Source organism: Esox lucius, chromosome 2, assembly GCF_011004845.1.
Source record: "Esox lucius isolate fEsoLuc1 chromosome 2, fEsoLuc1.pri, whole genome shotgun sequence".
Taxonomy (NCBI): Eukaryota; Metazoa; Chordata; class Actinopteri; order Esociformes; family Esocidae; genus Esox; species Esox lucius.
This window is the reverse complement of record NC_047570.1, coordinates 6,953,027-7,093,587: the sequence shown is the minus strand read 5'-3', so window position 1 is coordinate 7,093,587 and position 140,561 is coordinate 6,953,027. Positions and strand designations below refer to the sequence as shown.

Genomic DNA, 140,561 nt, shown 5'->3' with positions numbered 1-140,561 from the left:
CACACTGTCCGTGTGGTGTCCTTCCTCACGCGACTGGGTCTCGCGGTGAATTGGAAGAAGAGCGCGCCGAGACCAGCCCAGCAGGTTTCTTACCTGGGTCTGGTCATGGACACACGCTCAATGAGAGCGCGTATTTCGGACTCGAGGGCTCTCGATCTGCTTTCGGCTCTCAACCTTTGCCGGCTGCCCTGCAGGCGCCCGGTTCGGGCCATCATGTCCCTGCTGGGCATGATGGCCGCGGCTCACAAGGTGGTTCCCCTGGGCCTGCTACACATGCGCAGCCTACAGGCCTGGTTTGCCCGCCAACGGGTCAGCGACACAGCTCTGGCTATGGGCTTGTGCCCATCTCCGCTCCCTAGCTGCAGCCCACATTCCGGGTCATCTGAATGTGGGCGCGGACATGATGTCTCGGAGCGGCCTCCATCACGACGAATGGCGCCTCCACCCAGACATGGTCTCCCGCATCTGGCTGAGATTTGGGGAAGCTCAAGTGGACCTGTTTGCATCCAGGCGGAACGCACACTGTCGCCTGTGGTTCTCCCTGTCTCAAGTGGATCGCCCCCCTCTGGGGATGGACGCGTTTGCGCACCACCCCTGGCCCCGGGGCCTCTTGTACGCGTTCCCTCCGCAACGCTGCATAGCGCGCCTGCTGGCTCGGATCAGGACAGAGAGGCTTCGGTTTATCCTAGTGGCACCCGACCGCCCCTCAGCCATCTGGTATCCGGAGATGATTCAGCTGCTGGTGGACCGTCCCTGGTCAATTCCGTCCAGACAGGACGCGCTGTCCCAAGTGGAGGGCTCGATCCTACACCCCCCAGTGCTCTCGGGAGCCCTCAGGGTCTGGCACCTGAGCGGGTCAGGCTCTTGAATAGAGGTCTGTCCGAAGCCGTGGTGCGCACCATCCAGGGTGCTAGGGCATCTTCTACATCCAAATTATATTCCTCTCGCTGGAATATGTTTGTATCATGGTGCACGCAGAGGTCCTCGGACCCTTCGTGTTGTCCTGTGGAGGAGATTCTGTCGTTTCTACAGTATCTCTTTGATATGGATATGTCTCCTTCGACCATCCGCGGCTACGCATCTGCCATCTCTGCGTGCCATGAAGGTTTTGCTGGAAAGACTGTTTTCAGCCACCCCCTTCTTCGCCGTTTCCTTTCGGGGACGAGTCGTTTACGCCCGGCGGTCAGGCTGGGCGCTCCTCAATGGGACCTGGCTAAGGTGCTGGGCGCCCTCTGCGCACCCCCATTCGAGCCTCTACAACAGTGCTCTCTCAAGTTGCTTTCCCTTAAGACGGCCCTGCTTGTTGCTCTGTGCTCCGCAAAACGGGTGAGTGATCTCCGCGCTCTCTCTGTGCGCCCCGGGTGCTTGGCCATCAGAGAGGACTTGGGTTGCGCTACGTTGAGACCTAACCCATCCTTCGTGCCAAAAAGTATCACTAGTTCTTTTCGGTCGAGGACCATTCAACTACAGGCCTTCTTCCCTCCCCCACACGCTCGGGTGGAGGACGAGAGGCTTCACCGTTTGTGCCCGGTGCGTGCCCTTGCCTTGTATGTGGAACGCACCAGGTCTATCACATTGACTCCCCAGTTGTTTGTCTGCTTTGCGAACTCATCGTTGGGTCGTCCGCTTTCCAAACATCGTCTGTCCCATTGGCTTTGTGACTGTATCACTTTAGCCTATGGAGCTTCGGGTTCCGTTGTTCCGGAGGGTCTCCGCGCACACTCCACGCGGGGTGTCGCTGCCTCTTCCGCCCTTTTCCACAGAGTCAGAGTGGAAGACATTTGCACTGCGGCGTCATGGTCGACACCGTCAGCGTTTGTCCGTTTTTATTTGATGGACGTGTCTCCGTCTTCCCTCGTTCATTCTGTCCTTGGGGCAGCTGCCCAGGACCTCTGAACTTACTCCTTTTTTCTTTTCCGTTTGTATCTTCATGCCCCTCATTTCGTGATGTGTGGTGCATGGAGGTATATTGTTGGGCTTATGCGGGATAGATACGTTTCCCTCTCGTTTGAGTTCAACATCCCTTCTTCCTGCATAGCTTATTATTACGCTATGCTAGGGGATTCCTTCATACGCAATTGGACATCTCTTCCTGACTTTGTCAGTTGTCGGGATGTCCGTCTTGGGGTTATTGGGATCGGATTTTTTTTACTGATCCTTTTGGCTTACTGGTGTACATTTTTGGCTCGCTCGCTCCGCCGTGAACGACTAGGAGCTAAAGCCCCTCTAGGGGGCGGAGATCCACGAAATATAACGTTAGTTACCTATTGTAACTGTGGTTATATGAGTGGAGCGGAGCCCCCTAGACCTGTTGCCCTGCCGTCCCATGAGTTATGCTGAATAATCTCGGGAGGACGTTCTCTGGGCTCACGGGTCATATATAGGGGCAGGCGTGCCCTGATTGGCTGATGCATCTTGCATAATGAGTTTTCAGTACGGCCGCTGACGCGGCACGGGTAAACCACTAGGAGCTAAAGCCCCTCTAGGGGGCTCCGCTCCACTCATATAACCACAGTTACAATAGGTAACTAACGTTTTGTGCTGTGTTGCTACTGTACTGGATTTAAGGCGATTATGGTTTCTAATTCTCTGAACTGCTGTACTTTTTATGTTTGAGGAAAATTCTGTGTTCACTTGAATCACAACACTCGGTGAATACATTTTATTTTTGACAATTTCACTGTTCCACATTTGGCTGATAATGTTCCCCCCACAGCATAGCTACTGTATATTCCTAACGTTAACAATCCGGTTTTGTTCATGTTTTTTTGCAGATAACCGGTTATGCTCTGGCCAAGGTATCTTCACCCAAGAGACCTACTGTTGGTCAATCGTTTTGGTTTTAAAGGTAAATGCATTGTTAGTCACAATATTTAGTTACTGGGCCAAAAGGAAAATAATATTGAAAAGAGTTGAGAGGGACTAACAGGACATTCACTTGAATCACTACATGCTACAGAAGTTGCATCGATTCCAGAAAACCAGGAAAATGTTGAGCCATCTGTAGACTTCAGAGCTGGTATGTAAAATGTATTGCTGTGATGCTTAATATGTGATCCTGTAACTAAACTATACACTTTGTTAGATTTTCACATTTCTGTTCCCTCTTTCTCAGAACCTGGTTTCTCCCCAGTAATCCAGACTCCACTTCACAGAGCCAAGAGTTTGAGTACAAGTGATAGATATTATTTGTGACGTTTTTTGTCTTGGAAACTATTGCTTCTATTTAAGATTAGGAATTTTATCCATAATCTGTTTTTCATTAGGGAACATGACTTTCTGGATAAAAGGTGTCGAGGTGTGTTGTACATATCATTAGCTTTGCACAGTTCAATTATTGTTTCATTACTGAATATGCAATCTCTGCAGTGAAATTAAAGCTGTTATGTTTGTTCCCCCAGCTCGTCAAGTACTAAGCTTTACACCACCAGCAGCAAATCTACCCTGGAAGCATATGGGTGAAAACGCTGGAGGTATGTAATACGTTGCGCTAAACTAAGTTTTACATTTAAGTCCAATTCATTAAATGTATGCAATTACTTCAAACATATACTTACGTCAATTATTATCAATAGGAGAAAGTCATCGCTTTGTTATTGGCCCTTGGACGCCCCTGGCATCTCGTGTACAGCACAAAGTTTTCAGCTATGAAGGTATATTCTAGGCCTATGTCTTATTGTCCAGTGTTTTAACAGTATTGAAAATATTGCTTTTAGTAGTTGTTATTTCATTTTATGTAGATTTCCAGTGACTCCAGAATGAAAACCAAGCTCTGAGGGAGGAGAACCAAGCCCTGAAGGAATGCAATGCACAAGCAGGTGAGAACGTGCACTCTTTCTTAAATTTTACTTTTTTGTGTGTAATGCAGGTTCAGAATTACCATATGCCTTTGATTTTGTAGCTTCGGGTTGACAGCGGCTCACTTCAAGAGCAGGTGAAGCAAGTAGGGACAATGTTGAAGACGTTTGCTCTCACTGGGCAATCAGGTACAACTTGCAAACAACACCTGTGGTTGTTAGTTTAATACCTGTACATGTAGTAGACCTAGATATAAATGTCGTAGTTTAGTATTTGAGGGACCAGGACTGACTACTTTATTCTTTTATTCTGGGAACCCCTGTAGGTGCGTTACCTGAAAGGAGCATCTGACCGTGAAGGGAGAAAAAGCCGCACAGCTGAGAAGGACCTACAACTGACCCCTTAAACCTAGGCTGACTACTGAAACCCCAGCATCACTGACAACTGGAACACTTTCTTTATCCTGCAGTCAGTAACATCAAGAAGCCAGAAGTGCCAGACTACACTCACCAAATCCACCCTGTTTTTTTTGTGTATTTTAACTTTAGTATTGGCTTATTTTATTCATTCTTAACGATTCTATTAGTTATTAAATCCTATTTCATACCTGTTACTTGATATTGCACATTAACTAGTACCAAAATTCTGCTTTCATTCCATCACAGTGCTTAACTGTTATTCTACTGTTAAATATAGCTTGTAAATCCTTGTGCCACAGGTCAGCAATGCCATTATTACGGTCTATTCTACTCTAGAGCTTTACTCTAAATTATTACCACTTTTCCTATTGTTAGAAATGGCTTGAACATGTGATGTTATACCTTGATTTATTTGGTATCCTGCACATTCTTTGGTACCAAATATCCTCATTACTTGTTTATGTTTACTGGTAATTATTTTCATCCCAGAGCTGACCTCTTTATATTATTAACAATTATTGTGTTAGTGTTATAATTTGCTTGTATGGCTGTTTTCTTTTACCAAAATTTTATTGGAAACCTGCATGTTCTGTAGTGTGTATTAATATGTATATTTTTTTCTGCCTGTTATTTATTTCAGTGATCTGACACATCTTGTTTGAATGACAGTTACTTTGAAATGTGGAATTAAAAAACCAAATGGAAATTTGTCTGGTTTGATCAATCATTATTCTCGATAAACTGCATGCTATAAATATAATATATATATATATATATATATATATATATATATATATATATATATATATATATATATATATATATAAAAGCCACCCCAAGTATGTTTTCACTTTACGGTCAGTGTGGGGGGCACTGAATAGTGTAAATAAAAACCTAATTAACAAAACTAAAGTGGAATTGATCAAAACTTGCCTTAAATGTGTTTTTTCGTTTCTAAAACTTGGCATTCTTTTCAGTCAGACGTTTATCAGAAGGTTAAAAGCACAATGAAATGTCAATAGCTTAATAGTGAAATGAACAAAACTGCCAAATACATGTAATTTCAGAAAGGCTGTACAGTATTACATTTCAGTAAAGGGCACACGTTCAGACAAATACAGTTTCATTAAGACAAGATGCTAGTGTAACTATAGTCTTATTTTTACCTGATTGTAGAGGCAGCTGTGCCCTCAGCTCGACCTTCTCTTCAGTCAGCCACTTGATCTTCTCCAAATGTTCTGAAAGTAAAGACAGACAGTTAATTATTCCGTCCTAAATATCTGGGTATTTTACAATCAGAACTCAAATCACAGTGTCCACCAAAATGTTCATTCTTACCTTCATGTGCAGAGCTAAAACTTCCCCCTACCTCTGCCTTCTTGCCCTTAAAAATAAATTGAAATTGACAAATAAAATTGGAAGCAACATGCTGTAATAACAAGTTAAGCATCTGGGTTAAGTGAATGAAGCCACACTTACCTATGTAGCCATCCTTTACATGGTGGTGTGGAGTACCTCTCTGGTGCCTAGGAGTACTGTGCTTGCTCCATCCTAAAAATAAACATAAAAGTTGGTGAACAGGTAAATATGGTGAAACCAAGTAAACATTGCAGCAATTACAAGATCAACATGTAATTCACATACCTGCCGTGGAACTGCTGCCACACAGTCATCCTCCTCCGGGAACAAAACTACAGAAAACGTTATCACCTGAAAGCAATGTTTAGAAAATAAGTTAAAAAAACCGGCAGCATAAAACACACAGGGTAGCTAAGAACAATGTGGATACACAGACACCTCAGTAACGGAATTGTAACAGGTCCATGTTTAGCTAGTCTAAATTTACTGCCAAGAGTAACGTTATCCATGTGGATAACATTACACAAAGAAACATGATTTAGCCAATGTTACGTATCAGTTGATAAAAGTTACAAGGCGTAAGCACATAAAAAAATTCTAACTTGTTGATACCCTAAGAAACACAATTTAGACAAGTTAGCTAACGATGTTATCATACCTGTTCAACTGTTGATATGCGAAGAAGCACAAAACGTTTGAACTTGAGGATAAACGAAGAAACAGAAAATAGTAAGCAACCAAACATGTGGACACACGAAGAAACAAGGGTTACTGTAGGTATTTCATCTCAGGCCAACGCTGTTTTTTTTCAAGCTCAGTTTCTATAACTTGTTTTCCCGCCAATGGTTTAGAACTTGCGTTCAGCTACCAGTAACTTGACTAAAGAATTTTAATATTAATAGAATATTAAAAACAGTCATTATTTAATACAAAACAGTCATTACGTTCTTACTCAGTAACCTAACAACACTTAACGCTAGTTATTTATAATAGAACAGAACACACCATAGATGTAGGTGACTCGGCGTTCACCAATTTTCAGTCTGATGTCCAAAAAATCCTTGATCTTCGTTTGTTTTGGGAGTTCATCAAATTGTAGTAAAACAATGTGATAATCCACATGTTGTATTGTCCAATTCAGAGAATATAGCTTATACACTTTGAACAAGAGTTGACGAGAGAACCAAGTCGCTAAAATGAATGTTCCTTCTAGTTTTCACACAAGCAGATACAGCAGCCTAAAGCGCACGCCCTCTTTTCGGCGGCTTGCCGCCAGCGTAACGCAGCCTGGCCGCTGGTGGAAAGCCGCCTGAGATGCAAATTAGCTTATGCGAATTGAGATCAGGAGAAAAGCGGCAAAAGCTGGTGACCCGCTGGCTGTACGACATTATAGCCGCTGGCGGCACCCCAGCGATTGCTCACTGGGTTAGAGACTATTTACCAGTTTTTTTGTTTTTACCATGTTTTACGACTTAATCTTCCAAAAGCACATCCCACTTTGTCTATGGTGGAAGTGAACTATATAAGAAATGTTAGTCAGTTTAACACAATGCTCAGTGGTGCACAATTGCGACTGGTGAAACTTGTAATGCTGTGGTGTAGTGGTTAAAGGCAGTGCCTCTCGTGTGAAAGACCTAAGTTCGAATCTATTGAGAGCAACAACATTTATTAATTATTTCTGGTAGATTCCACGATTCTCTCATGAAAAAGTTGGTTATGGTCACCTTTATTGATAGTTATTGTATTAATTTCATTCACGAATGAAATAAAAAGTATTGTTATGCCATGAAAGAAAAAAATATGTTCTTATGCCATGAAATGAAATTGCGTACCTGCAACAACAGATGAACTTTCATTATCAAGCTTTGCAAAGCAGTGTCAGAGTAGTACAAGGGAGTAGTGCAACAAGGACCTGAGAGGTGGGGGGAGGTTATGGTTAGTGATGGGTCACAGAGTTCACAGAATTCTCTGGGTCACAGAGTTCAGCAGGGTTACAGTAGATGGGAAGAAACTGTTCCTGAGCCTGGTGGTGCGGGACCGAAGAGACCTGTACTGCTTGCCTGATGGTTGGACAAACTGTTTGTAGCTAGGGTGTGAAGGATCCCTGATGATCCCACGCACCCTGCTCAGACACCGCTTGTGCTAGAGGTCTGCGATGGCAGGAAGCTGATCACCAGTGTAGAATCTGAGCATTAACAATTACAATATGAATGTACGTTTCATTGGAAGTGAATGTGCCTAGATAATGAGAACAACAGAGAGCGCTCTAATGACAGGAATGTTTACGATGGCCATATGGCATGGGGGTTGACTCCTAAAAAGTTAGAAACGCCCTTAATGTATAGGCTAGCTGGTAACCAACATTACAGTGATTGAGGTTGTGTAAGGAAGACCAGGTCCGTAACCTCATGAACAAGACTTTCTAATGCTGCAATAAATAATATACTTTCTCTCTCCCTTGACAAACGGGTATGCTAATTATTACAACCACTATACGAAACGGCCGATTTCTAACATGATGGTGCCGTGACCCGGATGGATATGTTTTAACGATTCTGCTGAACTTCGGTTGGAGAGCTTAGGGGCTCGATTTGTAATCATGAGGAAGAAGTTGTTTTCCCGGGTTACTGGTTGCTGAAGACAACTGAACAGTGAGTCGTAAAACTACGCCATAGAACGAACTGTCAAGATTGCAAAAAAGCGTTAGTTTGCCCAAAGAAGCCCTATGACGACCCGACTAGGCCGTGATTTTTATTGCGTGGAATCTGTCTGCGGGTGCGGACAGTCCGTCTCAATTTGTTGGGGCGTTGACCGGTGTGCTTCAGTGCTGAACTGTATTCCATGTCCATAGTATGATGACACTCCATTTTCCTTTTCGGGATTAGTGTGTGATATTGTATTTTTCGGCAATTATACAGTGACTTGTACAAGTAAAAATATAATGCCGTCCAGTTGTACAAATACAACAAGAGGACTGCAGCCTCTGACGCGCATGATGCGTTCATGTTTAAAAAGCAAGGCGCGAATAGGATACCATCAAGAACGAAAAGGATCATTAACAACGATGCCTGGACTCGAAATGGACAGAAAGAAAAAGAACGTTTTCCGGCTAAACAAGATGGATTCCGAGGAAGTTGTATATGGACAGATGGAGAGTGTGGTACAGACGAAGAGAGAAGACAGAGGAAAGTTAAGATGGCAGAGAAAGGACAAAAGTCGAAAGGCGCAAAAGGAGACAATCGAAATGGACGAAGATTCATTCTGTTTGACCACCTGGCTGACCGAGAGTAGTCTCAAGATGGAGTCTCTCTTATGGGATCCTGGAATCATGGACAATACTAGGAACTGACGTGAGCTTTCATAATCATTGATTCAGAGTTCTTAAATGTTTATTTCCTAAAAATGTATCGTACTTAATCGTTAAATGAAGCTGGAACTTATCAAGGAAACCTGATCACCTTACTCGGTAATAGCCAAGCTTATTTAATTAAATATTACATGTAGTTTATATATATATGTTATATAGCATGTTTTAATAGGCATTCGAAATAGCCTGTTTTGTTCTGTCATGCTTGAACATGTTTTAATAGGTATTCAAGAAATAACCTGTTTTGTTGTGCTTTGTCATGTGTACTTATGTAATTTTGAGTCAAACGTATTTACTGCGTTGATGATAATGTTTAAAACCGTAAGGCCTCAAGGGAGGTCTCACGACAATGTAGGTAGGCCTTAATCAAGGCCTACCACGTGGTACTTGTCTGTTGCTTGCTGAGCTGTTCGCTAGCACAAGTGGGTACGTCTGAAACCTATGATGAATTAGAATTTGGTACAATGATTTTCTAATCTGGTAAAATAGTCTCAAGGTTGTCTTACAAAAAGGTTAACGTATTGTGTTTTCGCTCTCCTTATATATTGTATAAGTTGTAGGATGAAGAATCCACATGGTGATAGACTTGTACGTTAAGGAGACATGCAGTGTCCCATGAGGACTGAATTTGAATCCAATATAGTCATAGCCTTAAAAAAAAAAAGGGTAATACAGCTGAAGCGAGTTTATTCCCCAACATAACAATTAGATGTATTTTAAATGCTGAATTGAGTTTGGTTAAATAATATAGTTTCTCTTATTTGTATTTACCAACGATAACTGGTATAATGCTTGTTTTCAAAACCAACACCTGATACTCGTTAATGGAGTTCAAATTCTAAAATGGAAAATTGACTAATGAACAAATAGAGTATTGATGTAACCGTGTTTAAGGCCTACATTGAGTTTCCTTTGGATTACTTATTGTACCTTGATTTTAGTGACGTCATACATCTGTTTTCTGTCTGGGTTGCCATTCTTAAGAGTTTCTTAATTTCCACCCTAATGTTGAGTTGTTGTATAGATAATGATGAGCACATTTCTACAAACTGCGAAAATATTAGATGGGTTGGACACTAAATCAAAATCTCCAGTTAACCAAGGATGTCGGCTAAATTGATAGGATAGTCTGAGGACCATAAACTAACATTTGGCCTTTTTAATGGATTACCATAAATGGGTGGAGCTCATAGTAGCAACCTTTCCCATTACATCAGAGTAGCCTATTACTAAGGGTTAAATTCGAGTGTTCAGTCTGGTCTCATCTATGGTAATTTTATCAACAAAAGCATATACATTTTTGGGATAAACAAAAATTAAGTGAAAGCTAAATATATTTTCCTCTCATTTGCTTTAATGTTGAAATGTATGATTTTGAAACCAACTGAAGTGAGGGTAGAGACCAAAAGTCATCCCCCATTGTTGATGATAGAACAAAGAAAAAGCATAAAGTTGTGATTTAAGGTTTAGCTGACCGCCACTATTTGGAATAAAAATGAAAATGAACTTTGCGAATTCCCTAAAATTTAGGAGGTTACTCAAGACACTGTTTTTCATGAGGTAGTTTGGCCATTGCCTGTAAAAATTCTAAAGTTGTATGCTGTCGCTATGCTAATACAATTGCCCTGGTGGTTGCAACAGGTAAACCACTGCACATGGGCTGGAGTTTTTCACTCCTACAATTTAGTTGCACAGTTTATCCCCTGGGGGCCAAACAATTTAGTTAGGCATGTGCCAAGAAACTACAGGATATTATAAATGCATGATAGCCAATTTCACAGACCTGTGTGATGGTACTGTTGCAAAGACAAATTTGAGAGCTATCGAATGGATTATAGATCCATCCCTACTACCAATTCTCTATTTTTCATGTCTGTCCTGAAAAGATGGCCAGTGTGGGTTCAGGATGGCGCCTCCTGTAGCCTTATTTGTCATTGTTTTGCATTCACTCATGGTGTCATTTTCCATTGACTTAATGAAGTGAAGGCAGGGGGGATGTATGATATGATAATTGATTATGATTGGAAAGAGTTGAGCTTAGGGCTCAAGGCAAATCAAATTGGTATTTATAAGGAGTTTTGTGAAAAAATTAGTTTTTCCTGTTTGCATAGTTATAACGGAGCATTGGCGTCTGTTATGTTTTACATTTTCCATTTACAGGATGTTTTTAATTGGTTTATTTGGAAATTGTTTTGTTTGATGTAAGGTCTAACATTTTAATGGTTGAATAGTATAGATCTAACCATTTCTGATTTGGCTAAGCAAAGTCAAGTTCCACAAGTTTTCAGGACTGATCTATTGTCGTCATTGTTGGGAGTTGACGGAACCATACCCAGTGGATGAAAGTCCGATGGACTGTTGAACCACACTAATCGTTGTTTTGCAGTTATACTTTCAACAGATCAGGACATCACAACCCCTTTTCTGATGATACATCACGTCACTGACTGGACACAGACAACTGAGTGTGTGAGCACCAGCAACATGTTCAAGAAGGACTTCTACAACCACATTGGTTGAATCTGTTTCATATTTTCCTGACCACTCACATGGCAGAACAATGCCAGGGTCAGATCACTTGGCTTCACACTCCATTTATAGATGAATCGTTGACAGCGAGATGAGAGGAGAATCCACCTGAGTCCTGAAGGACTCCAAATACTACAGGTCAGAGTACCACGGGCCAGTTGACTGGAAAGGTCATATGGTCCCAACACAGTGGAAGACACTGTTGTGGTGTTAATCTTGATTAAGTGAAGTGTTGGAAACTCACTGTTCCATTACACACCTACACTGACTTGTTAGGACAACCAGGCAAATTGCTGGGTCCACATCACACTGACTGCAATAACTGATATTTGAACTTTCATCATTGATGCAAGACAAAGAAAACTGAAGACAAGAACTGAAGGACACTTGATTGGAAACTAACTTCTTTCCTTACAATCTAAGATTTTCCTAAATAAACTGATAGGGTGATTTCATATGTATGAAGGTTTGTTTCTCGCAAGACAGGTGGGAAACTCTGTACGATGACAATCCCAGGATTGGACTTCAGCGTATTTTTGATGATGCTTAATGATCTACATTATGATGGCTATCATGGTATGTTTGGACAGGGAAGTGTCCCCTATTATAGGTAGTCCCTGTCAAAGGTAGATGTTTTCCCTATTTTATAGATAGAAATCTGTCACAGGTACAACAGGATATGCATAAGTCTTTTGTATGATTTTGTCGCATGGATCATGATACAGACAAGGGGGGTTTTGATTGTTCAATGGACTTTGGGGGAAACGTTTTAATCATGATGTCATGTTGAGTCTGGTTTTCTGCTGAACACCGTTAACACTGATAATAACCTGTGGATGTCAATGTTTCTTGACCTTTATAATCTGAGGTGGGGACTGGATTGATGACTGTCATACATTGTGTTATGTGTCGGAGTGTGGTGTGTCAATTGTCTTGTTTACATTCATTTTCATTTGAGGAACAATAAGACCTGATTGGTCAGATACTCATTTTAGTCATTTGTAACATATACGTATGGGCCTCTTCTTTTCATTAGGAATTGAATTGTAATGTTTTATCAAACATGTAATGTTTTTCTTTAAATGTTTGATAGGGGGGACTGTAGAATCTGAGCATTAACAATTACAATATGAATGTACGTTTCATTGGAAGTGAATGTGCCTAGATAATGAGAACAACAGAAACCTCTCTGTTTAGATTATCTCTCAGTAGGTAGCGCTCTAATGACAGGAATGTTTACGATGGCCATATGGCATGGGGGTTGACTCCTAAAAAGTTAGAAACGCCCTTAATGTATAGGCTAGCTGGTAACCAACATTACAGTGAGAAGAGATTGACTGAGATGAGATTGAGGTTGTGTAAGGAAGACCAGGTCCGTAATCTCATGAACAAGACTTTCTAATGCTGCAATAAATAATATACTTTCTCTCTCCCTTGACAAACGGGTATGCTAATTATTACAACCACTATACGAAACGGCCGATTTCTAACACCAGTGATGTGCTGGGCGGTTTTCACCATCCATTGAAGGGCCTTCCGTTCGGCTATGGAGCAGCTGCTAAACCACACTCAAAAAGTACAGGCGTTGTTGTGCCTTTTTGACCAGAGCTGAGGTGTTGATGGTCCAGGAGAGGTCCTCAGAGATTTGAAGCTGGACACGCTCCACCTCAGTACTATCAATAAGGACTGGGTCCTGGCTGCAGCTTTTAGACTTCCTGTAATCCACAATGAGCTCTTTGGTTTTCTTTGCGTTGAGGGTTAAGTTGTTGTCAGCGCACCATGCCGCCAGGCGCATTACCTCTTCCCTGTAGGCTGACTCGTCATTGTCACTAATTAGGCCTACCACCGTGGTGTTGTCTGAGAACTTGACGATGGTGTTGGAACTGTGTACAGGAACGCAGTCGTGGGTGAAGAGAGAGTACAGGAGAGGGCTCAGCACACAGCCTTGTGGTACATCAGTGTTCAGTAACAGGGTGGAGGAGGTGAAGTTGTCTAACCTGACAGACTGGGGTCTGTTGGTTAGGAAGTCCAGAGTCCAGTAGGAGAGAGAGGGGCTGATCCCTAGGTCATGGAGTTTGTTGACCAGCCTAGAGGTTATGAAAGTGTTGAATGCTGAGCTGTAGTCTCTGAATAGCATTCTCACATAGGTGTTGGTTTTGTCCAGGTGGGTCAGGGCAGAGTGCAGAGCCGTGGAAATGGCATCCTCTGTAGCCCTGTTCGACCGGTAGGAAAACTGGTAGGGATCCAGTGTTGGGGGGAGGCAGGACATAAGGTTGGCCAGAACTAGTCTTTCGAAGCATCCTGAACAATTTAACAAATATTTTGCACATCACTGTTTTTCTTTAGGAGAGAAACAAAATAACAAATATCCCGTAATGAATGGCAGATGTAAACCCAAGTGCAGAGTGCAGATCATTTTAATAAAAGGTGAGGCAGATGCACAGGCAAAATACATCCATAATACAGACAGAGAGCGTCCAAACACACAGGTGGCAGGTGAAACAGGTTTTCAGAATTCCGGTGATGGTGATCTGGGACAAGGGCTGCGTTCAGGAGACAGATGATGGGTATGGGAGTTAGAACTTGCACATCCTATAATTTGCCCATTAATTTTCTCTTCTCATTTTCATGAAGATTCAGCATCTTATGTGTACTAATTAATCAAACGTATTATGCCTAATAAATATTTGCCAAACGAAATACCAACAATATACTTGACTATTCAACAAATGAATTGTTATTGAAACATAATGCAAATTATATTCTGAACAATTCAACATAAGTTTTGCACACCTCCCGGGCTTAAACGCCCCTGAAATTCTCTAAGACCTCTAAATTTATTTTTTATATGTCATTAGGGAGGCCTTAGGCTAAGTAAGCGACTTAAAAAAAACTTTTAAAACCATGATGGGCATTAATATGGAGTCCCCCTCCACTTTGCAGCTATAATAGCCGCCACTCCTTTGGGAAGGCTTTCCACAAGAAACGATTTTGGAGTGTCTCTGTGGGAATTTGTGCCCATTCGGGCAAAAGAGCATTTTTGAGATCAGGCACTGCTGTCTGTTGGAAGAGAGGGCCTAGCTTGCAATTGCCGTTTAAATTCATCCCAAAGGCGTTCAGGGGGTTGAGGTCAGGATTCTGTGCAGGCCACTCAAGTTCCTCCTCACCAACATTTTTTAACCATGTTTTATGGATCACACTTTGTGCGCTGGGGCAGTCATGCCTTCTTCAAACTGTTGCCATGAATTTAGAAGCACCAAACTGTCTAAAATGTCTTTGTATCCTGTAGCATTAAGACAATCCTTCACTGGAACTAAGGGACCTAGCCCAAACCCTGAAACACAGCCCCAGACCGTTATCCCTCCTCCACCAAACTTTACAGCATTCACCACACCCAGATTTGTCCATCAGACTGCGAGATAGTGAAGTGTGATTCATCACTCCAGAGAACACGTTTCCACTGCTCCAGCATCCAGTGGCGGCATGCTTTGCACCGATGCTTGGCATCACGCATGTTAATGTGAGGCTTGTGTACAGCTGCTCGGCCATAGAAAACCATTTAATTAATCTCCCGATTCACAGTTCTTGTGCTGATGTTGCTTCCAGAGGCAGTTTGGAACTCTGTGGTAAGTGATGCAACAGATGCTAGTCGATTTTTGGTGGCCCCGCTCTGTGAGTTTGTGTGGTCTACCACTTCGTGACTGGGTTGTTGTTGCTTCTGGATAATTCTACTTCACAATTATAGCACTAACAGTTGACCAGGGAAGATCTAGTTGGGCAGAAATGTCACAAATTGGCAAAGGGGGAATCTTGTGACACTGCCACGTTTATAGTCACTGAACTCTTCAGTAGGACCCATTGCACTGCCAATGTTTGTCTTTGGAGATTTCCTGGTTATGTGCTGGATTTTATGCACCTGTGAGAATGGGTGTGGCTGAAAAGCCGGAACTCAATAACCACATACTTTTGGTCATACAGTGTATGTCGTATTTAATTTAATCGCTAGTTTACTGAGCATATATTAGCATCAAATGTAATAGGCCTATTGGTACTGTTATTGAATGAATTACTCAATATTATTGATTTAAGTATTTGTTTTTACTTAATACATTTGCATGTTTAACAAAAAATATTTAAAAATATTAGTCAAAAGTAATTTGATATTGTAATAAAGTTAAAATAAAGGTCATATATAATGTTTGGATATTGTCACTTCAGAGAAAAACTGTCCCAGCTCCCGGATGAAATGACAGAGGGGGCATTTCTTATCAATTTGGAGCATATCTAATTCATATACCATTTGCAGTGCCGGTGTTGTGCCGAAAACTGTCGCCCTACCAGAATCTCCTCTTGCTATTTTCCGTTGCTGCGATATGCTTGCTTGTGTGTTGATGTGTGCCCTACTTCATTGTCAGTTAAGCATACGTTTTCCTGATCTTAGTTGAACAAAACATTATTTATCTTCTTTATCTTTAAAGACAACAGTCAAATGATTACGTTTTCCGCATTTTATTATCGACAAATATCGCTGTTTATTCCCACGGAAGATACCTGTAATGTGCAGGTTTTTGTTAGGCTGTATGTTCCAGTGTGCTAGTGTAAGAACACCGCGTTTCCAGAAGTATACACCATCATCGCCGACATATCTCTCGTCCTCATGACTCATTTTGAGGCGTGTTGATTTAAAATCTAGCCATAGCTTTTTTGACAAAAAGAAAACTAGCAAATTATAGCTGACGCCCGAGACCCAACAAAACATATTTTAGAATGTAGATAGATTTATATAACTGATTTAGGTATAGATACTACTGATATAATTATTTTGACACCTTTAATCTTAAGTGGGGGCAAAATAACCCCCGAGATCATATTTTACCCAATATGGAGGGGTGTTTTGCCCAGATAGTGGGGTAAAGCGCCACGTTTATAAAGTTTGGCATTTGATTAAGTTGCAATTAAATAGAACCATTCTGCCCAATATGTAAATCTAAATCTGACCAAACATAGTTTTTTTCAGTGAGAAAATACAGATTTCCCGGGCGTTTTCCCCAAAGTGACCCTACAGCATGTTTTTATGCATTTGTAAATGTTTATGCATTATGTCCACACATACATATTTTCGGAATATTTGGAATATTTATCCAGTTCCTTTACATATTTCACATTTATATAGATTTTATTGGTAGGCCTCTAGGCTCATTCTTTTTGGAAGTAACCACTGCTTCACCTTAATATCAAACCAGAAACGTTTATTTAAAATCGTTATTTTGGACCCAGTTTGTGCATTGTATGCTGCACGCAACGTTGCTTTGAAAGGGTATTTCTAGGTATTACCTCATGTTGACCGTAGAACGACCCGCCTTTTAGCCTACCGCAGTCAGGGGATTTCCGTGATCCAAATATCCTATCGTCTTCGATGTAAACACACTACACGCGGCAAGTTGCTGTTTCCTCTTCAGTTTGTTAATTCATTGTGCGATGAAAAAGACTTAATAGCAGAGCAGAAAGTAATATAAAATAATACTACGTTAGAGAATATTATTTGAATCGACGGGGTTGTTTCTTATTGATGGCTGTGGAACATTTTCGTGAAGAGGATGTCCTAAATGTGATGTTGTGCCCAACAAGCGCGGGCGGATGTCTTCGGGGTACCTATGGAAGAACAGGGCTGCAAGTGTCAATTAAGTTACTGTCGTCTCGCACGTTAGCACAAAGGTAAAGTCGCTAAATCTCAAAGTCAAATGCAATGACAGTGTATCTTCCTCTGCCTCAGCTTCTCATTGGTTCTCACCCTGCTTTCTAACAGTCTCCAATGCTTTTTTCTCTAACGTTTCAACAGATTGACGTGGCTATATTCATGCCACGTTATGTAGAAAATAAGTCTGTTTTTGTTTTTTAGATTTGTGTGTATATTGTAGGCTGATGATATGAACGTGTGTTCTTTTGTATCCCAGTGAGTGGTCGGAGTGGATGAGGAATGTGGCTGTGGTCAGACAAGTCAGTTCACAACGGGTTTTGGTTCCTCTGGGTGTGTATAAGGCTTGGTGTCTGACGGGCTTGCTGTATGATTGGATGCCCCAGGGCTCGCTTCACTCCCTGCTATACCAGGTCAGCATAAAACCGTATGAGCATTCTGTCTTCACAATTAATATATGCACATAGTGTGTGGCAGGAGGCTAATGGATTATGCCCCTTGTTTGCAGTGTGCAGTACTGTATATATGGTCTACACCACCTTGAACGTTTACACATGTTGTGTAAGTGCCTATGAGTTTGGTGCATTTCAACAGCCCCCCCCCCCCCCCCCCCCCACTTAGATGCACATCACACTTTTAAGGGGATGTTTAAAAAAAATATTCTTTTAAAATTACATTAATCTGAGGCGCAGACACAAACATTTTTGAAACAGTATAGTTTGTTGTATAAGTGGTTAAAGCTTCATTAGACACTTAAAACTTTAATCAGATAATGTCCTTTTTTTGATTGCTTTATTTCAATGATGTGGTGGTTTTAATCCCACAAGATATCTGGAAAGTCCCTGGCTGAGGCAACAGTATTCCAGTGTGTCAGCACTGACAATGAATTGTGACCAAAAATAGCTCTTTCCTGCTTCAGGGGAAAGTGCCCTGCTGTGATGTAACTTCAGGCAGTACCGTAGACACATGACTTCACTGCAAAGCATAGCACATGACTGTCTATCTCTGTGGTCAACCTGTTCTACTGTATCTGGCACATGCTCTTTTGTTTTCAGTTTGCAATGGTGTGAGTCATGGGATTTTCCACCAACTAGCAATTTGCATTTACCTTTAATCTATTATTCATTTAATGAGCTGAACAGAAATAATAATGTACCTGTATGACATTGGGATTTACTTTAGACCCAGATGTATCCAAGTCTACCGATGAGGCTCCGGCTTGGCATCTTGTCAGATGTGGCGGAGGGGTTGTGCCACCTCCACTCCATCCCACTTGCCCACCAGGCCCTCAAACCCACCAATGTTCTTCTGGACCAGCAGTACCGGGCCAAGGTAAAGAACCGTTAACTAATTACTTAATGAGTTTGTAATATTCCAGAAACATTTAATAAAATTCCTTTGTTCTCTATCCTGCTTTTTCCTTATTCTGGCAATCCACCATGTGGGATTTGGGAAAAACCTAGACTTTTTTTTAATAGTTCCGGGAATTTTTCATCACTACTTAAAGTGTAAAAAACATTTACTCTGATCGGTTTTTGAAAGGACAGATGGAATGCATTAATATCCATTGGGCGTGGAATATTGTAATATTTACAGGTGTATGCTTTATTTTGCATACAGTAAATGGGTTTGAGTCAACCGCCCTCTGTCATTAGGGACAGAAAAGCTCAAGGCCAAACATGGTACTTGCAATGTTATGTCCTAGATTAGCTCAAACTACGCATGTTATATGTCCATGTGACGCTGCATGAGACGGCATCTTAACCCAGACTTACTTGGTTGAAAATGCCATTTCTGTTCATGTGTTGTTTTACAGTTTTGGGTTAGGGCATGTATTGTTTTGGTCTATATGTGGGAATGTATGCCAATGTACATTTTGTCTGTGTATCCCACCTCCAGCTGTGTGACTGGGGCCTGCCAGGCAAGAGGAGAGGAGGGCCCCACTTCAAGGACCTTGTTTACCTCTCCCCCGAGGGCCTGGCAGAGACTGCACTGTCTGTAGAGGCAGATATCTACAGGTGAGGTTGACTTTCCTTAATTTGACACATTATATGACCAGTAGCTAGCACTAGCAGGCGTAAGATAAACTCCGGAGACAAGTCCTACTTTAGCTGGGTTGAAGTTACCGTATTTATATTTTCTTCTGACACCGCATTGGAGGCTTCAAACAATGATACGTGTTTGCCTATTCAGATTAAAAGCTGAGACAGATTTGCAGATTTTCTACAGATGCCGTTATCAATGAGCTCAGTCAGTGTGCAATTCTCTTCTCTCTATAGCTTTGGTGTACTGCTGTGGGAGACTTTGAATAGAAGAAAACCAGATGGAGGTAGGTTTCTTTTTCTTTTCACTATCAAAATAGCAGCTATAGTTTTATGAAAAGAGACTAGGTTATACTGGGCTGTAAATCATTCTCAATATTTAATTAGTCGAGCATTAAAACAATGCACAATTTCTTGTATAATCTCCGACAGTAGTGCTTAAAACATATATTTTGTGGTGTACTGTGTCATCCAATTCGTTAGATATTCTACATCCTGTGAAAAAAAGACAAATTGGAACATACTAATTTGGTGTGCTTAATATCCCAGAATGCATCTTTAACGCGACTTGTCATTGTGCGTGGCCTGAGCAGATTTGCTTCAGCTGCTTTCGGGCGATGACGCGGTTGGTTCAGGCCAGGAGGGTGAGTTGCTACCCCGGTGTGTACCCCGTTGCCACACCCTATCCCAGCTGATGACCGGCTGCTGGAGCGCGGACCCCCACAGACGCCCACCAGCAGAGTGTAAGAGTGCCTCGGTGAATCATTGACAGTGGTGCTTTATGGTCAACGAGGCATTTACGTGGCTCACGTCTTTCTTGTGTCCGGTTTTTGCCGTGGCTGTCTCATCGCAGACTGTGCACTGGAACTGAGGAGTGCCATAGCAACCTTTGGTCCCGATGAAATGACAAGGGCTACCCTCAGTGTGAGGGAAAACAAGGTACAGATGATCTTTTGGTCATATAATATTGAGTCCAAATCTTTCTGTTTTCCCATCCCTGTCCTGTCAGTGTGTTGCAACTGAGGGAATCAGGATATATTTAATTGGCTTAAAGTTTCAGCTTATTGGATAAATACTCTGGTACATCAAAACACTTATGTATGATATTAATGGCTTTTACTGGTCTTTATGTTTACTGTTCGTTTTTGTAACTAGTTTATAATAGTGGTTATGCTCCTTGGAGAGGTTGTGCTAAATGGCCAATATAGTGTGTGGCTGTGTTTTGTTCCTTTACCAGGAGAGGGCGCTTGATGACTCTAAAATACATCCTGCTAAAGATATTCCCCTTGAGATAAACAACTTACAGGTGAGTTTGGATCATATGTTATAATATTATGATTGCACTTTAGGCTTGTAATGTTTTTCATGAATACAATTATTAACTTTTTTACATCTAACTGCTAAGCCCCTCAGTGGTTCCAAAGACTCTAAAAGTGTGGGAAAGAAGAGCATGGCCTTACTACAGAAATCCAGCCTTAACAAGACACTCTTAAGTCCAGCTACAGTGTTATATACAGAGGGAAACCCCCTGAAGCGGCAAGAACTTAAGGGTAAGAACTTAAAGTGTATTTATTTATATTTCTTGTCAGTGAGACCCTCCTGTTGTCTAAAAGCAGCTTGTTTCCCACAGACTGTGTGAGTGGCTCTGTGACGTCCTGCAGCAGTCCCAGATGTCACCACGGTGGCCTTGGTTCTGAGCATTATACAGGGACAGGGCAGAGACCGTCCCCCTTACCCACACCCTTCTCCAGCCCCCCCAAAGCCCTAAATCAGGACCCTCCTAACCAGCCAAGGGCCATCTCCTCTGGTAGGACATTTGGTTTAAGCTTAGAGCTCCCACTTATTGCCCAGTTTGGTCGGCGAATCTCCACTACTCTACTGAAATTAAATAACTGTCGTTTACAGTGGCTGACTAGCAATCTGCAATGTACTTCTTTGTATTCTATCCTTTTCCCCCAGTTTTTTTCTAGCATGTCACTTTAAAAACAAAGCTAAGTATAATGGTTATGAATATGAGTGTGTTTGCATGTGCACAGTAAGCAGTTTTGAGTCTTGCTGGTTTCCTGCACGGCCATCCTTTCACAGTCTTATCTGTATCCAGCGTGCTTCCTCCCTCTGGGTTCTTTGTTTCTCTCCATAAGTTATCATACTGTGCTATGAGTAAAAAAAGTACTCCAAATCAGTACTCCACTTGTATCCATTTTCTTATGTTTGCCTTGTGATTTTCCTGAGTGCGTGAGAGAGTGAATGATGTCAAATGAACCATTATGTTTACGTCATCTCTGACCCTTTGACCCCCTCCCCCCTTGTCACCAGGGGGGCCTTGTGTTGTCCAGGTGAGCTGTTGCCGTATCCTGCGTGAGAGACGAGAGGGCATCGTCCGGAGCATGACGGAGGGCCGTCTCAACAACCTGCTGGATGTGCTCATCTCTCGCCGGGCCATTTCTCTGGAGGCCTACGAGGACATCTCCACTTCGCTGACGCTGACCGCTCGCACGCGCTCCCTGCTGGATACATGCGCCTGTCTGGGGGAACACGTGGCTGCCCTGGTAGCCACAACCCTCGGGTTGACGGCCTCCAACAGCAACCCACCACAGATGACCCCCTGAAGGTGGATGGATATTAGAATGTGGGTGGTGCCAAGGTCACCTATTCAATGTATCCCTACGATGTGTTTTAATGATATACTGTACATCAGACTGGATTGACGTACAGTATATAATTAACTCAGAAATTGAGACAGGAGCCTTGCGGGGCTGAAGAATCCAAAACAAATTAAACCTCTCAGGATGATACAGATTCCAGTTAGTCAGATTGGATATGAATTAGGAGACTGTTCTTAATTTCTTTGGAATGGCTGCAATGGTTCATGTATATGTACAGGGATCCATGTCTGGGAACACCATTAAAATCTGTGTCTGGGAACACACTAATCAATGCCATAAGTCAACTCTTTAATCAGAGTGGTGCTACCTGTTAAGTTCAAAACAGTAATATGTGCTTGATTCAAGAAAGCTTCAGTTGCATTATTTGATAGGAACACTACTGGTGGGGAGAAATCAATGGAAGGCAAAAGCGCTATTGGAAATTAGGAATGATTAAAGAGCTTTGATAATGTTGATGACCAGTCACTGGCGATAGCGTATGTCTGAGGGGCCCCAGGAGGTATCCCGCAGAAATCAGTTGGTTCTATATTAGATGCTATATTTTCTGTGCTGTGTCATGTTTATTTGTCTGCCTCTCCCTGTGGCTTTTTGCATGCTGCCACAATGTACCTTGTCTTTTGGCAACCTGTTTGAAGTAATACACAAGTACATATTGTACAAAATGTTCTATCCAACATAGTTTGGATTATGCTGTTCAGTGGTTTCTGACTTGGTATCTTGTAACAAGATTATACATTTTTCTTCAGATAAAATATAAAATAAACACAGAATTGTTATTAAATTTTTGTTGGTTGTATGTCTTTTAAACCTATTCAATCTTTCACACTTGAACCTATAGGGCCATTTCATATTCTCTTCTGGGTCCTCTTAGATGTTTAACCCATTTCATGCAACATGCCTTCTAACAGTAAATGTCTGATTGCATGCCTGGTGTTCACACAGTATTACTGGCTGTATGGTAGTAGCCTACACGTCAAAATAAATAAGTGAATAGGGGGCTTACCGATGTAGTACTGGTCGCAGCATGCTGACTTTTTCTGTTGGTCTGTTAAAGATCGTTTTGAGAACAGAAGACCGTTATGTAGCCAAAACTATCTGTGTGTGAATAGAACAATGATCAGAACACAAGTTATCTATAAAACAGGTAAATAATAGCAAAAACCAAGACACTTACGATTGGTATTTAAGTTATTGAACTCATACACCAAGAAATACATTTCATTACAATGTACCTGCAAATAACCACAAAGAAATTAAACTGTGGCATAATCACTTAACATGCTCAGTAGTTTTTCTGGGTAGCCAAATTAGACTAATAACGTACAAAATATGTTTTTATGTAAAGTAGTTTAATGGTGGATCTTGCAGGCATAGCAATATATTGGATTTAAATTATAATGGACAATGTGGATTCACGTGACCATTTATTGCCGGCATCACGTGACTGATAATTTGTCTCCTCCGCTGTTTGGCGTGTGTGTATTCGGGATGCCGCTTCGGCCACACATCTTGGCCTGTCGTCAAGAGTGATAACCACGAAACAGAAAAGGTAAGAGCAAATATTCTGTTTTATACCCTACAAATAGTTGTTCTTAATTTCAGTTGACAACATAAATGGCAGGTTTAAAGACTACCTGCCATGTACAGAATGACAAAGGAGGTTGTTATTTCCTGGCAAGAAGATGGAAATATGACTGGAACCTTGTGTTCGCTATGGGGCTGGGAATATTACAGTATAAGGATATTGTTTTAGAAATTGACCATCATCTACCTGATTATGGACCTGATTATCAAATTCGAAGATTTTTTTCTTGATTTCCCTGAAGGTTATTAAAGATCCGAAACATGTTATTGCTATAAATATAACAGTCTTGTCAGTATTTCGCGAAATAATATACCCTTACAAAGCTCCAAACTTATTTGAAAAACAAAAGCCTGACGTTTCGAACATTCTATGACGTGAATCCTACCTTAATATTTTGTTGTATACACCAACTGTTGTATTATATTTTCCCTTATTTTGAACAACCCACAACCATTAAACCGTTGTGTTAATTGAGTATGTGGGGCTGTGTGCTGGGAACGATTTTAGGCCACTTTCCAGCGTCTTACCATACAGTTTCGCAATGATTTTATTAAGGCGCTTAGAAAAAAACAAAATCGCAAGGATGTCGACAGCTGTCATCCAGCCTGCCTGTTAAATCACTGACAACGAGCTCTTTGTCTGAACTTCTCCTGGAAAAAGATCGTTCCAGAAATAAAATCGAGAAACGATTACTAAAAAATATGTATTGCCTATCCTACACTTAATTGGAATACAGTTAGTCTCATTATTTCCTTTCATAAATGGTAATATAAAAAACACTGATGCAGCTACAGCTAAAGATGGATTTAGAATAAAGGTTAAGGATAGGATTTTTAATTAAAGTACATGGGTTGATTTAATCAAATCAAACTATATAGCACATTTCTTACAAAATGCATTTCAAGGTGCTTTTAACAGGTAAAAGTGAAAATAAAAACAGTTAATAAATAATGCTTTGATAAAATGTACAAATTACATGAAAGATATAAATGAAATAAAATGAAAAATAATATAAGAGGTTAAAACAAAAGGGATACATGACTTCATATAATTATGTTAGTAGGCACTGTACCTTTTGGAGGTTAATGACCTTCCATATCATAGATCTACAAACCACCTGCTTGGGACTTTTCCAATAAAGTGTTATCCAATTAATTGATGACTGTAGATGTCAGCCATTATCTAAATGGTTAACCGAGATTATTTAGGTTGAGGTTCTCTACTTGATAAAACCTAGAGAAGCTTTGAATCTAAGATTGCGGGTCGTGTGTGTACTTTGAAGGGTATAATGTTTTTACGTAGTGCCTGTAATGTCGGGAGCGATACAGTATTCTCAACACACCTGAGCCAATTTCTATAGCCACTGATGTTACACAAAGGGCAGACAATTAAAGCTAATTACATGTTTACTCCAGCCTGCATCCATGGACCATGCCTTGTGCATGTTGACTGCCTAGATCTAAACTTGACTTCTTGATTAACCATAGAAAACTATAACAAGGACTCAAATCTTGTGGTATATTAACTTTTTTGTAAATATAAAATAATCATTACTCATGTTTAGGTATAGAACAGTGGTGAGTAAGCCAGCCCGAATAGGACCTTTGATTTCCAGACATTGACTCACAAGTCACAACACTAACTCAGTTCTTTTGCAACAACAACCAGAGCAAAACAACAGCCATCAGATATTGCGGCAGCAAGAAATGTATTTCAAGTGAGAGCATGCGGAGCCGTGGCCAAAAGGAACATATAACTCACAGACCTGACAGACCCGCACAACAACAAAGGATTTGTGTGTCCTATCCAGTGTTCCAGCAGTACTGTTGTGGAATTTTGGCCACCGCTGCTAATAGAATGTAGGGGAAACACTGAATTGGTATTCTTCAGTGGCTGTCAACTACATTCAGATGTGTCAATTAACCACAACTAAGCCCAAAATGAGATTATATTGGAAAATCCAAATTAATTGACAACCTTGGTGATATGGATACTGGTCGCATTGATAATGTCTCATATAACATCGGAAGATTTGGTGTCAGATTTTCTACATTAAGCTATTTTCAGTGGAATTGCTGGTGATTCTTATCTTAAAAAAAAAATCTAAAGCAGGAAGACATAGATTTTTTTGGTGGGGTAAATAAGCAGAGCCCCTTTGCAGACCGGACAGTTCATAAACACAACACCTATTTTGTTCCAGGTTTAAAGGAAGTGATGCTGTGCAGCTAAATTTACATCCATATACCAGGTATGAATTGGAATGCTGGCGCTGCTTTTTTACTCTCAGTGAGCATGCATAGAACATACTGTATCTTAGTTCACTGTCAGTCCCATGCAAATATGGTAACTGGCCTCTATTCATGGAAAAAGCAAGTTGGACTGCACTGTACATTTTTACATTTTACCTCCAACATGATACTTCCTCAGCTAATGCCGTTTCAAAACTAACCGAAGGAGCACACCCAGTAGATGCTCCTCAGCAGACTCCTCACACGCTAAACGGAACTAATCTAAATCAGATTGTTTCACTTGTGTTTCACGGCACCTCCTCTCAGTCATGCATTTCCCACTAACAAGCCTGTTTTGACCTCTCACCTAATTAAATGCACCCATAATGATTTTCAGTGTTTTTGCGTGTCCATTTATCTCAGTTTTAATCATGTATCTTAATGTCTTGATAAGCGGACTGTGCAAGAGTTGGGATAAGAAGGGTAGTATCCAGATATTGACGTTCAGTTGTGTCACAGGTCATTGTACTCACACAATCCGTTGTGCACATTTGTTATGACACATTATTCACATCTTCCACACCCCGGCGGTAGCGGCACTGTAAGCTATTAGAGGCTCATAGCGATATTACCACGAAAAAACAGTAGGTGTGGAGGAGAGGGGAGTTACATTTGACCCTACAACATGTTCAGCGGTTTAGTAGCATAGTCAAACTCGTTTTCCCTCCTGCGCAGGGGTGTAAATTTAGGGGGGGCAGAGGGTTATGATCCCCCAATATTACTGACAGGTCAGTGTGACCCCCCTGGGAAAGAGTGAAAATCCTGGGATTCATTGACCCTCAATATACAATACAAACCGTAGATATACAAACCGTGACCCCCTCACAAATCTTCTTTTCTTAGGACCGGTAGCACCCAGCCAGCGGGTGTCCCCTTCCCAGGCCAGGCCGCAAGACAAGACAGCGCCGTAATGGAGAACCAGGGCGAGACTAGGAAGTTGAACGGGAGCTGCTTGCTCTCCCACGCAACTGTGGATCCGCAGCCGGCCAAAGAAAGTATGCAGATGAAGAAGGAGATCTCTCTGCTCAACGGCGTCAGCCTCATCGTGGGCAACATGATCGGCTCCGGCATCTTCGTGTCTCCGAAGGGCGTGCTCCTCTACAGCGCCTCCTATGGACTGTCACTGGTCATCTGGGCCATTGGCGGATTATTTTCAGTGGTCGGCGCTCTGTGCTATGCGGAGCTGGGCACCACCATCACAAAGTCCGGGGCCAGCTACGCCTATATCCTGGAGTCCTTCGGTCCGTTCATTGCCTTCATACGCCTGTGGACGTCACTGCTCATCATTGAGCCGACCAGCCAGGCCGTCATCGCCATAACGTTTGCCAACTACCTGGTGCAGCCGCTCTTCCCCACTTGCGAGCCGCCCTACTCGGCGGCGCGCCTCATTGCGGCTGCCTGCATATGTGAGTAATCCCTAAACGTTTTGAACTCTTTCAACTCTTCCGCTAATATCTGCCATGAGCAAATAGCCAACTGTAGACTGACAGAAGTAAGTTGAGTCACCTAAATGCTCTGAAACGGTTTGCTCTGTAGGACTTGCTCTTCAAGTTTTTCTTATGGAATTCTAACCCTTTTCCTACTTCAGTAACCCCAGGTAGCTTGATGTTTAGGGGAAGCCAAAACCAAACTCTTAAAGGTTCCATACAATAATGGGTAACACTTTATATGAATAGTCAATCTGCAGATGCTTTATGGACTTTCTACAGATATTCTACAGATATTTCAGTTACTTTAATCTACTAACCTTAAGCTGTGTTACCTTAACACCTTTCGTATACCTTTTCCCTTTCCTTAGCAAGCATTTTATTAGTTTTTTTGATAGTTTGTTGACAGTATAAACATCTGTAGAGCATCGTTTGACTATCTAAATAAAATGTAATCCGATAATGAGGTGTTTTGGAACACTCATGACCCAAGTCTTTTGTTGGCCCAGGTTTGCTGACATTCATTAATTCAGCCTATGTGAAGTGGGGAACCAGGGTGCAGGACGTCTTCACATACGCCAAAGTTCTCGCCCTCATCGTCATCATCATTACAGGCATAGTGAAACTGTGCCAAGGTCAGCAATAACACCGCCGTCAACACTTAAAACATTACCATCGATTCATTTTCAGAAAGGATTTTAATCAATCAATCAATCAAATGTATTTATAAAGCCCTTTTTACAACAGCAGTTGTCACAAAGTGCTTTTACAGAAACACCCGGCCTTAAACCCCAAGGAGCAAACAACAGTAGAGTAGAATTTCAGTGGCTAAGTATAACTCTCTAAAAAGGCCAAAATTTAGGAAGAAACCTAGAGAGGACCCAGGCTCAGAGGGGTGACCAGTCCTCTTCTGGCTGTGCTGGGTGAGATATTAAGAGTCCAATTGGAATCATTTTAAATGCATGTGGGCTAAATCCAGAGTCTATTTAAATTTAGACTAGATCAGAAGTATGACCAGATGGACAAGGACAGGGACAGCAACGGGCCCCTCAAACCAGGTACTCCTCATGTGTGGACCAGGACCTCATGTCCTCCTAAAGTTATAAACGGGAGGAGACTGGGAAAATTCTGAAAATGCATTCCTCAAAGAAAAGATAATCAGGACAGATTGTTTTATAGTAATCTTTTCGTCTGCCTCCTGACAGGATACACTATGAACTTTGAGGCGTCGTTCCAGGGTTCTTCTACAGACCCAGGAGACATTGCCCTGGCCCTGTACTCGGCCCTGTTCTCCTACTCAGGCTGGGACACGCTAAACTTTGTTACCGAGGAGATCAAGAACCCAGAGAGGTACACCTGACTTAACGTACCGAAACTACCATTGTTCACCTGCTTGATTTCCGTGAATTAGTATCGGCCTATGTCAGCCTGTGCTTGAGCCAACTCCTTTGTCAATTCTTATTGTGCGTCAGTGTTTAGCATGACGACAAACTCAACAAAGGTCTGTTCAAGCACAGATTGTTTCTGCAAGGCTTGGACAGTTAGTAACTGGGTTCAGTTTATAATCCGAGGAAGTTAAGATAATGAGGATGTGTGAATGCCGTTGGGAGAATGACAACTGGGGGTTATTATGGGTGGGAATTTTGCTGGCACACAATGACACAATATTATCACAATATCAAAAATGAAAACAATTTTATTTTGTAGGGGATTTTTACGCTGTAAATGTATTAAACAACCAAAAACGATGGTAGGCTGTCTTCGTACCAGAACTCTTGTCTAGTTGGTGTCAAAACCACCCCAGAAATCAACACTTTTCTTCACCAAATTCAGGAAGAAAAATTTGGCGTGAATGTGATACTATAAGCAGAGTGAAAAGCCGACTGATGGCAGTTCATAAATGTATGACAATTGTCTTTTATATTAGGTTTGAGGAAATACTATAGAACAAATGGAAGACATTATGATCCATTCTAGCGTCATGTAACAATGCAGGAAGATTGTTTTGTTATTAAAAATAATACACAGAAATGTGAAAAATGTTGACGTTATTTTCGACATATCGCCAAGCCTTAATAAGAAAATGGCACGAGCCATGGCAAAATGTGTAGAACTGCTTGCAGGAAATTGGCTTTCAAACAACAATTTCTCTTTGCTCTATAGAAAAATCCAAGAGGAGGGCCAATAATATGTTTGGTTGGAGACTGCCCCCCACACAGCCAACATCGCCACTGCTTATTATGATTATGCACTTGGATGTCCTTTTTCATTTGAACATGGGAAATATTCAAGAACAAAATAATCTGTAGATTATTAATATAATAATATCAAATCCTAAGTGGTAACATCCAGTTGATGCAGATACAAAATAAAAGTTGTGATACTTAAAATGAACTGACTACCTTCTAAAAGAAAAGATTATCCCCCCAAAATATACTTGGTTATTTTTAGTCCACTGTTTATATAGACTCAAAAATGTTTTGAATAATAGCCATCATGCCATTCTCAAATTACAGAAAGACAGCTGGTGTTACACAAAATGCACAACTATATTGTACCATGTTATGTATCTCACCAGCTTTTTTATTTCAAAAGTACTTTACATGGAAAACATAATTGCTTAAATGTCAAACATTTTGGGTCTGTATTCTATCAACAGTAGACTCATACAGCAAAAACAAAACTGTAGTTTTGGGATGAATCTTTCTTCTGACACCATTCTGCACTCTAGTCTAAGCTAGTAAACCCTGAAGGGGGTATATACCAATTAGAGTGCTAAACTGTATGAACGGTACCCTGTTTCCATAGGAACCTGCCTCTGTCCATTGCCATCTCCATGCCCATTGTCACAATAATTTACATCCTGACTAATGTGGCTTACTACTCCGTTCTGGACATGAGTGCCATCCTTGACAGCGATGCCGTGGCTGTGGTGAGTTTAGAATGAAGACCTCTTAATTTACATTGTATTTAGTTTATCCAGCTAATAGGACGTTTTTTAGAGTAGATTATTTATTCCTCAGATTTCATGGATGTGTTAGACAGGAATTATATAGTGCTGATACACACAATGCCACATGTTGAAGCTACGATGTGATTAATGCCCTTGATAGGTTTTCATACATTTAGATACACCATAGTTCTCTTTTTAGGTTGACGTTTCTGGCCCAAAGTTGATAGTCAACATGTTAATTTTGAGTCAGATGCAACAAACGTTCCTAGACTGTATAAAAACCCTCCATGCTTGTGGTCTGTAGACGTTTGCAGACCACACTCTGGGAGTGATGAGTTGGACCATCCCCCTCGCCGTAGCTCTGTCCTGTTACGGAGGGCTCAACGCGTCTATCATCGCTGCGTCCCGGTGAGCACACACAGAACGCCATAAACAAACTTCAACGTTTTGCTGTCGAGTGTAAGGCCTGTCTCCATGTTTTATTTCTGGGACGTATCACAGATCATGATCCACCCCAGTGGTTTATATAGGGATCTTCTGTAGTAAACACCATCTGGAGTTACTTTGGTAATGGCTATTTCCACAGCGTGGTCCTTCTCTTAAAAAGCCATTCTGTTGTCGGAAGCAGAACCGCATTAGATTCCTGAGTAATAGTAGATCTTATTGTACGTAGTGTTTGGTTTCTACAAACAGGAACATAACTGAACAATGTTGTGCGCATTTCAGTCAGACATTGTTATTGCGTGTTTGATTGTGTGTGATATGTTATATTTTTTTAACGTTATTGCCTCTCCATTTTAATATGCTTTTCCTTAATAATGATAAGAACAATGTTGAGCCCAGGGCCTGTACACACTATATGTTTGTCAACAACTATGTGACACTGCCGCTGTTGCCAGGCTGTTCTTTGTGGGAGCACGTGAAGGTCACCTCCCGGACGCCTTATCAATGATTCACGTGGAGCGGTATACCCCGGTTCCCGCCCTGCTCTTCAATGTAAGCACCCCCCCACCCTTCTGTAATTTACGTTGACATAATACTGCCAGCACTGACACCTGGTGTACAGACCTGCCCATTGCAGCATCCTCACTGTCACAAGTGAACGAAGCCTACGTGCTGTCTCCCCTGCCGGTAAGTTGTACAAAATGCCTGTGTTGATGAGTGTTTTTCTCTCCAGTGTGCTATGGCCCTAGTCTACCTTACTGTGGAGGATGTCTTCCAGCTGATCAACTACTACAGTTTCAGCTACTGGTTCTTCATGGGTCTGTCTATTGCCGGGCAGATATACCTACGCTGGAAGGAACCAGACAGACCCAGACCACTGAAGGTGAGATGACTTATCTGTGAACCAATGTGTATGCTGTCAATTAATAAAATGTAAAAAGGCAACTATGCCCCCCCCCTCCTTTTTTCCCCTCTTTACAGCTGACCCTGTTGTACCCCATCATCTTCTGTTGCTGCACTTTGTTCCTAGTGGCTGTGCCATTGTACAGTGACACCATCAACTCTCTCATTGGCATCGCCATTGCCCTCTCTGGGGTACCAGTTTATTTCCTGGGCATCCATCTGCCTGAATCCAAACGGCCCCCTTACATTACCAAGTTTCTACGTGAGTTATTGTCTCTCAATAATACCCTTTCCCTAGGTTGGTTCCAGTTAACTGATTATATTTCTGTCTTTGGAAAATGTTTGACCATTTGCTTTGAAAGAGGGTGACTCTTTCAAAGAGACTGCCAAAAGAATATGTTTTCCAGCAGCAAATGACTCACATTTTTTTCCTCTCCTGTGTTTAGGTTCTTTTACACGCTTCACCCAGCTCACCTGTTTCTGCGTGCTCACAGAGATGGACACCAGCGATTAAAACACAACCCACCCCCATAACCACATACATTCCTCACCATGTTACCCAAGGCTTTTTTCACAGACACAAGGGATCAGGAAATGTACCTGTGGCAGAAAAAAGGGATTATTTCAACACATTTTACACAACAGTCTACACCATCTGTATATTTTACGAGTCGGGAAATATGTGCACGAACTGACACTTACTGAGATGTTAGTCCGGACTGTAACTTCTGCCTGATGGTTTATGTGAAGCTAAGAATTTGGCAAGGACAGACAATGAATCCAAGGTCAACAGACCAGCGACCTTGTCATCAGACTTGTTGTTCAACAGAGTTCAGAGTGATAGACCACATTATCTGGTCAGTTTCTAGTGTCGTCACCCTCCCACATCTGCTGACTGATCTACTTTACTAGACTAGTTTATGTGCAGAGGGGAAGAAAGCCGCATCAGGGAAGTTTGAAGTGGCCTTTCTCAAGGGCATGGGATCCATTTAAAGTGGAACTACTGCTCTTCAGCGTTGGGTTCATTTAAACCTAGATGTTGGACAACACATTGTTCTATTATTACAAATGGTATTATTTATACACTTACATTTGCTGCCTTGTTAATATGCAGTGCCTGTCAGTGATATGGCACCATTAGGTCTGTTTCCCAAAGGGACAAACAGGTTTTTATTGTTAAATTTTATGTGAGGCGAACGTCTGTGTCCATTGGAGTTTATGGATGATTGTTTATTGGTTATGGTTTATTGGAAAAAGGGGAACAAGACTGTCTGCTGTTGTGTGATTTTTCAATGTAGCGGTCTTCTCATCCTTATTAACGGTGTTACTTCAGTTCAACAATGTTCATTTCCCAATCATTTGCAGATTGAAAGATAATTTAGCATCATCTATACAGTCTGATGTAACAGTATTCATCCAAACATGCCTTTTCTTTAACGGGGCCGGACCTCAAATGTCTGTCATAACAGTATAACCCTAAAACCCAATCAAACCCACGGAGAGGATTTTTATGTATTGTGCGGTCAGGGAAATTTGCAATAGCCAGTTAAATGCTGTCATCTCTGCAATGGCAAATTATCCTCTAAAAGCCATTTTGTCACAGATGAGGCCGTAACAGTACAGGTTAAGTATGGACCTACTGAGGCAGCAACCACTACACAAATGTTTACTTTATTGTACCGTGCAAAGGATCTCCTGGGCCAGCCTTACATGAAGCCAGAATAAGGACATACACAGTAAATAAGAAAGATGCTGTAACTTCTAATTCTAGCTCCATGAAATGCCCAATAGAAATGTGGCTATTAAAATTAATTTATTGTATAGATTTATCAATAAAAATGTTTAAAACAGGTTGCAGTATGGTTTAATTACTCCAATTACACAATTTCTTTGGAAGTTTTACATTTATTGAAAGCTTTATTTTATACACATCTACATATTTACAAAAGGGAATTCAAAGTTAATCTTTCATCTCTCACACGTCAACAGTACGATATTCATGTGACGGGGGAATGTAGAACCAAACGTATTGTAAAGAAAAAAAACGCCCCACACTTTCCGATGCAGTCACTACCATACGCTTACACGTACATACTACCATGCACAAAAGGCAAAGACCCAAAGGCAAACACACAGTCCCAAACCATCTCACTAACATACAAGTGTAACAACAAGAAGCACACGAAAGCATACCACACGTATGTGCAACATATCTACCAAAAGTGTTTGAACAAAACACTCACAAATTCACTCCAACACTTGCACAGTTAAAAAAAAAACACATTCACGGATGGTTGGAGCTGAAGCTCAGTCAGAGTCATCCTTGTCTCCACCGTCATCATCCAACTCCTGCATCACCTCGCTTTGGTACCGGTCCCAGGACCTGCGACTGTATGAGTGCTCTTCTTCCCAGTAGCCTTAGGAAAAAGGAAGTCCCAGTTAGATTTGGAGGGGTAGAAACATCAATCCTGAATGTGGGAGTTTTGATAATCCTTATTTTAAAAAGGGATGGACTTTTTGGCAATGAAGTCAATTTACTGCACACTCAGAAAACTTGTAGAACTATTTAAGAAATGTGCTTAAGACATGCACTAGGTTGCCCTTGATAAATGACAAATGTAAAACTCAAGCCTCTGTTCTACCTTTGGTAGGACACTGATTGAAGTAAATTAAATATTTATTGGATGCTTTCATCCAGAGTGACAGTAGGGAGGGTAAACATTCATAACACTAACTCACCCACAACCATCTTTTACCAACTGTGCTACACAGGCCCAGTGGCTTTATAAGACAGATATCAGGTCACTTTAGGAATTAAGATCAATGCAATAAACTCATATACATGAAGGAACTATTGCAGCTACAAGTCATGGTTCATAATGTCATTGATGACAGAAACATGTCAATAGAAATCAATCGTCAGTGTCAGCAAATTTGGCACCAGATATGACTAATAGCAATGACAAAATGTGTAGCTGTGGTACTTCCCTTGCCACACTGAAAACAGAGCGGAGCTCGATATGTGGGAACAAGTGAAGCTGGGTGTTATTGGCTCCTGGCATGCTACCCTCTTGATTTACACAGACTGTATGAGAGTGGTTCCAAAAAATCATTTTGCCAATATTAAATATAGGCAAAATTATTGTTTCTCATATTGACCAACATGAGAAACTACCCCTGTCAACATGATAGAGGTCATTGGCCCAGCAGCAAAGGATACAACTTATGTTGGTAAATTGTAACAGCATACAGCCATCCTGAGGCACATGCTCTGGAATTTTAAAACAACCAAACCATTGGATAAACAGGTAAACTATACTTCAAATTCTAACAGCACAAATAAATTGGATGTCCTGTGTCTTAAACGAAGTAGAGGAAAGAAACACTTTAGAAGTGAATTATGTATGCATGCTTGTTACTGGCAGGGCGGGCCATTTGCAGTGAATGTTAGCTGGCTAGCTTTTTGTATTACAAAGCTCAAAACAATTAAGAGAACATAATCACTGTATAACACCATGTCACTTAAACTTCAGGGATGTCAATCTATGCAATTAGGAAGCATAAGCGATTGTAAATCAATGGCACCTGTTTTGGTGCAAATGGAAAAGTTACAATAGGTGCACTGGAGAAGCAACAGCAAGACAACCCCGACAAAGGGAATGGTTTTGCAGGTGGTGGCCAAAAACTATTGCTCTCTCCTTATCCTTCCTGACTGATTCTTCTCTAGTTTTGCTAGTGTCCTTGTCACTACTGGTAGCATGAGGCAGTACCTACAGCCCATTCAGGTTACACAGGTAGTCCAACTCCTCCAGGATGGCACATCCATACGTGATGTCACAAGGTTTGCTGTGTTTGACGTCTCAAGAGCATGGAGGAGATACCAGGAGAATGGGCTGTTACACATGGAGAGCTGGACAGGGCCGTAGAAGGGCCACAACCCAGCAACAGGACCTCCTCCATTGTGTGAGGAGGAAGAGGAGGAGCACTGCCAGAGCCCTACAAACTGACCTCCAGTGGGCTACTGGTGTGTATGTTTCTGATCAAACTGTCAGAAAGAATCCATGAGGCTGGCACGTCACATCTTTAGTGAGACCTGTGCTCACAGCCCATCACCATGCAGCTCAATTGGCATTCACCAGAGAATTGGCAGGTCTGCCATTGGCGCCCTGTTCGCTTCAATCAATCAAATTTATTTATAAAGCCCTTTTTACAACAGCAGTTGTCACAAAGGGCTTTACAGAGACACCCGGCCTTAAACCCCAAGGAGCAAACAACAGTAGTGTGGAATTTCAGTGGCTAGGAAAAACTCCCTAAGAAGGTTGAATTTTAGGAAGAAACCTAGAGAGGATCCAGGCTCAGAGGGGTGACCAGTCCTCTTCTGGCTGTGCCGGGTGAAATATTAAGAGTCCAATTGGAATAATAAATACATTTCTCTGGGCTAAATCCAGAGTCTATTTGATTTTAGACTAGGTCAGAAGTATGGAAAAGGTGGACAAGGATAGGGACAGCAACGGGCCCCCCAAACCAGGTAATCCGCAGGTGTGGACCAGGACCTCATCTCCTCCTAAAATTTTAAACTGGAGGAGACTGAGAAAAGTTAGAAGTGCATTCCTCATATCCCCTAGCACAATAATATAGCAGCGTAACACCTTGGAACTGAGATGGGGGGGTCCGGTGACACTGTGGCCCTACCCGGGGGAGGCCCCGGACAGGTCCCAACAGGCAGGAAAATCAATCCACCCACATTGCCAGGCATCAACCAAAGGGACACCCACCAACCGCAACCCCCCTGAATGAGGGCCGAGTATTGCAAGCAGCGTACAGCCGAATTGCACAAGTGCGCAACAGAGAGTCAACAACAAGCCAGTGACTCTTCCCCCGAAAGGCATTGGAGGGAGGGCATCCCAGTGGCGACGAGAGCCCACCTGGCAAGACAGCAAGGGTGGACAGTATCAAGCCTACTGGTCACCTTCACGCCCCCGGGTCAGGCTACACCTAATTATAAACCGTGCTGTAGAGATGAGTTTTTAGTAGACACTTGAAAGTTTGCACTGAGTTTGCATTTCTAACCGTAATTGGCAGATCATTCCACAAGAGTGGAGCTCTATGAGAAAAGGCCCTGCCGCCAGCTGTTTGTTTAGAAATTCTAGGTACAATTAAAAGGCCTCCATTTTGCGATCTAAGGTTACGTGTAGGTATGTATGGCTGGATCATTTCAGCAAGGTAAGTAGGAGCAAGTCCATGTATTGATTTATAGGTTAAGAGTAAAACCTTAAAATCAGCCCTAACCCTAACAGGCAGCCAGTGTAAGGACGCTAGGACAGGAGTAATGTGTTCACATTTTTTTGTTCTAGTTAGGATTCTAGCAGCCGTGTGCAGCACTAATTGAAGTTTATTTATGAATTTGTCTGGATAACCAGAGAGAAGAGCATTGCAGTAATCTAGTCTAGAAGTAACAAAAGCATGGATAAATTTCTCTGCATCAGTTTTTGATAGAAAGTTTCTAATTTTTGCAATGTTTCGAAGATGAAAATAAGCAACTCTTGAGACATATTTTATATGTTCTTCAAAGGAGAGGTCAGGGTCAAGGGTAATGCCAAGGTCTTTTACAGTTTTTTGGGATACGACCATGCAGCCGTCGAGGTTCACAGTGAGATCTGCTAACAACGCTCTTTGTTTTTTGGGTCCTAAAACGAGCATTTCTGTTTTATTAGAGTTTAAGAGCAAGAAATTCTGTCATCCACTTCCTAATATCTGAAACGGTTGCTTCCAAAGTAGCTAATTTAGGGGCTTCTCCATGCTTCATTGAAATATATAACTGTGTCATCAGCATAACAGTGAAAGTTAATATTGTGATTTCAGATTACATCGCCCAGAGGGAGCATATATAGTGAGAACAATAATGGGCCCAGAACCGAGCCTTGAGGAACTCCAAAGCATACCTTTGACTTGTCAGAGGATATGCCATCCACACTAAGAAACTGATATCTTTAAGATAAATAAGATTTAAACCAGGCTAGAACAGGTCCACGTAGCCCAATATGGGTTTCCAGTCTCTCTAAGAGAAGGGAGTAATCAATAGTGTCAAAAGCAGCACTAAGATCAAGAAGCAACAGGACGGCTGCGGAACCTTTGTCTGAGGCCATTAGAAGGTCATTTGTTACCTTCACGAGTGCAGTCTCAGTACTATGATGGGATCTGAAATCGGACTGGAGTATTTCATAAATGTTATTTGTCTTTAGGATGGCATTCAGTTGTTGGGAAACACATTTTTCTAAGATTTTTGAGAGGAACGGGAGGTTCGATATTATATAATTGTTTAATATGTCGGGATCCAGATTCCATTATTTTAGAAGAGGCTTCATTTCCGCTATTTTTAGTGAGTTTGGTACGCATCCGGAGGAAAGGGAGCAATTTATTATATTCAGCATTGGCTGACCTAGCACAGGAAATAGCTCCTTAAGTAATTTTGTTGGAATCGGGTCTAGCTGAGAGTTTGTGGGTTTAGAACTCATTACAGTTTTGGTAATGTGTCGAGCGATACGGTATCAAAAAATTCAAGTGTCCCCATTGACACCTGATCAGGGAGGTTCAGGAAATATTTTGGACAACTGAGATTTTGAGGACCATAACTATTTAAGGAGTCAGTTATTTGTTTTCTAATGGTGACGATCTTTTCATCAAAGTAGTTCATGTATTCATTACAACTAAAGTGAAGACCCACTTCACTTGCTAAGCTTTGCTTTTTTGTTAACTTTGCAACTGTATCAAAGAGAAATTTTTGATTGTTTTTGTTCGCCTCAATCAGGTTGGAGAAATAAGCTGATCGAGCAGACGTGAGTGATTTTCGGTATTGTAGTGTACTGTCTATCCAGGCTAGTCTAAATACTTCCAACTTGGTGGAGCGCCACTTTCACTCCAATTTTCTGGAGGCTTGCTTAAGTGCTCTAGTATTGTCTGTGTACCAGGGAGCAAGTTTCTTGTTGCAGGCTTCACAGATGAGCACGTTCACACTGAGCACAAGTGACATAAGTGAAAGAGCCTGGACACGCCATGGTGAATGCTAACATCATCCAGCATGACAGGTTTGGCGGTGGGTCAGTGATGGTCTGGGGAGGCATATACTTGGAGGGTCGAACAGAACTCCATGTGCGAGCCAACGGTGCCCTGAATGCTGTTAGGTACCAGGATGAAATCCACAGACCAATCGTCAGAACTTACGCAGGTGCAGTGGGCCCTGGGTTGCTTTTGGTGCAGGACAATGCCTGGCCTCATGTGGCCAGAGGGTGTAGGCAGTTCCTGGATGACGAAAAATAGATGCCTCTGACTGGCCCTCACGTTCCCCAGACCTCAATCTAATTGAGAACATCTGGGACATTATGTATCAGTGCATCCAACGCCACAAAGTAGCTCCACAGACAGTCCAGGAATGGGAGCAGATCTACCAGGACATCATCCGCCGTCTCATAAGGAGCATGCCCAGATGTGTTGTAAGTGCATATAGGCATGTTGGGGCCATACACTACGGAGTCACATTATGAGTTGCCGTGATGAAATTCACACAAGTTGGAACAATCTTGTTACATAATTTTGTTCAATGAATAACACAATGTACACTAAAGATTTTTATCTTTTGTTTGAGATCTGATTTAAATGTTCCCTTAATTTTGTTGGGCAGTGTATTAAGTGGCTAGCACTGGCTAGACTGGAGTGCAGTTGGAAAAACCATTAAGTGCTATGATGAAACTGGCTCTCATGAGGAATGCCGCAGGAAAGGAAGACCCAGAGTTACATCTGCTGTAGAGAATAAGTTCATTAGTTACCAGCCACCGAAATTGGCAATTAAATGCACGAGATCGCAGACGGAATATATGCTTCACAGGGTTCAAGTAACAGGCATCTCAGCATTAACTGTTCAGAGGAGACTGTGTGAATAGGACTTTATGGTTGAATTGCTGCAAAGACACCTACTGAAAGACACCAATAAGAACAAAAAACCTGCTTGGACTAAGAAACACGAAGACATAGACATAAGACCAGTGAAAATCTTTCCTTTGGTCTGATTCCAAATTTGAGATTTTTGGTTCAGACGGCTGTATATTTATGAGTCACAGAGTGGGTAAACAGATGATCTCTGCACGTGTGGTTCCCACCGGAGGTAGTGTGATGCTTTGGGGGTGCTTTGCTGGTGACACTGTTTGGGATTTATTTAAAATTCAAGGCACACTGAACAAATACAGCTACCACAGCATTCTGAAGTGATAAGCCATCCAATCTGGTTTGCACTTAGTGTGACTATCATTTGTTTTTTAACAGGACAATGACCCCAAACACCTCCAGGCTGTGTCTGGGATATCTGACCAAGAAGGACAGTGATGGTGCTGTATCATATGACCTGGCCTCCACAATCACCTGACCTCAACTCATTTGAGATGGTTTGTGAAGGAAAAGCAGCCAACATGTACTCAGGATGGGAACTCCAAGACTGTAGGAATATCATTCCAGGTGACAACCTCATGAAAGGAATGCTAAGAGTGGGCAAAGCTGTTATCAAGGTAATGTGTAGCTACTCTAAGAATTGAAAATATAAATTCTAAACACTTTGGGTTACTACATGATTCAAAGTGTTATTTTATCGTTTTGTTGTCTTTACTATTATTCAACATGTGGAAAATAGTAAAAGAAATACCATTAAATGAGTAGGCCAAGTATGTCCAAATTCTTGACTGGTACTGTAAGTTTTGCTTTCAAGCCAAATGGCAAAACAGGTATAATGGATTTGCCATCCCCTTTCACCATGAGGCACACAGGGCTGTGTCCAGGAATTAAAATCAATAGCAGTGTTTAAGAACCTCTGTGCAAAACAACAATGTTATCATGCTGTAGAGAGGATCTACAAAGCTCCACAGTGCATTAGACATGGGAAATCCTTTACGGATATTAAATATCAATAAACCACAAAAAGTGAGGAAATCAAGCCTTACAACTTGCCAATATCAAAATAGAAATATGTGAATTAAACATTCTCCAGATCTAAAACACACAAGGCCTTCAAATAAAATACACAAAAACATGATTAAAAAAGAGGTAGACAGCAAAATAAAATTCTACACATGCCTTTTAAAATCCTGTGCTGGATTCACCATCTCAGAGGTTGCTTCACAAGCATTACATCATGTAATGCGGGTATATCTAGATCTATTTGGGTGGAGCTCTGTGTCAATAACAGCGCTTCTGTTTGGTTTAGCCAGGCAAGCTGTTAGACAAGTGTGCATGAAAAACTGTGACGCAGATAAGTATAAATGGTAAAATAAATGCTAAATTGGAACTATGCATAAAATCAGTAGATGACAAATCTTTTACCAGTAAGGTCACTTACTGGTAATAGTCATCCCCTAAAAGGCCAATTTAAAATTCTTCTTTTTCCAGGCTTATACGCACAATAGACTGGGGGACAAGGTTATGTATATTCTGAACTTGGCAGATTAAAATAGCTCCTTTCAGGTGTTATTTAGGAACTAGATGGGTCAATGTGACTTAAATCATGTACATGCCGTTTGTTTAATTAAACAGTACTATTAAGCCTACCACCATAGCGCTCCTCTCGGTCGCTGCCGTCATCACTGTCTTCATCTGGGTAGTCATTCCTCCAGTTCCCCTCTTCATTCTCATCATCTTCATCCTCATACACGTCTTCCTCATTCACCACCAAGTCAGGCACCTGGAAATCCAAGACATAAAAATTATTCCTCAGGCACCAGTTTATTTTAGTTCAATATTAATTTGGTCAGTTATTTAGAAATGATGCAAGTGAAGGCTGATTACAAAAACAATGAACCTATTAAATGAATTTATGGCATTGGTTATACTGGATGTTTGGGGTGACTATTCGAATAAAAACATTAGTGTGCTTGTTTTGCATTGGGTTCTGACACAGCAAAAACCTCATAGAACAAAATATATCAGGCCACATTCAAAGGCGGTTGAACACCAGACATGTTGACTCAAGGTTGTGCAGCATGTGTGTGAAGGATCCAATCAGATGTCTGGTGTCCCTTGTTGAAAGTGTTTTTTGGCATTATGTTATTGCTTGCTACTGACTTTCTGAAGAACACGTGGTAGCAAACAAATTTACTTTTGCAGAAAAGTTAACAACATAAATTTTCAAGGTTGTGCATTAGTTTCAGGATTCAGAAGGGTACTTCCACTTTGATTTCTAACATTGAAAGTCCTTGAGAAAGATTCTTGGCAGGTTTCTATATGTTGTAAATGAACAGGTCTATTACGATTCAAGTTACTTATATTATTTAATTACAAAAAAATCATTGATAAGAATTTAGTGCCCAGAGGCATCTATTCACCATGGCAATGAAGCCAGAGAACATTTCCAGAGGCCCTGTAAGAAAAACGTTTGTGAGTCTTTCACACTAAATGCACAACCTTGTTTTTCTGCCACTACTGCAAAACTGCATGCATTATCGATTCGGGGGAAAAAAAATTCACAGCCCCATCCAATCAGAAAGGGAGTGGATCATGTAACGTTAGTGGAGTTGACTAGTTACAATGGTGAAGTTTCTCTCATTCACGTTAGTGATCGGAGTTTGGCAGACTTGAAAATGCTGTCTCCAGTCAGCATGACAGGATATAAACTTCAGCTCATGGAGCTGACTAAAAGTACTAGATAATGATTTTTTTTATTGCATTTGGTGTATCAAGTTGGTCTCAAGGTTTTAATTGGGAAACAATGTCAGCACCTTCTATATATAAAATATGCAATTAAGTTTTAAAATAACATGGCTCTAGTGACTTGGATTAGTGACTCAATCACATTCTCATTATCTAGAAATGCCCTCATGCCAGCAGTGAGAGTCCTTATTCAAACAATTACAAATAACAGTATTATGGTCTCAAATCAGTTAAAGAAAATAAAATGTTAACCAAATTGAAATGTAAAAAAATCTGTTTTATACAAGAAACTATTTTTTTTAATTATTGAGATGGCTACGTGTGTAGCCTAATGATTATCACTGACCTTACAAAAAGGGAACCAATTCCAACTAAATGCCAAGTGATCTGATTATGCATTTATAATGATGAGTCAAGCTTTTCTTCACAACATCACTACTAAAGGTTTGGCTGATGTAACATGGTTTACTTTCTCAGGGAACAGTGTCAGAGACAAATTCATGCAAAGAGCTAGGCCATATTTAACTCAGCAAGCACAGATTCTGGTGAGAATGTTTCAAACATGACCACCAACACACCTGCGCCCAATTTCAATGGTGGATGATGAGATTTGAAAAATCCCCAAGATGTTACAACTAAGTGTATGTGAGCAGTTTATGTTGCAAAGGCTGTGACCTACCTTCAGTTTAAAAAAAGCAGTGTTTTCTGAATAACTTAATCATCAGAATAACTGAGAGTCACTAAATGGTCATTAGTGACAAAGTTAAAAGAAATAGACATGCACACTAACACGTTGTTACTATAACGAAAACAACCACGTCACCAAAGGACTGCTGTCTGAAAACAAATCCGGTTTGGACACCCGCAATTTGAAGTTTGGACAGTCAGTATTACTGAACCAATTAGAAAAACATGGATTTGAGGAAAATAACCTGTAGACTAAGTTAGCTGCCTGGTTGTGAATAGTCATTGTGTATCATGCATGGAATGGGGACTACTGTGTCCTGATCCGTACCAGCTCTCCCTCATCAGAGTATGGCCTGACAGACAGGATGTCCTGGATCCAGCCGGCAGTGACTGTTTCCTGGTAGTAAAGGTCATACACATAATCGTCCTCCTGTTCGCGGTGCTCAATACCCAAGCCCTCTCCAGACACACTCAGTTTCTCACGGATCATCTTCATCGAATTACACAGGATAGTCTCTGGGTCAGGGGTCAGCGTCTATGAAACAGAGGGCAGAGTCACAATGAGCATCAGTTCATCCCTATCACAGGGATCATGTCATAGGTAGTCTATAGTCTTGCTAGACAGATGTGACATATGGGAAGGGTAGGCTTTTATTGATTTACATAGAAAATCCTGGTTAAGATGACCATCTTTATAATGTGAGCCCAGCTCACACTTACCTTGCTAGGAGCTTGGTCCTGGTCCCCATCTTCCTGGATAATGTCAAACACCTGAACTTCACCCAGGCTCCAGATATCTTTACAAGACTCCTCATCTCTTTCCCCTCGCTCTGTGGATTCTGGCTGTTCCGAATCAGGTAGTTCTACAGGCAACCCTGCACGATGGCTGGAAAGGATCCTGTATCGCTCCTCCCGTCTGGTGCTCCACTTGGCGCTCCGTAAATCTCCCACAATCCTCTGGGCGCTGCCGGCAGAGGGGCGAAGGGCGTGGGCCATCCGGGGCCGAGCAAGTGCTTCACGAACCTGTGTTTGGACTGGGGCATCCTTAGAAAAGAAAGATTAGGGAGGCATTAAACAAAGTGGTGACGGGTTTTTCACTAATGAAACACCCTTTTAACATGTTTTGTTTCTGGGGAACCAGAAACTGCTCTTTTTGAATCGCAATTGATGGAAAAAAATGAATTAATTTTATTATTTTCAGAGAAGTTATTCACAAATAAATTACAAATCTGCATTGCAGAAACAAATGATGAGAGTGCATTTGTGATCAAAATGACAAAAGCTAAGGAAGATAATCAACAGGAGAAAGTACTGTATAATTTGGTTCTGCCTAGTTTTTAATGTTGTAGTTAACTATATTATTGAGCTATGCTAGCACACCCAACAATTGTAGCTTGCTTTAAAGCCGCCATGTTCTGCTGCATCAATTAACAAAAGGGCTAATTAATCTCAGTCAGTGGCAATTTTGCTAGATCTATTGGCTTATGATGTAAACTAAATTTGCTAGCTAAATGTGTAATAAACATCAATCAGTAACAACTCAGACTACATGTGACTGTATACTTCTGACTTGGGGAGCCTGGGAGGGAAAAATGTCACTTGTAAACCACTATCTATGCCATTAGGTGAACAGGGGAAAGCCAGGTGCTTTACTGGTCAAATAATCCTAATTTCTATATTTTCCCAGGACTAAAATGAACACCAGCCATGTTCTTCATTGGTGGATCCCATGTTTAATTCATCTGGCCAGCTTTGTTGTCACACACATGAAAGGAAGTGCCATAATTTTTTGCATCCAAAATAAATACTATATGCAAATATGCTTTACAACACAAATATCCCATACCATATTACTGTAATTAAAACACATACCTCAGTATTATTATTTGACCACAAATGGCAATGACAGCAACAGCTGTAGCTTATCAGCAGTAAAGTCATTTTTATTCTTTAGCGGAAGAATGAACAACTTACATGCTTTTAAAATTCTAGTTCTTGTATTAAACTGCAACTGTTAGCAAATACATCAGTTTACTGCACGTGTCGTCACATGCAAAGTTTGTTCATCACTGGAGTAATCCCCAACCCTTAAGAGGCAGCAAGAAAATTCTCTCATCTGTAATATTTGAATTTAAGAAAGAAAATAAATGAAGCGTTATATCATGGTCCTTTTCACTAGAACGATATTAAATTATACTGCATTCCCATCTGTTGCGTGTTATGGTGTAATCAGGGAGATTTTCTTTTTTAAATTGGCATGCCCTGATGGTAGAGCAATAGCTTAGTTTGAGAACATGATTTCAATTTCAATTATGAACTTTGGCAAATTGCAGGTATAGAGTTGTTGGAGTTCACACATTATTGTTTTGAAATAGACATCTCAGACTTTCAATGTAGTAATTGCATTAATATCATGTTAGACACTGTGGTAATCAGGTAGATTATTACTTCAGTGTAAGAACTACACAGGCTTAAATGCAAGCAGCCCTATGAGGGTGTGAAACATTACAAATTCACAGCATTCTTTTTCCATAAGTTCTAATTAATGGATAATCTTCACAGGTGCACTACTTAAGATTATTGCATCTTCAGCTCAAAGACATTAACCTGCTTCTTCTGTCCAATTAGCAGGTCAATCCACCTCTACTGTTCCCACTGCTGGTGAGTTTCCATAAAAATTCACATCCAGTGGTTTTCTTGTCATGTTTCTGTGTTATATTGGCCATATAGCACCACCCCTAATGTGCCTTATTGCCATAATCAACTGGTTACCCATGTAGGTCAAGCAGTAAAATGTGATGTCATGCAGGGCCAGCCCTAGTGTTTTGGGGGCCCTAAGAAAAATTTGATTTGGGGGCCCCCTCTTCCCTATTGGTCCCGGGCACACTAGCATACTGGGGCCCCCTACCTAAGCGTTTGACTATATTGCCTATGCCTCAAGCCGGCCTTGATGTCATGCATGTTGCCAATATACCACAGTTAAGCACTGTTCAGTCACCCTTCCCAAACATTTAATGTTGTTAGATTTTCTTGGGCAGTTTATTGTCCATTTTAACCCCCTCTGTGTTGAAATCATGGGGCCATATCAGGTTTAGCCAATTGAGTGCAAAGTTTTGGTGTATACAGCTAAGTAATGTAAAGTAGCCAAACAAATTACTAGTCCCTACAGGAAGAAATATAGTAATTTTAAGTTACTGCTGGAGTAAGGAGTAATATGTATTATTACTTTTGAATAACAACCCATACACGGTTTTGACATAAAACCTTACTGGCTTGAGGGGCCCCCCCCAAATCAAATTCAGCTTAGAAAAAAATATTTAACCGGCCCCGGCAGCTAGTTAATATTGTCCCATAATGTCTTGACTTGAAAGGCCCCGTGCGCTAAACGCAGGTTGTGGTAGTTACACCTGACCATGCAGTTACGAAGTTATTATGTAGGTACTTTACTAAATACATAGCTGTATCTGTGTTCTTAGCCAGCTAGCTAGCTAGATAGATAATCAACACAAAGCGCACTAGCCAGCTGGCAAGCACTACTAGTCTGACTTGTTGAGTTGGATGTAAATAACATTTTATCTAGACAAGGCCCTGGCTAATCGACATACATAGCACATATTTAGTTGGGACGACAGAAACTATCCAATCAGTCAAACAAAAGCAGATAATGCGTGATATGAACAGCTACAGCCGTGCATCCAGCGACCACTGGTCTCCGTGGTTTGACAGCGGCCCATACCTGTGATGCTACCGTCGCCACGAGTTTGAAAACGGAATTCTCAACCTCTGCTTCATTGGGCTCAGGCACAGTTTCCCCTGCGGACTGGGATGTGTTCTCCGGTCTAATACGTTTACAGGCGAGCAGTAAAGCATCGGCAGGGTCTGTTCCTCTCTTTCTTTTCACCCGAAGGATAGTGGTGCTTGGATCCATAGCTGCTAATGCTCCAGCTAGCTAGCTCTACGTATATAGCTAGCTAGCTAATGCAATCGCACTTGCAAGACAGAAGGGGCGGTGCTTCAAATTATAATGATCAAGTCAAACAATGTTTTATTTATTAGAAATGTTTCCAAAAATCACATATATATACATGCTGATGGTAAGCCATTAGTATAAAAATAAAACGTTATTGGTGTACTTGGTATTGAATATTTTTAGAATAGATTGGGATGTTTAATTCATAAGGATCTTTCTTAAAGATGTAGTCTGCGATTAACAAAATATTTTGTTCCTCTTGAAAACATAGTTTATTTGTGTATAATCTAAAAGTACAATCACTATTATTCCTGATTTAGTTTTGGAATTCAATGTTTGAAAGCGAAGGATTTCGATGTATGGTTCAACATCTAAAAAATAATCTCTCCAGTTTATCCCCCCAGTATATTTTTAACTGTTAGCATCCACTGTAACTTCACAACTAATGTTAATTGCTAACGTGTCCCACATTTTCGTCCTGGAATGTATTGCATGTTCTACAGTAACAGTTGCCTGTCAGTTGAGACTTGTCTCCATTATCTTCTGACTTGACGGCTCTTTCCCAGACCAGGAGCGCTGTTGTGCGCTGCCCTTGCGTGAAAGAGCAAGAAACCACAGGAACATGAAGACACCTTAGGAAGGAATTATTTGGAATTATTTTGGACAGATTGAAAAGCAACAAATCACTCAGATTCAAAGCAGTCAGTCTGTATGCCCATTGACATTGTCATTGATAGAATACTGACCTTGGAAGCTGTTGAATATACTGAATAGGTAAAGTCCAATGAGAGATAGGGGACCGTAGGTGCAGAATGCCAGCCCCCATGGTATTCCTAGCACACAACTGAGCCCCAGGACTGTGGCCCAGTCTTTCCACATTCTACTCCTCCTCTCTTGGTAAAGAGCACCCTTCCCTCTCTGCCTCCATAGCTTCACCATCACTACTCCTAGCATGGCCGTGTTGAAGAGGAAGACCAGGCCCAGGTACCCACTCACTGTAACGTAGCTGACCACCATTCCAAGGCTGCTTATCCAACATCTGCAATAAGACAAGAAGTTTACACTGATGAGCCAAAACATTATCAGGGGTTTTCCAGGATCAAAAATAGGCAAAGGTGCTACCCCAACTCTGGTTACCCCGCATTCCACCGAATGCCCTTCTGTGTTATACTTCATATAATATCTGGCTACGCACTTGAAAAAAAGACAGCTATTATAGTGTTGAATCTGCCCTGTTGTCCATGTCCAATTGAGCAGTTAATGCACGCTATAATGTCCCCCAAAATAACAATCAAAATACAACCAATATATTATTTACATATTAACATGTCACATATTTGATTTGAAAAAACAAACAACATATGTAAGTTTTTTCCCTCATGTTTTTTTATTCTTCTCTGCCTATCAGGGACTAGTATGTACATTTTATGGGATTTAAGAGCATCCAGCATATAGTTTCTGCTTGGTTGTTTTACTAAGCCCAAAAACGCATTGGCTCCACAATGCTTCTAGCATACAGAGCAGATCAATCTCTCTTCATTATGCCTGAGCCACCCAAAAACACTTTGAGTGTCATTGAAAGTCAAAACCACTGGCTCTATGTTTATTAGAGGGTCTAGGAATCACATTAAAAAAATGTAATCACTCATCAAGCTTTATCATTTATCAGTCAATATTATTGTTGTCTATTTTAGTTTTTATTTTATGTTCTTGTTAAATTGACTTGCATTAAAAGTGCAACAGAGCTGAATACAGCATTGTCGTGTTGTTTTTTCTCCATCCTTGCCTTGACGCCACATCGTTTATCTCCCTCTCTTGACTTCTTTCTGCTGTACTTTGCTATACAGTCAAATTCACTGCACTATTTTGTTGGTACCTTCAGGACCTTCAGCATGCACTGGGACGGTTTGCAGCCGAGTGTGAACCGGTGGGGATGAAAATCAGTACCTCCAAATCCGAGGCCATGGTCCTCAGTCGGAAAAGGGTGGCTTGCCCACTTCAGGTTGGTGGAGAGTGCCTGCCTCAAGTGGAGGAGTTTAAGTATCTAGGGGTCTTGTTCACGAGTGAGGGAAGGATGGAACGGGAGATTGACAGATGGATCGGTGCAGCTTCTGCAGTAATGCAGTCGATGTATCGGTCTGTCGTGGTGAAGAAAGAGCTGAGCCGTAAGGCGAAGCTCTCGATTTACCGGTCAATCTACGTTCCTACTCTCACCTATGGTCATGAGCTTTGGGTCATGACCGAAAGGACAAGATCCCGGATACAGGCGGCCGAAATGAGCTTTCTCCGCAGGGTGGCTGGGCGATCCCTTAGAGATAGGGTGAGAAGCTCAGTCACCCGGGAGGAGCTCAGAGTAGAGCCGCTGCTCCTCCACATCGAGAGGGGTCAGCTGAGGTGGCTTGGGCATCTGTTTCGGATGCCTCCGGAACGCCTTCCTGGGAAGGTGTTCCGGTCCCGTCCCACCGGGAGGAGACCCCGGGGAAGACCTAGGACACGCTGGAGGGACTGTGTCTCCCGGCTGGCCTGGGAACGCCTCGGTGTCCCCCCGGAAGAGCTAGAGGAAGTGTCTGGGGCGAGGGAAGTCTGGGCATCCCTGCTTAGACTGCTGCCCCCGCGACCCGGCCCCGGATAAGCGGAAGATGATGGAATGGAATGGAATTTTGTTGGTATTTAACATATGAGCGCAAAATTATGTTTTACTATGCTGACACACAGAGGCGGTGCGAGATTTTGGGAAGGTGGTCACCATTGAGTTTTATATGCAGGAAAATCCCTGATTATAACCACCTGCCTAATATGGTGTTGGTCCTCTATGTGCAACCAAAACAATGCTGACCCGCCGAGGCATGGACCCTACAAGGTGTCCTATGGTATCTGGCACCAAGACATTAGCAGCAGATATTTAATGTCCTATAAGTTGTGAGGTGGAGCTGCCGTGGATCGGACTTGTTGGTCCAGCACATCCCACAGATGCCGAATTGGATTGAGATCTGAGGAATTTGGAGGCCAGGGCAATACCTTGAACTCTTCATCATGTTCCTCAAACCATTCCCAAACAATGTGTACTGTGTGACAGGGTGCATTATCCTGCTGAGAGAGGCCACCGCCATCAGGGAAAACCATTGCCATGAAGGGGTGTACCTGGTTTGCAATGATGTTTAGGTAGGTGGCACGTGTCAAAATTGACTAAAATGAATGCCCGGACCAAGGGTTTCTCAGGAGAACAGAATAGTTTAGATGACCAAAAACAAAAAAAGGCTAATTTCATAATTATAAAAAAGGCTTTTTATGCTGATTTTTCATGCAGTGTTGGAACAGACTGTGATACTACACCCTCTTAAGCATTATTTTGACCTTATTGTAACACAGGAACAGTACTGTGCACAGACCTTCCGAGGGGCATGTGCTGAATCTGAAAAAGTCTGTGGAGTTGTCGGCTCACACAGACAGACGATGTGTTGGAGTGATGCGCATGAAAAAGTTGGACAAGCCAGGCCCGTCAACGTGCGCGACGCGACGCACATCACTAAGGCGGACGGACACATGTCAACTGGGAAGGGCACTAGACAGTAAAGGGGCACGTCCTCTGCGCACGTTGAGCCTTAGCTGTACACGTGCCTGCACAGGAAGTAATATATTGCTATCATAATGTTGGTAAAAAGAGTATTAACAAAAAAAGACAGACACACCATTAAAACCCTTAAGAGTGTAGGTCTTTTCTGCAAAGAAAGACACGTTCTCTGTGAGTACAAATTCCTACACAATCAAAATGCACCTGGAAACTAGAGGAAACTCTGACAAGAAGAGGTCTGTGTGAAAATGGCGGTACACCACATTCACACTACATCCACACATACTTCACCAACACACGTATATCATGCCTGCATAGTTTAACATTATGTCTAGTTGCATTGTCATGGGTTTGTGTCTGTCCTATTTAACACATACCATGTGTAAGGGGATGTGTTTGGTTATGGGTTAGGTTTGACATACCTGATTAAGGTGAGGGAGGAAAACGCCCCTGTGGGACTTGGATGAGCTCAATGGAAGGGTGCATGTTTAGCTGCTGTTGAAACAGGTGGTTTAGTTTAGCCAGGGTTGGTAGAGGCTGGTGGCAGGGGGTTACTAGGCCTGACTAGAAAATGTCTATGTTCAGAGTTATTTTACCCTTAGCCAAGTAACAAGGTTGGCATGATTGGTAACAGTTCAGGTTACTTTCCAGTTAGGACTGTTTGAGACTCCTTTTTGTTTATTTTTACACAGTATGTTTTATTTTTCCGGTATGCTAGGGCCTTGTAATATAACTTTACTTGTCACCATGGTAAATTAAAATCATTAATAGAATATTGAGAAGTTGACTGTGCTGGTCATAGCCTGCTATCTCCCTTGGCTCTTGGCATCCCCACATTACGACGGTCTGGCAGACCCAAATACACAACCAAATCAGAAGCCAAGTTTCTGAGAGTCAACAACTAGCATGATAGCCGGCTCACAGGACAACTGCTTCAAGCACAGCTTAACACTGGTCGAAATAAGCAAGTCTCAGTTTTCAACTAGGGATGCAAAGGTACAGTGGGCCTTTGGTTCGGCGGTTTGTGGGTAACTGTACGGTATTGTAGCCAAGTGGGTGGAACCGATGGAGGGGGTACGGTATTGGTGGGAACAGTTCGGGTTGGCACGGGTCAGGTGATTTAGCCCCTTCCGTTTTGGTCGTGGGAGAAACATTTCAGTGTTTGTCATGCAGCAATACAGTGGGGAGAACAATTATTTCATACACTGCCAATTTTGCAGGTTTTCCCATTTAGAAAGCATGTAGAATTCTTATTTTTATCGTAAGTTCTCTTCAACTGTAAGTGACGGAATCTAAAACAAAAATCCAGAAAATCACATTGTATGATTTTAAGTAATTAATTAGCATTTTATTGCATGACTAAGAATTTGATACATCAGAAAAGCAGAACTTAACATTTGGTACAGAAACCTTTGTTTGCAATTACAGAGATCATACGTTTCCTGTAGTTCTTCACCAGGTTTGCACACACTGCAGCAGGGATTTTGGCCCACTCCTCCATACAGACCTTCTCCAGATCCTTCAGGTTTTGGGACTTTCAGCTCCCTCCAAAGATTTTCTATTGGGTTCAGGTCTGGAGACTGGCTAGGCCAGATGCTTCTTAGGGAGCCACTCCTTAGTTGCCCTGGCTGTGTGTTTCAGGTCATTGTCATGCTGGAAGACCCAGCCACGACCCATCTTCAATGCTCTTACTAAGGGAAGGAGGCTATTGGCCAAGATCTTGCGATACATGGCCCCATCCATTCTCCCCTCAATACGGTGCAGTCGTCCTGTCCCCTTTACAGAAAAGCATCTCCAAAAAAGGATGTTTCCAACTCCATGCTTCACGGTTGGGATGGTGTTCTTGGGGTTGTACTCATCCTTCTTCTTCCTCCAAACACGGCGAGTGGAGTTTAGAACAAAAAGCTCTATTTTTGTCTCATCAGACCACATGACCTTCTCCCATTCCTCCTCTGGATCATCCAGATGGTCATTGGCAAACTTCAGACGTGCCTGGACATTCGCTGGCTTGAGTAGGGGGACCCTGCGTGTGCTGCAGGATTTTAATCCATGACGGCGTAGTGTGTTACTAATGGTTTTCTTTGAGACTGTGGTCCCAGCTCTCATCAGGTCATTGACCAGGTCCTGCCGTGTAGTTCTGGGCTGATCCTTCACCTTCCTCATGATCATTGATGCCCCACAAGGTGAGATCTTGCATGGAGCCCCAGACCAAGGGAGATTGACCGTCATCTTGAACTACAGTTTTATCCCTGATGTCCTTACACAGCTCTCTGGTCTTGGCCATTGTGGAGAGGTTGGAGTCTGTTTGATTGAGTGTGTGGACAGGTGTCTTTTATACAGGTAACGAGTTTAAACAGGTGCAGTTAATACAGGTTCTTAAAGAAAAATTAACAGGTCTGTGCGAGCCGGAATTCTTACTAGTTGGTAGGTGCTCAAATACTTATGTCTTCCAATAAAATGCAAATTAATTATTTAAAAATCATACAATGTGATTTTCTGGATTTTTTCCGTCTCTCACAGTTGAAGTGTATCTATGATAAAAATTACAGACTTCTACATGCTTTGTAAGTAGGAAAACCTGCAAAATCGCCAGTGTATCAAATACTTGTTCTCCCCACTGTATATATATATATATATATATATATATATATATATATATATATATATACACACACACACAGTGAATACACACAGACAGGTGACAAATTTAAGGAAAAACGTGAATGCTTGACCCCTATAGTAAGATGGACCAGTGGCTTTGTCATGTAGTGGGTGGCATTTTTCTGTTATGGTTTGGTCCACTTGACCCCTTAAAGGGAAGGGTCACTGCAAATGATTACAAAGTTATTCTGAGCAATCACATTTATCCTACCTTACTGAGACACTTTATGTTGGTTTTTCCTTTTATGTTATTCCTCAATAAGGTATGATAAAGGTGAGACACTACCAGTCAAAAGTTATAGGATACCAAAATGTTTCCCGATTTTATTGAAATTCACACTTAGTCTTAATGAACTCTGTTGATTGGTAGGATTTTTTTTCAGTAAATTCGTCAATGCACCATTAGAAGATGAAGTTCCGAATAGTAATATGAAAAATAAAATGACCTGTTCCAAAAAAAACAACGTTGACGTTCTTCTTAGCCTTGCTAACGTTAGTTTATTGTTCCTGGATGCTAGCTATAGAGAGTTAGTCTAAGTCTTCTTTAGCATCTTTGCAGTTTTTGTAGTGTTCTGTAGTAGACAAGGGAGGAATTGGCAGTTTGTCGTCCTGGTCTCTAGCTGTGGTTATAGTTTCTTACAGTAAACCAACTTCGCTCCCTATAGTGTGCTTATGCTATATATCATCCAGGTAAAATGCACATTCACAAAACAAGCCAAGGAGGAAGGCCTGCTTCACAGAAGGTGATTGGCTGGGGCAGGATTGCTGGAACAGAAGTTGTTGGAAAGTAGCAGCAAACTCCACAAATTATACTGGCATTGTACTGTCTATGTTGCTAAACAACACTTGGAGGGTCCCATTAGTTTACACAACATGTTTACAAAAGACAAAACCTTAGTTTTTTAAAATCCTACATTGTGCAGCATTAAACAACCAATGGCAATTTGCAATGACATCTCAATAAAAAACCTCCCTAAAGGCGCCCCACAGGGCATCTGCAGGTTTCAGCAAGCTGAATGTAATACTTTTTTTAATGCCACTACAAATACAATTTTACCATGACCTTATTTATGATCTGATAATAACACTGTATCCTCTTTGAACTGTCTCCTGTTAGGTTGTCAGGCTTGTTGGGGTTTAAGTGTATGCATTTAAAAGTTACAGGTGTGGGTTGCCTCTTAAACTGTAAATTGCATCCACTGTAATTTGTTTTGAATGTTCCTGTCAGGAGTCGACAGGGAGGAAGTTTTACAACCCTGTTTCCAAAGAAGTTGGGACGCTGCGTAAAATGTAAACAAAAACAGAATGCAATGATCTGCAAATCATTATAACCCTATAGTCAATAGAAAATAGTACAAAGACAACATATCAAATGTTGAAACTGAGACATTTTATTGTTTCCTGGAAAATATATGCCCATATATAAGCCAGCAACACGTTTCAAAAAAGTTGGGGCAGAGGCAACAAAAGACTGGAAACGTTGGCAACAGGTCAGTAACATAATTGGGTATTAAAAGATTCCAGAGAGAATAGGTCTATCAAAAATGAGGATGGGGAGGGGTTCACCACACTGAAAAACTGTGGGGGCAAATAGTGCAACAATTTAAGAAAAACATTTCTCAATGTAAAATTGCAAAGAATTTGGGGATCTCATCTATGGTACATAATATCATTAAAAGATTCAGAGAATCCAGTCCCTTGTGAAAACAAGGGAAAAGGCTGAAAACTAATTTTGGATGGCCGTAATCTTCAGGCCCTCAGACGACACTGCATCTCAATGGTAGAGTTTTAACTTGCATTTGTGGATGCTGCGACGTACTGTGCTAAATGGTTTTTGGGAGTGTTCCTGAGCCCATGCAGAGATTTCCAATACAGAATCGTGTCTGTTTTTCATGCAGTGCCGTCACGATTCTGCAGACACGATTCTGTAATGGAAGAATCCATATATAAACAACATCCAGAACCGCCGCCACCTTCTCTGGGCCTGAGCTCATTTAAGATGGACTGAGGCTAAATGGAAAACTGTCCTGTGGTCTGACTAATAAAAATTTGAAATGATTCTTGGGAATCATGAACGCTGCGTCCTCTGAAATGAAGAGGGGAGGTACCCATCCAGCATCTTATCAGCCCACAGTTCACAAGCCAGCATCTGTAATAGTATGGGGGTGCATTAGTGCACATGGCATATGTGACTTCTGTGAATGCATCTGTGAAGGCACTATTAATGCTGAACCATATATACAGGTTTTGGAGAAACATATGCTGCCATCCAGACATCGTCTTTTGTAGGGAAGGCTTTGCTTATTTCACTTTTAAAACTACAGCAATTGTCCACGTCACTTCCCAACTGCTTACAGAGTATTGCTAAAAGAAGGTGATGCAACACAATGGTAAAAATGCCCCTGTCCCAAAATCTTTGAAACATGTTGCTGGCATACCTATTCATAATGGGCATGTATATTTAAAAAAACAGCGATCGCTTAAAGTGGCTTATGAGGTTCAAGCACACCGCAGTGTGTGCATCAGGCAATACCTCAGTTGTGATGGATGTCCTATCTAGCAAGGAAATACATAAAGATGTGGAGTCCTACAAAAGCAAAGTCATTGACAACATACATGTTACATATACAAAGATATTCTTTGTCTACAGTATGTTGCTACAGCAGTAAAAATGAACTCTCAGAATATAAAGGGTTGGTCACTAGCAGAAAATGCATTGTAATACTGCAGACATTAAGGGCAGACATATACTGATACTGATAGTGATGGACACCATCAATTTGACCAAATGTAGAGATGGCCAATGCCTCAGTATGGTGGCCAGTAGTATATTACTAGATACAGAAAAAGGTCCTGTCATGTCAGTAGGGTTGCAAGCTTCAAAAGACATTGGAACAGGAGACAGTAGTTTCATCTCAGATCCCGGGCAGACCATGGAAAAGAATTGCCCTGGACTTATGATCACAACAAACAAAACTTCCTGATAATATCAAATAGTGTGAAGACCTGAGTATGAGGAAGTGTGCATAGGGCAGTGTTCAAAGGGCTACAAGCCAAAAGGGAATTTCCCCACTGTCCCAATGATATTCCCTCTTTGTAGGGGAGCAGTGCTTGTTGGAGACAGTGTAAGTTAGTAGTGCCTGTTGAAGGTAGTACTAAGATAGCCCAGGCAAAACCCCAATTAATTTAATTAAGATATGTTTTGGTTTCATTGTACTGTACATCCCATGTTTCAGTGGATTTATTTTATAAGAAAGGGTCTTACCCAACATTCAGTGGAGAAACTCTGCTAGCAACTAAAATGTCCCATGCTGCTTGTAATCAATAAAGAACTCAGTTATATAATTCCCTGAGTCTGTGTAAATACCCCCAAAACACCCTGGGTGAAGCTAAATCAATTTCCACTGCCTTCTTTTGGGACCCTGGGCACTGTGGGTATGCTGCGACCAGGATTTGAACATCTGGGCTCAACTTACTGTGTGGCAGTGACTTAGGCCACTGAACCATTCATGGCCAAAAGGCATGGAATGTCTGGTGAAACTGCCCATTCAACTAGGCATTGTTTTTATAGGCTTAGTCTACCATCCATTCATCTCACATATAACCTTCCCCAGGACACATATTGCTACATTATAACATAGTCTAAATTGAGCAGAATTGTGTTTTCATGGTGGAATCCAGGATTATTGACATTGTCTTCTTCTGTAAATAAAATCCCAGACATTCTAGCATTCATATTGAACGTAGATTTTGCCTCCTTAACATAATGGCGGTAGGAGAATAGCTTATGATATAATTACAGTCCTAGAAGATCAAAACACACTGCTCAAAAAAATTAAGGGAACATGTAATCATCACAGTATAACACCAAGTCAATTAAACTTCAGGGATATCAATCTGTCCAGTTAGGAAGCATAAGCCTTTGTGAATCAATGTCGCCTGTTTTGGTGCAAAAGTAAGACAACCCCCAAAAAGGGAATGGTTTTGCAGGTGCTGGCCACATACAGTTGCTTTCACCTTATTCTTCCTGACTGAAGAAAGACTCCATGAGGGTGGCATGAGGGCCCAACGTACTCTAGTTGGACCTATGCTCACAGCCCAGCACCGTGCAGCTCTATTGGCTTTCGCCAGAGAACAATAGAATTGGCAGGTCCACCATTGGCGCCCCGTTCTGTGACAGACGTGAAAGAGTCTGGAGACACCGTGGTGAACGTTATGCTGCCTGCAACATTATCCAGCATGACAGGTTTGTCGGTGGGTCAATGATGGTCTGAGGAGGCATATTCTTGGAGGGTTGCACAGATCTCCACATGCTAGCCAACGGTACCCTGAATGCTGTTAGTTACCGGGAGGAAATCTTCAGACCTTTTGTCTGACCTTAAGCAGGTGCAGTGGGCCCTGGATTCCTCCTGGTGCAGGACAATGCCTCATGTGACCAGATTGTGTAGGCAGTTCCTGGATGACGAAGGCATTGATGCCATTGACTGGCCCTCATGTTCCCTAGACCTGGATCCAATTAATAACCTCTAGGACATTATGTATCAGTGCATCCAACACCGCTAAGTGGCGCTACAGACTGTCCAGGAGTTCACTGATGCAGGTCTGGGAGGAGATCCCCCAGGACACCATCTGCCATCTCATCAGGAGCATGCCCAGACATTGTCGGGAGTGCATACAGGCACGTGAGGTCCATACTCACTACTGAGTCACATTATAAGTTGCTGGGATGAAATTCACAGCACAGCCTGTGATTTCAGTTGTTTACTTTGATTTTCAGTGTGAGTTTGAATCCAGCCCTCAATTGGTTGATGATTTTTGTTTCCATTGACAGTTACGTCATTTTGTTCTCAACGAATTACACAATGTAAAATAAAGATTTTGATCTTTAATATATTTCCTTCATCAAGACCCAATTTGTGATTAAATGTTCCCGTAACAACTTGGAGCAGTGTATAAACTTTTTAAAACAATAGTTATTTTTGAAACACCAACGTTGTTCATGCCTGTGTGGTGTTATGTTCCTGTGAACCCTGACATATCATAAATGCGAAATAGGCTACCATCGTGATTACCCAGTTGCCAGAAACACCAACATTAACACTCATTTACCATTAGAAATAATCCATTCCAATGATCATTACATTTTGACAAGCGAACTCATTCTTTCCCAACTTTCCACTGAATTGAATCTAATTGTTACCCACAGATCTCAATGGCTAATTCCCAAAGGGATTGGTTTTGAATAAGCAAGGCTCAAATCAGTTGTCGTTTTGTTGGGAGGGACTGGGCCAAAGGAGATATCACATAGCCACCAGAGTTATATGGTAAATCCCAAACATATGCCTTGGTCTTCCACTCCACCCTCGGCCCCTCCTTTTGCAGGTTCATGTGTGCCCTGCCATTAACATGTGTCCCAAAGCGAAGGGAGCAAACATCAAGGGTGTAGGGGCTAGTTAGACCTTCCAGTAGCCCCTTTGAGTAAGTGCGCCATTATGCAACCTCTGCTAGCAAAGTGGTATCCCATAAGGCAATGCATTATTTTAGAGCTTGCACTAAAGGATGAGTTAGCGTGAATAATAACATGATATGCATCTGCTCATCTGATTTCGAGACTTGACACATATCTAAAACAAATGATGATTATGTGTAGCCTGGCAGTAACACTGCTAAAGCTCACGTTCACGTTCACTGTTCACAGCCCTACCTGGTAGAATGGGCACAGTGTATCTGCATTTATTGATGTGCTTGTCATCTGAACTTGCATTTGGCTCAAAAAACTTGTGTACTTCCATAATCACACCCATCACAGCCAGAAGAGGACTGACAACCCCTCAGAGTCCAGCTCCTCTCTAGGTTTCTTCCTAGGTTTTGACACACACTACTAGGGCGTTTTTTGCATTTATTAAACTCCATCCAGTCTGTGGAAGTAACACTTTTGTCAGCAACATGTGACTGTGGTGTGCAGTCTCAGCAAGTGTGTAGTAGATACAAACTGGTTTGAGATTCACTAGAAGTATATTAGAAAGAGGAAATATGTTGAAACCCCAGCCATTAATACAAAAATCGAACGGTTGTTGTGCAAACCCTAGGACTGTTAACTCATATCCATATATTGGAGTTGACTGGTATTTGTGTCTGAAGCTTTAAAAACACATCAATATCCTACTTCAAACAGACAGTTTGAGAATTGCTCAGAAGAATCACCCTCCTGGAGAGTTACAATCTGGCCAGTCAGATGTCTAAAGATTAGCAGGCCAATTAGCTGTCAATTAGGAATTTGTTTTATTATTGATATTCCTCTACACCATTCTATTTTTGGTTCACGCCCACAGCCTTGTTACAGAAAATATACTTTTCAAACATACTTGTTTTTTGGGAGAAGGATAAATTTTTTGCTTGTTAGTAATTGTAGTAATTATAGGTCATATTCAATAAAAATCTGGAAACACTGGTCTGTTACTTATAAATAACCTCCTGTGACAACATACTGGGAACTGAAACTTACATGTCTGTTGAAGAACCATTATCACTCCCCTTTATGTAAAGGCTGTGTCTGCCGTAGATTCCTGCAAAACCACAGGCTACCACAGTCGCGGTAGGTATACCTGGAATCAAAGACTACATTTAGACTATACATTTTCATCTGAACAATATCACTCCTTGTAAAACAAACAAATTACTGATGAATGTAACTTGTCATCTTACCCCATCCAACCAGGCTCAGTTTAAGAAGATATTTCCTGACATAGATGTTGAAGATACGGACCAACAGCACATGGAGATGGAAGCCTTCAATGGCTGACCAGGTGAATGTTGACAAGAGGGCCCAGTGCAGTATCATCCCAAAGGCCAGACAGACACGCCCCTCTGAACTGCCAGCTTTATACCACACCCACCATTCGCTCAAGAGGTAGGAGATGTGCAGAAACAGGAGCGCTCCTGTCAGCTGCACATGAATACCTGTTGAATGTTCAGAGTGCCTTTTCCTGCGGGAACAGAAAACAGGAATTGCTCAGGACCACAGGCATGTTAAAATAACATACAATGCTGCTTGAAAGTATGTGAACTCTGTAGGGATGGTCAATATTTTTGTATAAAATAGAAAATATTTTCAGTGTTTATTTAACATTTTTAGGAATAAATATGTGTACCACTCATTCAATAGCTTGTGGCACCTCAATAAGCAACAATAACTTGGAGTAAATGTCTACTATAGCCACTAATAAGTATTTGAAATTGATTTGGAGGGATTTTGGTCCACCATTCCTTATGGAACTCAATCGAGTGAGGTTTGAGGTGTTTAATATTCACTGCATCTCCTGCCACTGCATCTCAATTGGATTAAGGTCAGAATTTTGACTAGGTCAATCCAAAACAAGTATTTGCCATTATTTGGTAGATTTGCTGGAATGCTTTGGGTTGTTGTCTTGTTGGAAAACCCATTTTCAGGCCAGCTTTAGCTCCTTGACTGATATTCTGACATTCTGGTCAAGAATCTTGTGGTATACTTCAGACATCATGGTTCCCTAAATTATGTGCAATAGACCAGATCTTGACATTTCCTCCACCACGCTTGACTGTTGAAATTAGGTTCTTTTTGTGGTAGGCAGTGTTGATTTTGACAGAAAAGCACAATTTTGGACTTCCAGAAACCTTCAGGTATTTTGGAAGGGCGTGCTCTTCTAGGCTGAATTGGTGTCACGTTAGATGCTCTCCATTTGTAAATGATTTGCTTCACAGAGTAGCTAAAATCTTTTTGTTGTATAGTCTTCCCTAGACTGATCTCTCACTACTCTATTCCCAGTGTCCTCTGAGATCTCCATGTGCTTGTCCATGGTGTGTTTTGCATTCATCTGTATGGTTAAAATCAAACTGACCAGGTTTCTTTTCTCTATCAGAGTACCATTTAAACTATTTCCTAAATATCCCTCCTTTGATTGGTTCAGGTGGTACCCAATTATTCACCCACCTGATTCTACTTACCTACTTCATATAGCTAATGCAACTGGGGATTCACTTATTTGTGCCCCTTCTCTAATTAAGGTTTTATTTAGTGTTCCTACAACATGCATGATTTCCTCTAAACCAATATTTGGAATTGGTAACTATAAACCTCTTATGTCAGAAAAAAATGCTAAATATTTGTAGATTTTTTACTAAATACTAAATATTGATTTAATGGTAAACACTAAAAAAAACTATAATTGCACATGGGATTCACATACCTTCAAACTGGACTGTATGGCAGTTTGAAGGTATGTACACTCACCTAAAGGATTATTAGGAACACCATACTAATATTGTGTTTGACCCCCTTTCGCCTTCATAACTGCCTTAATTCTACGTGGCATTGATTCATCAAGGTGCTGAAAGCATTCTTTACAAATGTTGGCCCATATTGATAGGATAGCTTCTTGCAGTTGATGGAGATTTGTGGGATGCACATCCAGGGCACGAAGCTCCCGTTCCACCACATTCCAAAGATGCTCTATTGGGTTGAGATCTGGTGACTGTGGGGGCCATTTCAGAACAGTGAACTCATTGTCATGTTCAAGAAAGCAATTTGAAATGATTCGAGCTTTGTGCATTATCCTGCTGGAAGTAGCCATCAGAGGATGGGTACATGGTGGTCATAAAGGGATGGACATGGTCAGAAACAATGCTCAGGTAGGCCGTGGCATTTAAACAATGCCCAATTGGCACTAAGGGGCCTAAAGTGTGCCAAGAAAACATCCCCCACACCATTACACCACCACCACCAGCCTGCACAGTGGTAACAAGACATGATGGATCCATGTTCTCATTCTGTTTACGCCAAATTCTGACTCTACCATCTGAATGTCTCAACAGAAATCGAGACCAACCAACATTCTTCCAGTCTTCAACTGTCCAATTTTGGTGAGCTCGTGCAAATTGTAGCCTCTTTTTCCTATTTGTAGTGGAGATGAGTGGTACCCGGTGGGGTCTTCTGCTGTTGTAGCCCATCCGCCTCAAGGTTGTGTGTGTTGTGGCTTCACAAATGCTTTGCTGCATACCTCGTTTATAACGATTGGTTATTTCAGTCAAAGTTGCTCTTCTATCAGCTTGAATCAGTCGGCCCATTCTCCTCTGACCTCTAGCATCAACAAGGCATTTTCGCCCACAGGACTGCCGCATACTGGATGTATTTCCCTTTTCACACCCTTCTTTGTTAATCCTAGGAATGGTTGTGCGTGAAAATCCCAGTAACTGAGCAGATTGTGAAATATTCAGACCGGCCCGTCTGGCACCAACAACCATGCCACGCTCAAAATTGCTTAAATCACCTTTCTTTCCCATTCTGACATTCAGTTTGGAGTTCAGGAGCTTGTCTTGACCAGGACCACACCCCTAAATGCATTGAAGTAACTGCCATGTGATTGGTTGATTAGATAATTGCATTAATGAGAAATTGAACAGGTGTTCCTAATAATCCTTTAGGTGAGTGTATAGCAGCTCTGTTTTGTGATCAAGCCTTTGTGGAAAGGACTCATCAAGTTCCCTACATTTCCTCCATTGCAACATACATTTTGTAATCATTTTGACATACTATGAATCTGTTTTATTGTGTGGTTTCTCATATCAGTTAATTTTTCAAGGAAAGTTGAACACTTACCTAAAGCACATGTACATGACAAGGGTCGCTGCTGTAAAAGCCACGGATAGTGCTGAACCAACGTAAGAGATGTAGCTGAGATTTGCAGCATTAACACGGTCTACCGACACTTTTGAGTTCTGCCAGTAATGACAAAGGATGAGGAAACATGAAAGTTACCATCAAAAACATTGAGTAATAGTAAAGTGGGTTTTATATACATCTCTAATATTTTATTCAGGCTTATTTACCACAAGCACTGCAAAGAAGCTGAGATGGTTGCAACGGCAGACAAACGTTCCATGGTTGAGACTGGTCTCACAACCCTCTGAGCTCCACTTTCCTGAAGACAGACAGACAGAATGCGGTTGTCCACGGGAATGTTTGGAGCCGTAGAAACAATAAAAATATTGAAAGCATGACTTATTTCTGATGAGTAAATGGCCTTGCCTGAGCCATTGTTTTCTTCTGATTCTTTCCAAAACACACAAGTCCCTCTGTCTGCCTAAAATATAGGAAATGTAAAACATAAAGTATGAAAAGTGTGTAAATTGCAGGGTTGCTTTTGATTGAAATATAGAGTCAAATGTTTGTTTCAGCAGTTTCATTATATTTAGTGATCTCAATTTCACAGTATGTTCATAACCATCCACCTACCACATTGTTGTTTTTGAACAAGATTCTGACAGGCTGGTCAAGGTCACTCACAGCATGGTGCCCCACCTTCACTGCTAGTACAGTTTGGTTCATAACCTCCACTGACCTAGAGCCTCGATCTGGCCCCAGCTGTTGGCAGCACTGAAGTAAAGCACAATAGAAAACTAGGGGAAAAGTCATTCAGACTGGATCGCATCTATGTGTTTGCAGACAATAATAAGGCTGATCTGTTAAGGTAATACTCAGTTACCAACTTTGAATAGAGAACTGTTGAGAACAACCATAGTAATCATTACAAAGTCAGTGCTGTAAGAGTCGTTGCTCATGCTTCTCTGAAGGGCATTTACAGGGATGTGGACGCTGTGTCCAGACCTGGTGTGCTCTTCTGCCTGTGGTGGGATTAATATCACATTGCATCATGCTAACACTTACACAAATATATAGCACTATTAAATGGTATCAGGTGTTTTTCGTTGTGGCATCATGGTATTTATAAATAATCCAGCATCTTATGAGATCAATATCTGCAATCTCACCTGTATAGAAGAGTTGACCCAATGTCTGTGAAAATTTGGGATTTTCTGTCTTCCCTTTATAATGCATGTTGCAAGCTTATCCTCATAACACCTACAAAAACCCAAATCATATTACTTGATTTGACCCCTTTCTTATATTCAGCTTGATCTAATCAACATACAGTACCTCACATTTTTGCTAAAATTTTCATGTGACAACACTGAGGAAATGACACATTGCTACAAGCAAGCAAGAAAGGAAGCGAGTTTATTTCTATAGCACAATTCATACATCAAAGCAATTCAATGTGCTGTACAAAAAAAAAAGAAAATACAATAACATAAAAATAAATACTCAAATGAAAACATCAAAACAAATGAAAACATCATAATTATAAAAGAATACAATAAGAAAACATATAAAGATAAAAAATTTGAATAGATTTTTTTTAAACACTTTGGGGTGTACTCACTTTTGTTGCCAGCAGTTTAAACATTAATGGCTGTGTGTTGTGTTATTTTGATGGTACAGCAAATTTACACTGTTATACAAGCTGTACATTCACTACTTTACATTGTAGCAAAGTGTCATTTCTTCAGTGTTGTCACAAGAAAAGATATAATCAAATATTTACAAAAATGTGAGGGGTGTACTAACTTTTGTGAGATACTGTATATCTTAAATTAAGTGGTTCCCAACCAGGGGGACCAAAACCTCTGAGGGTATTCAAGGCTTATTGATAAAATGAACATCAAAGGGTACTTTTGTGGTATTTGTTGTAGAGCAAAATTCAGTTGGTGTCACCATAACTGAAAAAAGGGAACTGTTTATAATATGCATGGTACGTACAAATTCAATTAAAATAGGGGATAACTAGAGTTAAAATACTTTTATTAGAAGTACCTGGTCCAGGACTCAACATTGGACTGAAGACAGTCTTCAAGAGCAGTTCTACAATCCGGTTTAATGCCTGGAAATTTTATTGACAAGGAGAGCCATAACATTGCATGTATTACACTGCAAAATCAAAGTACCTATGCTAAAATCAAAAACTGTCTGCGTCAATCGGGGATGGCAAATCCTGATCCTCAACAGCCACAGTAAATTTAGACTTTCTTCAGTCCAGTTCAGTCATGCCTGGTTGAATTTATGCTATATTTTACAGACCTTGATTAGGTTTGTTATATATATATATATACGACAGCTCTCCAAAGACAGAGTTGGCCATCCCAGACATAAGTAATGTAGTTTCATATTTAAATACTTTTAATATACTTTCATGGTTCGTCCCTCTACAATGTCCATCAATGTCCCAAAATCTTTACATAACCTCGTCAAACTGTATATTCAGCAACACACATGAATTGTAATACATTTTAACAGACAACACAGAAACAAAACAGGATCTTACCATTGATATTTATTGTTGCAGAAATGCATATAAATATGAGAAAATCACTCGTCTTCATCTCTCTCGCCCTCTGTCACTCAGTCTGTGAGTAGGTGTGTTCCTGTTTTCATATCCTGACACTGGCGTTTGGTATACATGCAGGAAGTTCATTTGTTTGTCAAAATACCAATCAAGGATACTGTTAGCCAGGGATTCCCAACTTAGGAGTACCTGACTTTCATGGGCCTTTCATTATTTATTTATTTTAACAGTTAAATATGTAAAAAATACCTATTTCAAAATGGGTGTCTTGAGTAGTTAGATGTTTTATTATTATGAATATAATGGGCCATGTTAAAAAAAGTGTTTAGATCACAAAGAAGAACATTTGTCAGACACAGTCCAAATGGAAAGATGCTGGAGGAGTGCTTATCACCATTTGTCAAGCATTGTGGGGGCAATGTGATGGTCTGGGTATCTGTAATGTGATGGTATGGTTTGGTGGTGGTTTAGTGGAAGATTTGGACAGGGTGAAAGGGAACTTCAACTTGTGCGTGGTTTTACTGTTGCGATGATACGACGGATGTTCACGTTCCCAATGGATGGAGTATGTGGTGTCAACGAGTGGCACATAGCATGACCATGGCCAACTAATAAAACAACGGCAGGTTTATCAAATGTTGTATTATTTACGATGTCTACATCTACATTGTTCAAGTTAAATTTGATAATCTGCTAAATAAAAGAATTCATGGAATAGTTAATCTTCAGTCTTGCTAGAAATTGCTCAATTCTTATTATTATTCCCAGGAAGTTAGTAGATATTAGTAAGCCTATTACTGGCGAATAAGCTGTTAAAACGGCCAGTGGCAAACGCAATACATAGCCGCTATTTGTGGTGGAGGTAAACTTAGTAAGAAATGTTAGTCAGTTTAACTGTATCAATGACATTCACGAATGGCCAATTAACTATTAAAACGGCCAATGGCAAAAGAGAATTTGTTCAGGATATACAGATGCCTGGTGTAGACAAGAGGCTATACTGACAGACTGCAAATGTTCAGCTCTGTGGTGTAGTGGGTTACAACACAGCCTTTCACATGGGTGACTCGGATTCGAAACTCAAGGTGGCAACATTTTCTATTGCGGACCGGCTGAACTAGGCTTGCCTGGTTTCTTGTTATTAGTTGGCTATGGTCATGCTATGTGCCACTCGTTGCCACGTACTCCTTTCATTGGGAACTTTAACTTCCGCTCTGCATGTCATTCTCTTTTCTGCAATTCCCATTTTTTGTTGCACTGTTACTGGTTGATGCATTTGTTCTTTTGATTTCATGTCTCTCCCCGCGATGATGGTGACTGCTGGTGGCCGGGATCCTACTTCTGTGCTGGCGAGCCCATGACACGTTCATGGTTGTTGTCTCTGGTCTTCCCCCCTTAGCTGACGTCAAAAGTTGTCTCCAAGTTCATACTCCGCATTCGACCCCCATTGTTGACCGATTCCTGCGTCGCTTCGACCCCGCTGGTCACCCCGGTCCTTGTCCGCAGGCGGTGCGGTCTATCTGGATTCCTAATATAGACACTGAACATGCTGTCTGCATGTATTGACCTGCTGGTCATCTGTCCATGCCAACTGTTGCTGTGGCCAAAGGCCTCGTACTCTCTACTCTTCTCCCAGCACAGCTAGAGGAGGCCTATCCACTCCTTAGAGTCCAGCTCCACTCTAGGTTCTTCCTAGGTTTGAACTTAGTAGGGAGTTTTTCTGGGCATTGTGCATCATATTTGTTGTTGCTTGCTCTTTGGGGTTCATGCTGGGTGTATGTAGAAATTGTGCAACTGCTGATTCCAGGGACCTGTTGATCAAATGCTTCGTGATCTCTCATGCTGGGCCTGCTGTGCCTAAATGCTGTTTGTATTGTCAGGTCCCTTATTGTGTGTATCATCCTATGGCTGTGGTTGGGTGGCAGGGGGTGTACTGATTCAGTGGGTCGTGTTGTGGCGACGGGTCGCATGCAAATCTGTGGGCTTCAGTTGGGCTTATCAAGTAGGGTATTCCACCATCAAGATGGCTGGTGCATCTTGCTCTGGCTCTCACCTGTGAACAAGACCCCTAGATACTTCCCTCACTCGTGAACAAGACCCCTAGATACTTAAACTCCTCCACTTGAGGCAGGCACTCTCCACCAACCTGAAGTGGGCAAGCCACCCTTTTCCGTTTGAGGACCATGGCCTCGGATTTGGAGGTACTGATTTTCATCCCCACCGCTTCACACTTGGCTGCAAACCGTCCCAGCGCATGCTGAAGGTCCTGGTTAGAAGGGGCCAACACGACAACATCATCTGCAAAGAGCAGAGACGAAATTGTGTGGTCCCCAAACCTGACACACTCCGGCCCCTGGCTGCGCCTAGAAATTCTGTCCATAAAAATTACGAACAGAACCGGTGACAAAGGGCAGCCCTGCCGGAGTCCAACATGCACTGGGAACAAGTCTGACTTACTGCCGGCAATGCGGACCAAGCTCCTGCTTCGGTTGTACAGGGACCTTACAGCCCTTAGCAAAGGACCCAGGACCCCATATTCCCCAAGCACCCTCCACAAGATGCCGCGAGGGACACAGTCGAATGCCTTCTCCAAATCCACAAAACACATGTGGATTGGTTGGGCAAACTCCCATGAACCCTCCAACACCCCGTAGAGGGTATAGAGCTGGTCCAGTGTTCCACAGCCCGGACGAAAACCACACTGTTCCTCCTGAATCCGAGGTTCTACTATCGGCCGTATTCTCCTCTCCAGAACCCTGGCATAGACTTTCCCGGGGAGGCTGAGAAGTGTGATCCCCCTATAGTTGGAACAAACCCTCCGGTCCCCCTTCTTAAAAAGAGGGACCACCACCCCGGTCTGCCATCCCAGAGGCACTGTCCCCGACTGCCACGCGATGTTGCACAGGCGTGTCAACCAAGACAGCCCCACAACATCCAGAGTACCCGAGTGACCCTAGGAGCTATGTTGTCTGGGGCTATATGCCCCTGGTAGGGTCTCCCAAGGCAAACAGGTCTTAGGCGACGGGTCAGACTAAGAGCGGTTCAAACCCCCCTTAATGATGAATAAAATTATGAGCACCGTGACGTCGCCCGGTATGGCGCAGCCGGGGCCCCACCCTGGAGCCAGGCCCGGGGTTGGGGCTCGTATGCGAGCGCCTGGTGGCCGGGCTTTCCCCCATGGGGCCCGGCCGGGCTCAGCCCGAAACGGGTAAAGTGGGGCCGCCCTCCCGTGGGCTCACCACCCACAGGAGGGACCACAAGGGGCCGGTGCGAAGAGGATCGGGCGGCAGTCGAAGGCAGGGGCCTAGACAACCCGATCTCTGGACACGGAAACTAGCTCTAGGGACGTGGAATGTCACCTCGCTGGCGGGGAAGGAGCCTGAGATCGTGCGTGAGGTTGAGAGGTTCCGATTAGAGGTAGTCGGGATCACCTCTACGCACGGCTTGGGCTCTGGAACCACACTCCTTGAGAGAGGATGGACTCTTTACCACTCTGGAGTTGCCCATGGTGAGAGGCGGCGGGCTGGTGTGGGTTTGCTCCCCAGCTCTGCCGCCATGTGTTGGAGTTTACCCCGGTGAACGAGAGGGTCGTTTCCCTGCGCCTACGGGTCGGGGATAGGTCTCTCACTGTTGTTTGTGCCTACGGGCCGAACGGCAGTGCAGAGTACCCAACCTTCTTGGAGTCTCTGGGAGGGGTGCTGGAAAGTGCTCCGACTGGGGACTCTATTGTTCTACTGGGGGACTTCAACGCCCACATGGGCAACGACAGTGACACCTGGAGGGGCGTGATTGGGAGGAACGGCCCCCCTGATCTGAACCCGAGTGGTGTTCAGTTATTGGACTTCTGTGCTAGTCACAGTTTGTCCATAACGAACACCATGTTCAAGCATAAGGGTGTCCATCAGTGCACGTGGCACCAGGACACCCTAGGCCGCAGGTCGATGATCGACTTTATTGTCGTCTCATCTGACCTGCGGTCGTATGTCTTGGACACTCGGGTGAAGAGAGGGGCGGAGCTGTCAACTGATCACCACCTGGTGGTGAGTTGGATCCAATGGCGGGGGAGGAAGCTGGACAGACTCGGCAGGCCCAAGCGTACTGTAAGGGTCTGCTGGGAACGTCTGGCCGAGTCTCCTGTCAGAGACATCTTTAACTCCCACCTCCGGCAGAGCTTCGACTGGATCCCGAGGGAGGCTGGAGATATTGAGTCCGAGTGGACCATGTTCTCCACCGCCATGGTCGAAGCGGCCGCTCGGAGCTGTGGCCGTAAGGTCTCCGGTGCCTGTCGAGGCGGCAATCCCCGAACCCGGTGGTGGACAACCAGGAGTCCTATCAGGCCTGGTTGGCTTGTGGGACTCCTGACGCAGCTGACGGGTACCGACAGGCCAAGCGGGCTGCAGCCCGGGTGGTTGTGGAGGCAAAAACTCGGGCCTGGGAGGAGTTCGGTGAGGCCATGGAGAAGGACTGTTCCGCTGTCACTTCTTCCAATCTTTTGACATTACACATTTTTCACAGTTGATCTGATTGGTCAAAATGATGAGAAGAGTGCAGCCTGTCTAAATATTGTCAAATATCTGATGTGAAAAGATCTATGATTCATTAAAATCTGTGTTTAAACCAACTTTTTACTTTTACTCCATTTCTCAGAGATTCACTTAAACTAAGCAAGGTATTTGTTAATATACCTATATTTGACTACTGATCATAAATTTATAGGTTTGTACAGATGGTTAAATCACAAAAGTTGGCTGTGCTTTACCAAAATGTTGCATGTTTTTTTCATTATTGAGTATCTTATTTATCTTATTATTGACATGGTATGCTATGTGATTGCTGTTTTTTAAGGTCTAGTAAACACGATTGAATTATAACCCAATTTTCTGCCTCCGCTGACACTTCAGGCAATGCTACGGTCATGAGCTTAACCCATATTAATATGAATAACACTTTGATGTCACAAACAATTGTACAAAAAGCAGCAACAGCAGTGAATTCTCACGCAAAGCTGTACTAGCGAACACTACTGTCAGGAGTTAAACGTTGCACATTTAGAACTGCCACTGTACTTGCATTTTCAACTGTTCCATACATGTCTACCTCGGGAACCTCATTGCTGCTATCCCTGTATTTCAGTTGCACATGCTACACTACTCCTTCAATTTGCCTCGATTGCAAATTCAGAATGCCATTGAGATTTGCCACAACTATTTATCTCACTTGTACATACATTATACTTAATACCTGTACATTTTCTGTACATTTGTGAATTTTCCACTGCACATTTAGAATTGTCATATGTAATGCTTTTGCATTAATAGCACACCTATGAATTCCACTTGTATAAAGTGAGGGAAAAACGTATTTGATCCCCTGCTGATTTTGTACGTTTGCCCACTGACAAAGAAATGATCAGTCTATAATTGTAATGGTAGGTTTATTTGAACAGTGAGTGACAGAATAACAACAGAAAAATCCAGAAAAACGCATGTCAAAAATGTAGGTATATATTTAATACTTGTACATTTTCTGCCCTCTATTTGCACTTCTGGTTAGACGCAAACTGCATTTCGTTTACTGTACTTGTACCGTTCAATGACAATAAAGTTGAATCTAATCATCTGATTTAAAATGTATTTTTTAGGAATGGTGCATTTTTTCCAACTACTGGGGTAAGATGCCCCCCATGGGGGGAAAAATGCCTCCCTGCCCCCCAGGGAATCTTATTCCAATAGAAGACAATGTCTAAAGGTTTTTAAGAATTGGCACTGTTTTAGTTTTTTGCCCTACCTACCTTTTTCTTACACAACATTTCATATAGTTAAACTAAACTCATTATCGTTTAAATAAAGCAATATTTTAAATCCCAGCAGTATTTAAAATGAGATTCAGATTCATTTTCATAGTTGGTAATAATTATTTTAAACTGTCACGGTTGTGGTAGGACACAGGCGCAGAGAAAAAATGACGGAAGTAATCCATGGTTTTAATGAAATGAGACAAGACAAGACAAGACAAGACAAGACAAGACAAGACAAGACAAAAGCAGCAACCAGTGACATAGCTCATCCAAACAAAACCAAAATGAACCACACCGGGTGTGGCCACACATAGAACATAAATAGGGTCCCCAGTTGGAGGCAACGATCTACACCTGCCTCCAATTGGGGAGACCAAAAGTATTAGAGGTGGCTAGAAGGCACCACCCTCTGTCCTGTCCTGACGATGGCCCCAGACCAGTGCAGAGATGGCTAGGGGCATAGCCAGGACGTGACATAAACAACTTAATTGGAATATAACTGATTGAAAATGTATTAAACAGACACAAACAAACTTCATAACAATAACTAAAGAAGTTTTACATATGGCATTATTTTATTTTCAATGGACTCGCGAATTATTCCAACACCAATGTAGGTCGCGAATTAATCCAACAGTTACATTTGGGCACTGCTTGTGAGCACAACTGTCACGTCCCGGCTGTGCCCCTAGCCATCTCTGCGCTGGGCTCGGGGCATAGCCGGGACAGGACAGGAGGTGGCCTTTAGCCACCTCTACTCCTTTTTTTGGTTTACCCTCCTGGCAGGAGGTTTACCCTCCTGCTCCTCCACCGGCTCCTGCTCCTCCGCCGGCTCTCCCGCCGGCTCCGGACCCTCCGCCGGCTCCCCCGGCTCCTGCTCCTCCACCGGCTCCTATTCCCCCGCCGGCTCCCCCGTCTCCTATTCCTCTGCCGGCTCCTATTCCTCCGCCGGCTCCCCCGGCTCCTACTCCTCCGCCGGCTCTTCCGCCGGCTCCGGACCCTCCGCCGGCTCTTCCGCCGGCTCCGGACCCACCACCGGCCCTTCCGCCGGCTCCGAACCCTCCGCCGGCTCCCCCGGCTCCTGCTCCTCCGCCGGCTCCTACTCCTCCGCCGGCTCTTCCGCCGGCTCCTGACCCTCCACCGGTTTCCCCGTCTCCTACTCCTCCGCCGGCTCTTCCGCAGGCTCCTGACCCTCCGCCGGCTCCCCCGTCTCCTATTCCTCCGCCGGCTCCCCCGGCTCCTACTCCTCCGCCGGCTCTTCCGCCGGCTCCGTACCCTCCGCCGGCTCCCCCGGCTCCTGCTCCTCCACCGGCTCCTATTCCCCCGCCGGCTCCCCCATCTCCTGCTCCTCCGCCGGCTCCTACTCCTCCGCCGGCTCTTCCGCCGGCTCCTGACCCTCCGCCGATTTCCCCGTCTCCTGCTCCTCCGCCGGCTCTTCCGCCTGCTCCGGACCCTCCGCCCCCTCCCCAGGCTTCTGCTCCTCCGCCGGCTCCTATTCCCCCGCCGGCTCCCCCGTCTCCTGCTCCTCCGCCGGCTCTTCCGCCGGCTCCTGACCCTCCGCCGGTTTCCCCGTCTCCTATTCCTCCACCGGCTCCCCCGGCTCCTGCTCCTCCGCCGGCTGTCGACCCTCTGCCGGCTCCCCCGGCTCCTGCTCCTCCACCGGCTGTCGACCCGCTGCCGGCTCTCCTGCCGGCTCCTGTCCCTCCGCCGGCTCTCCCGTCTCCTGACCCTCTGCCTCCCCGGCCTGTCCCTGCGGCTCCGCCTCCCCGGCCTGTGCCGGCGGCTCCGGGCGCTGAGCCTCCACCGGTCCGGGTGTGGTCGTCCCGGTCTTGCGGTCGGGAGCCCGCGCCTTTGGGGGGGGGGTACTGTCACGTCCCGGCTGTGCCCCTAGCCATCTCTGCGCTGGGCTCGGGGCATAGCCGGGACAGGACAGGAGGTGGCCTTTAGCCACCTCTACTCCTTTTTTTGGTTTCCCCAATTGGAGGCAGGTGTTAGTTATTGCCTCCAATTGGGGACCCTATTTAAGTTTAGTTTGTTAGGCCCCAAGGCGTGGTTCATTTTGGTTTTGTTTATCCTGTGTAAGGAAGACCCACGTCACTGGTTGCTGCCTTTTTGTTTGTTGGAGTCCTTCTTTCTTTTGTTTGATTAAACATGGATTACCTTCCCTACCTCTACTCTGCGCCTGTGTCCTTTCCATCCCACGACCGTGACAACAACTCTGACACTGCTTATCGATTCCAGTCCATATTTACAAAACAAGCATTACATTCTTTTAAGGTGTTTAAGGTCTTTGAACCTGGAACCACTTTTTTCCGAGGTGCCACAGTCTTCTTCAGGCTCATATGAAATTGTCTTTTCTCTTTTTGCTTTCTTCCATCTCTCTTAGGTTTTTACCTCCATGTTACCCTATAATAGCAGTTTATAATTTTGGATTATAATTTTTTTAGGAATAAAAATATGACAATAGTCTAGAAGTATAGCACCTTATGAAATTGTCAAGATAGTGTGCTTTGTGGGCAGTCATGGAGTGGCTGATTTGCGGCTCCAAACCCACCCTGTTAATACAGGTAATGATGGAGGGCTTCTTACAGAAAAACTAACAGGTCTGTGAGAGACAGAATTCTTACTGGTTGGTAGATGATCAAATACTTATGTCATGCAATAAAATGCAAATTAATTACTTAGAAATCATACAATGTGATTTTCTTGATTTTTGTTTTAGATTCCGTCACTCACAGTTCAAGAGTACCTATGATAAAAATTACCGACTTCTACATACTTTGTAAGTGGGAAGATATGCAAAATTGGCAGTGTATCAAATACCTGTTCTCCCCACTGTACATAGAACATTTATTGGTAAAATTAAGGAATTAAAAGACTTGGAACTGATCATTTGTTTGAGTGTGTGGGTGTGTGTGAGAGAGGGAGTATTGCTCTGTGGCCTACATTGCAAAGGTCTCTTTAACTACTGATGCCTAACCAAAACGGACTTGCCAGTTCAATCCAGCAATGGAAAACACAAGTATTTAAAAAAAAAAAATGAAGCCATTTTCATCAACCCTATCAAATACAAATGATAAAATCCTATTGTGTTTGAAATACGTTTTACGTTTTAAATACATGTATAATAAATACTGCCCACTGCAGACCCATCATTGATTGTGGCTATACACTTATTTTTTAAAAGAGGCCATTTGAGTATTAATGACAGTTATTTGGCAAGGATTTTTTTACAATGCGCAGCTTCAGTTGGTTCTGGCCTATACTGTTGGATTATGAATTGTAACAAAGTGCGGAATTGTTCATCACTGTTTCCTTCTGATTTGGCCACTGTTAATATCGTCTCCAATCAGGCAATTAAGCTTGTATTTAGCCCACATTTATATTTGTGAAAGGAATCGTTTTTATTCAATATAGTTTGACCGTTGTAGCAGAATGAAAATGAAGCAACATGTGATCTTTGTGAAGTCTGTAAGATATTTTGGCGGAGGCGATCAAAGGGAGAGAAAACACAGGCAAACACCCCAACATCTGAAGACAGAGTGAGGCAGAGTTGTCTAACGCAAGCCTTTTAGAGGCAGGAATTATCCATTGACATTAGTTTATTTTAATCATTTCAATAGAAAGCAGGAAATACTCATTATTTTCTGCAAAATATCACAGCGCAGAATACAGTGGGTGCATTTACATGTACACGAATACTCTAAACCGACTAAGGTTAATGTTCCCGACTATGTAAAAGTTTTCAAACAGTATGTTAATTCATTATATCAATTTTGAGGAAAAACTGTCACTCATCAAATTGTGGATAATGCAGTTTGGAATTAAACTCTTCTCATATAAATAATTTAATGTATCTACTTATTCTAATCATTTTAGGTTGTATGTTATACGGTCCAGATAAAGACTTAAATACATTCAGTTTAGCTTTTAGGAAAATACGTTTTTCCCCATTGGTCACCCAAATAGCAGAGATTACAGGAAGTCTGGGAGAGATGACTGTGAAGGACCTCCAGCCATTCTCGACTGTTGGAGTCAGAGGTTTTAATGAATTTAAGTCCCTTGATTGGTGCTATAAAATCCCAAGCCGCAAACGATTGATGGAGGGTACGATAGACCTCAATTGGTACACTGTGTTGTTCTCACATCTGACATTTGGATTTCAAGGTCAACAGAGGCATATTTGACTGTGTCCAGTCATTTCATTACAACTGGTAAATATGTACACAAGAAATATCAGTATCAGCATACTAGCTTTGGTATTACTTGATATCGGATCGAGGACAAAAAGCATCAAATCGGCACTGAACAGGTTTCCTTTTTCTTGTTTTTGGAGTGTGCGTACAGCTGTTACTGAGACAGCAGATGTCACTGGGAAGAAAACTCTTACATTTTGGTTGGATTTATTGGTAATTAAATGGACAATAATTTCCAGATGTAAAGATATCAGGTTATGGCTATTAGTTTGTAACATTGTTCTCAAAATATATGGTTATCTGTCAACTAGCTAGGTAGCTAACATCAATATGATTGTCCTAGGACATTTTAAATATCCGGACATCATCAATTATCCAAAAGCTGTTCTTAGCTGTATTAATCATGTATATCAAATATTAGCAAAAATATTTTTTTCAACAGCGAACCATTAATGCCATCTGCAATTGAGGGCACTAAGCTCATTGTAATTATTTGCCTTTCGGTCTTGATTTAGGTGTGGTGAATGTGAAGATGCCCAAGATTAATCCTTTGGGTTTTGAAGAAATCTGACATGGTGAGACGCTATGAGCACTTGTACAATCCATCGGTGCCTTTCATATTACAGATAATGAAAACGAATAGTGCACGTCACACAGCTTGGCTGTTGAATGAAGATCGTGAGAGCTTAATGGTTCACTGGTAGGGATTATTCCCCTCGGAAAACCCCTCCTTGGATTTGGCTACAGAAGTGTTCATTGCTACTGCTGTGCTCTTAGTTTTTGCAGCAAGCTCCCTTTCCTTCCTGACGGAGCCACAGATCCACAGGAATATAAAGAATCCTTGGAGACAGAAACACAGAAGAATGATCACACAGACTGATCACCCAGACTGCACTTGGACAATCAATAACAGGTGCTATGAATTAGTTCAAAGTCATGGAGCTGGTTAGTGTGAACGACACCCTTAAATCACACGTCCTGCTTTGGTCTACCTGAGACCATCCCCTCCCTTTCTGAATACTTTCCCTTTATCTCCTGGTCTGTCTTCACACCTCTTCTCTTCAAACCTCTCCTTGGGAACCCCAGAAATTCCATCTATTAGACAAATTCTGAAGTCAGCACACGTGAACCAATTGCCCTTGTTTACTTTTAATTTGTTTACTTAATTAAGGTAAGGTAGTTCATGGCTACAAACAAACTGTCAGGCATCTGGAGGTCCCTGGGAGATGTTTGAGAAGCATTACATTTATATCTCTAATAAGGTCTCTCTGTCCCTGTCTTCCCTGGGTCACCTTGAAGGGAGTTGAAGATGGTAAACAGATAGAGGATGACAAGGTTGTAGTAGCCGATGGAGAGGAAGGCCAGGCCCCATGTAACGCCCAGAAGGCAGGTGAGACCTAGGACGGTGCAGACGTCTTTAAAGACCAGGCTTCCCTTTCCCGCCTTGTGCTTGTTGTCGAGGCACTTCAGCTGGCAGATCCGCGTGGTCACCGTTAACAGAATGCCAGAGTTCATGACAAATGTGAAGGTAAAGTAGCCAAGGTTCACACCATAGAAGAAAGTGATGTTTGTGATCCAGCAGCTGGTGTGAGAGAGAGAGTGTGAGTTGAAGCGGCAGCGACACAGTCATTGAATATGGGTTATATTAGTCAAGCTTTGTTATGGGTTCTATTTCAACAAAATAATTGGAAATGTTACTACGCAGCGCTATTTGCCTGGCATGGAATGTGTTACTTAAGCAACTGTCATGTTACCTTTCAAATTATTTGGTATAGTACACACAACTTTAATAGTAAGGTAATGAAATGACGAGGCAACTTGCGGCATTGCAAATGTAAGAAGATATTAAATAAGAATTAAATTTTCTGAGCAAATACTGCAGTTAATATATGATAAGAGCATGATTGTACAACTCTACATTGGGCCACCTTTAAAATTGTATTGAAACAACCATGAGAAAGAGAACATTTACTTACATTGTATTGGTTTTGTTAGAGTTTGCCAAGGTAGTAACTGTAGATCCATAAAAATGTTGAGTATTCTGGAATGCCAATGAAATTCCCACAACAACTCCTGGGACTCCTGAATAGTGGATACACAAGATGTGTAGTATACCCATTTCTGATCACACTTGTATGTATGCAATATCTACATCACTGTCTCTCTAACGTTAATGTAACCATGTGTAACCTATTCACTTACCCCAACCAATGACAGAGAGCTTAACCATATAATGTCGGTAGTAAATGTTGAACACCTTGACCAGGAGTATATATAGGTGGACAGCTTCAATGGCCATCCAGGTGAAACTGCTTAACAGGCTATAGTGAATGGCCACTGCAATAAAGATACACACACCATTGATCCCTAGACTGGCCACCCACTCGTTGAGTATGAAGAAAGAGTTGAGCAGGAACAAAGCCCCACTCAGTGAAATGTGGATGGCGTTGGCGTGGTCTACACTTCTGTTCCTGAAGTAAGGATACAACATAATAATCAGAAAATGGTTCTAACATGGTACACTCAATCAATTCATCAATATAGACAAAAGGACAACTACATTGGCCATGATTGATGATGGGATGAAAAGTGTTCTAAAATGGCTCATCGATTGACCTCAATAGGATAACCCTTTAATGTGCCAGGTTGAACCCCTTAGGTTCCAGGTAAACCCCTTCTGGGTTCCATCGAGAACCCTCTGTGGAAATAGTTAGACCCAAACTATATTTTACATGGGAAAAAACATGTTTATTCAAAAGGTTCTACTATGTGGTCAGCCAAATTACCTTTTTAGCACCCTTTTAGGAAATACCCTTTGAGATACAAAGAGTGGAGAAAGAAGGGAACACAGTGTTTAGGTAAAGTCACATATGGTTAGGTTACATACCTGGTGAAAACATAAGTGATGAGGGATAGAGCGGTGAAGAATGCAGATAAGCCACAGCCGATATAGGTGATGTAAGACAATATTTGCCAGTTGTTATCGTCATATGGCATGTTAGGAATCTTGAGGGGATAAGAATGGAAAAAGCATGACAACCTTCACCAGCGCATTTATCAAAGAATGTTTCAGACAAACACATTGCCAAGGGAAGGTCTACACACATTTTGCTGCCAGAAAATTCAAGGTAAATATCAATTATCAATAGTTATATATATTTTCTTCTACTTCACATTTCCAAAGTGAAAGAGAATGGGGAAAAGAGTCCAAATGAATAAATAACGGATTGCTTACTAACTGATACATTCCAACACTATTTAGAGGACTCTGTCATGATTCATAGTTCTTACTACACCTGTAGTTGTCATTTCTTTTGAGCTCTCACTCACCCTTCAATACACATTTCAATGTAATAAGAGTGTATTGTCTATTGTGCAAAGCCAAATCACCTGCTCCCTCTGGCTACTGATGTGTGAAACAAATCTTACTGACCTGGAAATATTTGATTTCCCTTTTGAGATTGAATTCAAGGGAAGAAAGATGTGAAAACAGAATGGGATGTGTAGACTTTCAATAGACACTAATAAATAGATTGACATAAACTGTTCACCAGTAGTACAGCAAACGGAGTAGCGTGATTGCAGCTACATTCCACCAGGTTGCCATTGATCTTGGTTTGACAACCATCCGTTTCCCAAAACACATTGTTTGATATGCTCACGTTCCCTTTTCGGAAAACAAAATACACAGTTTTGTCATTCAAATACAGTAATGTAACCAACAGGCGTATGTCATCGTTCTTCTGTGCTACTGGGGATAACATGAAAATGTTATGCAAAGGATTGAGGTATGCAAACACTGAATGTAGGTTTACATACTGGAACCAAAATATACCCACCATATTCATTGAAATATTGACATGATGCCTGTAGAAAGGAAATAACCAATACTGTAAGATACACAAATATAGAATAAGCCTAGTAAATCTGTCACAATAATCAGAACAAAGTATATCAAACCATGACAACTTACTGAGTAATTCACTGATGTACTATCTGGGTCGAGCAATTGGAACTTCATCATCAATGGATTGTTCAGGTTCTTAAGGATGCCGCCCAACGCCTCTATTCGCATGACTGGGGTTATCAAGACTGTGTTGTTAAACTGGATAGAAGATGATAATAATTGTCTGTGAGACAAACCCCTACACTTTGACCCTACCTAATTACTGTCTCATAATTTTCAAGGTTTTTCTCAAACAATGTCATAGTACATAGTGGCATGCTCACTTATACCTTCAAAGAATGGAGAAGTTGTGTAATGCTAAAAAACTAAATCTGGTGAAATATCACACAATTAATTAGGTCAATTGTCAACAAGTCAGTAACATGACTGGATATTAAAAGATCATTCCAGAGAGGATGTGTCGGTCAGAAGTGAGGATGTGGAGGGGTACATTACTATGTGAAAGACTGCGCTGGCATAAAGTGTAACGATTGAAGAATAAATTGTATGCAAGGGATCTGTTTGCAAGGGACAAGGCTGAAAACCAATAATGGATGGCCGTGATCTTCGGGCCCTTAGACAGAACTGCATTACAAACAGACATGATGGTGTAGTGGAAATCACATGATCTCAGGAACCCTTCTGAAAAGCATTGTCTGAACACAGTCGCTGCATCCACAAATCCAAGTTAACACTCTCCCATGCAAATAAGAAACCATATAAACAAGAACCAGAACCGCTGCCTTCTCTGGGCCCAAGCTCATTTAAGATGGACTTAGGCGAAGTGGAAAGCTGACCTGTCTGATGAAATTATTTTTGGGAATCATGGACACTGTGTCCTCTGGACTTAAGAGGAAGGGGACCATCCGGCTTGTTAACAGCACACAGTGCATACGCCAGCATCTGTGATAGTAAGGGGGTGCATTAGTGTACAGGTTTTGAAGAAACATATTCTGCCATTCAGACAACATCTGTTTCAGGGGAGGCTTTGCTTATTTCAGCAGGTCAATGCCAAATCACACTCTGCACGTATTACAACAGCATGGCTCAGTACTAAAAAAGTCAGGGTGCTAAACTGACCTGTCCAGACCTGTGACTCATTGAAAATATTTGGAGCATTATGAAACAACAAATACAACAAAGGAGACACCAAACTGTTGAGCAGCTGAAACCCTATATCATGCAAGAATGGGAATACGTTTCACTTTTTAAACTACAGCAATTGGTCTCCTCAGTTCCCAAATGTTTACAGAGTATTGTAAAAAGAAGAGGAGATGCAACACAGTGGTAAATATGCCCCTGTCCCAACTTTTTTGACATGTTGTCTTTGTACTATTTTGAATTAAATGATTTGCACATTATTGCATTCTGTTTTCATTTGCATTTTATGCAGCATCCCAACTTTTTTGGAAACGGGGTTGTATTACAATGTAAAATTTGATAGTTCATTTTTAAACTAAACTATTAAAGGAATCGTATAATGTAAATTTACTATAGAATATACTAAAAGGTATATAAGTAGCCTCAACACGCCAGAACTGGATTTTTACTGAATTGAAATGGAATGTATGGGGCAGGTTCATAGTTTTCATCATGAATACCGCTACCAGGATAACAGCATGTATTCATCAGCTCACATCTATGAATATTCATATATATATTTGACATGTTTGAATATTAAATATGATATTCTTAAGAAATCAGCTATTCAAATGGCTTTTCAGCCATATTCTTACAACAATTCTGTGAATAATTGAATACTGTCAAATCTTGCAAACATGGCTTGTGTTTTTTTCAATTTAGTGAACATCATAGAATTAGATATTTCATACAGATATGGTTATGAGAAATAACACCATTAACATTGAGTTGTTTGGCAGAAATACTGAAAAAACACTTATTTGGGGTTTGTGTTTGAATTTGCTTCTGCAAAATCTTTGTAAAACCCTGTTCCAGCTGGTTGTGTTAAAAGTGGTGCCTCTATCTCCACAGTAAAACAGCTAAATCATATGTAGCTGCCCCATTACATGGAATTAGAGTAAATGTCAGTTTCCACATTCTAATGACAATGTCACAATATGGGTGATATCTATACAAGTGGTGTAGCTGGTGCTTCTATTAAAGCTGGATATATTAGCCTGAATATCATTTCATTTCAGCGCACGGTATTTCACCACTTGTCAAACAAAGTTTCAAATTTATCAGGGTTTCCTTAATGAAGACATTTTTGCAGGTAATTCTGAAATCTACTACAGGGGGTCAAAAAGTCAGAGTTAAAGTTGTTCTCATAAGTTTGCATACCCTGGCAGGAATTGTGAAATAATGGCATTGATTTTGAAAATATGACTGATCATGCAAAGAAACTGTCTTTTATTTAAGGATAGTGATTATATGAAGCCATTTATTAACCCACACACATTTTTGATTTATATGAGTAGATTGAATTGAAATAATGATTGATTTGAATTATAAAGTGGATACAGAATATGACAAGTCCTACCACAAACTGGTTGGATGGTTTATAGATGACCACGCTCACTTTCCTTTGGTCCTCTGCGATGCCCTGAAAGGCATCGGTAGGGATCCAGGTTTCCGGAATATAAGTACCGTTATGGATGAGGATCTATATTTACAGTAATTGAAAACATGGATTAGCAAGATATTAGATGCCTTGCAGACAGACTATAGTAATTCTTTGTACAAAAGGTCTCTTTACACATTTTTACATTTAGCATACACTCTTATCCTGGTCAGGTGCTCTAACTGCTGAACTATGAGTTGCATATCTCCTAATACTTTTATTCTTCTAAAATACAGGGATTATGTATTAAAAGGGCTGTAATTCCTACAAGATTCACGCTTTATGGTTGAAAAACTCTACAAATTAACGTAGACAGTCTGCACTTTAACCTCTTCATCGTTTCATTTCAAATCTAATGTGCTAGTCAACAGTGCCGAAACAAAACTTGTGTCACAGTCCAGATACTTGAAGCCTGTACTGTCAACTATTTTTTCCCAATTAGACATTTAGACATGTTCTGTAGGTCCCTCTATGACAAATCTGAGAGATGACAAACCATGAGCCGTACCTCTGGGGCTTTTATTTGTATAATATTGCCATTTGCACTGGTTAGGTTGGTCAGGTTATCCACAGTCATGGACAGATCCTGAAGGTTGTAGGACACAGAGTCTCCACTGAAGGAGTTGTTCATTATGTTTTGTATGATGTTCCGCTCGACACTGCATGTATGACACAGACCACAAGTTATCAAACAACTCTGTCCAAAGTAAATGGATGTACTGTAGGTTGGTGGGTTACTTACCCAATATACAACATCTTCATGACTTTATTGTCTGTAAACAACTGTGGGCACATATTTTGCATATTTACGATCCTTCTAAGATCCTCCAGACCATTAGGGTGGTCTTCAATAGCATTCAGCAGGGCACCAATTGCAGTCACAGTACAGTTGGTGATCTGACACATGGATGAATCTGATGGACAAAAGATTGACAATTTTCTGGAGACTTTATTTTGGCATTCTAGTTTTTCATTAACCTAAGCCAAAAGAGAAGTATACTTAAAGTATATTATTTTGGAACCGCTTCTGTTGTTTATATTTACTTTAGTATACACTAAATAGTGTTTAAATAGGATTGAAGTACATTAGCGGTTACAAAATACTACACTAAGTATACTGCTTTTTTGGCTTGGGAAAAATGAGAGAAATGACTGAGGAATCACAGCTACGTTTTTTTTAATCCAGATTTCTACATCAACAATAAACATATACAATATGTATATGAAAAAATATAGAGAGTACCAGTCCAAAGTTTGGACCCACCGATTCTAGTGAATGGGTGTGTCCAAACTTTTGACTGGTACTCTATATATACACTGTACAAAAATTGAATTGCTCACAGAAGTTGAAGACGAGCTTATCTGTTGTGTTGGTAACTACAGAAATAGGAACATTCATGCTGACAGTTAGGTTCTCTGAGGTCAGATTCATTTTGGTGCATTCAGCATAGCTTTCATGTGACATCCAATGACTTGCAAAGTAAGCATTTGCACTGTCTTGTATGACAATGTTAAAACTCTGAGAACTTATTTTCATCCAAATATCCCCTGTTGAAATGTTTATATACAAGGTATTATCTGTGGAAATTAAAGGAAATAGACAAAGTTATATGGTTGATAAGCCATGGTTCAATTTATGACTAAATACAACTATAAATACAACTTTTGGCATAAATATTCCAGTAGCCGTTCAGTCCTCCATTTCAACATTTCATGCCTCACACTGCATTACAATTAATCAGTGTGACATAGTCCATTAGTACCTGAATTTGAGAAATTATTAGCCAGAGGTCCAGATATCAGTAGAAGAAGATGCAGTGGAAACATTGTGGCTTTTTTAAGGATAGTGCTGTGAAAAGTAGGAATGACAAAACTGTACAAGTATTCTTTGATTCCAACAGACCCCATACAACTGAACATTACACTCTGCCAAGCAACCCACTAGATGGAGCTTCACAAATTAATTTAGAATATATTCATGGCCAACATAAATATGTTGCCAATACAGACGTCAGAAGTTTTACTGCTTGAGCCTCTATTTGAGCCTCTATTTCTCTTATAGAATACCATCACAAAAGTATTGTGCAGATCCTAAAACTATACAAACAATACCGGCACCTAAAACAAGTACAATAATCTATTTCAGTCAAGCAAGAAAAGAAAAAAACAACCTACCTTTTCTGATTTTTATTGAATAATAAAAGTAAGGACTGCTTACTGATCACTCAGATAAGACATGACATCAACTCAATATCTGACATTTTCAAAATGACATATAATTACTTAAAACCTACATACAAAAAACATGCTTACTTACATGCTTGCACTTCCCATGTCAGTCAAACACAATGCTTTCTAGAGAGCATCCCATCTTTGAATACAAGAGTCATACCCCATTTACATCTCCCAAAAGTAGCAATGAACTACTTTGTAAGGAGACACTGTTTCTATTTTAACTGTGGGGTGTTCGTAGTCAAATAATTTATCCTAACTGTTTTTGCTCTTTTGAATGCATTAACGATCCATCTTCATCAGAGGTGAAACTGGATTTGTTTTATGAAAATCGACAGTTTGGGGCCTGAATGAATAGGCTACAGTTCACCATTCATCAACATGTTGACCTTCTGTTGAAATGCTTATGTAATAGTGAGAAATAATCTAGATAATTACATTGGTTCCTGTTTGATCACATAATGAACAAACCACACATGCAAACAATTCCGAAAACGCCTTATATATCTCATTTAAACAATCAGAATGAAGAACAACATGGCAATGTTGTATTGGCACAACACATAGCTAAGGTCTGTATAAATTGCTAAGGCAGTCTAAGTATTCATGAAAGGAAAATAAATGATTTAAATTGGTTTCCAATAGACTTGGGTCCTCAGCTCATTGTTGGGAACTCTGCGTGAAACTGCCAGGTTGGCTGACCTTAGCTTTACATCTGAACATCGAGAACCAGAGGAAGAGAAAAAACCCTACAAAAGAACATGAGACATAATTAACTTTCAAATCAGCAATTAAATCTATATCACGCTAAAGACAACATTCACATTTAAACCTTAAAAACACTGGATTACATTAAAGCTTTTCAGCTGACCAGCCCACAAAACAATTCTAAATATCTTCAATAACAGTGCACAGTGAAAGGTACAGATGTAAGGAAGTCATGGGTATATTAAAATGTGTCATTTGCATATTGTTTTTATGATGCAAATGCTTCTTAAGCTGGAATTAAAAAACAACATTTTATTATTTTAATGAGAGGACAGTAGGAAGCCGAGGGAACCCGAGACACAGAGAGAAGGCCAAGCAGAGGGAGACCAAGGGAGAGGACACAGAGAGAAGGCCAAGCAGAGGGAGACCAAGGGAGAGGACACAGAGAGAAGGCCAAGCAGAGGGAGACCAAGGGAGAAGACACAGAGAGAAGGCCAAGCAGAGGGAGACCAAGGGAGAGGACACAGAGAGAAGGCCAAGCAGAGGCTGAAACCCTGGTAGCTTGAGGGCATGTAAGAGCAACATGAGCCCCCCCTACCGAAAGCACATTATGTCTAGCACGTACATAGGCATTTAGCACACCTGCATATGCAATGGCAGTAACCTTTCAAATCCAAATAAATTAGCACTGAGATACTACTGAATAATTGTCTGAGCAGCCTCTATTTACTCTGTAGCCAGTTCATTAGGTACAGCTTAGCCTTCACGAGAATGGATCGCTCTGATGGACAATGAGTCATGAGGCTGTGGCTTGCACATGTTATGGTTTATTTAGCATAACCTTTACACCATGTAAAATACTGAGCATGTGGTACTCAGTGACTAATGATGATTCTGATGCAGACAGGCATTGATGCATTCAGTTACTGTTAGCTTGAAGTATAGAATGAGTAGGCCATCTAATGTAGCCTATTATGACTGAATATTAATCATTGAATTATATAAATATATATTTTGTTGATGTGAAAGTTAATCAAATTAAGTTTCTCAACAAACACAATTTTTAATACCTCTGGTCTATAGTGCTATGAGAGAATGGTGCGACAAACTACAAAATTACAACTGCAGCAGACATATAGACCCAGTCTTACTCCTATCAGCTAGAAATAAGAAGCATCCCTTGTAGACGTGTTCAACACTAAAAATACCGCACTGTGGTAAAGATAGTTTCTATTCACACATTCGACTACCCCAATGTACTGGTCAAACTGTCGTTGGTCTAGGCTATATCAACGTGCCTGGGAAAAGACCACTTAGGGGCCAGGGTAAAAGTGCAGTCCTCAGAACGATGGCTTTTTATAATACAGTTGGTAGCTTATAATGTGAAATAGATATTTCAAAATGTCAGATTTTCATCTCAAATCACACCACTATAGTCTACATGACATTGTCTAAGAGCATCAACTTAGATTTTTCACAAATAAGGAAGCATCGAATTTTTGAAGCATATTTCTTTTTGAAATGGCTTACACTAGGTTCACCTCACCCACAACTAGCACCGTATGACACCAGCCAAGAAAAGACTGAAGTTAGACAAACTGGTATTTTTTTATGCAAATGTAAAGTGAGTGGTACAGCTAGCTAGCTATGAGATATTAGAAGATATAGCTAACTAACTAGCTTAATAGTTGATCTCTTGAAAAGTTGGCTAACATTGCAGTTCCCTACATAAGTAGCTGCATTTGACATTTCAACCTATCTTATAGATCAAACATTGCCATCTGGTTCTGGAGGTGTCAATGTAGCTCAAGTTGTTCATGTCAATTTTATGTCCTGCATTTTAGCAGAATCAGATGGTGACCGTGAGAAGGTCCTTGTCATAGCAGGATCAGACAGCCAGGGAGAGAAGGTCAACCAGGGAGCTGAGATGATTTTTTTTTTTTAAGGTGGATAACTTAAAGAAAATTAGTTATGTATAGCTTTAATATTATATTATATTATTAGTTGTATTATATTATTAGCAGAACCAGAAGGATGTTGAGTCAACCAGTGTAGTCATGCACGAGAGTGGTGTAGCTTAGGAGGTGAGCTTGTGAAATTCAATTACAGTACTGGCAACATGTACATGTAGATCACGTATCAGCCACACACATTGAAATACAGAGGTCTGTAGTAGCTCTTCACTAAGAGCACACATCACACACAATATGTAAACTAAGTAATACTAAATGAAATGGCTGAAAGCTGTAATCTGCAAGTTTGTGATGTTGTGATGTTGTGCAATAATGAGATGTTGTGTCCATCAGTGCACATACAGCATATGGCTAAAATTATGTGGACACCCGACCATCACACCTACGGTGGGGAGAACAAGTATTTGATACACTGCCGATTTTGCAGGTTTTCCCCACTTACAAAGCATGTAGAAGTCTGTAATTTTTATCATAGGTACTCTTCAACTATGAGTGACAGAATCTAAAACAAAAATCCAGAAAATCCCAATGTATAATTTTGAAGTAATTAATTTGCATGAAGACTTTCAGCTCCCTCCAAAGATTTTCTATTGGGATCAGGTCTGGAGACTGCCTAGGCCACTCCAGGACCTTGAGATGCTTCTCACGGAGCCACTCCTTAGTTGCCCTGGCTGTGTGTTTCAGGTCGTTGTCAGGCTGGAAGACCCAGCCACGACCCATCTTCAATTCTTTTTTTGAGGGAAGGAGGTTGTTGGCCAAGATCTCGCGATACATGGCCCCATCCATCCTCCCCTCAATACGGTGCAGTCGTCCTGTCCCCTTTGCAGAAAAGCATCCCCAAAGAATGATGTTTCCACCTCCATGCCTCACGGTTGGGATGGTGTTCTTGGGGTTGTACTCATCCTTCTTCCTCCAAACACGGTGAGTGGAGTTTAGACCAAAAAGCTCTATTTTTGTCTCATCAGACCAAATGACCTTCTCCCATTCCTCCACTGGATCATCCAGATGGTCATTGGCAAACTTCAGACGGGCCTGGACATGCGCTGGTTTGAGCAGGGGGACCTTGCGTGCACTGCAGGATTTTAATCCATGATGGCGTAGTGTGTTACTAATGGTTTTCTTTGAGACTGTGGTCCCAGCTCTCTTCAGGTCATTGACCAGGGCCTGCTGTGTAGTTATGGGCTGATCCATCACCTTCCTCATGATCATTGATGCCCCACAAGATGGGATCTTGCATGGAGCCCCAGACCCCAGAGGGAGATTGACCGAACTTCATCCATTTTCTTATAATTGCGCCAACAGTTGTTGCCTTTTCACCAAGCTGCTTGCCTATTGTCCTGTACCCATCCCAGCAGGTCTACATGTCTACAATTTTATCCCTGATGTCCTTACACAGCTCTCTGGTCTTGGTCATTGTGGAGAGGTTGGAGTCTGTTTGATTGAGTGTGTGGAGAGGTGTCTTTTATACAGGTAACCAGTTCAAACAGGTGCAGTTAATACAGGTAATGAGTGGAGAACAGGAGGGCTTCTTAATGAAAAACTAACAGGTCTGTGAGAGCCAGAATTCTTACTGGTTGGTAGGTGATCAAATACTTACATCATGCAATAAAATGCAAATTAATTATAAAAAAATCATACAATGTGATTTTCTGGATTTTTGTTTTAGATTCCGTCTCTCACAGTTGAAGAGTACCTATGATTAAAATACAGACCTCTACATGCTTTGTAAGTAGGAAAACCTGCAAAACCGGCAGTGTAAAAAAATACTTCTGCCCCTGTAAAGGAAAATCATAGGTACAAACACTTTTTGTGTTATTAAACAACACTTACATTTTCTACATATATTTTGGTTGATAGACCTCATATATTTCTATAGATGTTGGTCACTGATCTTTAGATTTGCACTTAAAAATGTTGGTGATTATATCAGAATTGATCCTTCTTTTCAATACGTTTTTAATATCTCAATATTCCTTCACCAATTTTCTGAAAGGTACACCTGTTTCATCAATATTCATTATCTGTATTTAATTTTATAAATGAATGCATTATTACAACTCTATTAAATAATTCACATGAACTATTTTTAATAGCTTCCAATCCAGATGACATGGCCCCCTAAAACCACTTGCATTTTGTTCACTGACCTTCCCTGTCAAGGGTACGCCCCTTAGATTTGCCATTTTCCATTTCAGTGAATTTAAAGGAATTTATCAATCTGAGCGACAATTTTTTTAATAGTTCACTATCCATATGAGTTAAAGATCTACAGACAAGTGTTTTGTGTTCCATTACCTCTATTCTGAGAGGTACACTTCTTCTTCTTTCTAAATTCATTGTGCATTTCATTTCAAAATTACATGCATTATTACAACTCTATTACATAATTTGCATGAACTATTTTTAATAGCTTAAAATCCAGATGAAACAAGTAGCATTTTGTTCACTGACCTTCCTTGTCAAGGGTACACCCTTTAGATTTTCCATTTTCAATTTCGGTAAATTTACAGGAATACATTTTTTAATAGTTCGCTATCCATATGAGTTAGAGAGCAAAAAAAAAAGTATCTTGTGTTCCATTACCTCTCTTCTGAAAGGTACACCTCTTCTTTTTTCCAAATTCATTATTATTAATTTTAAAATGACATGCATTATTACAACTCTATTACCTATTTCACATTAACTATTTTTAATAGCTTCCAATCCAGATGACATGGACCTCTAAAACCCCTTGCATTTTGTTCACTGACCTTCCTTGTCATGAGTACGCCCCTTAGATTTAACAATGCATGCCATTTTAAAATAAAATCAAGGAGAGGGAAACAGTGCCCTACCAACGCTGTTTACAGTAGAGGTGGGCAGCTGTTGACCTCAACTGGGGATGTAGTCAGGCAGTGGAAGGAGTACTTAGAGGATCTCCTCAATCCCGCCGTCACGTCTTCCATTGAGGAAGCAGAGGATGAGGGCTCAGAGGTGGACTCGTCCAACACCCGGGCTAAAGTCACAGAGGTAGTCAAGAAACTCCTCGGTGGCAAGGCACCGGGGGTGGATGAGATCCGTCTCTGGATGTTGTGGGGCTGTCCTGGTTGACACGCCTGTGCAACATCGCGTGGTGGTCGGGGACAGTGCCTCTGGGATGGCAGACCGGGGTGGTGGTCCCTCTTATTAAGAAGGGGGACCGGAGGGTGTGTTCCAACTACAGGGGGATCACACTTCTCAGCCTCCCCGGGAAAGGGTTCTGGAGAGGAGAATACGGCCGATAGTAGAACCTCGGATTCAGGAGGAACAATGTGGTTTTATACACTCTACGGGGTGTTGGAGGGTTCATGGGAGTTTGCCGAACCAATCCACATGTGTTTTGTGGATTTGGAGAAGGCATTGGACTGTGTCCTTCGCGGCATCCTGTGGAGAGTGCTTTGGGAATATGGGGTCCTGGGTCCTTTGCTAAGGGCTGTCAGGTCCCTGTACGACCGAAGCAGGACCTTGGTTCGCATTGCCGGCAGTAAATCAGACTTGTTCCCTGTGCATGTTGGACTCCGGCAGGGCTGCCCTTTGTTGCCGGTTCTGATCGTAATTTTTATGGACAGAACTTCAAGGCGTAGCCAGGGGCCGGAGGGTGTCAGGTTTGGGGACCACACGATTTAGTCTCTGCTCTTTGCGGATGATGTTGTCATGTTGGCCCCTTCAAACCAGGACCTTCAGCATGCACTGGGATGGTTTGCACCCGAGTGTGAAGCAGTGGGGATGAGAATCAGTACTTCCAAATCCGAGGCCATGGTCCTCAGTCGGAAAAGGGTGGCTTGCCCACTTCAGGTTGGTGGAGAGTGCCTGCCTCAAGTGGAGGAGTTTAAGTTTCTAGGAGTCTTGTTCACGAGTGAGGGAAGGATGGAACGGGAGATTGACAGATGGATCGGTGCAGCTTCTGCAGTAATGCGGTCGATGTATCGGTCTGTCGTGGTGAAGAAAGAGCTGAGCCGTAAGGCGAAGCTCTCGATTTACCGGTCAATCTACGTTCCTACTCTCACCTATGGTCATGAGCTTTGGGTCATGACCGAAAGGACAAGATCCCGGATACAGGCGGCCGAAATGAGCTTTCTCCGCAGGGTGGCTGGGCGATCCCTTAGAGATAGGGTGAGAAGCTCGGTCATCCGGGAGGAGCTCAGAGTAGAGCCGCTGCTCCTCCACATCGAGAGGGGTCAGCTGAGGTGGCTTGGGCATCTGTTCTGGATGCCTCCTGGACGCCTTCCTGGGAAGGTGTTCCGGGCCCGTCCCACCAGGAGGAGACCCCGGGGAAGACCTAGGACACACTGGAGGGACTATGTCTCCCGGCTGCCCTGGGAACGCCTCGGTGTCCCCCCGGAAGAGCTGGAGGAAGTGTCTAGGGAGAGGGAAGTCTGGGCATCTCTGCTTAGACTGCTGCCCCCGCGACCCGGCCCTGGATTAGCGGTACATGATGGATGGATGGAATTGTTTTTAGAAAAATAAGAGGTACCTTTAACATGTTTGTAGATTTGTAACTCATATGGATAGTGAGCTATTAAAAATAGAGATAGAGAAGGACAAATGCTGCTAAAAATGGTAAATCAACAGACTGTGCTCTGGAGAAGGAAGTGAGCAAAATAAATATGGTTTCAGAGGTACATGTCTTCTTGATTGGAAGTTACTAAAAACTTATATTAAAGGTTATCTATATTTGGTAATAGAGTTGTATTGGTACATATTATTTATATAAAATACAGAGAATTTACTTGTCAAATATAGTTGTACCATTTAGAGGATAGGTACAGGAGCACACCACAATTGTTTGTAGATCTTCATCTCATATGGATATTTAAAAGGTATTGCATAGATAGATTACCAATTGTTTTTTGAGGTACATGTCACCTGGATAGGAACTTATTGTAAAACGCATCCATATGTTAGAGTTGTAATAAAGTTAAAAAAAAATTAAAATGAAGATAAATAATGGGAAAAATTAGAGGTGTACCTTTGTAAGGATTGATAAAGGAACATAGCAAACTTTCCTGTACATCACTAGCTGATATGGGTTTTGAGCTATTAGAAAAATGCAGTTTAGAATGAGAAATTCAAGTAGAAGTAAAAACATCAACTATATGGGGAAATTGTTACAAGGAAGGTCAGTTACCAAAGCATAAATTGATTTAAAGCTAATATGTCTCCTGGATAATATCATCATCTGTGTAATGATTTTGGCTTAACTTATTTGTGTTTTATATTTTTTTTGTATAACCAAATAATAACACTTTTTTAATTAGAAATGTGGAGAATAAATGGAAGTAGGCACGAAGAAAGAAAGTGTCGAAACAATGATTTCTGCCGAATGCACCTTTAAGACGGTCTCTTAGCCTTATCTGCGTAAAATTGAAAGCAACGTAAAATCATGTCAACACTGACAACAGTGTCTACTGTAACATCTCTACTGTAATTTTCTGAAACCTTGTCCTAAAGAATTCAAGCTGTTCTAGAGGCAAAGGTGTTCGACACTAGGCCTACTAGAAACGTGTTTCTAAAAAAATTTGTCAGGATAATGACTCGCACCTTGTAGAGAGTTGAGGACACAGAACAGATAGAGGCCCGGCACGGTGAGCTGGCCGAACGAGAAAAAGATGATGCCCCAGGGGATTCCCAGCAGACAGGTGATTCCCAAAATGGTACAGATACTATTCACAGTTGTTCCTTTCTCCTCTGGCGTCCGCTGGAACACGAGTCGGCTCAGAGTCACCGCCAGGATACAGAGGTTAAACAGAAAGATTATGCCGAAAAGAACCACTGTGGTCACCAGCTTCACCACATCACTAGAGACGTAACACCTGAAGAGAAAGAGGTGTGAGGTAGAGAAACATTTTGGTTTCAAATAATATATTTCAATACAGACACTAATGGTGATGTGTGGCAATAGGGTTTCGGACTTTAACCGCTGCCACCTCCAAGTCTGTCTTGAAGGATGTGGAGGAGCCTTACATCTCCACAGCCGTCCCATTGGTCTCTGAAGTGTGAAGAGTCACGCGGCTGTATTGGTTTTTGTCAATTATGACAATCAGGATGACAATGACAGCAGGGAATCCTGAAACCAAATTAAAACACCAGGGTCAGCAAGCAACCTAGCTAGTACACTGTACGCCCACTACACAAACAGAAAAACAAAAATCATGTATGTATTCATATGGAGTCTGGTGCTTGCAAATGTACATTTAAATAGATTTTTGGGATGTGAGCAAGTGTAATGTTAAGTTAATGTCCTTTGTCTTTAAAATAAAATTACATCAGAGGAAAATCTAAAGTTGTTTCGGATGTGAAATACATCGAGCCCTTCAAAAACATCTCTGATTTCCTCTTCTGTTAGGCTTCACTTCAAATTGACCCTCATTAAATAAAGTGTGGTCTCACCCCATCCTACTAGGCTCAGTTTAAGCAGATATCTCCTGACATAGATGTTGAAGACGCGGACCAGCAATAAGTAAAGATGGAAGCCTTCGATTGCTGTCCAGGTAAATGTGGCCATTAGAGAGTAATGCAGGAGGACAGCAATGTAGATGCATGGCCCAGTGGAGGACAATGTTGCCACCTGCTGGCTCGGCAGGAAGTGCACATTGAGAAGGATCAAGGCCACAGCCAGGTTGATGTGCACTTTGTGGGAGACATCTGTGCCTGCACATCTGAATAACAGAGTAGAGTGGGCCATGTGAAAATAATGTCCCTCGCTTTAAAAAATTATTATAACTGAATTGTAATGCTACAGTTCACAGTTTATGGTGAAACTAAAATATTAACATGTGACAAATCAGTAATTCCTGAAAGCAGTGGAGTTAACTACAAACCCGATTCCAAAAATGTTGGGACACTACAATTGTGAATAAAAACAGAATTCAATGATGTGGAAGTTTCAAATGTCTATATTTTATTCAGAATACAACATAGATGACATATCAAATGTTTAAACTGAGAAAATGTATCACTATAAGGGAAAAATAAGTTGATTTAAAATTTTATGGCATCAACACATCTCAAAAAAGTTGGAACAAGGCCATGTTTACCACTGTGTGGCATCCCCTCTTCTTTTTTTAACAGACTGCAAACGTCTGGGGACTGAGGAGACAAGTTGCTCAAGTTTATGAATAGGAATGTTGTCCCATTCTTGTCTAATACAGGCTTCTAGTTGCAAAACTGACTTAGGTCTTCTTTGTGGCACCTTCCTCTTTATGATGCGCCAAATGTTTTCTATGGGTTAAAGATCTGGACTGCAGGCTGGCCATTTCAGTACCCGGATCCTTCTTCTATGCAGCCATGACATTGTAATTGATGCAGTATGTGGTCTGGCATTGTCATGTTGGAAAATGCAAGGTCTTCCTTGAAAGAGACGACGTCTGGATGGGAGCATATGTTGTTCTAGAACTTGGATATAACTGTCAGCATTGATGGTGCCTTTCCAGATGTGTAGGCTGCCCATGCCACACGCACTCATGCAACCCCATACCATCAGAGATGCAGGCTTCTGAACTGAGCGCAGATAACAACTTGGGTTGTCCTTGTCCTCTTTGGTCTGGATGACACGGCGTCCCAGTTTTCCAAAATTAACTTCAAATTTTGATTCGTCTGACCACAGAACCGTTTTCCACTTTGCCACAGTCCATTTTAAATGATCCTTGGCCCAGAGAAAACGCCTGCGCTTCTGGATCCCTCTTTTTTGACCTATAGAGTTTGAGCCGGCAATGGCGAATGGCACGGTGGATTGTGTTCACCGACCATGTTTTCTGGAAGTATTCCTGAGCCCATGTTGTGATTTCCATTACAGTATCATTCCTGTATGTGATGCAGTGCCGTCTGAGGGCCCGAAGATCACAGGCATCCAGTATGATTTTCCGGCCTTGACCCTTAGGTATAGAGATTGTTCCAGATTCTCTCAATCGTTGGATGATATTATGCACTGTAGATGATGATAACTTCAAACTCTTTGCAATTATTCTCTGAGAAACTCCTTTCTGATATTGCTCCACTATTTTTCGCCGCAGCATTGGGGGAATTGGTGATCCTCTGCCCATCTTGACTTCTGAGAGACACTGCCACTCTGAGAGGCTCTTTTTATACCCAATCATGTTGCCAATTGACTAAGTTGCAAATTGGTCCTCCAGCTGTTCCTTATCTGTACATTTAACTTTTCGGGCCTCTTATTGCTACCTGTCCCAACTTTTTTGGAATGTGTAGCTCTCATGTAATCCAAAATGAGCCAATATTTGGGATGACATTACAAAATGTCTCACTTTCAACATTCAATATGTTATCTATATTCTATTGTGGATTAAATGTAAGTTTATGAGATTTGTATTCCAATTCTTTTTTACTCACAATTTGTACAGTGTCCCAACTTATTCGGAATCGGGTTTGTATTAAGCAGGTGTTTTTACACTGAATTAAACTCATTGTTAGGGCAAAGACATTTGGATCTCATTGCCATTCCAGATGTCTCTGCACTGACACCCAGAACGTGACAAACCTTTCAGAGGTGTACAGGATGACTGTGACCAACAGGAAGAACAGAGACAGACTGCAACCAATCACAGTGATGTATCCCAGGATCTCCTGATCCTTTTTGGAGATGGAGGGAGACATCTAAATGGATGAAAATACAACTACATCAAGAGTGCAAAAGATGTACTTCACAGAGTGATTTTATCACACAGTTGTGCTCAAAAGTTTGCATTCCCTTGGAGAATTGGTAATATGTACCATTTGTTAAGAAAACATGAGTGAGCAGGGAAAAAACGTATTTTATTTCTTATTGGATTCACATTCAACTGTAGGTCATAACAGAATGGCACAATCATAAAACAAAGCATGGCAAGAAAGAAAGAAAATGAACTGACCCCTGTTCAAGTCTGCATACTCTTAGTTCTTAATACTGGGTATTGCCCCCTTTAGCAACAATGACAGTGTTCAGTCTTTTGTAATAGTTGTCTATGAGTCCCCAAATTCTTGCAGGTGGTATAGCTGCCCATTCATCTTGGCAAAATGCCTCCAGGTCATGCAAAGTCTTTGGTCATCCTGCATGAATTGCACATTTGACATCTCCCCAGAGCGGCTCGATGATATTAAGGCCAGGAGATGGCCATTTCAGAACCTTCACCTTTTTCTGCTGTAACCCCTGGAGGGTCAACTTTCCCTTTCCCGAGGCCTTGTGCTTAGGGTCATTATCATGCTGGAAAAGTCCAAGAGCGTCCCATGAGCAGCTTTAGTGCAAAAGAATGCAAATGGTCTGCCAGTATTTTCTGATAACATGCTGCATTCATCTTGCCATCAGTTTTCACAAGATTCCCTGTGCCTTTAGAGCTCATACACCTCCAAAACATCAGTAAACCACCACCATGCTTCACAGTGGAAATGGTATTTTGTTCACTATAGGCCTTGGTGACCCCTCTCCAAACATAGTGCTTATAGTTGTGACCATAAAGCTTTATTTTGGTCTCATCACTCCAGTGTGCCAGAGGCTGTGAGGTGTGTCAAGGTGTTGTTGGGCATATTGTATCGGGGCTTTTTTGTGGCATTGGCTTCATTTTGGGCATCTTGACCATGCAGTTTATTTTTGTTCAAGTATCGTTGTATTGTGCTCCTTGAAACAACAACACTGTCTTGTTCCAGAGCAGCCTGTATTTCTGAGGTTACCTGTGGGTTTTTTTTTGTCTCCTGAAACATTTTACTGGCAGTTTTGGCTGAAATCTGACCTTCGCTTGGTATCAAGAGATCCCAAAATTTTCCACTTCTTAATAAGTGATTGAACAGTACTGACTGCCATTTGCAAGGCTTCGGATATCTTTTTATATCCTTTTCCATCTTAGTAAAGTTCCATTACCTTGTTAGGCAGGTCTTTTGACAGTATTTTTCTGCTCCCCATGGCTCAGCATCTAGCCTGCTATATGCATCCACGTGGGAGCTAACAAACTCATTGACTATTTATACACAGACACTAATTGCAATTTAAAAGCCACAGGTGTGGGAAATACACCTGTATTTGATATTTGCACCTGTGTGTGTCACCTTGTGTGTCTATAACAAGGCCAAACATTCAAGGGTATGTAAACTTTTGATTAGGGCCATTAAGGGTGATTTCTGTTATCATTATGATTTAAAAAGGAGCCAAACAACTATGTGATAATAAATGGCTTCATACGATCACTATCCTTAAATAAAAAATTTTTTTTTGCATGATCAGTCAAAAATCAATGCCAACATTTCACATTTCTGCCATGGTATGCAAACTTATGAGCACAACTGTACATCTGACTATTCAACTGTCATTAAAACCAAAATATGAATCCCATAAAATGTGCTTATATAATCCAGATGAAGGAGCGCAATGACAGTCATAGTCACCATGAGCACAGCGAAGTATGTGAGGTGGTCACAGGAGCACACCACAATGCCCTCTTCCTTCTTCCACTCAGTAGTGCAGCCATCCCGGTGGAACGCTGTGAGATCACGTACAGAGGAAAGAATCAATGAATCATACAGCACCGTGCAAATGTTTGGGGTCGCTTAGAAATTTCCTTGTTTTCCATGAAAACATACATGAAATGAGTTTGAATAGGAAATATAGCAAAATGAACAGGAAATATAGTAATTGACTATATTGACTGAGGTTAGAAATACATTTTCATTGAAATAATAAACTTTGCTTTCTTTAAAGAATGCTCCATTTGCAGCAATTACAGCACTGCAGGCCTTTGGCATTCTAATTGTCAATTTGTTTAGGTAATCTGAAGAGAGTTCACCCCTCTGAAGAGGACTGGTCACCTCTCTGAGCCTGGGTCCTCTCTAGGTTTCTTCCTAAAATTCGACCTTCTTAGGGAGTTTTTCCTAGCCACTGAAATTCAACACTACTGTTGTTTTCTCCTTGGGGTTTAAGGCTGGGTGTGTCTGTAAAGCACTTTGTGACAACTGCTGTTGTAAAAAGGGCTTTATAAATACATTTGATTTATTGACGGTCAAGCTGCTCCTACAACAGCACAATAGGTGTGATCTGTGATCCGGTGACTGTGCTGGCGACTCCATTATAGACAGAATACCAGCTGACTACTTCTTCCCTTAATAATTTATTGCATAGTTTGAAGATGTGCTTTGGGTCATTGTCCTGATGTAGGAAGAAATTGGCTCCAATCAAGTGCCGTCCACAGTGTATGGCATCTCATCTCATCTTCTTCCGCTTATCCGTATTGGGTCGTGGGGGCAGCAGCTCCAGCAGGGGACCCCAAACGTCCCTTTCCCGAGCCACATTTGCCAGCTCTGACTGGGGGATCCCGAGGCGTTCCCAGGCCAGTGTCGAAATATAATCTCTCCACCTAGTCCTGGGCCTACCCCGAGGTCTTCTCCCAGCTGGACGTGCCTGGAACACCTCCCTAGGGAGACGTCCTGGGGGCATCCTTTCGATGCAAAGGAGCAGCGGCTCTACTTTGAGTTCCTCACGGATGGCTGAGCTTCTCATCCTATCCCTAAGGGAGAAGCCAGCCACCCTTCTGAGAAAACCCATTTCAGCCTCTTGTACTCGCGATCTTGTTCTTTCGGTCATGACCCAGCCTTCATGACCATAGGTGAGGGTAGGAAGGAAAACAAGACCCCGAGATACTTGAACTCCTTTACTTGGGGTAACGCCTCATTCCCTACCCGGAAAAGGCACTCCATCGGTTTCCTGCTGAGAACCATGGCTTCAGATTTAGAGGTGCTAATCCTCATCCCAACCGCTTCGCACTTGGCTGCGAACCGGTCCAGTGAGTGCTGAAGGTCACAGACAGTTGATGCCATCAGGACCACATCATCCGCAAAAAGCAGCGATGAGATCCCCAGCCCACCGAACTGCAACCCCTCCCCATCACGACTACGCCTCGATATCCTGTCCATAAAAGTTACAAACAGGATTGGTGACAAAGCGTAGCCCTGGCGGAGGCCAAGCCCCACCTGGAACGAGTCCGACTTACTACCGAGAACCCGAACACAGCTCTCACTTTGGACGTACAGGGATTGGATAGCCCTCAAATGGGACCTCCTCACACCATACTCCCGCAGCACCTCCCACAGTATCTCCCGGGGGACCCGGTCATACGCCTTCTCCAGATTCACAAAACACATGTAGATAGAATGGGCATTTTCCCAGGCCCCCTCCAGGATCCTTGCAAGAGTAAAGAGCTGGTCGGTTGTTCCACGACCAGGACGGAATCTGCATTGTTCCTCTTCAATCTGAGGTTCCACTATCTGCCGAACCCTCCTTTCCAGTACCTTTGAGTAGACTTTCCCAGGGAGGCTGAGAAGTGTGATACCCCTGTAATTGGCACACACCCTCTGGTCCCCCTTTTTGAACAGGGGGACCACCACCCCGATTCGCCACACTTTCCCCGACTTCCACCCAATGTTGAAGAGGCGTGTCATCCAAGACATCCCCTCCACACCCAAAGCTTTCAACATTTCTGGACGGATCTCGTCAATCCCCGGAGCTTTGCCACTGTGGAGTTGTTTGACTACCTCAGTGACTTCTGCCGTGGAGATTGACGATGCTTCCCCATCAGCCTCCAGCTCTGCCTCCACTATAGAGGGTGTGTTAGTGGGATTTAGGAGTTCCTCAAAGTGTTCCTTCCATCGCCCAATAACCTCCTCAGTTGAGGTCAACAGTGTCCCATCCTTACTGTACACAGCTTGGATAGTTCCCCGTTTTCCCCTCCTGAGGTGGCGGACGGTTTTCCAGAAACACCTTGGTGCCGACCGAAAGTCCTTCTCCATGGCTTCCCCAAACTCCTCCCACACCTGCTGTTTTGCCTCTTTCACAGCAGAGGTCGCAGCCCTTCGGGTCTGTAGGTACACTGCAAACGTCTCCGGAGTCCTCCGGGATAACATATCCCGGAAGACCTCCTTCTTCAGTCCTTCTTAGTCTGGCTCCTCCCCAGAGACCACTTTGCCATGGGAAACCCTAGCAGGAGCACTAAGGCCCGGACAACACAGCCCTCAGGTTCATAGAAACACACAAACCTCTCCACCACGATAAGGTGATGGCTCCCGGAGAGGCAGTGTATGGCATGTTGTTGCAAAATGGAGTGATAGCCTTCCTTCTTCAAGATCCCTTTTACCTTGTACAAATCTCCCGCTTTCCCACCACCAAAGCACCCCAAGATCACATTGCCTTCACCATGCCTGACAGATGGTGTCGAACAAACCTCCATCATCTTTTAAATGTTCTTTGTGATCCGAACACCTCAAACTTAGATGTGTCTGTCCATAACACTTGTTTTCCCCAATCTTCCTCTGTCCAGTGTCTGTGTTTTTTTCTCATCTTATCGTCTAGTCTGAGATCTAAATAAAGCCAGTTATATCACTTCTTTAATGAGCAAAACAGTTTTCAGCTGTGCCAACATAATTGCATAAGGGTACTGTAATGATCAGTAAGCCTTTTAAAATTATGAACTTGGACTACCAAACACAACGTGCCATTGGAACAGAGGACTGATAGTTGCTGATAATGGGCCTCTGTATGCCTATGTAGATATTCCATAAAACATCTGTCGTTTCCAGCTACAATAGTAATTTACAACGTTAACAATGTCTACACTGTATTTTTTTTATCAATCTGATGTTATTTTAATGGGCAAAAAAGCAAAACAAATTTATAAAAAAGGACATTTTTAAGTGACCCCAAACTTTTGAAAGACAGTGTATATTCTGCCAGTATATTTCATTTTAGCACTTACTGGAGGATGAAAAATTGAAGAATTGACAAGATGGTTGTCTGTCTCCCTGAAAACAGCAACACAATTGTACTAAGATTATACTGTATTCTTGTAATCTTGGAAACATTGTAAGTGGTGCAGCTGAAAGTTGAAAATGCACTCACCTTATTTTCCACAGTGTGGTGCTGTAGAAGCATGGAGATGTTGACCCTGTCTTGTAGACCTGACACTTTCTGGTTGCTAACACTCAACCCTACTAAACGGCCATCAAGAACCCATAATTTCTAGAAAGAAATTCTTAAAATAATTATTTGCATGAATATTAAGAGGGGCAAAAAGTAAACATTTTACTTTATTACTAACATAAATACAAACATACATAGGCATAATTACACCTGCAGTTAATGTTTCAAATATACAGCTCTGGAAAAAATTAAGAGGCCACTGATAAATGATCAGTTCCTCTGGATTTACTATTCATAGGTATGTGTTTGAGTAAAATGAACAGTTTTGTTTTATTCTATAAACTACTGACAACTACTGTCCCAAATTCCAAATAAAAATATTATCATTTAGAGTATTTATTTGTAGGAAATAACAACTGTGCATTGTTTGCAGACCACGGAAAACAAATTCACATTCATTTTTCAACAACAAAATACGAATGTTTTAAGAGTTCAGAAATCAATATTTGGTGGAATAAACCTGATTTTTAATCACATCTTTCATGCATCTTGGCTTGCTCTCCACCAGTCTGTCAAATTGCTGTTGGGTGACTTTATGATCAAATTCCAGAGGTTTTCAATGGGGTTCAGATCAAATTCCAATGGGGTTATTGATCAAATTCCAGAGGTTTTCAATGGGGTTCAGATCTGGAGATAGGGCTGGTCCTTCATCGACACATTGATTGACCTGGCTGTGTGGCATGGAGCATTGTCCTGCTGGAAATGTTGGGGAACATTGTCAGAGCAGAAGGAAGCAGGTGTTCTTCCAGGATAACCTTGTACTTGGCTTGATTCATGCGTCCTTCACAAAGACAAATCTGTCCAATTCCAGCCTTGCTGAAGCTTCCCCAGATCATCACCAATCCTCCACCAACTTTCACAGTGGGTGTGAGACACTGTGGCTTGTAGGCCTCTCCAGGTCTCCGTCTAACCATTAGACGACCAGCTGTTGGGCAAAGCTGAAAATGTAACTCGTCAGAGAAGACAACCTTACTCCATTCCTCTACGGTCCAATACTTATGGTCTTTTGCAAACTATAACCAGGCTCTTCTTTGCTTCTCATTGATGAAGGGCTTTTTTCTAGCTTTGCACGACTTCAGCCCTGCCCCTTGGAGCTGGTTTTGAACCGTCCTCACCGTGTACTTCACCCCAGCTGCTTTTTGACATTCTTTTTGTAGGTCACTTGATGTCATCCTACGGTTGTTGAGTGACATTTGAATTAGTTGATGGTCATCTCGGTCAGTGGACAGTTGTTTTCACCCTCTGCCAGTCTGTAGCTTTGTTGTCCCCAATGTCTGTTGATTGACCTTGTTCTTATGAACCGCCGTCTTTGAAATTTTCAGGATGGAAGCAACCTGACGCTCACTGTATCCCTCTGCCAGTAAAGACAGAATTTAACCCTTCTTTTCCTCACTCAAAGCTTTTCTTTTCAACTCTTTTGTCATGCTGAATATGATTTTTTAAATTCAAATTACCTTTGAGGTACAACTTGAACTGTAATTGCCATCAAGCTGGTCCTATTGCAAGAGGATAGTGATGACCACAGCAGTGGTTTTTAGACATTTCCTTGTTAAATTAGATTTGGTTCAGGTAATCACCTAATCAGTACCTCATTAAGTAAAATGAGGTGTCCCTGTGTTGGAATTTAACAGACACTGGAATGGAATGGCTGCCATACATGTAGAGATGCTGATTTAAGAAAAATTAGGAGTGGTCTCTTAATTTTTTCCAGAACTGTATATTTTTTTCTACAAAATGCCTAAGATATTCCTCATTTAAACTTTCTCACTCTGTCCATCCATTTGCATTGAAGCGTAGTGTCCTCATACTGGCTTAAGACACTCACAGTACTTTTCCATGTGGACTCTTATACTATTTCAGTCTCATTTAGTAAGGGAATGAGAAGAGAAGTTGTGTTGTTTGAAAATAGTCTTGTAAACGTTACAGGTAGAATTCTACACAGCGCCTTTTTAAAAAGGAGATTAAAAACTCACAGGATCACACATACACAAAGTTGTATTTCACTGGTGAGGATATATGGAATACAAACAATTGATTCGCATTTAAAATTATATTTTCCCAAACATCTAACCCTAAATCCTAACCTTGACCCTAAACTTAACCCCATAGAGCTAACCTTGATTTTTTTATGTTTAATGTGTGATTCTGTTCTCCCCTGCACGTTTGGGAAATTCAAAGATCTGAGGTAGGTGACCATTGGTGAAATGCCTGGTGTTCCAACTTCCTAATTGTCTTGTGTAAACCTGGTCTTCCGTTCACTCCACTGGCTTCCTGCAGAAGTTTGCATGCACTATAAAACCATGGTGCCAACGGAGCGGCGAGTGTCCCTCCCAGCCTCCAGGCAAATATCATATTTGACTGACTAAAATACAAAAGGAAATAATCTCGCCAAGCTGTTCTGCTTCTTATCACACTGCACACTCAAACGAGAAGTAATTTCCAGCACATACACAATGGAGAAGGTGTCCTCCACAATTGACCTTCCAGATGTCCAACCTACCACAAAGATTCGCTAGTGCATTGTAAGACAAGCCAACCCTGTCAAACATCCTACCCATCATCCACCTGGACATTGCCAGACTTTACACCACCCTCTTTGGGACTCCTAGCAGTACTGGTATGCCACTACAAGGCAGCAACTTAGACCACTGCATCACTCTAAGGCCCAACCATAATAATAATTCTAACTTCCAAGCCTAAAATAAAAACAATTGAGGCCATGCAAAATACCTTTTCTTGTATGAATTGTAGCTGGTTCCATACATATATTAACATTAAGAAACACAAATATTGAACATACACACATACTACCTCATATAGTTTGGGTGACGTAATCATGCAAAAGACGATGGTAGTGTTCGTTATAGGTTTCAGAAGCTCTTTAGGCAGGTTGACTGTGACAATACTGTTGTTTATAGGGACACCATCTGATTCAACCTGGGTAACAATACAATTTGGGTTAATGAAGGAGCAATAATGTCCAAATAGAGTCCACTATCACTATAAATTCTAACTACACTATAACCCAAACCTCAAATATTACATTTGCATTTCCACTTAAATGATCCTTTGCATGCAGTATAGAAAAACAGTGTAAACTCCCTTAATTTACTTGAATGTCCCACATTTACGTGAATGTCACTGGCATGTCACTTACCATTTCATTACTAGCAGAAATAATAGCACCACTGAAGTTACTCACGGCCCTGAATAAGTGGGCCACAAGACTCCCAGCAATGATTGAGGTCCTTGTGTTATTGTAAACAGTCTTTTCCAGAATACATTCTAGTGTTTCTACAGATCTGTCAGGAAAGCACAGTCACACAATATATGCATACAGTATGCTTACTGTTGTAAACTGTTGTAAACTTACAACAGTAAGAATCACAACCCTTTTTAAATATACTTTGTAAACAATGTATTACTGGGTATATTATTATCTGTTGCGTACCTTAAAACTGTGCTGAGGTTTTCGGTAGTGAGCTGCTTATTTACAGCTTTCATCATATCAATTGCATCAGCTAAATAATACATTCCTGACGGACCTGTACAAACAAAAATATATTTGTTAATTATACTTTTTTCAAATAAAATATGATTCAATAAAACATTGATAAATCATTTCTTACTCAGCCAGGAGGTTAACAATTTTTACACTACCTTGTGTAGTAGTTGCTCCGCTCATTATTGATTCATTGCAGGAATTAATCATTGAGACAGATTCTATAATAAAAAACATTATGCTGAAAAATTTTGACACCCTCCTGTGCAAACAAAAGTCCAGCACAAGCCTCAAAGACATCCCAAACTCCCTTATTACAACCTTCTATCAGATATTCAAATGTTGAACTTCCAAAAGGATCTCTGCACGGGGCTATTCAAGGATCAGATGTGTTAAGAACACTCACTTGTGTCGAGTGATAGCACTCTGTTAACAACAAGTTTTTTGTAAGTTACCACAGAAAACAGCCCGAAGAGGAAACTATAACAGGAAATACTGATAGAACTTCCCTAATTTGAAAAATAATCCATCCACTCACGTCCTCTTATGTCACCATCAACTGAAACTGATTAACAACATGAAAACAAGTATGATTCTTGTAGCAATTTGGGTGTAGAAATAATCTGATGTCTCCAAGTCAAAATAGAACAGATTGTACATTTCCGTCAAAAATTACAATCAAGCATTGAATAAAACATGAAAGCAAAACTAGGTAAGCTTGTCGATCTATGAGTAGAAGTTATTTTGGTGAACAAGAGGGTATTTCAAAAGCAGCTTTTAATGGGCCAATGACAGCTTTGTTCTGAGAAATGGCCAATGCTCTGTTCCTGTGCTAACCCGAAACCTACTGTATGGAACGCCATTTGGTTATCAAAATTTGACATTTAATGCATTAAATTAGAAAACGACTACTGTAGATGGCTAGGTAAATAATGAAAGTAATGACCGCAAACCAGTCATTTTAGATTTTCATAATGATTTGGTTTCAGGTATCTCTTGTTCTATTACCCTTTTTCCAAAATGTTTAGACACTGTTTAAAATGTAAAGAAAACCAGAATGCAATGATGTGCAAATCATTTAAGCCCTGTATTCAATAGCAAATAGTACCAACATTGTATGTAAGGGATCTATTTGCAAACGACAAGGTCGAAAACCAATACTGGATGGCCCTCTTCGGGTCCTCAGACGGCAATGCGTTAAAAACCTGACTCTGTAGAAAAAATCATGGGCTCAGGAACACTTCCAAAAACCATTGTCAGTATGTCGCTGCATCCACAAATGTAAGTTAAAAATTCTACCATGCAAAGAAGAAAACATACAGCTCCAGAAAAAATTAAGAGACCACTGCACTTTTTTCGTTCCTTTCCAAAAAAGTAAAAAAAAATAAGGTTTTGAGTGAGGAAATTGAGTGTTCAATTTGCATTGATCTCTTAATTTGAACCCTTCTGTTCCTCACTCAAAACTTCCTTTTCCACTTTTTTGGAAAGGAAAGAAAAAGGTGCAGTTGTCTCTTAATTCTTTCCGGAGCTGTATATAAACAAGATCCAGAACCGCTGCCGCCTCCTCTGGGCCCGAGCTCATTTAAGATGGGCTGCCGTGAAGAAAACTGTCCTGAGGTCTGACAAATCAAAATTAGAAATTATTTTTGGGAATCATGGACGCCACGTTGTTATCAGCACACAGTTCATAAGCCAGCATCCGTGATGGTATGGGTGTGCATTGTCAGTGAACACAGTACGTCGCAGCATCCACAAATGTAAGTTAAAACTCTACTATACAAAGACGAAATCATACATAAACAACATCCAGAGACACCAGCGCCTTCATTTTAAATGGACTGACGCAAAGTCAAAAACTGTCCTGTGGTCTGACAAATCAAAATTTTATATTATTTTTGGGAGTCATGGACACCATGTCCTCTGGACTAAAGAGGAGAGGGACCATCTGGCTTGTTATCAGCACACAGTTTAAAGGCAGTATCTGTGATGGCATGGGGGTTTATTAGTGCACATGGCATGGGTGACTTGCACTTCTGTGAAGGCACCATTAATGCTGAACAATATACAGTGGGGAGAACAAATATTTGATACTCTGCTGATTTTGCAGATTTTCCCACTTACAAAGCGTGTAGAAGTCTGTCATTTTTATCATAGGTACTCGTCAACTGTGAGTGACGAAATCTAAAAGAAAAATCCAGAAAATCCCATAGTATGATTTTTAAGTAATTAATTAGCATTTTATTGCATGACATAAGTATTTGATACATCAGAAAAGCAGATATTAATATTTGGTACAGAAATCTTTGTTTGCAATTACAAAGATAATACGTTTCCTGTAGTTCTTGACCAGGTTTGCACACACTGCAGCAGGGATTTTGGCCCACTCTATACAAATCTTCTCCAGATCCTTCACGTTTCGGGGCTGTTGCTGGGCAATACAGACTTTCAGCTCCCTCCGAAGATTTTCTATTGGGTTCAGGTCTGGAGACTGGCTAGGCCCCTCCAGGACCTTGAGATGCTTCTTACGGAGCCACTCCTTAGTTGCCCTGGCTGTGTGTTTCGGGTCGTTGTCATGCTGGAAGACCCAGCCACAACCCATCCTCAATGCTCTTACTGAAGGAAGGAGGTTGTTGGCCAAGATCTCGCGATACATGCCGTACTGTCCCCTTTCCAGAAAAGCATCCCCAAAGAATGATGTTTCCACTTCCATGCTTCATGGTTGGGATTGTTTTCTTGGGGTTGCACTCATTCTTCTTCTTCCTCCAAACACGGCGAGTGGAGTTTAGACCAAAAAGCTCTATTTTTGTCTCATCAGACCACATGACCTTCTCCCATTCCTCCTCTTGATCATCCAGACGGTCATTGGCAAACTTCAGACGGGCCTGGACATACAACAAAGGAGACCCCAAATTGTTGAGCAGCTGAAACCCTATATCATGCAAGAATGGGAATATGTTTCACTTTCAGAACTACAGCCATCGGTTTGCTCAGTCCTGCTCAGTTAAGAGGTAATGCAACAAAGTGGTAAACATGCCCCTGTTCAAACTTTTTGGAAACATGTTGCTGGTATCAAATAAAAAAATGGACATGTATTTTTCCAAAAACAATAACATTTCTCAGTTTCAACATTTCGTACTATTTTCAATTAAATATAGGGATATATTATTTGCACATCATTGCATTCTGTTTTAATTTGCATTTTATGCTGCATCCCAACTTTTTTGGAAATGGGGTTGTGTCAAAACAGTTGAAGTTTAAAATAGACATAAGGGGAACAGAAACGAAAAGACTAATTGTCTGTATACAAATCTAAGAACATTTATTGTGGGAAAAATATGCGTACTACTTCAATCAACACATTATACTTTTGTTGTTAGTTTTTCACATAGTTAAGGTATTTATTCACAAAGTTCTTTCAAGCACATTAGTTGGGAGAGAGCATTGTTTTGCAAAACAAAATGAAAATATTACTTGAAGAGAAATGTGGTCATAATGACAGTACTCCAGAGTGTAGAGGAAAAGAAGACATTAACTTAAGAATCTGCCTTTTACAGGGCGTCACTATAATTAGTTTAGTTAGTTACTGTATCTGACAAACTGAGGACATTAGAGGGTAATTTAAAAAATAGTAATCTCCAGTGGGCCGAAACGGTGTGTAAAATGACCCAGTTATGAGAGACGTAAATGGTAAACATGGCTCTTGAAAATGTGCCTTATTTGGACTGAGAGTCCACAGCCAGAAGTGATTTATTTGTATTTTATTTTTTTCTTCCTTTCACTTTATTGAGGCTCAATATAAAATCCTGCTGACAAGTACATGTTTTTGCATTTGGCTCTGATTATTCATAACGTAAGTTAGCTGATTTAAGTGTGAATGCTTACCTAAACAGTGGCATAGATAAACAATTAAGAGATCATCGCTATCATCTCCATCAAAACTTAATTTTGCACTGGTCAACATCTAGTGTTACCTTTGCAATTGATCACATTCACCATGGATACTAACCTTTCAGAGGCCCAGGTCACAACTGACTGAGAATCAGTGCCAGTAGAGGGTGCAGAGAGACCAGGTCTTTCAGCACCACTGAGGTTGTTCTAACAGAGCATGACTGGTATTTACCAACTGTCTCAGACTTCAAGCACACATGCCAAGTCCTTCCCAATAGCCATACATACCTGGGGTGTTTTTGGGCATGGTTGCATTCATTGCAAACCCACCTTTTAGTTAGTCACCTAGTTGGCACACTGCTTTATCGTTTTACTGGCATGCTTGCTGGCTGGAAACACACGAAGGAGATGTGCTCACATTCTCAGGTAGTGCTGGTAGTAGTGCACGTGCATGTTCACACTACCGACGTGTAGAATCAACGCAGGTATTGGCACCCTTCATGAAGTTGAGCAAAAGTGAATTTAAACATGAGTCATATTTTGGGCTCAAACAAAAGGGGGAGCCATATATTTTTATTACAACACAAAACATTCAGATTAGTACAATTTTCTGTAAAGATATTTGCACCCCTTCAATTCATATTTTGTGAATCCTACATTGGAGTGGATAACAGCACTGAGCCTCTTCCTGGAAAGTCTAACAAGGTTAGTGCACTCAAGGTTAGTGCACTCTAGGGATTTTGGTCCAATCCTCAACGCAACATATTTCAATTTTCATATTGGTCCCTCAGCTATTTCTGTGTTGATTTTGATGTATGTTTGGGGTCATTGTGTTGTTGAAAAGGTACATCCATGTCCAGTTCTTAATCACAGATTTTCGGCTAAAATAATTTGATCTTAAAAAGTGTATCTGGACCACTACTAGAAAAACGACTACATTTTACTATAGGTATCATACGCTTTGCCTGGTGTGAAGTCATTTTTAGATTCCAAACATGTATTTTCAGGGGCATTTTCTGCCCTGCCAAAAATATTTTTGTTTCATCTGACCACAACACAAGACTCCAAATGTAGTTCCAATAACACTTGGTAAAGATCAGGCAATGCAATTTTTGGGTTAGGCTCAGTGAAGGCTCCTTTTGTGCCATCCTTCCAGCTAGTTGTGCTTGGAGGTGGCATCCAAGTTTATTTTGAGACTTGATTGACTGTGCAGTTATGAAACTGATCCTTGGATACTTTGCCTCCCTCACCGAGTATAGGGGCAATATGCACAAGCGTCCTCATCTTGATAAATTTGCAATTGGTCCAGACTTCTGAATCTTTTTGATTAATGCTTTGTCTTTCCTTAATGGTATTTTTAACTGTTTCTGTGTGTTTTTATATCCTTTACCTGATCTGTGTAGTTCAACAACCACCTGTTTAGTTTCAACTGAAAGCTGTTTTACATGCATGCAACCTCTTTATACCCCAGGAATATTCTTTAGGTTGCCAATACTTTTGAAACCTATGTTTTCCAGAATAAATTGTTGTACTCAAGCAAATGTTTTGTGTTTGAGAAGTTATGTTGAAATAAAAGTATAATGTTTAAGTCAAGTATTATGTTTAAGTCAAAAACATGACATTTTTTGTGCTGGGTTTTTTGCATTCAAATGTGCTCAATTTCATAGCAATTTGTTTCCCCAAAAGCAGAAACATCCCGTGCATCAAATGTGATTACACTTTGCCAGTGTAAAGTTTGTGAGTTGTGAGACTAAGTCATTTTCAAATAAAGGTGAAGTTGCTGTTAGGCTATTAGGCTGGTGGGGAAATAATCACCCAAAAGTAAAACAGATGACAGATTCATAAGATAAGTTAACGATAGTAGTCTACGCAAAATCGCCCCGCATCGAATGCACTTGCTTATGAAATGCAAAGACCTGATAATGTCCTTGGTCGGGAAAGCACCATTGCTCACCGGAGGTGTCGGGCTTAAAGCAGAGAGCTCATTCATTAGAACAGTTATTCTCCTTTGACCCTTCAGACATGTCTGTTGTCAGCTGCTTGCCGTTAAGGAGTAAAAAAACAGGACTTAGGCTGGTAAATTAGCTGAATGTTTGATACCTGAATCTGCTGGTGGAGACACGCATGTCCCCTGCACCTGGATTAACCGTTGACAAGGATGTGCTCTTCCTCGTGAGGCGGTCTATTGCGTACATTTTCTATGAATGAAGACTATTTATCAAAAGATAGACACAAATCATGAAATGGTCTACCAAGACGTTACGTGTGTGTTCTACACTTCTACCCATTCAAGGGGAAGGGCTAGGTTTACAGTAGGCTACCATATTGTATACAACAATTTTCAGGCTTGTTATTTTTAACTATGAAATCATAGTTCATTCAGACTATAGAAGTACTAGATTAGTTGGAAGTGTAACTAAAAGTAAATACATAGCATCAAAATACTACTTTGTATAAGCGCGTGTCCGAGGGATGTGGGGGGCTACTTCCGCTGATACCGCCCACACGAAAAAGGCGTCGTTACCCCGACAAACACGCAAGATTTGCAAGTGTTGGGCAGCTGCAGCAGACTTCAACTTCTTTGTCGGGTCTGCAAATTACTGTCATCAAAGGTGGACCCGTTATTTCACCGTAGTACGACGCTAGTCTACTCCGAACTAATTAGCACATTTTCAAGAGGATTTTTAAAGCGTGTTAAAAATTAAATTAGTGACTATTAGCATCAGTCTGTTCGTGGTTTCAGAGCTGCCCTTCTCGTGCATGGACACTTTCCAATTAAGCTGCTTGTTAGGAAATTGCTTTTGTCTGCACATCCTGACGAGGAATTGTGAGTAAAACTGGGACTCGCAAGCAATAATTCCGTATCCAGTATTAGTGCAACACTATCTAAGATCAGCCCCCCTTGTGGGACTGTGCTCGTTTCTTACAGAGAACTGTGAAGAGGATCAGATACAACGGTGTGACAATCAAATGGACAACATTTAAAACCGCTGCAGCACCTCTGTATTCGAATAAACCTTCTGTTTTCAGGAAGCGATATTGGCGGCGTTGATGGATGTCATTGTCCTTATTGATGTCATCGCCATAAATTTGTTCCTCTTCAAATTTACAGTTGACCATTTCTGAGAGATCAAGGTCAACAATACAAGCAAGTCTAACAATCTTGAAACACAACGTTGAATCCAGAGGCGCAGTGGACACTTGGACAAGGCATCAATTTGCTTGTCCTCGTGAAGAATTGCGCCTGGGTTTTGGCACGTCGAGAGTATGGCATCCTTATGGGAAAGCTGGATTTGGTTACTCTGGAGACGGACTTTAATTCCATTTCTTCTCGTGCTTTGGGTGTCCTGTTTCGGGATACAGGGAGGAGACGATGACGCTTTTAATGCCGAGGTAATTGGATCATTAATTTTCCCTGAAATATGTGTTCTCACACTTTCCTGTTTTCAACAATGCTGTTTTGTTTACACACAAAATAGCCTAATTGTATCATAATATTCGTTAAAACACACACATCTTATGAATATATGTCCCACCGAATTGCTACCAGTCAACTTCTGCTGACGGTGCTGTATGACCATCTTTGAATAGAGACTGTCACACACAATAGGCAACTCTGTTCTCATCTAATTTCGCAGTATATGTTGGGAATGGAGACAGGTCTTTACATTGGTATACCCTGCGCACACACCCACACACACACACACACACACACACACACAAATATATTTTGTGTGTGTATGTGTATATATATAATCTCCCCAATGCTGTTCCACTTGAAACAAGAGATTACTTTTAGAAATGACACTCATTATTCATCTTGCTGGATAGAGAGTTGTAGAGTTTAGCGTTTTGAACTTAATGACCCAATATTCTAAGATGCTGGAGCCAGATGAGGACATCACGATGAGAACAGCGCTATCCCGTCTGTGTTGCCAGCAGGGTCCTCCTGGGCTGGAACTTCTCCCCGAAAAGGCTATGCTGCTATAGCCAAAACACACACACAGCAGTCATTCACTGACACACTGACACACTCTTGCAGTCAGCACCATATGTGGAAAGAAGCCGTCCTAAGAGAATTTCTGGGTCAAATATAGTAATCCACTGTTTTTATTGTACCTCATTCTGTAAGCACATACATTATCCCCATTACTTGTCCAACATTTTACATTCCTACAGGTTGGGTTGTCATGGTTTCTCAAAATAGTTCCCATAGCATAATTGATTGAATTAACTAAATGGCTTTATTCAGGGGGGGTATGTTCATTTTGCTGGCAATCACTGTTTCCTTCTCTGTCTGCAACAGCAGGCTGTGTTGGTTCCTACTCTGTTTGTGGGATGGGGAATCTATCAATAAATATTTTCCCCAGTAAAGAATGTCAGCAAGAATGTGTAGATAAATGCCCCTCTCGTTCTTCTTTACAACAAACTAGCCATATCGGGAGTGCCAGTTTCGATCCAGCATAACAGTATCGACTGTTTATTACACACTTTCTTCCTTGTTATGGTTCAGGTCTGTGTTTTTGTGGACTTTGTCCCAGCTGCACCCACTTAACCAAGCTTTGTTTATTTTAGTGCTTAGCCTCTCCTGTCAGGTCAAGGCTTAATGAAGGGGTCAGTTTTGCACACTGTTTCTCACAGGTAACTGCAGTTGAGCTTGGTTGTTGTGTTGTGACTATTGAAACTGTCAGGCCACTTAGAAATCATAATATGAAAAAAAAATATCTGAACCACCCCAGTCTTTCTGGATCCATTGGCAACACATGGGTAAATATAGTTCTCACACCTGTGGGATCTGTGGTGAAATTTTTCAGACATGCCCAGAATTGTCAGTGAAGTACTAGGGATTAGCCTCCTGCATTATCTTGGATGGAAAACACACTTTATATCTCTACACTTATTTGTAAACAGGCCAAATGAGGTCCGCATTTTATTTTCCTAGATTTCACTCTGGACTTACCACTGCCAAATGATCTGTTTTTTATGTAGCGCTAGGCTCTTTCCCGGCGCTGTTCCAACAGGAAATGATGCGGCTGCCACCAGATCAGTGTGGCCATGTTGTGGTAGTGCAGAGTGGGACTTACTCTGTCTCTGGGGTGTTGGACTGTGTGTGGTAAGGCCACAGTGGTCGACAGCCTCTCATTGCTGGCCTGGCTCTCAGAATAAAATACAAGCAGTGCTAGGAAAAGACAGAAACTTTTTTAACATATTAAAACCAATAAAAATTGGGTTGCAGCAGAGCCTATTTGTTAAAGCATCTGACCAGCAACTGAAAGCTTGCTAGATTGAATCCCTGAGCCTGCAAGGCTCTGTTTTAAAATCTCTGAGCTAGGCAGTTATCCCTAATTGCTTCCATTGCTGAAAATAAAAATGTGTTCCCATTCATACAGTGCCTTGCAAAATTATTCAGACCCTTGATCAATTGTCGTATTACTGAATTACAAATGCTACATTGAAATGTGATATTTTATTTTATAACACCATTAATCAAAGTCAGTTATAGTATTTCATGGTTAAATTGGTTTTGTTGGGAAATATTTGTATGAAAAAAAACTTGTTTGCATAAGTATTGTAAGTATAACTCTTGGAAGATTCCAATGTTCACATATGAAAGAAATTGACCCAGTAAGGACACCGATACCAAACTATTGGCTTCTACCTGTGAACCATGAATGTCACATTGTGAAACATTGCTGTCACATTAAAATAAATGAATGGCTTGCTATGTATTGAATGCATTTGGAAAAAATCTGATTAAAATTCTGTTAAAACAAGAGCCTTTGCGCATGTCGTAAGCAAAATGAAAATATATTTTTTTCCCCAACTCAGAAAAGGAATAGCTTGTTTCAAAATGGTGAGTTTGGTATTGATAAACCAACACTAGAATCCTCCAGCTTTGTTTAAATCACCAGTTTGGCAGCATTCGGAAATCCCAAACAATTTTGGACAGAGGTGTTGATACAACATTTACAGTATGTCGCCACTGTATCCTGTGCAGCTGCTAACACTTCAAACATGTTGACACATTACACTGAAATCACCCCAGTATCAGTATCCCCGGAGCAACACGTAAACTCAAAGTAAAAACAGTTTTTTTCCCCAAATGCGTTCAAGCAACCTGTTGCATCCGTCTAATTGGGCTAAATTTAAATTGTGCCCTTATCAGGCATTATTAGTGTTGCATCTTTTGTGAAATAAACTAAAAAGTGATTTTCAGAAACTTTTAGGTAACTTGAAATTGAATATAGGGAAATACTGCAGGAAAATCTGCTTCAATCTGCTAAAAAAAACTGAAGCTTGGAGGAAATTCACCTTTCAGCAGGGCAATGATCATAAGCTCAACAAAAAGGTGAATGTTCTATAGTGGCCCAGTCAAAGTAATCATATGAAACCCTTTTGAGAATCTGTGGTGTTTTTTAATTTTTTAATTGCTCTCCACAAGAGTTGTCCGACCCCCCTGCGCAGTCTTAAGTGTCAGTGTTGTAGTGTTGTAAAATAAAATATCAAACAGAACAACATTTCAGTGTACCATTTGCAATTCAGAATTGGTCAAGGATTTGAATACTTTTGTGAGGCATTGTACATTTAGAAGAGATAATACACATTTGAGAAGCATCTGGAAACATGTATGAAAGAAATTAAATGACCCATTGGTTATGGCAATAATGAACCTTCAGTTGAAACGCTGGCAGTGAATATTTGAATTCGCTCTAGTCAATACGTCGGTGGTGTGTGGACCGCTGCGTTCTTACCTGAGTCGGTGTGTTGGTTTGTGTGTGTTGGTTTAGTGCAATGTTGAGTTAGGTGGGTTTGTGTCTGGCCAAACTGAAGGATCACAACAAGGAGTGAGTCTTTTATGCACACATGTTGTTGCTGAACTGGCAGCTATTGTTTAAGCAGACAAAAAGACCGGGGGTGCTTTCTTGTCCCAACAGGCAACATCCTGGCAGAGTATTAACATTCTGGTGTGTAAGTTGTAATGGGGTTTTTAAGTGTAGTCAGAAAGACTTGTTGACTGAGGGATTGAAGGGGTTTTAACTGGGGCGAGGTGGAGACGGACGAGGACCGCCTGTTTGTTGACTCCTTTCTGGCAACGTGTGTGTTTAAGGTATGGGCCGGTGTTCGGCCGATCATTCCCAGCTGTGTGTGCGTGCGTGCGTGTGTGTCTTAGTTTAACATTACTCTAATAGCCTGAATCTGATATTCTTTCTCCATTCAGTTCAATACGAAGCGATTACTCAGCATGAATTCACAGTATGCACACAAGCTCAGCTGAGCTGTGTGGATTGCTCCTCTTACGTTGACTGAGCTTTCTCTCTTATGCTCTTTGGCACCCCCCCCTCCCCCCCACCGCTATCAGAAGAGGCAAGTCTCCCATACTGTCTGGTGAACAGAGTGGGAGACTGAGTGATAAAACGATTCAGAGGGAGCGGGAGCAAAAGGGGCGGCCTGCTCAGCTGCGCTCCATGTGACGACCAAGTGTGACAGCTGTTTTCTAAACGGGACCCAAACAGAGGAGAGACATTTAGGCCTACAGTCCAGGCGCAACAATGAGAGCTCTTGTCTGAAGAGGACTGTTTCAAGGTGGAGAGAGAGACCAGCCGGGGGTGGGGTGGGGGGGGGGTGGTGCGCTGGGGTTTATTAAGAATGCAGAACACTGGAGGCTGACTGTTGCTTCCTGAAACTCTATCTTGCTCCTCAGCTTTACCCTTAATGTTGGAAGAGCCAACCTCACGCTCTTCCTGCCTCTCTGTGGAATATGCATCATGCTTAGTCTCTACATTCCAGCCCATTTCTCTGTTCCCCTGCGGCTGCCTGTCGCCATGGGCACGGCAAGCTTTCGTCGCCATGGCAAAAGGTAATGAGAACGGGAAATGCCATTAGCTCTAACGGTGACCATCTCTCCGTCCGGATCTGTCTCTCTCTGTCTTCCCTCTTTTTCTATATTCACTGTGAATTCAAAGTAGTGCTTTCGCAGCTCAGGAAATGTCAACTGAGCGAAATGAGAGGAATCACAAATTAACAGTCAACATTTAACTTAGAAAAGTAATTTTTTTTTACAAACGTTTTTTTTCGTCCTCTGTTCTCTCTCTCTCCCCAATCTTTCTCACGAGACACTTGTTACAGAGTTGGAATGTGCCTGATTCATTAACCAGCCACAGGAGAGAATATCACACAATGTCATGGTCACACAGCAATTCAACAGGAGTGTCAGTTCAGTACTGACCCTATGAGCAGCATGGTATAGGCTAAGCCACTTCATCAGTCCCTCAGGTGGACAAAACAACTGTCCAAAATCCATAACACAGCACACTATAGCAACACATCGTTAGTGTAAAATGCTACAATGCTTTAATTCAAAATCGCAACCTGTGTCGACAAAGCAGAGGCCCATGCTTGGCCTTTTATGTGTGTGTGTGAGAGAGAGAATGAACGAGAACAGTGGAGTAAATACATTAAGAGCTCCATTCCCCCGTGACTCAGTCATAAATATGAACTAGTTATTGGCTTTGGTTCTGACACTTGGCAGCAGAGAGTCTGTTTGTGTGGGTATAGTACAATTCACTCATCCAGTCACAGAGCACAAAGAGCAGAGGCGGCCCCAGGTAACAAAGGTGCCAGCCCTCCAAACCACTGACCCAATATGATTGGAATGTCAAAGCAAATGTGTGCTTTTGATTTCCTCCCACTGTCTCTCCCCTTAGTTTTCATTCTCTCTCTTGCCGTCTCTCTGTCGCACTCCTGGTCACTGCTGCAGGTTAAGACCAAAACATGGCAGCCTACCAAGTCCTGAGAATAAAAGCGTTCTCCATTTGTTAGTGTCTTGGCTGACATTGTGTGGGACGCAAACACACACACACATAAACACGCGCACACATTTTGAGTCAAGCTCATTTAGCAATTCCTCTTGAATGGCTGGATCTGGGAGGCCTTTAGTTTTGGCAGGTAGGCTCAAGGACTCATTGAAGGAGTTGCTGACAGAGTGGCTGATTGGAGCAAAAGAAGTCCTGAACTCCACTCCCCTCCTGGAACCATAGCCTCGCTTTGTATTCATCACAGATGATGCTAAAAAGGCTAGTGTACAGATTGAAGCACTTTGCTTTTTAAAAGGGGGCTTTCACTGTTCTATAACATGGTCCAGCCCATTGCGCTTGTTCCAACGCCCTTCAATAAATACCCACACAAACAGTGCCAGGTGCCCTTTGGAGTGAGGAAAAAAAGAGTTTTGGTGTGTCTTATACGAGTCGGGCTATGTTTTCAGTTTTGAACCCAACCCAAAACTTCCAGATGGTAAGGTGAGGTCCACCTACTCCCATACACATTGTAAAGGTAAGGAAAGAATCTGCCTTAATATGAATCAAAGTGACAATAATCTAGAATATATGAAGGAAAATAGCTAGCCAGAAGTATCGAGGATGTGACAGGAAAGACAGAGGAAGTTAATTTCAAAGGAGAGGGGGAGGGAGAGAGGGAGAGAGAGAGCGAGAACGAGTGGGAAGAGAGTTTGAGAGTATGCGGAAAGAGAAAGCGTTGAGAGACTCAGACACAGCAGTGGTTCAACACTCTCTAAAGCCCTCTCTTGTTAGTCGCGTTTTCCAGGAGCAGCAACAGCATGGGATCTGGGGGCTAGCGCCGTTGCCCTGGAGAAAAACGGGTTTACGTTCAGCCTGTTCCCAGAAACAGGGCCAGCTATTCAGTCTGGCTCCATAGCGGAGGGAGGGGAGGGAACCACAAAGGCCTGTGTCTTCTGTGAGCATGGGGTTGGAGTCAGGAGAAACCAGAGGGATCCCCACGCAACCAGGAACAGCCACCCGGGCCTGGTTGTCATCTAGGAGAGTAGTGGCCATTATAGCTCTACATTTCCTCTCTACCCAGTCCCGTTACCGATGGATATTGTGCCTCTAATCACTCCCTTGCTAATTCACTGCTCAGAAAAGTGTGTAAGAGTTTCAAAAGATGTCTGTTGTGTTATGGGTTCAAAGGTCACTGTAACTCTCATGAGTTACTGTGTGTTTCGCACACACCCACGGTCTTCCATCAAAAAAGTGACCGTTCACTGTTGGCTCAGTGGTTTTCAGGCATTCTTTGGCAGCACCGAAGCTGTCCGCTACAGTCTAGGTTTGGCCGTGATGCTATTGGACGAGGAAATGTTTTCAGCAGGATCTCATTGCAATCCCACCGCAAAAGCAAATTTCGGTCACCAGGTAAGTGAGCGTTGACCCACATTACTTCTTGGTTGGACCGGCTAAGAGAGGAAAAAGCTAATTTTTTTGCAAACGTCTATGAAGAAATCTTGCCTTTCAGGGTAAAAGGGGAAAGAAACCGTTCTGTACAAAAATGCGACTATTCACATCCCCTTCATGTGGCTTCCATACATCATCTAACAGGTAGAAGCTGGGCAGAGCAATTCAAGGCTGAGAGATAAAACCGCTTTTCAGAGAGAGTATTGGCTTATCTGTTTTGACTTACCGGTTAATACTGCTTTTTATCATCATTCAGACATCCTGTCAACAAGATGACGCAGCAAGCACATCTGTGTGTAATCAAACTGCGATAAAGTAAACCCACTGTTAACTCTGCTCCCAATCACAAGCCATGCTTTTCTATCTGGACTTGTTACAGTGAGCACGGCATGGATTCAGCAACTACTGTGTAATGTTCATTCTGTTTATTACAGCACTGCATGTGGGGGGACGTGTAATTAGCACTGATTATGTAATTATAGATCAATAGCCTCCTATAGTGTGGGCTTCAGAGGAAATGCCCACCCCCGCATCTCCTTATGCCCAGGTCCTCCCGGGCCGATCTGACCGGCTTAGGGTTGAGTTGCGGCCATTTCCATGGCACTGGTGAGTCTCTGATCTCTCACTCCTACAATGGTTCATCAGATCGAGTTCCCTGGCCGCCCCGTCGAGTGTGCCCAGCTCTAGATCAATCCGGCGTGACGCCCTGGCAGGCACAGCCTGCGGGGCTATTAAATATCCCTTTAACAGGTGGCCTGGGCAAATCCGAAGGTCTGATTGTGTCGGGTTTCTCCTTTTAATGATCGCCTCCCCTACACGTCCGAAACGCCCTTCGGACTGACTGTCGAGTGTTACATTCGGTGTGGTGTTAAGTTTCTCCCCTCCCTCTCTTTCAGTCATGGCTGCGGATGTACGGCTACCTCCCTCAGGCCAGCAGACAGATGTCCACTATGCGATCCGCTCAGATCCTGTCCAACGCCATCAGCGATATGCAACGCTTCTACGGCCTGGAGGTCACGGGCGTGATGGACCCCGGCACGTTGATGTATGTGGTGCTTCCTACTCTCGCTAGCAGTTCCTGCTGACGATCACCCAAACGTGTTTAGAGATGCGATGAGTAACGGGAAGTGGAGTAAACTGTGTATTGAGCAAACATAACCAGTGTTTTGGCGTGTCTCCGTGCTTCTCCTGGTTAGTCCAAATACACCCTTTACCGCCATCGAAATTCTCTGAACTGGACCTCTCCCTTTCAGCGCCTGTTTTGTCTGCCCAACATCTGCATTCCTAGTTATTGTGTACAGAATGAGGGGACAGTTGTAAATATGCCTTGGAGTGAAATACTCACAGGATAATGAGGTAGCCCAGGTCAGGTCTGTGGTATAGATATCAAAGCCCAAACAGGAAGTCAAGTGACACTGTTACTGGGGTACCTATAGATCGGGTAGTATGCATAAAACCCATGGTCATGCTCGTGAACATTTCTATGGTCACCTGTAGCATCTGAGCAGGTACTGGAATAGCTTCTATAACTATCAGCTTCTGTAGAATGGCCGATATCGGCAACAACGTACCTTATAATATCACTGTTGTCAAGACTTTTGAGTGTAACACGAAAACCTTCTCCCAGAGCAATGCGAAGGCCGCGCTGTGGAGTCCCAGACAAGTTCGGCGGTGAGATCAAGATCAACGTTAGGCGGAAACGCTACGCTCTCACTGGTCACAAATGGAACAAGAGCCATCTTACCTACAGGTAAATTAATTATTTCAGACGCTATTACTCCAGCCATCTCAGTCCATAACAGCTAGTCAAATGAGACGTTCTTCCGTTGCAGTATACAGAATTACACACCGAAGATTGGGGAGTACAATTCATATGAGGCTATCCGGAGGGCCTTCGGTGTGTGGCAGAAGGTGACCCCTCTGACCTTCGATGAGATCCCTTACCAGGAGATCAAATATGGCCGCCGGAAGGAGCCCGACATCATGATCTTCTTTGCTTCGGGTTTCCACGGAGACAGCTCACCCTTCGACGGTGAGGGCGGGTTCCTGGCCCACGCGTACTTCCCTGGTCCCGGGATGGGCGGTGATACGCACTTTGACTCTGACGAGCCATGGACTCTCGGCAATGTCAACTTGCAAGGTAGGTGATGGATGGTGATGAGTAACATTCTCTTAAGCTCTTAAGTGTCTGACTGGCCTCTCCCTGCCTCCCCTGTCAACCATTTACATTAGTGGATCTTTCCCTTCCCTCTCCTTCTTTAAGCATCCCACCATCACTCATTTGTCCAAAACATTTGTTGAGTTCAAAGTTAGATGGATGACATCATTTAGTATTAAAACTCCCACTGGCTCTCTAACTCGGTCTTGAGGAGTGGTGGAATCTTACTTTATTAAAAGTTTTACCGCCCCACCGACCATTTAAACCTTTTACTCAGTAACCAAACCCTGGCATTGAAAGTGGGGTTTTTTCTGACTTTTGGAGGTGAACGTTGCCATTTCCTAAATCGGTGAGTAAGAGCAGATGGCAAATAGTTTGTTACACATGGCGAGGTGGTAAGAGGTGTTGCTGGATGTGGAACGCCACAGCGGGGTGTTGAAGTCATTCCACAGTGGGTGGGAGAGCAGTTGTTAACATGATTGTACCATTATGTAGCCTGCATCTCTTCAAAACTCTCCGACACGGGTCTTGTAGCAGTCTTTCAATCTGCTGAAACGCTCAAAAGAAAGGTTGACTGAGTGTTTTGCGGCACGTTAGCAAAGCTTAAACAAACTTGACTGTGTTACGCTTTGGTATCAAACGAGGCTGCAAGTCTATTTATTTGGCTCTAATGGGGCTTATACGTGCTGCTGGATTCATTTTTGTAAGGAGGAAGAGAGATAAGCAGTCTCTGCTCCTAAGTTGTTTGAAGTCTGAGAGCCACATGGTTGTCAGGGTTACCTTGTTGGAGTATATTTTTATTGACATAGATGTGCTGATGGCACGTTAAGTCACAATATGGTTGGAGGGGAAGTTGAAAGAGGGGGGCTTCATGAAGCTGACTAAAAGGAGTAGTCCAAAACATATCAACTTCCCCTGATGTAAAGCCATGACATCCTCTCATTCCTCACGCTGTTGTTTGTCAGTGCAGACCTATCACCTAGCACCCTCAGCCTTCAGTTCAGAAAAAGATGTCCCACAGATCAGATCAAAGGTCAATTCAAGGGAATAATGTGTCATTCACTGGGAAAGTACCATGCCATAATTCGGAACCTACTTCAGAGGCAAAGCTATATAAGAGGTCAATTACATTCAAGGCCATTTCCATGCACTTCTTTTTGCGATAGTCCACAGGATGTTCTTTGTGGAAGGCGGTTGACATGGTGGTCACTGTGTCGCAGATGTGTTCTCTTGTTGCTGTGACGATACTTCAATACCAGCCCTACTGGGACAAACCGCAGGCTTTCATTGGGGTAGAGGAGTTTACATCTTGATGCTTATGAGAATACATTACACAGACCACCAATAGCACCACATTAGACTAGATTATAACTGTGGAAGCCCTACATGCCGATGTCCACGCTAAAGCAGATTTTGGGCCAGTAGATGCCTCTATCCTTCTCTACGCAAGGAACCTACTGACAGAGCAGGCTCATAGCCATCCCCATGCAGTCTCATCAATTAGAATGACGTAACTGTTGTCCCTGCTTGACTGGCTCTGGAGAACAATGAGCAAGGAAACTCCTTGACTTCCCCCCAGTTACATGTCCAACCCCAGACCCAGCATTCTGGGTCAACTCTAGTTGCAAAACATACTGCAGCGTTAAATATAGCTGCCATTTGGAAGCTATGTACAATAAATGTCTGCTTTTTATTTTGTCACAAGGCCTCACGACTAAGTACTAGCTGTAACATTAAGTACCAGACTTCATACCTTGTCATGTTTTCAGTAGCTTTTTGAGTCACATGTCGGTAGAATGAATTGATGAAGTGTACTGGCTTCTGAATGAGCACACAGTGTTGCACGTGGAGAGCAGATATGAATGGAGACACGTTGTGTGAGGTGCTGCCTGAAGGTTCTGTTTGCGCTCGTTTTCTACCTTCCCCCCTTGGTGACCCCCATAACTCTGTTAACACTTCCTGCTTCTAGCCGCAGCTCAGGTCACTGCACAGGACTCAGTGGTGTTACACAAGAGAACCTCTCTATTTCTGGGTTCAGTTGAGCATGTGCGTGTACTTCTTCAGCAACATGAATGTGGCAATGAATATCCTTCTGTCTTCTTGGCTCTCTCTCTCTCTCTCCCTCACTTCTCTCGCTCACTCTAGGCAATGATCTGTTTCTTGTTGCGGTACACGAACTGGGCCATGCCCTGGGTTTGGAGCACTCAAATAACCCAATGGCCATCATGGCTCCCTTCTACCAGTGGATGGAAACTGACGATTTTCAACTACCAGAGGATGACCTCAGAGGAATCCAACAGATCTATGGTGAGTTGGCCCTCTGCATGAGAATCTGTTGTTGTATAGGGCTAGACCAGAATCTGTTGGCGTATAGGGCTAGACCAGAATCTGTTGGTGTATAGGGCTAGACCAGAATCTGTTGGCTATAAGAGCTTTGGTTTTCTGTTTACTGTGTACGACTGGGGGTTCCAGTCTTGGGAACCCCACTGATTAGACCCATGATTGGAGTAGTTTGAGGTCTGTGTTTCCATTCTATGTGCCTCTCGCCCACACCAAGCCTTAAGTGGAAAATCAGTCTCCTGACTCACATTTCTACTTATCTAGCTTAGTAAAAACCAGGACACAACCAGCTACCAATTATGAGATCAGTTGGAGGACAAATCTCTGAGCCTTTGATTTCCTTTTAGGATCTTTTGAGTTAGAAAAGCTTATAATGGCTTCTATTTTCATGGCTTTAACTGTGGTCTTATCTTAAATTTTTTCTGCAGGTCAGCCCGACGGTACACCCACCCAAGCTCTCCCTACTGTCACTCCCCGCCGGCCGGCCCAGCCAAACCCCAAGCCCCCCAACTCGCCCCCCAACTCGCCCCCCAACTCGCCCCCCAACTCGCCCCCCAACTCGCCCCCCAACTCGCCTCCAAACTCGCCCCCCAAAACACCCCCAAGAGCTCCCCCCAACATCCCACCCAATGCCCCGCCCCGGAGGCCCGACAAGCCCCGCACGACTGACCGACCGGACCACTACGGCCCCAACATCTGCGAGGGCAACTTCGACACAGTCACCATGCTCAGGGGAGAGATGTTCGTGTTCAAGGTGAGGACCTCACCCCTCGCAAACTCCACCCCCACCTGAGCGCTGCGTGAGAAGATGATTCAGTCTCGGTGCAGCCGCTAGGGACAATTTATGTTGGACATCTGCCTGACCTGGTAGATCATTTGAACAAAGGATGGTGGTATTGCAGCTAGTGGGAGTGATAAGCATGTTTGTCTCTCACTGAAAAGAGCCTCCACTCTCCTCAAGTTAGGAGCATCTGGAGAGGCTTAGGGGCAGGCAGATAAGGGCCTGGTTTCAGTCAGGCCCTAAGCAGATTGTTAAACCCCAGAGCCATTCTCTTTTATGATATTGAGGCCAGTAAAGAGGACCAGCATGCTGGATCTCAGGTGCTCGAACCGGTTCAAGCCTGTGGACTTGGCTCTCTTTTGAACCATTCGTTAGACCGTTTACCTACAGCCGTTGATCACTTAATGCTTCGGTTACTGTGTTCATCTCTCCTGTGTAGTGAGGAAAAAGACAACGTTCCCACAACATCAGCACCTCTTGTTTTTTGCACATATCTCAATGAAGAGTATTGTCTTTGTGAACTGCCATATACAACGATGACTAGTTCATAGGTCTTTGGTTCCAGTTGTGTGTGTGTGTGTGGGTGTGTGTGTGTGTGTGTGTGTGTGTGTGGGAGAGGCAAGGCATGTTAACTACTTTACAAGCCGCATGACAGTGAAGGGATGTGACGATATGAAACACCTTCAATTGTGCACCACTGTCCTGTCATCTGGCCTTAGTCAAAGCACACGTACTGTAGTTTCACAATCTCCCAATAATGCCCTCTGACTATTTTTAGGTACCGTCAGGCACAGACTGTCTCCGACATTGAGCAGTGCTTGTAATATCGGGTGTTCTTTTTTCCATTTTGCGCCAGTGACGCTCCACAGGGGTGGTGGTGTTGTTTGGGTGTGTTATTGTACCACGTTATATTTTCCTCCTGCCTGTCCTTGTCCACAGAAGATACAATTAGATTGAATGCAGGGGCTGGTCTGCTTTAAATGATACTCTGTACACTAGCAGGTCTGCGCTCCCTGCTTGAAGGACATAGACACAAGGGCTGCTGCCAGGAAGATGCAACTCTTAGCTTTTAGCACTAATGCTGACTGCCAATGCTATTGACTTACTTCTAATGAATGAGCTTGCAGATCGTAGCGTTCTGCCTCTGCGAGGGAGTGTCTGTGAGGTGTATGTGAGAAACACTCCTGGCTAGGCCCACTTCTTTTACCAAGAGGGTGGTTTCTACTGTTTTTTTTACTGTTTCATATGTATTTTTTTGCTGACTGAACATAAACAGACCAGTTTAACAGTACTTTCTGAAACTCATAAAAAGTCTCCTGGTGCAAAATGTAGCAAGCCTGAACCAGTTCTTACAGTAATGGGACATGCGATATGCTCATAGCTGCAGTCCAGCGTATTAATAGCCTTCCCGCATTGCCCTTGTTATTTCGTAGTTCGTTCTGGTTAGCTTGTCATGTAATGCAGGCATTCGGGCACGTTTGGAGCTCAGTCGCCCGGCAGCAGACGGTTTCTCCCCACGGCATTCGGGCACGGTTTGCTGTTACAGAGCCCGTGTGGAAGTCAGGTGACAGAAGGAGCTAACATGTTTCCCCACACCTGTTAAACAGAAACTTAACGTGCACCGGCCTTTTCTGTTCCTTTTCGACCGTACCTTGCCCTCTCTTTTAGACATTGCAGAGAGTGCCATGGTGGAGAAATGATAGTGTGGGGGGGGGGCATGGAGAAGGCTTACTGGATGTAGAGATGAAGGCGGGGCTGGGTGTCAGAACAGGCGGTTTAAATTTAGAGGCCCTTGGCTGAGTTCCTGGGTTTGGTTTGGATATTGGACAGGTCTGGAGTAATCTCAAGGTCTGGGCCTGAGCCAACGGGATGGAGGGAATGTGAAGGGCAAGCTCGGACGCCCACCAAACCATGTGACTATAGAGACTTACTGAGGACGAGCAGAGAGAGAGACGGAGAAAGAGTGCACGTGTGCACGGATATGTATGTACACTATTGTTGTTAAAAAATGGATCCTGTTCATCGATCCACCATGTTGAGCGAGGCTCGGAGCACTTCCTTCTCCAGGCAATGCGCTGCATAGACCCTGAGAGACAGTGGATGTTCAGGAAATATCATGCACATGGCCTATCATGTTCGGTACTTTCTGTTCCTCTCTCCCATATGGCTTTGATTGCATGATGGTACTGCTGAGCTCCTGCGTCTGGTCCATATCTAGCGTGTAGGGGAGGAGCCTCCAGCTTGGTCTGGAGCTCCAGAAAACCATGTCATAGACAGGCAGGATTGAAGGTCAGAGGTCAGGTTGAGCAGATGGCTTGCAGTGCCCACTAACCGACTCTCCTCCCTCGTCTGACAGGGTCGCTGGTTCTGGCGGGTACGAAGAAACAGGGTTCTGGACAACTACCCAATGCCCATTGGTCACTTCTGGAGGGGTCTGCCCGGAGACATTGACGCAGCCTACGAGAGGCATGATGGGAAATTTGTCTTCTTTAAAGGTATTTGCTTTTTGTCATGGTAGCGCAATGCACACTCACAAAATCAGTCAGTAATTTGAACTAGGGATAAACAGAAAACAATCAGTAATTTGAACTAGGGATAAACAGAAAACAATCAGTAATTTGAACTAGGGTTAAACAGAAAACAATCAGTAATTTGAACTAGGGTTAATCAGAAAACAATCAGCAATTTGAACTAGGGTTAAACAGAAAACAGTCATTTTAACTTGAGTTTAACAGTAAATAAATAGTTAAATACTCAGAATCAGAATACTTGAACAGTGTTTGTAAATGTGTTGAAATGGCAACATTCAAACACAACATGTCTCTTTTGTAATCATAGTTAATAAAGCTTAACAGCTGACTCTAAAGTAGATTCACAAACAATGTTTCAGTCCTCTGTGAAATATCTTTTTATGCTTGTGTGCCTTGGAGATGAAACCCCAAAGCACATTAGTATTTTCCTTATAAAAGTTGAATCATCCTTGAGTATGTGAGTAAATATTGCTAATTTCACATGAAGACTTTATGAAGAAAATGCTGACTCCTTCATGTCCACAGTCACTTAAGCATAGGGCCCAAAACAACTCCTGATAGTACACTATGGCTTCGGAAAGTATTCCAACCCCTTTGTTCCACACATTTGGTTTGTAGACTGCATTAAATGGATTACATGTATTTTTTTCCAGTTAATCTACTTATAATACCTCAAACAGTTTTTTTTCTTTTTATATATATATTTTTTTATTTGCCAATTCCCCCAGTCCTTGCAGCTGAGAACCCCCCCCCCCCCCGATAGCATGATAATCCCATTATTGTGCTCTGGTGTAGGAGTGGCATTAGCCAGGTGATGAGCGATAACCTCTTTTTGCCAGATGTACAGTAGTTCTTGGCATTCTGACCAAATTGTAAATTTTTGGTCTGACCAGAGAATCTTGGAATCATGGTCTCTGATTTAAGACTTCCATCTAGCCACTCAACAATAAAGGTCTGATTGATGGAGTGCTGCAGAGATGGTTGTCTTTTTAGTTCTCTGATCTCTGCAGGGTAACTCTGAAGCCCAGTTAGAGTTGCCATCGGGTTCTTGGTAACCTTCCGGACAAAGGCCATTCTTGGTTACTTAGTCATTTCAAAAATAATGGAGCCCACTTTGCTCCTAGGAACTTTCAACGCTTTAGAATATATTTCTATGGAGAGAAATGGGGGAATTTATGTCAATTGAATTTGCCACAGGTGGACTCCATTCAAGTTCTAGGGACATTAAGAATTACACAAAGGACACATGATGCATCTGAGCTCTATTTGGAGTGCCATAGCAAATGTTCTGAATACGTATGTACATGAGAGTTCAGTGTTTTATTGTCAATGAATTGGTAAAGATTTCATAAATGTATTTGCAGTTTAATTATGGGATATTCTATTTAGATTAAGGGCAAACATTGTTCTTTATAAATTATTAATTCAGTATATAACACAACAAAGTGTGGAGAAAGTGAAGAGGTTGGAATAATTTCAAAAGCCACTGTATTACAAACTGCAATTAATAAAAGAGTTTCTCTTTCAGTTTTGACAGAAAATACAATGACAAATGTCAAGTTCAGGAGGGAGAACCCGAGTTCTCTTTAGGATTTTGAGCAGAAATACAACCTGATTGGGCTAGACATGAGATCTCCTTAGTGGCTCCTTCTATGACAGCTAAGGCTTTCTTCCCTGCACCGTTGCCCTAGTAACCGTCTCTGGCCCCCAAAACACTTTAGGTTTTAACTTTCATTTAGAACATTTCTCCTCATTAGGTTGACAGAAAAAGTGGTTTTACCCCCACCTCCTCATCTGTTAACCACACATTTAATAATAATAACTTTAGGAAAACGTAGCCAATATGATTTCTCAGTAGAGTTGATTATAAATCCGTCTGGCATCTCTTTGTTCCAGGAAGTTAACCAGAAACATTGAAAGACAGATAAAGATAGTGAAACCGCTTTTTGGGGTGAAATATGAGCCGTAGTTCTTTCAGACAGCTGGCACTCTCTAAAGTAAGTCTTCAGGGCAAATGATGTCATTGGCAAGCCCTTCTGACATTTGGATGACAGCCATAGGAGGAAAGAAAATGAAGGGACCAAGAAGTTTGCCTGCGACATCTGCCAGATGTGAATGAGAGCGTTGCGTCAGCCATTTGTCTCCAGATGCTGACGGCAAAGGTTTCTTTTTCAATGAAAACTGGACCAGGAGAATAAAACCCTGGGCATGTGCATGGGTCCTCTTTGTCTAAAGTACTGTAAATCAATATACCGAAATGAAACAAAACAAAGAAAGAAATTAAAGATTTGCCATGTCCTCAAATTTGTCCCGCCGTTAATCCAATCTAATTTAAACCCTAGCAATGCATGAAGACTATTCTTCCCTTTAATCGCAGTTATTGGCACGTGCCAGCCAGGACATAAACAAGTCGGTGATGGGTTAACAGTTTCCGCTGTTACAGTCTGGCTTCGCAAAACCTCATTAACCCTGAATCCCTTTCTCTCCTTTGCTCCCCACAATCCGTGCTATTCTGAACGACCCACCCTAATATATAATGTCAGTTTCCCCTCATCATCTGGATCTGTGATCCCCCACCCCCCTTCTGCCCGCAGGGGAGAAGTACTGGTTGTTCAGGGAGGCCAACCTGGAACCCGGGTACCCTCAGGAGCTGACAGACTACGGCAGAGACATCCCCTATGACCGGATTGAAACGGCCATCTGGTGGGAGCCGTCTGGTTTCACATACTTCTTCAAAGAAGACCGGTGAGAATGACCCTCGCCCCTGTAACCGAGGACTATTTCATTACCGTTTTTTCCACTCTGCAGATGAGTTACCGCTGTTCTGCCATTGTTCCGGAGTAGGTTTTTTGCCGGATTATGTAATCTCCTGGCGTGAGGACGTGATGTAATCTCCTTTGCACTAGCTGGTCATGCTTAGGAGACCAGTGCAGTATGGAGCCCTGTGTAGTGGTTTAACGTGCTGTTATTCTGTCCTTCATCTTGTCTAGGTACTGGCGCTTTAACGAACAGTCCCGTGCGGTCGACAAGGACTACCCTAAACCAATCAGTGTGTGGGGCTCTTCGGTCCCATCCTCTCCCAAGGGAGCCTTCCTCAGCGATGACGGAGGTGAGGGGGTGGGGCAGGGTGGCCAGAGAAATGACACTAATGAACACTCTCAGAAACAAGAAGGCAGGGCCAAGGCAATCCAAGAGAGGGAAAGAGAGAGAGAGAGAGAGAGAGAGAGAGAGAGAGAATATACGAGAGTTGAAGAGAGGGAGGAAAAGGGCGGGGCGATGGAAAGAAAGGGAAAGAGAGTGAGATGGAGAGAAGAGACAGGGGGAGGGGGCTTGGGGAATTAGAGCTGAGGAGTAAAGAAAGTGACATCATCTCAAAAGGATGAAGAAATAGATAAGAGGTTTTGGGTGTCCTGCTTTTCCCTGAAACCAAACAGTATTTACTTTTTCACTCAGTGCCTTGGATAAGCATTTCATCATCACAACATTGTTCTGTATTTTGGATCTGTAACTCCCCCATCTTCCCCTCCCAGCGTATACATACTTCTACAAGGGATCCAAATACTGGAAGTTTGACAACCACCGGATGAAGAGTGAACCGGGCTACCCGAAGTCCATTCTGAGGGACTTCATGGGCTGCAGCGTCGACCTGGACCCAGACAGAGACGCGGATGGAGACGCCGGCCGCAAGGTCCCAGACTCGGACCGCCCTCCCTTCAACCCCGACGCGGGCCGGGACAAGGACAAAGACAAGGATCTGGACCACACCAACGACGTGGACTACAATGATGCCAGGGAGGAGGAGACGAACGAAGTGGACGTGGTGCTGAAAATCGACGAGAGCGAGACGCGCACTATGAACATCATCATGGTGACAGTGCCCCTGGTCCTTGTGCTGTGCATCCTGGGATTGATCTATGCCATCATTAACACGCTGCAAAGGAAGGGAGCGCCCAAACTGCTAGTCCACTGCAAACGCTCCCTGCAGGACTGGGTGTGACCTCTGACCCACTTAATAACCCCGCACCCACACCCAAACCCTCCCTTTGTCTCCTCATCCAAAACATGGCTGAAGAGAAAACATGTGCATTTAGACAGAAACACACACACAATCACAAAACAACCGTTCCCCTTCATGGTGCTCCTTCCAGTGAGTTGGCTGTAGTCTATTTATATCAGAATGTTTGCACATGTTTTTTAGTTTTTTTGTCAACGCTTTTTGTTTTGTTCATATTGTGTGTTAGTGTTCTTTTTCTTCATAAACCAGGGAGTGTGTGTTATCCTCTCTGCCTGTGAGGTCACAGGTTTTTTTTCTGAGATTAATGGTTCTCGGATTAATCTTTGAAAAGTAAATAGAGAAAGGACCCATGGCGATAGAGAGACTGCGGCACAGAATGAAGGGAGTGAGAGAGGTCTGATTGGGAAAAGCAGAGTGGTTCACTATTCCCTCCCTCAGGACCTGTAGAGCTGAAGAAGGCCTGCTGCAGGTCAGGTATCAACAGGAGAGAGAACAGTGTAAACAGTGTCCCTTTTGAACTGTAACTCACCCATTGCCTTTTTATTACTGTTCCCTCCATGTCGAACAGCCACTGCACACTAACAAAGTTTTGGAGTTTATCATCTGTTTTGAATTCGAGGGGTACCACGGATGATGTTAGAAGTGCTGTCCATTACTAATAGACAGCTCTCGCAAATGTTTGGTTTATTCAGCCAAACACGGTCTTCTGACATCGTTCTTTTCCTTTTCAAGCCTTCTTCCCCCCTTGCTTTGATTAAGTCATGGTTGTTCTGATAGGGAGGCTTTGGAAAAGGTGCTACTTTCCTGTTTTTGAAGACAAAGGCAATTCACTGTGAAATGACTGTGTGAGACTTGGGGGGTGGGGGGGGGGGGGTGTGCAGTTGAGGTACCAAGGTAGGAATGAGAGACAGGCTTTTGACTGAGTAATTCAGGATTGCCTTCACACTTTTCATTGGGAGAAATGCTTTGAACAAAAGATACTTCATTCTCCTCTGAAATGTTTGAATACATCCAATTCAAATAATGTTCCATACAATGATCCCCCTCTCTCTGTAATATCTACACTCCTAGATTTAAATAGATTGATGGGCCTCTCTGTCTGTCTCGCTGAGCTCGTTCCGGGGAGTTATTCCTCTGAACATACCCGGATAAGTCTGCTAATCCTCTCATTTAAAAACAGCAGGTGCTTCAAAATATTGTTAACCTCCCAGCCTCGAGTCTTAAGCCTTCTCTGTACCAAAGCAGACTTCTTTTCATCTTCGGAGAGGTCCAAACGGAGGTAGACAGACTCTGGCGGAGAGGGAGAAGGTGCATGTCAGTGGGTCAGAGGAGGGGGCATCAACCAGGGGACTTCAAAAGCAGATGGGGTGTAAAGACAGAACCCTTATCTGTATTTGGGAAAGCCTGCAATCTGTCCCTGGATAGTGTTACCCTGATATAGGTAATTGTCGTGGGGGGGGGGGGGCAGGCTGATTATCAGACCAGTGGTCCATCCCTACGGTGGTGTAGGGGTATTAGGTGGGGGGGGGGGGGGGGGGGGGGGGGGGGGGGGGGCCGGCAGGTTTACAGTCTGGCCAAAAGTTGTGATGAACTCGTCTGCCTAAAACATTCACATGGTTGAGTCAGGTACACGGGATGAGACGCTTCCATTATACCACAAACACGGGGGGGGGGGTAAGAGGGCCATTACAAACATAATTGACAGTGGAAAGGAATGGCCGTGTGTCCCGCTCGATGGGGTTGCTAGGAGATCTCATTGTGCCGAGGAGGTTGAGACCGCAAGTTAATCAGAGGTAAAAGCCTTTCATTGGCCTCCTCCGCCTCTGTGGGTCATCCCGACCGCCCATCCGGTTTAGATCAATGGATTACTCCCCTTCGGCAGGCCTCTGAGGGGTCTGGACACACTCAGAAATGCTATCATTGTCTGAGACACGGCCCTTACTTTGCTCACTGTTTCTTTCTCTGGGATAGCTATTATCTATTTGCCGGTCAAAGGGCTAGACTCTATCACTGCCAGGCCCCCGGCCTTTGTACTGTGTGGTTGTTGGGTTCCTACTACGTCTATCTCTTAGCATGGTATTACTTTCGCCACCGTTTCTCAGCGCAACTCCCTCCCCAAAGAGCCGACCGTCGTCTCTGCCGATGCCTGCTTGAGAACCAACCAGAGCAGGTGGGACGTTTCACAAAGGAAGCGCCTGCTTGAACTCAACGGAAGCCTTTAGAAGAGCGCTCTGGGATTGAATCCTAGGTGACTTTGTTTTCCTTTTCCTTTTTTCCTTAGCAGTTCATGTGAGTTCTTTTTTTGAACACTGCAGCGAGGACAAACAATCCGGATATGAATAAGAATGCCAGGGACTGATTGAAGTGTCCACACTGTGTGAATGTGTTTTTATTTCCAGTGTTCTAGATTCTAGTTGTGTATAACAGCTTTAACGTTAGCTTTCTATCAACCTACTCTTTCTTTCTCTATCTCTCTCTGTCAAACACCTCCTCTGGTCTTCTGTGTAGTCCATCTAGCCCCAGTCTTGGCCCCCAGGGTTCCATAACAATGGGCTCTCTCACAAAGTGCAGCATTGTCTTATATGCGCTCATTGCTCCAGCCCAGCAGGAAGGGAGACTGGGCCCTAGGCCAGGATCAGGAAGCCCCCCCCCCACCCCATCCCAATGTCTGTTTCTTCACGCTCCTCCCCGCACCTCTCTAATGGCAATGGAGGGGGAACAGCAGCCGAGGCAGTATGATGTTTTATTTCTGAGATAGCGATAAACACTGCAGACAAACGTTGATTCTATTTTTTCTGTGGGCGGTTTTCAGGTTGTGAACTGAATTTCACATTCATCCTGGACTATTGCTTTGGTGTGTCTCACAGTTAACCACTATTTGACAAAGCATATTTTTTTCCCTATCACAAACAACAAAATAAAAACAGGGTGCCAAACTGATCTTTGCAAAGGCAGAGATTATAAAGAGAAAGGGGTTAATTTTGTCCTTGAAATGGGTGACAATCCTCTGACTGATGTTTGTCAAGACCAGAGGTGGGAGGAGGTATGATCAATTGAGTCTTGATGTCTCAGATCCAGACACACTCGGCTGGTGTAATCAGACCACATATCCGGGAGTGCATTTCACCTTTCTTACTGGGCTGAGCCTGAAAAACTGAAACCACATGCTATTAACTCTCAACTAACATGGTAGACTGCTTCTCACATTTCCTTGGGAATCCAGGCAACTGAAAGCCTAACAGGCCATGGAAGTGCAACATCTCACAAAAAAATAAACATCAGAACGTACAGCAAAGTTGTATGAAAGTTACTACCTAGGTAATGCTTCAATGAGTGCGTTTTTTTAACCATCTGTAATAATTAACATTGACAGGATGGACATGTGGTAATTTTTTCAGTCTGACTATTTGTTATATTAATTGGGTTTAATTTTGTGCCGTTTTTTTTTATCTGAACTTAAATTTTTACTTTGTTAATAACATTCCGTATTTTTTTATTTTGCCTGAAAGTGAAGATTTTATACATTTGTGTTGTGTGTTCACCTCCTGTGTTGAGTGTTAACAATCCATGCTGGACATGTACACAATAAAATGCTCTAAAAACTATGAAGCAGTCCTGTGCCAGTCTCTAGTTTAAAGAAGTGCTGCATTTTATAAACTGTCCCAATGACGTTTTCATTATGCAACTGTATATTGATGCTTGGCAGTGCACCAATTTTCAAGCTCTGGGACCATGATTCTGTATAATTCTGTCCACCATAATCTAATTGAGAAGCGTAAACAAACCCAACTGAGAACTGTAAACAAACTACAGTAGTCTCTAGTTTAAAGCAATACTGAATTGTATGAACTATACCAACAACCTATTCAAGCTGCAACTTTGTGTTTGAAAGCTTTATGCTAAACCAATGCAAAGGCTGTAACATTAAGATTGAGCATTGTGCTGTGTCTACCATAATGTAAGCTTCCCAATGAAATAAACAATATCCTGACAATAATCCCCAAACGCTTCACAGTCCGCAGAGATGAGAAAGTAGCATTTGTTATGTTATACCATTAACGTTATATCAAATAATTCATTCACAAGTTACTACAGAGGGCTGCTAATAGTTTTTTTTATGTAAATTTGTTTGTCAAAATCAAATTGCGGACCTGAAAAGGACCATTAGTTAATGTCTATAATGCTTTATACATCTTTCACAATAAACTTTATAATGTAATCAGACCACCTTTTCCACATTCTGTTACATTACAGTCTTAAATGGAATGAAATTAAAAATGTCAGAGAGAGGGAAAAATCTCTGATGATGCCGCGCACCCTGCGCATACACTGCTTGCGCTGGAGGTCTATGATGGCAGGGAGCTGGGCACTAGGGATGTGCTGGGTGGTTTTCACCACCCGTTGTAGGGCCTTCCGGTTGGCCACACAGCATCCGCCAAACCACACTGGCATATTTCTTCAGAATGTTCTCGATTATGCAGCGGTAGAAATCCAAGAGGATCTGGGAAGACAGACATGCATTTTTAAGGCCTCCTCAAAAAGTACAGGCTCTGACGCGCCTTTTTGACCAGGTTTGTGGTGTTGAGGGTCTGGTTTGAAGCTGGACACACGATCCACCTCAGTGCCATTGATGAGAACTGCAGCGTGACTGTAGCCTTTAGACTTCCTATAATCCACAATGAGCTCCTTGGTTTTCTTTGCATTGAGGGCCTGGTTGTTGTCAGTGCATCATGCCTCCAGGTACTTGACCTCCCTGTAGGCAGACCCGTCATTGTCACTGATCAGGCCTACCACCGAGGTGCGAACTTGATGATGGTGTTGGAACTGTGTACAGGAACATAGTCGTGGGTGAAGAGGGAGTACAGGAGGCAGCCGCAGCCTTGTGGTACAGCAGTGTTCAGGATCAAGGTGGAGAAGGTGAAATTGTCTAACCTGAAACATTATTGTCATTTTATAAGTTTCATGTTGTTTCTTACGGTACTCAATACTTTAAATAAAGCACAATCTTGACAGAATTATTTAAGAGAAGGCATAGGGGGAATGCCCGCTGAAAATGTTTGTCCTGTCCCTCAAGACAGAACATGACATCATAACATTTTTAACAAATTTTTAATCATCTTTGTGTGCTTCTTTTTTTCATCCTGACTGCCAGGTTCTCCTGAATCCTAGGCCAATTGCATAAAGAATAGCAGGTCGCCAGTAAAATGCACATCTTTCAAGACTTTAGAGTATTCGGAGAAGACTAACATTACTAAATAATGTATAGAACCCCAACTGTTTGTTCTAGAAACTAGCACATCTAGTTCATATTCTGAAAGTAGAGAGTCTAGGGAACAAGTGTGTTTTGTCAGCGACGTTTACATATATATTTTTTAAATGTCTTAAAAAACATAGTCAGGAGCAAAAGTTTTGAGCTATATGCTAATACTTACCTGTTGGGATCATCAGACTCTCAGGAAGACAAGCGTCATTAGCTCCATCAAAAGGTGAGCTAATACACAGCTGTTACACTGTTGTTGTTTGCCACTATATTACCTTTCAGATAAAGAAAATACTCTTCAGAACAATACACTCTTTGACAATCAGCCATGTACAAATGTGCACGCTAGCAATAATGGCATATTCCATTTAATTGTATTAATACATTTTAAATAATTCTGTAATATTCAATACAAATATGAATTTTAATGTAATATTTCTTTATATATCTACAGTACTACATAGGTCATAACACTCCAAATCTATATTATAAATATTCCATGGCATGACCAACAACAATTAAAACAATTTCTATATAGATATAATAGATAGCAGTAACATACAGTCACAAAATAGCTAAATATTTTAACAAAAGGGAAGAAACCCTGTCCACGTTACAATAAGCCTTGTCACTGCAAAAGTGTTTGGGAGTTAAACTCACTGAGCCCTAATCATTTCCCAACCTTTAGATTTCAGCACCTGGCCTATAGACCTTGTTAAATTAATTCACATTTAACCACTAGCTGCTTCCCTGGGCAGTGGACTAATTACTACCAGCAATACATAACAACAGCCAGGAACAAAAGCTGTTTTATTACCATCGCATACTCACCTGTTAGGCCTCCATACTGCACTTACTGTTGTGATGTAGGAAACCTACTCTAAACCTCTTACGGTAATGCAGGAGACCTTTAGTATTTATCGTACATATGCACACTACTGTTCAAACGTTTGTGGTTGTTTAAAAATGTCATTGTTTTTTAAAGAAAAGCACGTTTTTGTCCATTGAAATTACATCAAATTGATCAGAAATACAGTGTAGACATTGTTAATGATGTACATGACTATTGTAGCTGGAAATTGCTGATTTTTTATGAAATCTCTACATAGGCATACACAGGCCCATGGCCATAACCAGCACTGGTTAAGATGATGCAAATACTCAGAAGATAATTTTAAGACTACAAATTGTAGTAATTAATAAATGCATGTGGGCTGTCTCCAGAGAATAATGCCAGCAGCGTAACGGCCTGCATCCTACTGTTTGCCTGCCCCTGAAGCTAAGCACAGTTTCTTTAATCTGATGATCCCAATGCCCTGAAGGGGGCATTGCCCTGCAGAGGGTGCTATCTTTTGAATGTGACTATAAACGGGTGTCCTGCATCTCTTTGGTTACATAAGATCCCATGGCACTTATTGTAAGAGTAGGGGTGTTAACCTTGGTTTCTTGGCCCTCATATAATCACAGCCATCTAATCATTTGTATCTTCCAATTGGCTCATTTATCCCCTCGTTCTCCCGTAACAAAAACAATAAATGTGTGAAGCACTATAGGTGTCTTGATCCAGTGGTCACTAAAGATCTGTGTTAACTAAAGATGTGACTTATAGTAATAGTAGGGGGTTAACCATGGAATCATTGTCCTCACACAGTCATAGGCTTATCCTCCCTAGCTGCCAATAAATACACACTATCGTTCAAATGTTTGGGGTCACTTGGAAATGTCCTTGTTTTTGGAAGAAAAGAATATACTTCCTTCAAAAAATACCAACAAATTGATCAGAAATACAGTGTAGACATTGTTAATGTTGTACATGACTATTGTAGCTGGAAACAGCTGATTTATAATGGAATATCCACGGAGTGTAGGTGTACAGAGGCTCATTATCAGCAACCATCCCTCCTGTGTTCTAATGGTACATTGTGTCTGTTAATCCAAGTTGATCATTTTAAAACTGCAAACTGATCTTTAGAAAAACCCTTTTGCGATTATGTTAGCACCGTTGAAAACTGTTGTGCTGTTGTGCTGAAAGATAGCACCTTCTGCAGGGCAATGTCCCCTTCACTGCTCAAGGGCATTGGGATCATCAGATCAAAGAACTGTGCTTAGCTTCGGGGGCAGGCAAGCAGTAGGTTGCAGGCAGCTGCGCTGCTAGCATTATTCTCTGGACAAAGCCCACATGCATTTATTAATTACTACAATTTGTAGTCTTAAAATGATCACCCGGCACAGTCAAAAGAGGACTGGCCACCCCTCAGAGCCCAGTTCCTCTCTAGGTTTCTTCCTAAGTTTTGATGCCTTTTAGGGAGTTTTTCCTAGCCTCTGTGCATCAACACTGTTGTTGCTTTCTCCTTGGGGTTTCAGGCAGGGAGTTCTGTAAAAGCACTTTGTGACAACTGCAAATTTAAAAAGGGCCTTATAAAATCAATTTGATTGGTTGATTCAGTATTAATCTGAAACTAACTACAAAGTTTCTATTGCTAAATCCTTCCCTCCTGCCCTTAACCACACTCCACATCTCCTTGTTTAACCCTCTTAGTGTTCTGAAATGAGGTAATGGTGTAGTGTGCACAACATCTGGTGTAGTATAATCTGTTTGGGCATTTGGCAAAAACAAAGTAAAGGGGGCACTGTCTTAGTTCGTAACAGGACCCCAGCCATTACTCAGAAACGACATATGTATAGGGAGTATGTATGTTAGCCACTAAGCAAACAATGCTGAATATGACATGGGAACCGAAGACGTGTTTCTATTATCTTGTGGCCAAACTTTCTGCATTTTCTTTGGAGTCCTTTTTAATTGGATATGTCTATATTACATATGATCAAGTGACAAGATATATCCACTTTTTGAACTCACTTATTTTCAGTCTTGGCTTTTCTATACAGCTGGGACATCCGGCCCATGGGTGCTCATGGTCTGACAGCACCTGCTTTAAGGCAGAGAGGTGTTACCTTGTTAACAGTCCAGCCCTCGGAGGAACATCAGATCTGTTTCTGCTGGCATGGCCTACAGCAAAAACACTCACTTCAACGCCTCACTCACTCAAGTCCCCCTGGATTGACCACGCACACACACAAACACACACACACACACACACACACACACACACAGGAGAGTAGAAGACTAGAAGGATCCAAGGGAAGATGTTTGATGTTGATCATCATGGTGGTCGCTCACTTACAGTCATAGTGTACAGCGTTGTTCCTCCAGATTGCATGTGGCTCTTCAGTCCAGGGTCAGCGGAAGTGGCTCCATTAGGGTCACATGATCCATCCGGGTCACTCGTTTTCCTGAGAGAAAGTTCTGTCCTCACTACCATGACAACAAAGTCCTAAAGGCCCACAGTTCTAATTCTAGTTCCCACAACCACCAGCTGTTGCGACATTTGTGAAAGGAAGACTCAGGAGATGCAGTCGCTCTGGGATTGTAAGTTTTACTGGCTGTGACAGCCGGATGTTTCATATTACACAAATTGTGTTTCCCTGATATTACCACAATATACCAAACATGTATATAGTACTAGATAAATTGATTGGCTGCTTGGAAATCGAAATCTGATTGTGAGCAATATTAATGTTTACTCAGTTAAAAGAGATTCCAGATGAGGAAATAAATACTAGAGTACATATTTCATGACCTAGCTGCTCTCTGTAAAGTAGGGCTGCTGCATCTGAGGTGCATGTTTAGGAGAGGGGGTAAGTCTTCTACCTCATGTCATATTAAACACATGCCTCATAACCCTAAACACATGCTGGGATCAACATTGAAAATGAAGGGAAACAGACCTGGTCTTAAACATCTGACATGTGAAAAAGCAAGTGTAAGCCTGTTGGGTCTGTATGTATGTATGAGTTTGTGTCTGAATGTGTAAACAGTTTTCATAATATACCAATCAGCCATAACATTATGACCACTGACAGGTGGAGTGAATAACACTGGTAATCTTGTTATCATGGCACCTGTCAGTGGGTGGGATATATTAGGCAGCATGTGAACATTCTGTCTTCAAAGCTGATGTGTTAGAAGCAGGAACAATGGGCAAGTGTAAGGATCTGAGCAAATTTGATAATGGCCAAATTGTGATGGCTAGATGACTGGGTCAGAGCATCTCCAAAACTGCAGCCCTTGTGAGGTGTTCCTGGTCTGCAGAGGTCAGTACTGCAGGGTCAAGCGGTCAAGACTCATTAACGCTCATGGGTAGCAAAGGCTGGCCTGTGTAGACCGATCCAATAGACAAGCTACTGTAGCTCAAATTGCTGAAAAGGTTCATGCTGGTACTGATAGAAAGGTGTCAGAACACACATTGCATTGCAGTTTGTTGCGTATGGGGCTGTGTAGCCGCAGACCGGTCAGGGTGCCCATGCTGACCCCTGTCCACTACAATGGGCATGTGAGCATCAGAACTGGACCACGGAGCAATGGAAGAAGGTTGCCTGGTCTGATGAAACATATTTCCTTTTACATCACGTGGATGGCCGGGTGTGTGTGCATCGCTTACCTGGAGAACACATGGAATCAGGATGCACTATGGGAAGGAGACAAGCCGGCGGAGGAAGTTTGATGCTTTCAGCAATGTTCTGCTGGGAAACCTTGGGTCCTGCCATTCATGTGGATTTTACTTGACACGTACCACCTACCTGAGCATTATTGCAGACCATGTGCACCCTCTCATGGTAACAGTATTCCCCTGATGGCATTGGCCTCTTTCAGCAGGATAATGCACCCTGCCACAAAGCAAAAATGGTTCAGGAATGGTTTGAGGAACAAAACAATGAGTTCAGGGTGTTGACTTGGCCTCCAAATTCCCCAGATATCAATCCAATCGAGCATCTGTGGGATGTGCTGGACAAGCAGGTCCGATCCATGTAGGCCCCACCTCGCAATTTACAGGACTTAAAGGATCTGCTTCTAACATCATGGTTCCGGATACCACAGCACAACTTCAGAGGTCTACTGAAATCCATGCCTCGACGGGTCAGGGCTGTTTTGGTGGGAAAAGGAGGACCTACACAATATTAGGCAGGTGTTCAAAATTTGATGGCTGATGAGTGTATATATGGGGACAAAAATAAACTCATAAACAGGGCCCGTTTTGAAAAAAAGCAACCTGATCTCACGCTTAAATCGCACACATTCATCCAACCATGGGAATTCACAGGAAATTATAAACT

The 140,561-nt window shown here is 42.2% G+C and overlaps 7 protein-coding genes across 15 annotated transcripts; 3 read left to right on the top strand and 4 right to left on the bottom strand.

Annotated features, from left to right (window-relative positions):
* The first annotated feature begins 16,887 nt into the window (after positions 1-16,887).
* Positions 16,888-22,638, top strand: si:dkey-181f22.4 (receptor-interacting serine/threonine-protein kinase 2). 3 transcript variants are annotated; one of them, XM_020052224.3, is made up of 11 exons: positions 16,888-17,187; positions 17,427-17,580; positions 18,350-18,499; positions 19,067-19,185; positions 19,447-19,496; positions 19,803-19,952; positions 20,063-20,148; positions 20,447-20,515; positions 20,615-20,759; positions 20,840-21,016; positions 21,526-22,638. In XM_020052224.3, the coding sequence occupies exons 1-11, from the start codon at positions 17,042-17,044 to the stop codon at positions 21,816-21,818; spliced, it is 1,539 nt and encodes a 512-aa protein (XP_019907783.2). In that variant the 5' UTR covers positions 16,888-17,041; the 3' UTR covers positions 21,819-22,638. The 3 variants fall into 3 exon arrangements, with proteins under 3 accessions (XP_019907783.2, XP_034151626.1, XP_034151628.1); XM_034295735.1 differs by lacking the exon at positions 21,526-22,638 and adding an exon at positions 21,169-21,512; XM_034295737.1 differs by lacking the exon at positions 17,427-17,580 and having other exon boundaries at positions 17,100-17,187.
* A 704-nt stretch (positions 22,639-23,342) lies between these two features.
* On the top strand, positions 23,343-33,326 carry slc7a6 (solute carrier family 7 member 6). Of its 2 annotated transcripts, XM_010881633.3 has the most exons (11): positions 23,348-23,424; positions 25,661-25,708; positions 26,592-27,154; positions 27,685-27,810; positions 28,381-28,525; positions 29,984-30,107; positions 30,433-30,536; positions 31,028-31,124; positions 31,306-31,455; positions 31,554-31,737; positions 31,922-33,326. In XM_010881633.3, exons 3-11 carry the CDS (start codon positions 26,659-26,661, stop codon positions 31,987-31,989), a joined length of 1,494 nt encoding a protein of 497 aa, XP_010879935.1. In that variant the 5' UTR covers positions 23,348-23,424; positions 25,661-25,708; positions 26,592-26,658; the 3' UTR covers positions 31,990-33,326. The 2 variants fall into 2 exon arrangements, with proteins under 2 accessions (XP_010879944.1, XP_010879935.1); XM_010881642.3 differs by lacking the exon at positions 25,661-25,708 and having other exon boundaries at positions 23,343-23,424.
* A 34-nt stretch (positions 33,327-33,360) lies between these two features.
* On the bottom strand, positions 33,361-46,828 carry slc7a6os (solute carrier family 7 member 6 opposite strand). Of its 2 annotated transcripts, none has more exons than XM_034297057.1 (5): positions 46,585-46,828; positions 43,569-43,892; positions 43,177-43,383; positions 41,067-41,196; positions 33,361-33,892 (listed from the first exon to the last, which is right to left on the bottom strand). In XM_034297057.1, exons 1-5 carry the CDS (start codon positions 46,774-46,776, stop codon positions 33,783-33,785), a joined length of 963 nt encoding a protein of 320 aa, XP_034152948.1. In that variant the 5' UTR covers positions 46,777-46,828; the 3' UTR covers positions 33,361-33,782. The 2 variants fall into 2 exon arrangements, with proteins under 2 accessions (XP_034152948.1, XP_010879921.1); XM_010881619.5 differs by having other exon boundaries at positions 41,064-41,196; positions 46,585-46,827.
* A 114-nt stretch (positions 46,829-46,942) lies between these two features.
* On the bottom strand, positions 46,943-66,022 carry adgrg3 (adhesion G protein-coupled receptor G3). 3 transcript variants are annotated; one of them, XM_020055262.2, is made up of 12 exons: positions 65,248-66,022; positions 64,740-64,806; positions 63,857-63,947; positions 63,575-63,709; positions 63,321-63,461; positions 63,114-63,168; positions 62,915-63,006; positions 62,685-62,803; positions 59,756-60,036; positions 59,556-59,655; positions 47,565-47,857; positions 46,943-47,450 (listed from the first exon to the last, which is right to left on the bottom strand). In XM_020055262.2, exons 1-12 carry the CDS (start codon positions 65,303-65,305, stop codon positions 47,335-47,337), a joined length of 1,548 nt encoding a protein of 515 aa, XP_019910821.2. In that variant the 5' UTR covers positions 65,306-66,022; the 3' UTR covers positions 46,943-47,334. The 3 variants fall into 3 exon arrangements, with proteins under 3 accessions (XP_019910821.2, XP_010879955.3, XP_019910828.2); XM_010881653.3 differs by having other exon boundaries at positions 63,617-63,709; XM_020055269.2 differs by having other exon boundaries at positions 63,668-63,709.
* Positions 66,023-73,880: 7,858 nt separating this feature from the next.
* On the bottom strand, positions 73,881-83,106 carry LOC117592743 (adhesion G-protein coupled receptor G2-like). The gene is made up of 11 exons (XM_034287663.1): positions 82,531-83,106; positions 82,297-82,447; positions 81,708-81,830; positions 79,235-79,366; positions 79,101-79,128; positions 78,813-78,928; positions 78,149-78,267; positions 77,464-77,732; positions 77,238-77,343; positions 76,554-76,843; positions 73,881-76,101 (listed from the first exon to the last, which is right to left on the bottom strand). The coding sequence occupies exons 1-11, from the start codon at positions 82,692-82,694 to the stop codon at positions 75,956-75,958; spliced, it is 1,644 nt and encodes a 547-aa protein (XP_034143554.1). The 5' UTR covers positions 82,695-83,106; the 3' UTR covers positions 73,881-75,955.
* A 29-nt stretch (positions 83,107-83,135) lies between these two features.
* LOC105017253 (adhesion G-protein coupled receptor G5) lies at positions 83,136-110,219 on the bottom strand. 3 transcript variants are annotated; one of them, XM_010881691.4, is made up of 15 exons: positions 110,158-110,219; positions 108,388-108,446; positions 104,328-104,390; positions 104,119-104,212; positions 103,825-103,969; positions 103,479-103,604; positions 100,587-100,706; positions 100,444-100,489; positions 97,088-97,182; positions 95,214-95,329; positions 93,110-93,378; positions 92,684-92,786; positions 92,261-92,532; positions 83,552-84,769; positions 83,136-83,366 (listed from the first exon to the last, which is right to left on the bottom strand). In XM_010881691.4, the coding sequence occupies exons 3-14, from the start codon at positions 104,377-104,379 to the stop codon at positions 84,681-84,683; spliced, it is 1,527 nt and encodes a 508-aa protein (XP_010879993.1). In that variant the 5' UTR covers positions 104,380-104,390; positions 108,388-108,446; positions 110,158-110,219; the 3' UTR covers positions 83,136-83,366; positions 83,552-84,680. The 3 variants fall into 3 exon arrangements, with proteins under 3 accessions (XP_010879993.1, XP_019912366.1, XP_010879985.1); XM_020056807.3 differs by lacking the exons at positions 108,388-108,446; positions 110,158-110,219 and having other exon boundaries at positions 104,328-104,608; XM_010881683.5 differs by lacking the exons at positions 83,136-83,366; positions 108,388-108,446; positions 110,158-110,219 and having other exon boundaries at positions 83,397-84,769; positions 104,328-104,608.
* Positions 110,220-110,346: 127 nt separating this feature from the next.
* Positions 110,347-131,635, top strand: mmp15b (matrix metallopeptidase 15b). Its single transcript, XM_034297406.1, has 11 exons — positions 110,347-111,450; positions 119,198-119,346; positions 119,929-120,051; positions 120,134-120,441; positions 122,605-122,766; positions 123,228-123,372; positions 123,445-123,553; positions 125,937-126,075; positions 128,706-128,856; positions 129,102-129,220; positions 129,642-131,635. Exons 1-11 carry the CDS (start codon positions 111,325-111,327, stop codon positions 130,106-130,108), a joined length of 1,998 nt encoding a protein of 665 aa, XP_034153297.1. The 5' UTR covers positions 110,347-111,324; the 3' UTR covers positions 130,109-131,635.
* Positions 131,636-140,561: the final 8,926 nt, after the last annotated feature.

Excerpts from the sequence above, each read along its gene's own strand:
- si:dkey-181f22.4 (XM_020052224.3), top strand. The coding sequence starts at position 17,042 with ATGGCTGTGGAACATTTTCGTGAAGAGGATGTCCTAAATGTGATGTTG. Across the intron at positions 17,188-17,426 it reads TCTCGCACGTTAGCACAAAG|TGAGTGGTCGGAGTGGATGA; the intron begins GTAAAGTCGCTA and ends TTTGTATCCCAG. Across the intron at positions 19,186-19,446 it reads GTAGAGGCAGATATCTACAG|CTTTGGTGTACTGCTGTGGG; the intron begins GTGAGGTTGACT and ends TTCTCTCTATAG.
- slc7a6 (XM_010881642.3), top strand. The coding sequence starts at position 26,659 with ATGGAGAACCAGGGCGAGACTAGGAAGTTGAACGGGAGCTGCTTGCTC. Across the intron at positions 27,155-27,684 it reads CATTGCGGCTGCCTGCATAT|GTTTGCTGACATTCATTAAT; the intron begins GTGAGTAATCCC and ends TTGTTGGCCCAG. Across the intron at positions 31,456-31,553 it reads ACAGACCCAGACCACTGAAG|CTGACCCTGTTGTACCCCAT; the intron begins GTGAGATGACTT and ends CCCTCTTTACAG.
- slc7a6os (XM_010881619.5), bottom strand. The coding sequence starts at position 46,776 with ATGGATCCAAGCACCACTATCCTTCGGGTGAAAAGAAAGAGAGGAACA. Across the intron at positions 43,893-46,584 it reads TGGCGACGGTAGCATCACAG|GATGCCCCAGTCCAAACACA; the intron begins GTATGGGCCGCT and ends TTCTTTTCTAAG. Across the intron at positions 41,197-43,176 it reads ACTCTGATGAGGGAGAGCTG|GTGCCTGACTTGGTGGTGAA; the intron begins GTACGGATCAGG and ends TTGGATTTCCAG.
- adgrg3 (XM_020055262.2), bottom strand. The coding sequence starts at position 65,305 with ATGAAGACGAGTGATTTTCTCATATTTATATGCATTTCTGCAACAATA. Across the intron at positions 62,804-62,914 it reads GCTTCTTTGCAGTGCTTGTG|AACTCAAAAGTGTCGGTAGA; the intron begins GTAAATAAGCCT and ends CATTACTGGCAG. Across the intron at positions 59,656-59,755 it reads ACTGAGCCTGGTTGGATGGG|GTATACCTACCGCGACTGTG; the intron begins GTAAGATGACAA and ends CTTTGATTCCAG.
- LOC117592743 (XM_034287663.1), bottom strand. The coding sequence starts at position 82,694 with ATGTGTCAGATCACCAACTGTACTGTGACTGCAATTGGTGCCCTGCTG. Across the intron at positions 77,733-78,148 it reads ATCACTTATGTTTTCACCAG|GAACAGAAGTGTAGACCACG; the intron begins GTATGTAACCTA and ends TCCTTACTTCAG. Across the intron at positions 77,344-77,463 it reads GCTCTCTGTCATTGGTTGGG|GAGTCCCAGGAGTTGTTGTG; the intron begins GTAAGTGAATAG and ends TCCACTATTCAG.
- LOC105017253 (XM_020056807.3), bottom strand. The coding sequence starts at position 104,469 with ATGTCTTTGAGGCTTGTGCTGGACTTTTGTTTGCACAGGAGGGTGTCA. Across the intron at positions 97,183-100,443 it reads CTTCAATTTTTCATCCTCCA|CGTTCCACCGGGATGGCTGC; the intron begins GTAAGTGCTAAA and ends GTGATCTCACAG. Across the intron at positions 95,330-97,087 it reads CATACTTCGCTGTGCTCATG|ATGTCTCCCTCCATCTCCAA; the intron begins GTGACTATGACT and ends TCATCCATTTAG.
- mmp15b (XM_034297406.1), top strand. The coding sequence starts at position 111,325 with ATGGCATCCTTATGGGAAAGCTGGATTTGGTTACTCTGGAGACGGACT. Across the intron at positions 122,767-123,227 it reads AGGAATCCAACAGATCTATG|GTCAGCCCGACGGTACACCC; the intron begins GTGAGTTGGCCC and ends TTTTTTCTGCAG. Across the intron at positions 123,554-125,936 it reads GAGAGATGTTCGTGTTCAAG|GGTCGCTGGTTCTGGCGGGT; the intron begins GTGAGGACCTCA and ends CTCGTCTGACAG.